This window comes from Drepanopeziza brunnea (assembly GCF_022702325.1).
Source record: "Drepanopeziza brunnea f. sp. 'multigermtubi' strain 214-2 chromosome Unknown ctg5, whole genome shotgun sequence".
NCBI lineage: Eukaryota > Fungi > Ascomycota > Leotiomycetes > Helotiales > Drepanopezizaceae > Drepanopeziza > Drepanopeziza brunnea.
Window position 1 is genome coordinate 2,682,301 of NW_027094068.1, and position 142,010 is coordinate 2,824,310.

The 142,010-nt window shown below is 42.8% G+C and overlaps 20 protein-coding genes across 20 annotated transcripts; 11 read left to right on the forward strand and 9 right to left on the reverse strand.

Annotated features, from left to right (window-relative positions):
* Nucleotides 1-1,256: 1,256 nt before the first annotated feature.
* L3040_004047 (uncharacterized protein) lies at nt 1,257-2,564 on the reverse strand (the record flags this gene model as incomplete). Its single annotated transcript, XM_007291652.1, has 1 exon — nt 1,257-2,564. The coding sequence occupies one exon, from the start codon at nt 2,562-2,564 to the stop codon at nt 1,257-1,259; it is 1,308 nt and encodes a 435-aa protein (XP_007291714.1).
* A 6,147-nt stretch (nt 2,565-8,711) lies between these two features.
* On the forward strand, nt 8,712-11,959 carry L3040_004048 (uncharacterized protein; the record flags this gene model as incomplete). Its single annotated transcript, XM_007291651.1, has 4 exons — nt 8,712-9,108; nt 9,158-9,304; nt 9,356-9,787; nt 9,834-11,959. The coding sequence occupies 4 exons, from the start codon at nt 8,712-8,714 to the stop codon at nt 11,957-11,959; spliced, it is 3,102 nt and encodes a 1,033-aa protein (XP_007291713.1).
* Nucleotides 11,960-17,550: 5,591 nt separating this feature from the next.
* On the reverse strand, nt 17,551-18,581 carry L3040_004049 (uncharacterized protein; the record flags this gene model as incomplete). Its single annotated transcript, XM_007291650.2, has 3 exons — nt 17,551-18,085; nt 18,184-18,286; nt 18,362-18,581. The coding sequence occupies 3 exons, from the start codon at nt 18,579-18,581 to the stop codon at nt 17,551-17,553; spliced, it is 858 nt and encodes a 285-aa protein (XP_007291712.2).
* Nucleotides 18,582-19,311: 730 nt separating this feature from the next.
* L3040_004050 (uncharacterized protein) lies at nt 19,312-19,999 on the forward strand (the record flags this gene model as incomplete). Its single annotated transcript, XM_007291649.2, has 2 exons — nt 19,312-19,642; nt 19,698-19,999. 2 exons carry the CDS (start codon nt 19,312-19,314, stop codon nt 19,997-19,999), a joined length of 633 nt encoding a protein of 210 aa, XP_007291711.2.
* A 722-nt stretch (nt 20,000-20,721) lies between these two features.
* Nucleotides 20,722-21,990, forward strand: L3040_004051 (uncharacterized protein; the record flags this gene model as incomplete). The annotated part of the gene is made up of 4 exons (XM_066156649.1): nt 20,722-20,921; nt 21,130-21,387; nt 21,440-21,666; nt 21,839-21,990. 4 exons carry the CDS (start codon nt 20,722-20,724, stop codon nt 21,988-21,990), a joined length of 837 nt encoding a protein of 278 aa, XP_066012221.1.
* A 555-nt stretch (nt 21,991-22,545) lies between these two features.
* Nucleotides 22,546-24,761, reverse strand: L3040_004052 (uncharacterized protein; the record flags this gene model as incomplete). The annotated part of the gene is made up of 6 exons (XM_007291648.2): nt 22,546-23,569; nt 23,621-23,762; nt 23,844-23,865; nt 23,930-24,103; nt 24,172-24,263; nt 24,470-24,761. The coding sequence occupies 6 exons, from the start codon at nt 24,759-24,761 to the stop codon at nt 22,546-22,548; spliced, it is 1,746 nt and encodes a 581-aa protein (XP_007291710.2).
* Nucleotides 24,762-28,580: 3,819 nt separating this feature from the next.
* On the reverse strand, nt 28,581-30,731 carry L3040_004053 (uncharacterized protein; the record flags this gene model as incomplete). The annotated part of the gene is made up of 2 exons (XM_007291647.2): nt 28,581-29,816; nt 29,892-30,731. The coding sequence occupies 2 exons, from the start codon at nt 30,729-30,731 to the stop codon at nt 28,581-28,583; spliced, it is 2,076 nt and encodes a 691-aa protein (XP_007291709.2).
* A 158-nt stretch (nt 30,732-30,889) lies between these two features.
* Nucleotides 30,890-31,944, reverse strand: L3040_004054 (uncharacterized protein; the record flags this gene model as incomplete). The annotated part of the gene is made up of 3 exons (XM_066156650.1): nt 30,890-31,001; nt 31,230-31,311; nt 31,809-31,944. 3 exons carry the CDS (start codon nt 31,942-31,944, stop codon nt 30,890-30,892), a joined length of 330 nt encoding a protein of 109 aa, XP_066012222.1.
* A 2,791-nt stretch (nt 31,945-34,735) lies between these two features.
* On the forward strand, nt 34,736-36,991 carry L3040_004055 (uncharacterized protein; the record flags this gene model as incomplete). Its single annotated transcript, XM_066156651.1, has 4 exons — nt 34,736-34,747; nt 34,926-35,981; nt 36,145-36,684; nt 36,734-36,991. The coding sequence occupies 4 exons, from the start codon at nt 34,736-34,738 to the stop codon at nt 36,989-36,991; spliced, it is 1,866 nt and encodes a 621-aa protein (XP_066012223.1).
* Nucleotides 36,992-38,197: 1,206 nt separating this feature from the next.
* L3040_004056 (uncharacterized protein) lies at nt 38,198-40,453 on the forward strand (the record flags this gene model as incomplete). Its single annotated transcript, XM_007291645.2, has 3 exons — nt 38,198-38,395; nt 38,489-39,670; nt 39,719-40,453. 3 exons carry the CDS (start codon nt 38,198-38,200, stop codon nt 40,451-40,453), a joined length of 2,115 nt encoding a protein of 704 aa, XP_007291707.2.
* Nucleotides 40,454-44,454: 4,001 nt separating this feature from the next.
* On the forward strand, nt 44,455-46,510 carry L3040_004057 (uncharacterized protein; the record flags this gene model as incomplete). The annotated part of the gene is made up of 2 exons (XM_007291644.2): nt 44,455-45,082; nt 45,132-46,510. The coding sequence occupies 2 exons, from the start codon at nt 44,455-44,457 to the stop codon at nt 46,508-46,510; spliced, it is 2,007 nt and encodes a 668-aa protein (XP_007291706.2).
* A 708-nt stretch (nt 46,511-47,218) lies between these two features.
* Nucleotides 47,219-48,582, forward strand: L3040_004058 (uncharacterized protein; the record flags this gene model as incomplete). The annotated part of the gene is made up of 2 exons (XM_007291643.2): nt 47,219-47,353; nt 47,413-48,582. 2 exons carry the CDS (start codon nt 47,219-47,221, stop codon nt 48,580-48,582), a joined length of 1,305 nt encoding a protein of 434 aa, XP_007291705.2.
* Nucleotides 48,583-50,652: 2,070 nt separating this feature from the next.
* Nucleotides 50,653-53,940, forward strand: L3040_004059 (uncharacterized protein; the record flags this gene model as incomplete). The annotated part of the gene is made up of 4 exons (XM_007291642.2): nt 50,653-50,816; nt 50,867-51,854; nt 51,906-52,596; nt 52,652-53,940. The coding sequence occupies 4 exons, from the start codon at nt 50,653-50,655 to the stop codon at nt 53,938-53,940; spliced, it is 3,132 nt and encodes a 1,043-aa protein (XP_007291704.2).
* A 355-nt stretch (nt 53,941-54,295) lies between these two features.
* On the reverse strand, nt 54,296-56,781 carry L3040_004060 (uncharacterized protein; the record flags this gene model as incomplete). The annotated part of the gene is made up of 5 exons (XM_007291641.1): nt 54,296-54,701; nt 54,766-55,257; nt 55,407-55,880; nt 55,941-56,335; nt 56,404-56,781. 5 exons carry the CDS (start codon nt 56,779-56,781, stop codon nt 54,296-54,298), a joined length of 2,145 nt encoding a protein of 714 aa, XP_007291703.1.
* A 1,851-nt stretch (nt 56,782-58,632) lies between these two features.
* L3040_004061 (uncharacterized protein) lies at nt 58,633-59,639 on the reverse strand (the record flags this gene model as incomplete). The annotated part of the gene is made up of 3 exons (XM_066156653.1): nt 58,633-58,774; nt 59,465-59,560; nt 59,620-59,639. 3 exons carry the CDS (start codon nt 59,637-59,639, stop codon nt 58,633-58,635), a joined length of 258 nt encoding a protein of 85 aa, XP_066012224.1.
* A 1,039-nt stretch (nt 59,640-60,678) lies between these two features.
* On the forward strand, nt 60,679-61,287 carry L3040_004062 (uncharacterized protein; the record flags this gene model as incomplete). Its single annotated transcript, XM_007291640.1, has 2 exons — nt 60,679-60,907; nt 60,998-61,287. 2 exons carry the CDS (start codon nt 60,679-60,681, stop codon nt 61,285-61,287), a joined length of 519 nt encoding a protein of 172 aa, XP_007291702.1.
* Nucleotides 61,288-61,790: 503 nt separating this feature from the next.
* On the reverse strand, nt 61,791-66,355 carry L3040_004063 (uncharacterized protein; the record flags this gene model as incomplete). Its single annotated transcript, XM_007291639.2, has 6 exons — nt 61,791-62,041; nt 62,129-62,571; nt 62,617-64,086; nt 64,136-65,808; nt 65,859-66,271; nt 66,343-66,355. The coding sequence occupies 6 exons, from the start codon at nt 66,353-66,355 to the stop codon at nt 61,791-61,793; spliced, it is 4,263 nt and encodes a 1,420-aa protein (XP_007291701.2).
* Nucleotides 66,356-67,020: 665 nt separating this feature from the next.
* Nucleotides 67,021-69,140, reverse strand: L3040_004064 (uncharacterized protein; the record flags this gene model as incomplete). Its single annotated transcript, XM_066156654.1, has 6 exons — nt 67,021-67,597; nt 67,665-67,965; nt 68,016-68,097; nt 68,185-68,242; nt 68,422-68,804; nt 68,901-69,140. The coding sequence occupies 6 exons, from the start codon at nt 69,138-69,140 to the stop codon at nt 67,021-67,023; spliced, it is 1,641 nt and encodes a 546-aa protein (XP_066012225.1).
* Nucleotides 69,141-72,562: 3,422 nt separating this feature from the next.
* On the forward strand, nt 72,563-74,596 carry L3040_004065 (uncharacterized protein; the record flags this gene model as incomplete). The annotated part of the gene is made up of 1 exon (XM_007291637.2): nt 72,563-74,596. One exon carries the CDS (start codon nt 72,563-72,565, stop codon nt 74,594-74,596), a length of 2,034 nt encoding a protein of 677 aa, XP_007291699.2.
* Nucleotides 74,597-80,145: 5,549 nt separating this feature from the next.
* On the forward strand, nt 80,146-80,762 carry L3040_004066 (uncharacterized protein; the record flags this gene model as incomplete). The annotated part of the gene is made up of 3 exons (XM_066156655.1): nt 80,146-80,314; nt 80,366-80,438; nt 80,633-80,762. 3 exons carry the CDS (start codon nt 80,146-80,148, stop codon nt 80,760-80,762), a joined length of 372 nt encoding a protein of 123 aa, XP_066012226.1.
* Between the last annotated feature and the right edge of the window lie 61,248 nt (nt 80,763-142,010).

The following is a 142,010-nucleotide window of genomic DNA, read 5'->3' on the forward strand; positions in this document are numbered from 1 at the left end:
TGCGGTAAACGCAAATCCTCTTTGCACTTAACCTTTTATCGATTTACGTAGCGACGCTTTTTCTTTTAGCTTTATAAAACTCGATCGCGGACTTTTTCGAACACGATCTCGAAAGCTTACGACTTTCTTAAAAGTCTTTTTAATAATCCGGCCGATTTTCAAGCTTTTTTAATTATTACGAAGTTTTATTTTAAGTATTGCACTTAACAAAAGTGCTATTTTAGCTAATTGATATTGCTTCGATAAAAAAAACGAAGTACGCTCCGCTTTACTTAAGCTATAAAGGCTCGTTAAATTAATTGCGTTACGAAATTAAGACTTTAAAATAGCGTAATGCGCTCTCGAAAGAATTCTATTTAATACTAGTATATTATATTAAGTTTTCTTTTAAAGTTTAAGCTTTTATATTCACCTTTTCCTTTTCCTTTTCTTTTGTACTCGGCTGACCCTAGTCCGGCCTTGATTCTTATCGCTACGCGACGTAAACAGCTCGCTTTTAATTAATTATAGCAGTTTATACTTGCTTGACTCTCTTTTTTATAGTTTTCCTTTAATAAAAGGTTTCCTTTCTATATAATCTATTTTATCTATAAAGAAAAGGCGCATGCGATAATAGCCTTCGCTATAGCACTTTAAATTGCTTTCTAAGGCTTTCTTATATATAACTCTTTAGCTTAGCACGTCGCCGTACCTTATAAGAAGTCTTAGGGCGGCAGGCTTCGCTTGCTACCCGCCCGACGTTAATAAATACAACAATAACAACAACAACAAAAAAGATCCTCGTCTTTTCGAAATACGGAGCGCTGCCCCTCGCTAAAGCGATGGAAATACGAAATAGGGTTGATTGGTTTGGAATAAAAAGAAGAGGAAAGATTCAAATATGGATAATCGTAATTCGTTCAATAAATTCATGCCTTGCCATAGATTGTACACACAAAGGTTCGTACATTCTCTGACTAATTCGATCCTACTCAGCCGCGAGAGCCTTGGGCCCGGGCCAGCAAACAGCTACACAACGAATGACTCACCCCCTAGTCTGTTGATCGAAAACACAAATGAACGCCTGAATCTATTCAAGCTGGTTGCTTCGACCAGCAGGCGGGCGCCGTGTGCACCCTGCTATGCTGCGATGTGCTGTGCTGTTCTTCCCGTCAACCATGTCCCTGTACCATCCAATCAGCAACATAGCGAGTCACTTCCAGCGAGCCTTAAAATCTATATGCTCCGAAAACGCACTTCATCGCAACTGTACACCATCACAGTCCGTAGACGTACGGCCCCTTATTCAAATAGTCCCTATCCTCCGCCCTCTCCCTTTCCTTTCCCTTTGCAACCCTCTTCCCCGCCTCGGCTTCCTCGTCCTCAAATCGCTCTACCATCTCCACCGTGTCCAGTTGCGTACGTTCCTCGATGCTGGCGCTGCCCCCAAATACCCTCCTCAGATGCGCACATGCTTCGTTATAACATTTGTCCGCCGCCTCGGGGAAATGGAGTGGGTTAGGCTTCTTGTCAAAGGCGTGCGGAACAGCTCGAATGAGACCCCCGTGAAGCGTTTTGTCTATGGGATAAGAGGAAAGGCGTTCGCCGAAGGCAATACCTTCGTGGTTCAGCATGTCATATTCGCAGGTGTAGAGAATAATGTCCTCGGGGTAGGCGTCGCGTAGGACGGCATCGGACGCCGTTATAGGGGACAGGTAAGGGTCTGAGAGGTCGATGTCACAGTCAGGCAAATAGGACTGGTCGAACAGGTTCGTGAGCATGGGCGGGAGATTCTTTTCCGGCGCGGGGTTCGTGATACGCTTCTCGGCTCTAGTGCGGCGGAAGTCGGTAGGTGGGTAGAAGGAGACGATTGCGCAGATCGTGAGGTCGGGGATCTGCTGGTCAATTTCTAGTGCCGTGGGCTCGAGATCGGAGAGCTTTAAGATGGAGTGCGAGGAGTTTGTGCGGACAATTGTTGTGCGGGAGAGACTGAGGGTGGATGTGGATTTGTATTTGTGCAGGGCATGCGTGTTGGTCTCGGCGTGTAAGCTGCGCCTGCCGGCGTCGTTCTGGAGGTCGTGGAGCATGAGGGGGACCGTGAAGGCGAAGTTCCCACCGGCGCTGAAGCCCGAGAGGGCCATGCGGTGGGGGTCGATTCGCAGCTCCTCGGCGTGAGAGGCGAGATAGATCATGGCGTCTGTGCCGTCTTCCACGCCGATGCTGAAGGGGTATTCGGGAGCCAACCTGTATTCAACCGAGACGAGAATGGCGTCGACATTCTTCAGGACTGCGTCTGCCCAGCGTGCGTCGTCAGTGCCCGTACCCAGCGTGAAGCCGCCGCCATGGAAGTTGACGACGACGGGGAAGCGGTACGCCTCATCGGTCTGGTAGTAGGAGGGCGGGACGTAGAAGACGAGCTTGAACTGGCCCCCGACTGCTGATAGTCGTGACGGGATCACTATCTTGAAGTTGGGAGAGGGGGGTTTTGGGTGGGCGGCGTGGTGGAATTTCATCCCGACGGCCATGAGGCCGCGCCATATCGCAGCCTTCATCCAGAGAAACCAGATACGAGAGAACCTTCTCATGAGGGCCAATAGGGATTGCGAATTGAGGAAGAGGGAGGAGTTGAGTACAGGGTACCAGGAGAATTATGTTTCATTCATCTACCCGCATCGGATATCCAGCAAGACAAAGAAATAACGAGAAACAAGTGAACTGGATGGATGGAGTTGAAGGAGTTGAAGGAGTTGGTGGAGTTGATGGAGTTGATGGCGTCACGGGCCACTGACCGACCGGATTAGGGGTCCAGGCGTGGGGCCAAGGACATGTAGTAGTTGTATTATGGTATTATGGTTCCTGGACACGTGGGGAGAGGAAGCTTGAATCGGTCTTCTCTGGGCGTTTCAATTGAAAGCCTGGCTGGGTTGGGTGGGGGTTCAGGGCATTGCGTGTGCATTGCGTGTGCATTGCGTGTGAGTCGGGAAAGGTCCAAGAGAAGATTACCAACATTGGAGAGATCACATGATACTGCGTTTTAAGACCACCTCGTGTGGCCTTGGACAGAGAAAGGTCGTGGAAGGAAGCATTTATATTAATTACGATACGACTTTTTAGTAATACTAAAAAGTATATAGACTCTCTTCCCTTGAAAAATCAATGCCTATCTTTTTCTCTTACTTTTATTTTTTGATAACCTTAGAAAAAGAAACGTCTTATTTTTAAAATCAATTTTGAATCTGTCGGTTCCTTACTTATTGAACTACTAGTCAGAAGATTGCGATGACGCTAGATATTTAAAATGGAGGTACCTTAAAGGCAGGTAAGGGGTCATTTGAGCGGTCCTCTGACCCTCTTTTATAAAAAACGGTTAGTAGATCGTCTAAAACTAGTTACAAATCAAGAATAGTTCACCTTTTTAATCGTCCCCGAGCTTAAGACCGTCTTATAGCCGTCTCATGGCCGTCCCCGTCCATATTTCTAAAATAAGCTTACTAGTAAGCTCGTTTTAAAAAATTGAAATAGTTCGATAACAATTTTTTTTAAAAAAAATTATAAATAAAAATCATCTCTCAAATAAAATCTATTTAAATTATAAAATAATTCGATCATAGTTTTTAATAAATTATGATCACGATATAGAAACACGTTAATTAATAATATTATTTTAAGTCACAAAACATTTGTCAGAAGGTAGCTTTGTAGACAGGCAAAGATAGAAGAATAGGAATGTAGAAGTATGTAATCGTCGGCTTAAAGGATGTAAGGAGGCCCACCTAAGCGAGCCGACGATTATTGGTAGTGAACTGATCTCTGGGGCTCTAAGGGGCACCCTCGGATCAGTATATATAATTATACGCTACTCTTAAATAGGACTCCTTAATATCCTGAATACGATGCGAGATTATGATACGCATTATCAGAATCTCTGACTTGTCGGATCCTCATCTTAACTATAAGTGTAGCGAGGGCTTCCCGATAGTTAAACGGATACTGAGTATCCGAGTAGAGTATTCCTGTCGGGCGTGACATGGTAATCCTGTTGTTACGGTATTCGCAAGACAGGTCACGTGACATCAGATGGACACGCGTACGGGTTACACGTTACCTCGTGACCTTAGGCTTCCGTCTTGGCAAGACAGCCTATAAGACCTTTTCTTTCGCACTTAGTCTCTTCTACTTCTTCTTCTCCTTTTCATCTTTCTTTCTTATTACAGAGCGTACTCTTAGGTAGCAACTCAATACAATACTGCCTTCGACAGCCGTAACACCTGTAAGGTATATTGTCACGCATAACACTTTTAAAGTAAATTATAAGCAGCTCTTAAACTCTAGCTATACTATCGCAATACTACTTAATATGCTTTCCATGTAAAAGTATCTTTCGAAAATACATGTATTAACGCTAAATAAATTATTGTTATTGTTGTTGTTATATTTATTAACGTCGGGCGGGTATCTAAAACGCAATGCTTGGACCTTAAGGACCTTTTATAAGGTACGGCGACGTGCTAAATAAAGGAATTATATATAAAGTATTATTTAATCGAGAGTAAAAACTACGTTAAAGAAAACCTTTCGTTAAATAGCTAAACACTTGTAAACCTTTTAAAAGCAATTCATAATGCTATGCGTCGAGTTTTCTTTCGACAATTATCGAATACGTATAGCCTTACGAGCGGCCTCGATCCGCATAATATAAATATCGTTTTCTTTCGTCGTAAAGCTAAAAAGGCTCGCGTTCGTAGCTCTTAGATAAAGCCGGTATGTTTGCAAAACGCTTTTTCGAAAGCGCAGTATCGTGTTTTCGATCAATCGAATTAAGCCCTTTTTATCTTATCTTTTATATACGTTCTTTTTCTATCGCAAATCCTTTTAGTCTTTTCAATCGGTATGCTCGTTAAGTATAAATCGTAATCGGCGTAGTATTCGAAAAAAAGAAAGAAGGAAGTTCGGAATCGCCGGTAAAAGAAAATCTTTTCGAAGAGACGTCGCATATCGATGATTTAATTTCGGCTCTTTAAACTTTTTATCTTTTTTTTTACCGCAAGAGAAAAAAAGAAAAAGAGCTGAAGGTTCGTAAGGGGCACCTCGTACAGGTAAAGAATCGTAGCCCTCCAAGCTAAATAAATTAAAGCGTACTAAAAACAGTTTATCAAATCAACTTTATATATATAACTTATTCGAACAAATTATAATAACACGCAAGGTCTCCTGGGCAATATTCTCACGTGCGCCAAGCTACTTCCTTCTTTACCTCCTTATATTCTCTCACTTCTCTCGTTCCCCTCTTTTCACCCGTGAACCATGGTTCACGCGTCCTTGGCGCTTCCTACCTTCGTGTATATAAACCTCAGCTTCCTTCAACTTCTACACTCGGTAGTTGTTGATTCTAGGTTATTACTTTAAGATCTTCCTGAGCTCCATGTGATCCCCCGCGCTTCCATGAGTTCCTCAGGTAGTCGCTTAAGGTCGTCTAATCGAAATATTTTATAAATTAAAACGATTTTATTTAAGAAATGAATTTTATTTATAATTATATTTCTTTCAAAATAATTATTGAATTACTTTAATTTTTTAAAACGAGCTTATTAAGCTTGTTTTAAAAATATAAACGAGGACGGCTGTCTATAAGACGGTTATAAGACGGTCTTAAGCTTCGGGACGACCAGAAAATTGAATTATTCTTGATTTGTATTTAGTATTGATTTCAAACGGTCCAATAGCCATCTTTTATTAAAGAGGGTCAGAGGACCGCTCAAATGAACCCCCTACCTGCCTTTAAGGTACTACTACTACTACTACTATCTACGCGGTAAGGGTGCTTGGTGATTGTATTAAATACATGGATAATACAAATATAGACCGCCAGCTCCATTATAATACTTTTCAAAGCTGGATTTTTCTAAGTCGAATGATTCAGGCCCTGATAAATTCCTTGCAAAATTATTTTTTCGGTATGTATTCATGGAAGGGGATAGTAAAAGGGAAAGGTACGTAGTACGTAGTAGTAGGTATTACGGTCCTGGCAAGCCTTAGCATACCGGTAGTTCTACCGGTACTGTAAGGGTTGGTTAAAGTTGGATTAGTTAGCCGAGGTCACATGACACCCCGCTCCAAAGGATGCATATGCTCTCGGCCTTGTATTATAGTTCTCTCTTCTTCTCCTCGTCTTTCTTTCATACTAGTAGTACTTGGTACAAGCCCGAAATAATGTACAAACGCTGTCTGAGCGCAATTCTAGAGGTTTCCGTTGACAGGGCTCCTGTGCAGGGATACCTCCAATGATATAACGATGATAATTCGCCTCTTTTTGCACTGAAAATCAGCACTTTCATCATGGAGCCTTCATTATCAAGCAGTGATTACAGCAAGAGAAGGCCATACAAAATATTAGGGAAAGTAATAAAAGCAGCATTGCCAAGTATCTAGTGTGCACAGACTAGAATTGTACATTATTTACCCATGATACGAAGTACGTAGCGTGCAAATTGATAGCTACTACAATACTACCTTTCCTTAGCCGTAATAAGCTTAAAAGCTACGGGCACTATCGAGGTCAAGCTCTAGCTAGTAACTCGGACAACCTTGACACTTCGGACGATGGCTTGTAACGGAGAAGAAGAAGAAATAAATACGGAGGCGGGAGATATTAGTACTTTACGACGGGAAAGAAACGAACGAGGTAGACCGCTAAAAAGATTCGGAAATAAGCTTCTTAAAGACCTTGGACGTGGTGGAAATTTAGACTTCCAAAAGACTTTGGACCAGGGCGACTCCTTTTCGGAACCTGTTTTTTTGTCCGACCTTTATTACTGTAAAGCGCACTGTAATACTACGTAGCTTATAGGATTCCTAGAATACTTAATAGCGATTATGATGACTTCCTAAACTTAAGAGCGTTAAGTCTATACCCACTCTCAACTTTTGAGCTCTAAGGAATTCTTGAAAAAGTGTGGCTTTGTAGGTATACGTAGGATACGTGGTGGAGCCGAGCCCGCAGAGCCTCCGATTACCCCCGAGTGGGTTCTGCTCCTGACATGGGTCCTACGTAGTATTTTCTGCCAACGGCACAAGGAAAGCCCAGCCGGACGAAACGGCCCGGGATTATCCGTCCGTTGCCAAGTACCTTAAAACCAGGTGGGGCCCGGGGGTCATTAAGTACAGTACTTAGGATAAGGAGACGGTCACGACGGAAACCGTTGAAAATAAGCGCTGGTTCGAAATCAAAGATAGTTTAGTTTTTTAGACGTCCGCGAGCTTTGGACCCGTCCTGCAGCCGTCCCCGTCTACTTACTACGTACGTAGGTAGTAAGTAGTATTTAGAACGGGCCTCTTCGTTTTTAAGATTGAAAAAAGATCTACTGGCCGTCTATATTTCTCGACTAATTCAACTACGAGTTCGTTTGAGAATATTCCTTATTCAGCCAAGACTTGTGTAAGATATTTCTTCAGTGCCGCGCTCACGGCTTATACATCAATGCGTGAATAATTTTGAACTTAGAATCGATTGATTCAGCAAAAGTTGACTTCTTGCCCATCTATATCAGCTCAGCTTTCGAACAGGGGCTTGAGACGGTCCCAGGACGGTCTTTTCAGGACAAGACGGACTCCAATACCTACCTAGGTAGACGATACCGGTAATTCGACCGATTAAATGGATTCCATTTTAGTCCCGCTTTATTTCATTTGACCCGTTATTTCTCCGACACAGTGCGATTTTATTGCAACTCTTAACGACGAGTGGTCCACTGACCGTCTCCCAAGTTCAAGACCATCCCATCCTCCAGAAAACGGTCCGAACACGGTCCACATGACCTGCCTTTACAGTCATAGTGAAGGCCTCGGAAGGCAGCCTTGCACTACTCCGGACGACCGTTGCGAAGCGAGGTCCTTTGGGCCCGGAGCGTGCGGGAGGGCCGTACTGGAAATAGTGACGTAGCCCTCTTAGTCAGAAGACCGATTCCACATCTAGGAGTGCGAGCGGTAGATGTGGAAGCGATACAGGGAGAAAGTTATTTGGCCGAAGAAATAGGCATCCATCCATCCATCCATTAAAGATCCCGAGTCTCAATACGGTACCGTAGACGAAGTCGAAGTCGGACGGAAAGACGGGAGCGGCAAAGACGACGCGTGTGATTGGCCAGGGAAAGGATGAGATCCACCTCCGTCAACACCCCCACCCCCTTTCCTTAACCTAATCTATCCCAGCTGCAAAGGGGGTGGGTCGCGTGACATCATAGCTCCCGCATTACCGATGTTGGAAATTCGGGGACTGCCAGGGCCAGGAAATCAAACGCAGGGCATCTTTGGCATCTCAACCGAAAGCCTTCTGGCATCGCACACTTCGCCTCTCTCTCTCTCTTTCTCCTTCACTTACACATAACAGAAATCCTATCATCACCCTCACGCTCCCTCCCTCTCCCATCCACAACTTCGACTCCGACTCCGACTCCGACTCCGACTCCAGCTTCCCCCGATATTCTGGTCTGCACAGTCAACCACCCACCTGGCTTCCGGCAGATCCGCCTCGGCCTGCACTTGTTGCTGCTCCGTACATTATTACCGTGCGGCCAGCCCGGCTTGCTCTTGAACCCGAGCCGACGACCAGAGCTTCACCATACAAAGTGATTAATAAGCCCCTCCCAGGCTCTTCTCCCTCCCTCCCTTCCCTCGTCCCTTCTCTGCGCCTCTCCCCCAAGATACCCAGATACCTCAGATACACGGTCGGGAAAATGTCTTTCCTTAAGAAGCCCTTTAAGAAGCTGCGCGATGTTAGCAGTCACATTTCCAGTGACTCCAAGGGGTCCAGTAGCCCGACTTCCAGCTCGTCAAATGGAGGTACTACACCGATAAAGGGCCACGCGAACGGGAATCCCGGTGCATCCGAAGTGGATTCCAGACGCCAGAGTCGCGAGGTCATCAATGCCAACAAGGAGCGCCGGAGTATGGACAAACAGCGGGCAAAGGCCGAGACGCGAAAGCGCGAGACCATGGCGAGGATAGAAGACGAGAAGTTCTTGCAGGAGGGACCTCCCGATATGACGAAACTGTACAGACCTTACAGCATGAACATGAGCAAGAGATGGAACCATGAGGACCGCCTGTTATTTAAGGATATGGACTGTGAGAGTACGTTTACACTTCTGGCTGATGTAAGGCGTAGCTAATAAGTCGGCAGAATTGGACGGCACCACCATTTCCTTCCGGGCCAGAATTCACACCTTGCGACGAATGAGTGCCAAACTGGTGTTTATTGTCTTCCGCCAGCAGACCATGACTATCCAAGGAATTTTGCAGAGCTTCAAGCCTATTCACGAATTGACCGGTATGAGCTCCTCCACATGTCTCGTTACTCCGCTAACAATCCTACCCGTAGAAGGCGAAGACAACACAGGTACCATCTCCGAGCACATGGTCCGTAGCATCGAGCACTATGTGAGCGAAACCATTGTGGTTGTACACGGCAAGTTGCGAAAATCTTTGCAGCGGGTCAAGAATGCCACGATTCACGATTATGAGATAGATGTCTACGAGGTGCACAAGGTAGGGGATCTGACAGAGAACGTTCCCTTTACTGTATACGATGCCGAGAACATCAATCGCGAGAAGGATGACAACGACGATGAGGACGACGACGATTCTCTGTACCCGTCTGGGTCATCTCTGGATACGCCCAAGGAATCAAAGTTTGGAACTCCGCGATCGTCTGTTGATATGTTCCGTGTTTCTTCGGACGCCATTCGAAAATCGGTAGGTGGAGCTACAGCTGGCTCTCCAGTACCAAAGGCCTCGGGAGAAAAGAGCCGAAGTATGTATCCTCAAGACCAATGAACATTCCCTTCTGACAGAAACAGCGAGTATGGATGTCTCGAGACCACGAAGATCTCTCCCCCAACGAGTTCGTCTCAACAGCCGTATCGTAGATCTCCGAACTGGCCCAGCACAGGCTATTTTCCGCATCCAGTCCGGAATCTGCAACCTCTTCCGCACATATCTGGATGACAGAGGGTTCATCGAGATCCACACCCCCAAGCTTCAAGGCGGTGCGACCGAGTCGGGGGCTTCCGTGTTCGAAGTGAACTACTTTGGTCGCCCAGGTTTTCTCGCCCAGTCTCCCCAACTCGCCAAACAAATGGCTATTGCAGCCGATTTTGAGCGAGTGTACGAGGTTGGACCGGTCTTCCGAGCCGAGGACAGCAACACGCCTAGGCATTTGACCGAGTACACAGGATTGGACCTGGAGATGGCTCTGGAAGAGCATTACCACGAGGCCCTGGACATCATCGATGGGATGTTCAAGAACCTGTGGAAGGGCATCTACGAGAGATACCAGAAAGAGATCGACCTGATCTCTGAATTCTATCCACAAGAGAGAGTCATGTGGCTGGAAGAGACACCACGGATCAAGTTCAAAGATGGCGTTCAACTTCTGATAGAAGACGGCTGGGTCGACGAGGATGGGAACCCCCCCAAGGAGACCGAAGATTTGGCCACCCGAGCTGAAATTCGATTGGGGGCCATTGTGCGGGAAAAGTACAAGACGGATTACTACATCTTGGACAAGTTCCCTGCCTCGGCCAGACCGTTCTACACGATGCCTGACCCAGATGATAACACGTACACGAATTCCTTCGATATTTTCATGAGAGGGCAGGAAATCCTCTCAGGAGGTCAACGCATCCACGATGCGAAGTTCCTCGAGAAGAACCTCAAGACGAAGGGCATCCACCCGGATACGATGATCGAGTACCTGGAAGGTTTTCGCTGGGGAGCCCCGCCTCACGCAGGATGCGGCATCGGTCTTGAGCGTCTCACCTACCTCTTCCTCAACCTTGGTAACATTCGCCTTGCCTCCCTCTTCCCGCGTGACCCCAAATCGCTCCCCGCCAAGCAGATCGCCCTGGCCCTCCGCCACGAAGACGCTAGTACTACCAACCCTCCTTGGGAGTCCAAGGATTACCAAGACGACGAGGAGGAAGACAGCATCGCCGGCAAGCACAAACTGCAGCCCCTTGAGAAGCTCATTGCCAATTACGGCGATGCAGCCAATACCTCCTGGCTCGATAAGCGCTACCAGCTCTGGCGCCACCCCTCTACCGGCGCAGCGCAAGGCTACATCGTGCACAATAACTACGCCATTGCCGTCGGAGAGCCCCTATGCGCCAAATCCCAGTACCCGCAAGTCATATCCGCCTACCTCAACTATCTCAAACAAGAGCGCAAGGAGCTCAAACCCCTCTGGATGATCGCCGGTCCTCAGGTTGAGGAATACCTCGGCGAGAAGTTCCTCTGGCGCACATTTGGCTGCATCGCAGAGGAGCGGACCGATCCCCGCAACAACCCCGCCGCGAAAGACAAGGACCTCGCGCGCAAGATCCGCCACGCGGCAAGCGAAGGCGTCAAGGAATTCGACCTCCCTTTCAACGAGCCCATTCCTGATGACCTGGTGCAGAAGATCGATGCTCGTATCGCCGACTGGAAGAAGGGCCGCAAGGGCACACAGGTTCATCTCACAGAAATCAGACCGTGGGTCGACCAGGTGCATCGGAGATACTTCTACTCTCAGAGCGGCGATGGCACCATCCAAGCCCTTGTCGTGCTGCATCAGCTGTCTCCGCAAAACGGATACCAAGTCAAGTTCTCCCTCGAGTTCCCCGGCGCCCCTTCAGGCACCATCGAATCCCTCATCCTGCACTCGCTGAAGGCAATTGCAGCAGCCGACCCTGGCTGCAAACAAGTCACATTCGGGACAGGCGCGATGCCGACGTTGGAGGGGGCTCGCAACCTGAGCAAGGCGAAGGTCAAGGCGCTGAAGAAGGCGTACGATACTATCAACAAGCAGTTTAAGTTGACGAACAAGAGCGAATTTCGCGAAAAAATGGGGGTGCGAAATGAACCTGTCTATGTTTGCTATCCTCGCGGAGGCTTAGGCGCGGGGGGTATCAGAGCGATTATGGGGTTCTTGGAGGAGGACGGTTAGATAGATGGACTATCTGCCTCTTCTGGGTTGAAGGGGAATGGGAGTGAAGGTCGCGATAGGGACGGGAGTGCAGTGGTGCGGAAACTTCGCGAGAATAGATGGATGGATATAAGACGTGTTGTATGATGAAAAGGGGATAGAAAGAGATAAGCACTTTCGGCATGGATTCTTTTCCTCTCATTATCTCGATGGACCGAGGGTTGAAGGACGATGCACTGGTTGGCGTTCAGCGAGCGGGATTACGTCTAATTGAGGAGCGTCTCTATGTATAATGCCGAGCCCTCCTTTCCCCCCCTCCTTCCCGCATTAGCAAGAGGTGCAAGAGATAGATGAGGGGAGAAGGATGGGAAAGGAGAGCGAAGTAGTAGATGAAGACTAGGTAGTGAAATAATACGTAGATGAATCTTTTGTATACTCTCCTTGGATGCTTTTCCTTTTGATTTTCTGTGCTGGCTTCTATTGGCTTGTATTCGGCAAGCATAGGAGATGGAGTGTTAGCGAATATGCTCGCTACGGGTGGATTCGATGCGATTGGGGATAAGGTGGTTGATTGATTGACTGACTGTTTGTAGCTGTTGATTGTGATTGTGAGTATGATTATACTAAGACAATCGACGTTGCCCTTGGTAATTAAGCTGCGAGAGGCCCGAAAGTAAATAGAAGGAAAGTTTAATTGGGATTAGGATTAGGATTAGGATCGGGAAGTTTATCAAAACGGGAACGGGAGATAATCATATACCTACTACGTACTTACTTACCTACCATGTACCGCATATTTCCCACCTTCAAGTTTTTGCAAGCCCTTCTTCGACCCGACCCGACCATTGGACACTGATTTAGATCGACTTGGGAATCGGTTTGCGGTTTGTTACCTCTTGTTGGCTGAGATGTTGGGATGCTTGGATTGGTTGATGGGTTGGTTGATGGGTTGGTTGGTGGGGTTTGTTGAGGGGAGGAAGAGGAGAGAGGGAGGGAGGAGGTGTTTTGAGGTGGGTGTACGTAGTTCGTTGTATGTTGCGAAGAGGTGGAGAGTTGGGGGTTCAAAGGGGAGGGGGCAGTTTGACTTTTGCAGTTTGACTTTTGAATTTTGACTTTTGAAATTTGACTTTCAAATTTTGACTTTTGAATTTGACTTTTGAATTTTGACTTTCGAATTTTCACTTTCGAATTTTCACTTTTCACTTTTCACTTTTGAATTTTGAATTTTGAATTTTGAATTTTGAATTTTGAATTTTGAATTTTGAATTTTGAATTTTGAATTTTGAATTTTGAATTTTGAATTTTGAATTTTGAATTTTGAATTTTGAATTTTGAATTTTGAATTTTGAAATGATATTGGAGGGCTGTGACAGCGAAAGGAAAGATGATAGTAACCTATTTAAATTCCAGGTTGTAGTTAACGGATTTTTTCGGGGGGGGGGGGGGGGGGGGGGGGGGGGGGGGGTTTCATACTAGCTTAAATTTTTGCTGATGGGAACATTATGCATCGGTACTGATAGAAGTTGCAAAACTACGATTAATCTACGTGACGCAGCAAGATGATACATGATGAATAGTTTTGCAGGGTAGATTGATTGTTGTTGTTTTTTTAGGAAGCTCAGTGCAACGTGAGGTTATATACCAGCCTCTCCACTGCACCTGCTGTATTAGGCAGGTACGAAGACGAAACTCGTTAGGAGTATCAGCATAGTGGCTGGTAGTAGAGATATCTTAGGATCTGGAATTATTTATGATTATTTTATTCTCTTGAGGGTTTTTTTGTTCTTTCTTCTTTTGTGATTTTTTAAGGGTGGATTAAAAAAAAAGGGGGGGGGGGGGGGGGGGGGGGGGGGGGGGGGGGGGTTGGAAAGGGATAGAGATTCGAATTCTTATTATTATAAGATGGGAAGATAGAGGAGGCATTACATCTCATTACATCTCATCCGTGGAGCGACAGACGACAACCTCAGATCCTTGGCACTCACAAAGAAGATTGACCGATGGATCCAGATAACTAAGTATACTACAACTGTGTTTGCATAGGGAAGATTTTTATCGGTCTATACCCTTAAGGTAGGACTTGGAATTGATGGTGAAAGGGCAAGGTTGGTAGCGAGTAGGCAATGACAGCAGGTATACAGAGGACAGATAAATAAGCTAGTAACAACCGTTGCACGGAGTCTGTCTCCGTTCAGCCAACCTATCTCTTCTTCGCCGAGGGGCGGCTTCGTCTCCAGTTAACGCTCGCAAGCCTCGACGAATCTGAAAAGTCCCGGGTAAATTCCGCGACGGTCAAGAGGCCGATCCAAGGGTTTGAGAGAAATCGAGATGTGAAAATTTATAGCCGAACTAGCTGCCAGAAAAAAAGGGAGTTCGTACAATTCAGATCTGGCATATCTACTTCCATTCAGAGAGTATGGTTAGGTGAATCATCCTGGCAAGTTTGCAGCCAGTGAAAGGTAATTATTGCGTCAGGACTAAGGAGGGCTGCTACAGACATGATCTCCAGGCTAGATTTTAGAATTTCTCCTAGTTATAAATCCATTCTGGAAATTTCCTTCAACGACTTGCACTAGCAAATAGATAACTGAGGAAAGGAGCCCAGACACACTCCTGTTTTCTTCTTACATCTTCCACTTCCCCGTTCCTCACGGAAATTCAGCTTTGACATCTAGCCCACCTTCAAGACTCACGAGGACCTCTTTCAACGCTTCAAGTAGAGCTTACACGAAACTCCTCACTTCATTTTCTGAGTTCTCCACAGCTGGGCATAGTATCTGATTCTTCACCTGCCTATGCATCAATCTTATTCCCCTCACATAAGTGGGCTTGACATGTATGTAGCATTTGGTAGCGCAACTTGTTGAAGAAGAACTGTACCTCGAATACGGCTTGCTCAGGCCGTTCCTTCTGTTTTGGGTATAGGCTGAAATATAATCGTTGATAGTGATTCTTGACCTGACAACATCATTCCGTTGATGAAAGGCCACCGTCACCAGTCCGCCCGACTTTCTGATTCCGTTATGGAAGTGGATAGGTTGCAAGCCTAGCCTAACCTAGTAGATACTTTCAACACGTGGGACAAACCGATACCGAACATCTGTTTGACCGTACGTATAGGGTTTTCAGGATCGAATTTGGTCTGCCTTTCCCAGGTAAAATATATAGCTTCTGAGTTAGCAGCAGCCTCAGTCTCGTGTTTCTCATGCCAATCGTGAATACCGTTCCTGGCAATAGTGAATAGTTCGCGATTCTGGGTGTCTTTAATACCTATATATAGGAATTGCGGAGCTGATGTTTTAAGGACAGAAATGGCGGTATATACCTACTGCTAACGAAGAAGACCCAAGCAATCAATTGAGCCGTCACGCCATCTCTTTAACACCTAGCAGCCCCAAGGTGTTTTGCAACTGCTCTGATGTAAGCACTGCTTAAATCGGATATAAATTCAAGCTATCGTCTAGGGTAGCTTTCAAGCTTTCGTTATGGAAAGAGAGATAGATGATAACAGTAAAGATCGTTAACAGTAGTAAGTATTCCGCGATTCTACGTATGTTTAATGCCCATGTATGGGCTTTGCGGAGCTGATGATCTTGAGGACAGGTAGGAGGTATATGCCGCTCGTAGCTAAGTCTTGGGAGTAGCCTGAGTGGCTTCGTGACATCCATCATAGGGAACCTAAGTGACTGAGTAGCGATACCTTCATCTTGACCTGATCGATGCCGTTCATTATATAGACTAGAGAGTCAGACAGAGTCTTCTAGCACCCTTACTGAAGACATCTATCCCTCTTGGCCACAGCGCCGAAGGTGAGACGATAACAAGCATGACACGTTCAAATTTAATTGGTTTTATGACTCGGGAATAGCATAAAAGGATGAGCATAACGCCTAGAGAAGAGCGTGTACAGAAGAAAAGCCCAGTTCATTCTGAATTCAGAAGAAAAAGCTGCAGTTAGCCAAATTTCAGAATGCAAACCTGTTTATCCCGTGTTGAAGGGGGTTTTTTTTTTTTTTTTTTTTTTTTTTTTTTTGCCGGTGGCTCTCATATCCTGGAAATTGAAAGTAGGAACGAACGGGAGGATGGGGCTCGATACTGGAGTATTGGCAGATACTGGAGTATTGACAGATACTGGAGTATTGACAGCAGGAAGACTTTATCACCTGCAGCATACTGACCAACACCCCTCGCAGTCAAGCGTCGTCATACAGAGGCAAATAGTATCACCGCTACGTACCCAACGGGCTGCGAACACTGCTGTAGTGTGGTTCAATTTAGTCATGAAAAGCTCCAAGTGCGAATCGAAGAAAGAAAACTATGCAGTCGGTCTCCCTAAATAGATAGGTCGCGACAGTATCATAACAGATCATCAACCCCCAACCCATTTTCTGTCCCCGAGAGCAATCTAAGAAGGCGCTGGGCAACAGAACTGAGAGTTCTGAACCGGCCAATCAAATGTATAGTGCATGAGGAACACAAGGTGGCGGACACGTTATCTAGGGCCAAGTTTCCCTGGGGACACATTGTCGCACCCAAGACTTCTCCAAGTACGGATGCATCAGCCAGAAGATCCAGCACAAAGTTTAGGTATAGAAGGATAGGAGAGAATTTTAAGCGAGACGTAAAGGTAGAGAATGCATCATAGCTAATGATAGTAGCGAAAGGTATGACAACAGCCACGGACTTTTCTATCCAGCGAGTAAGAAAAGAAGAGAAAAGGGCTCTTTAAACAGGTAACTGTGAATCGTTTCGTCAGTGAGCATTGAGGAAAGTTATCCTAGTTCCTGCTTCCTGAACTGCGAGTGAACCAGCCGCCCCGTGTCTTCCAGCCTTTCCCCGTCCCTCGACAGGGCGATCATGGGACGTCCGTAGAGAGTATAAATATCGCTCGCGACAAGCAGGCAGTCCTCTCACTTTTCAGGCCAGCAAACGTCCGGTGGGAGTTCCGCGTCCACCCCAAGCAGGCAACAAAACGCTTGAGCTTGAAGTCCCATCGATGGGAGAGAAGTCATCAGTCCCTGGCCCTGCAGGGCGACTCCCTTGGGCGATTTATCGGTGCCAAGCAACCAAGCAACCCGGGTTCGGGAATCCGATGACTTCTGCGAGCTTGGAGGAGGATGAGATGGAAACGTGGGTGGTGGGAGGATGTGTGAGCAAGCAGTGATGTTCAGAGAAAGTCCTGATGTAGAAATAGCTGGAGCCCGTGACTAGCTTTCGCGATACCCTTCACGACGCGGATGTCCTCCAACTTGGATTCAAAAATCGCGGGCACAGCTCGCTCTCAGTTTCGGACCTGAGAGATCTGAATGATTGCTCATGCTAACTTCCCCCGTTTGATATGGCACCAGTATTGGAGAGTTGGTTCGTACCCAGAGCCCCTCGCCAGTGAAGTAGACTTCTCTACTTGTCATGAATCCAATGACCCAGACGAATGGCAAGATGCGAAACGATATATCAAACTGTCTCAACCGCACCTGGTGCAGGAGATCAGGGATTAATGTACTATCATGTAGGGTATATACACACCATTTGATGCCACGCCACGCCACGCCAAGCAAGCAATTCATTCTCTCATCATGTCCCAATCCAACTCCGATAGATGCTTGCTTCCGTTACGCCGCAGTGACCTTCTCCAGCCACAGGTCATTGACCACCATATATCGACTGAGTCCAATCCAGCCCCAGCGAAACCACCTCATCTGGCTCTTGTGCGCAGTGGTCATGGCTCCCTGCGCCGTCCGGACTTCTGAGATTCCACTGAGGAAGAGCAGTGGGCTCGGGTGTTCCTTCATCTGCTTGTTGGATACTGCGATCAGGAGCATGCTTATGATCGAGTCAAAGAAACTGGTGTACTTCCGGGCCAGGCTGACAGAGGAGAGCGTGTACAAGTCGACCGGGCAGCCCCAGCCCGGGCGATTGTGAATGAGCGACGCAATGAAATGTCGCGCGCCGTGGAAAAGGGAGATGTGGTTGGGGTGAGAGGAAACGCCCGAGGCGTCGAAGGTAATCAGGACATCGATTGTCGCTGTCGGCGCATCCACCGATTTGTTCTTCATGGGATTCGAGAGGTTCGGCGCAAACGCCGAGGAGAGGAGGTTCGCGATTTTCTGTTTGTCCCAGGCCGTGGTAATGCTGTCGGGGAACTCTCTTCATTTTAATCATATTAGCCCTGGGCCAAGCGCTGGCAGGAGGTGAAGCTTGCAGCTTAGAGAGGGGGGGGAGGAGGATATTGCAATGGCACTTACGGGCTCTCGACCACAAACACATCGTCCTCCTTCCGCAGACCTAAGGACACGCCGCTCTTGACCAGTTCCTTCTTGCGCGTCTCGCCCAGGCCATCTGCGTCTCCTGCATGGGACGTCAGCGGCGAGTTCCTTCTCATCGCGCTTTAGCCTCCGCTCCACTCGCACCACCATCACGTACCGCTGCTCAGACACAGGATCTTGACATGATTCCCCAGCTCCGGATTCGTCAGCGCCAACAGCGTCGGCGCAAAGAACATGGCCTCATCATCAGGATGCGCGATCAACAGACAGATGCGCTTGTTGCGCAGCTTGGGAAATCGCGCGCGTGCTATACTGACGGTGTACAGCCAGGCCGAGATAAGCACGAGGGGAATGGCAAAGACGGTGAACCATTGCATAGCGACGGGTCGGGATCGAGCACGTCTACGAGGGATGTTGCCGGCGCGGTGAGCACTTGGGTGTCGATGGCTGAGGAGAGGAGCAGAGGATGAGAGGAGGAGGAGAGACGAAGAGTATCCAGAGAAGCACCAGGCGGCGAAGACACCTGTCGCTTTGGAGGGGTGGCCCGGCCGATGCTGGGATGCTACGTAGGGTGCTGGGGTGATAGCGGGCCGGGCGCGTCAAGTACTGTAGGGGTTTGGGTAAAGTAAATAATTTTAAGCTCGGATCGGATGATCCCCTTGTCAAACTCTCAAACTTCCCTTTCTCCCAGCAACCTTATTCTGTCATTGCTTCTGCACCTCGATCCCGCCGACGGCGATGTCTAACTGACCGATGCCGACCTGGGCTGAAGCATTGGAGTACCTGCGACTGGATTGAGCGGGATCTGCAGACTGGGCCAGCTCTGTTGAAGGCCGCCGCCGACGACAATAACAACAACTAGGAGAGCTGGGTTCTGGAAAGGACACATAGCCTGGCGAGGTACTACTCGCGGAGGAATGCTTGTGGAGATTGGCAGGAGGAGTGTTCAGGAACCCAGAAACAAGTGTGCGACATTGCAGCGACGAGTTGGAGATATCCCAAGATCCATAAGAATAAGGAGGAGAGATACCAATATTTCCAGGAAGAAGGATATCACTCACTACCGCTACCGCTACCACTACCACTACCCTTTCGACTCCCTCCACCATGGGCAAGAACCGCAAAGAAAAACTCCCTCAGATCCCCTTGGCCCAAGCCGATCGATCCGGTCCGAAAGCCCCAACTCTCCTCGACATCGCAGAGCAGCGAGGAATCCTAAGGGACTATGCTGGGAAGCCAGACACGGCTTCTCTCGAAGCCCGTGATAGAGGCAACGATGAGAAAGAAGCTCTGGTCGGCAGACTGGGCGACTCGATCTTATGGAGTATAAGCTTGACCATGCTGCATTTTACCCTCGATGTGCTGGTCACGCACCAATACAATATAGATGGTATCGTATGGCCCGGCATTATATGGCGGACTGTACAGGCTCTTCCAGGCAAGTCCTCCCCTTCCATCTCCTTAATCTTGGGGAAAATCTGACCCTGCGGCAGTCATCCTCCTCCTCATGTACTCTCTGCATCAGCATCCATCCCCTTCGCCTGTCTTCCCTCCTCTGTCGAAACGGGTGTCTTACATAACCCACCAATCTTTGTTCTTCGTCGCAGCCGTGAGTGCTGGGTGCTATCTTATCCATGTCACAAATGAAGATCCGTACTATGCTGTTATGAAGCAGGCTCCCGCTCTGGGGTGTCTGTGGATCTGGTCGGTGATCGAGCTCGATGTCCTTGCTGCTGGTGGGAGTTTGTGCTTGTGCATAGTGTTCCTCAAATACGGGGGATACACTTTTCTGTAATGAATTATCTGAGGGCGAGACAATATTTTTATATATATATATATATATATATATATATACACACATATGTGGGTCGCATATGGACGGCGAAGTATATCATTTCAGCGGAGCCATCTCGACTAGTATTGAGAAGCTCCAGTCCAACCCGAACTCTCGCCTTGTTGCTTGCTTTCGCGAATATGTAAGTCTGGAAAGTGATTCGTTCTGTGTTGACTGGCTCTAGGTTCGGCATGTGTTTGGTATTGACTCGAGAGGTGCGAGTCCTCTGCTCAAGCACTCGCCTCGCAGGATTCGTCTGCAAACATATACTAGAGGCTATTTGGACGTGTGAAGTTTACTTTCAAAGGACCGGGTGCTTTCCCCATGCCAGGTCATGATGCAAAGCAGGATCTACCTAGTACGACCCCGCTCGAGGCCATTTGCGCCCATTCACGGATGAGCTGTCGGTCAGAGTGCCTTGTCCAACAGAGGAACTGTATGGTCAAGGACCCAGGTCATTGGGAACGGCAGATTCGGAGTCCCGGTTCGCATTTCATGCGGTAGTTGCATGATGCATCTTGACAACACCTGATCGCTATATATCCACCCTCGGATCAAGTGGAAGTGCTATTCAATTTCTTCTATTTCCGTTCGCTTCAAGTCTAAAGTGGAGAGATATTCTTTGCTAGACATTCTCCTTTCGTCTTCGGTCCACTTTCGAGATGCGCTTACTATCATCAACAATGACGGCCCTGCTTCATTTCTACCATTCATCTCTAGCTCACCGTGACTGTGGCGGCTCCTTCAAGCTGGACGTCCATTCTCCCCTCGTTCCCGATATATACCGCGCGGCCCTGATCGACGCAGGATACCCCGTCAAGGATGGGGTCGTCTACACCGACGGGTTCCCAGTTTCCGCGAGGGATCTAGAAACCCACATCCGGTCCATGGATAGCCAAGGTCTCAATTAATCTACCCTGTCCTTCACCGCGCCTGGTATCGGTTTCCTCGCTCACGATCTTCTGAAGGCCGCGCGCTTCGCAAGAGACATCAACCTCGTCATGTTCAACTACACAAAAGCATACCCGAGGCGTCTGGGAGCCGTGTGCCTGTTACCTCTTCCCGACATCGATTCCTCACTGGGGAAATAGAGGTAACGAACCGCCACAGCCTGACATCCCCCGCGGCGGGGAGAGATTGATGCTCACGCCCGCCTCCCAGGACTGCCTAGACAGCCTGCACTTTGACGGCGTAGGCCTCTACACCAACTTCGCCGGCACCTACCTCGGCGACCCCGTCCTGAACTCCATCCTCCAAGCGCTCCACGATCGCCAAGCCACCGTCTTTGTCCATCCTTCCGAGCCCGGCTGCGCAACGGCCGACATGGCCTACCCCTCCCCCCTGACCGAGTACCCCTTCGACTCGATGCGCGCCATGGAGAAGATGCTCTTCAGGGACCAGCGCCAAAACTACTACGTACCCCGCTACCAACATCATGTTCCTCCACGGCGGCGGCGCCCTCCCCTACCGCCCAGCTGCCCTGCCCGTCAACGGCAACCTGGACCCCGAGACGAGCATGCGCCAGTTCCGCGGCTTCTACTTCCACCCCGCGGGCGCCTCCTTGGCTATCCAGCTCAGGTCCATGAACCAGCTCGGCGGAGTTGGCAAGATTGTCACGGGCACGGACTGTGAGATTCCCTCCTCTCCTCTCTCGCTCTTGATCTTTTTTTTTTCCGGGGGGGGCGTGGGGGGTCGGGGTGGGGGGGCTCAGGGTGGGAGGTGATGGAAAGGGGAGGGGGGTGTATTTGCCGTCTTTGCCGTTTTTGACGTCGTGCTCACGGGTCGGGACGGCACGCCCAGATCCTTACGTGCCCGTTGCGGCTGGCGCGGCAAGCCTGGCAGCCGTGCAGGCGAATGGGAATTACTCGATCGCGGAGAGGGCGCGGATCCACGGCCTGCACGCGCACGGCATCTCTTCCGCCGTGGCGCGGGAGCTGGGCTGGAGCCTATGAGATTAGATGGGAGGGGATGGGATGGGTTGGATTGGATCATCATCATATGGCCACGACTGACTAACTAAGCGAGCACGTGACTTGTTTCGCTTGCAAGAAGGAGAAGGAGGGAGAAGTGGATGGATGGATGGGTGGATAGATTTGGTAGGGATTCTTAATCTAGCGGTTTTGGATTGTTTTGGATTGTTTTGATTGATTGTTTTTCGTTGGGTCGTTAACTTCGTTACGTTAGGTGATGATATAACACTATTTATTATGATATAATGTGCAAGATAGAAAGGGGGAGAAGAAGAAGAAGCCGCGTGATCCAGCTCAGCCGGTCATGCAATCCAATGCAATCCAATCCTATCCCACCCCATCCCCATCTCATCCTACCCCACAGCGCCTCAACACTTCCTCCTCGGCCGGGGGAGAAGACACCCTCCCTTCACTCCAGACCCACATAACCCCCTGTCCTGACAAGCCCGCAGCGACGCAGCTACGCGGCGCGAATCTACCCCACCAATTAGCACTCTCTCTTCGTTCGTTCGTCCACCCGTCCGCCTATCCATCCATTCAGCGGCCCTTGTCATAAACCTCCTCCAGCTGGCTCACCTCCATCTTCTTCTCCTCGTACCCGCCCACGACGCCCTCAACAACGCCGACCTCCTCGCCAAAGACATCGACCTGCGCGCCTTTGAACTTGCGCGCGCTGACACCCTGCTCGAACAGCAGGTCCAGCTCGGCGAACGAGCGCCCCACCGGCTCCGGCAGTCGGAAGTACGTGTAGATGATGCACATGAAGCAGGATGCGCCCCAGAAGAAGCCGGCGTAGTTGCCCCAGTCCCAGGCGCTCGGGTTCAGCATGTACGGCGTCAGGACCGCGGCCACGATGCCGACGACGTTGTAGCAGTTGCGGCCCAGCACGACCGTCTTGATCGCTAGGCGACGCGTCGGCAGCTCCGCCACCAGCGAGTAGCATACCGTACCCACGGTCAGCTGGTACACCATGGCCCACACGAGCATCATGGCGCCGGTGGCGAGGGAGCCGGCTTTCCGGTCGGGGACGAGGCCCAGGAAGCCCATGGCGAAGAGCATGGTGCAGAGTCCACAGAGGCCGACGAGGTACAGCGTGCGCCGGCCGACGCCGCAGTGCATGAGGAACCAGGCGCCGAAGACGCCCGTCATGTTGATGCCGTACTGGCCGAGGGCGAAGTCGTACGAGGTGTTCGTCGCCAGGCCGGCTTGCTGCAGGAAGTAGGTCGAGTAGTTGGAGAAGGAGTTCCCTGCCAGATTCTGAATAGCCCAGACCATGCAGACAATCTCCGTACGGCGGAGGTCTGTGCCGCGGAAGCAGTCGAGGTAGGTCGCGCCCGAGGTGATCTTCTCCTCGAGAGCCGTGGTGTGTACCATCATGGAGATGGTCTCGTCGGCATCGAAGTGTGTTTCCTTGTCGAGGGATGTGAGGCGGAGGAGCGCTCGCTTGGCCTCCTCGACGCGGCCTTTGCGGACGAGCCACCAGGGAGATTCGGGCGCCAGGCATACCCCGACGAAGAGGGGGACGGGCCACATCCATTGGAGGCCGTAGGGGATGCGGTAGCTGTGGATGTCAGTCGGTCACGCGGATGGGTTGGAGAGTAAGTATACTCACGCCCACTCATCCTTTCGTCCCAACATGGATTTGATGACGCCGACACCGATCATCTGTCCCAGACCCCAGCAGAAATTGACATAAGTCGTGAGATAGCCTCGGAGAGCGACGGGGCAGACTTCCGATGCGTACGTGACGGTCACTGCAAGTGTGTGCTGTTAGTATGTTTGGTCCTCGGCGAGTCTGATCGAGAGAGAAGAGAAATGGGATCATGGACACTTACGGGTTTGGAAGACGCCCCATGGCTATTGCGAGGGCAGCCAGTCAGTACGACGAGGTGATTTGGGGGAAGTGCAGGGAGAAACTCACAATGCCAATCAGGATACTGGCAACCTGCAGATGGATGATACTCTGCGCCGTGAAGAAGATGGCCGTAAAGCCACAAATGAGGAGCAAGCACGCCATTATGGTATATCTGTATCCAAAGCGCTCCGAGACGAAGCCGTTGATGAAGAGACCGATGATTTCTCCAACGTGGGCACCCTTGGGGTTATTTGGTTAGGGAGAGGATTCGGTAGAGGAGGGGGAGGGGGGGTATAGTATATACGTACATTGCTGAGACCGGATTGCCATGGGGCCGAGATTTGATATGTGCCGTCGCTGGTGAGTTCTCCGTACTTTTCGTTGAATTGAGGAAAGGCGTCTGGGGGTGTTAGCATTCGTTCGTGGGGTTGGGCGAGGATGGATCTATCATTTTCCACTCCTCTCTCTGGTCGCAAAAGGCTCTTCTGTTCATCCTTCCACCACTCCTCTCTCTCCGGTCGCAAAAGGCTGTTTCTTCTCTTCACGCCCCCCCCCCCCCCCCCCCCCCCCCCCCCCCCCGACAACACGAGCGAGAGGTAAACTCACAAAAATTGGTCAACAGACTGATGTCGTAGCCCTCCATGACGATGCAGGTACTAATGACGATGCTCCATGCCACGGCCTTGGGATACAGCTTCAGGCCCTGCCACAGGCTCATGCTCTGCTCCTTGGCCGTGGCATTCTTTGCGTTGTGGATGATGTCGTTCATGGACTTGGTCAAGTCCACGTCGTCGGTGGGCGGGGTTGTGGGTATTGGTGCTGGTGTATGGGCGACATTGGGGCTGGTCGTCGGGGTGGTCGAGGTGACGGCGATGCTGGGGTCGGGTTTGATGTCCATGTTTGCGGCGGGTAATTGGGGAAGTATCCAGCCCCTGGTGATGTGGTGGTGGAGGATGGGGAGGAGGAGGAGGAGGAGGAGGAGAAGGTGAGGGGCATATATATATCTATGTTGATATATGCATATGCATCTGCATATGTGTAAGTGAATAGATGTGTATATTGTCGTCTATTATCCGATTGCGATATGGTATAAACTGCTATGGCGCAAGATCAACAGAGACATGGATACAAAGAAGAAGGAGAAGAAGAAGAAGAAAAGCACACGGCCCAGGCCATGCGGCAAAGATGAGGGGCACCAACCTTCTTCATCTTATACTCCCCACCCCACGTGCCCAGGTCAATCCTTCGATAAGGTAAGCGGTCCAGCACATCGGCCCGTTAACTGCCCTGCCAAGCGGGACGATGCCAAGTCCCATCCCAAGTTTCTGCGCCAAGTCGCCAAGTGTCGATGCCAATGGCGAATGCCAAGTGCCCCTCCCCGGACTTCCCCGCATCCCAATAAGGTTTGAGTTTCCCGTCCGTGAGCGCGATGCGATACTTTCGAATCAGATCGGATGAAGAAGATGGAGAAGATGAGAAGATGAAAAAGATGAGAACGACGCGGTCCAGACGTTCGCGACATCCGATCCGACGATGCGACAGGAGATAAACAGCGAGATGGACGAATCACGTGTATCATGTGCATGTGCATCCGTATCGACGAGACTCCGACTGATACTCAGCGGGCCCTTTCATCCCCCCTCCCCTCCCGACTACCCCCATCCCCCATCAGAGTCTGGGGACCCCGCAAACATGACTGTGCAGGCTAAGCACGTCGGTAAGACACATCGCTTGACATCTAATTGGGTTACCTCATTGCTTGCTCGCTTGCTCGCTCGCTCGCGTGGCAGGAACGTGTTACGTGCTACAGTACGTATTACGTGCTACGTGCTTCGTGCTACGACCGGCCGGGCCTAGCTAGGTGTGGGTGGTACCTGCTGTTACGGTACCGGTAGCGGACGACCCATGGATGGGGAACCATCTACCCGACCAGCACGAACCCCCTCACTACAGTACAGTAACAGTACGGTCAACGGACGGACGGACTACCGACCAGGCCATGTCCGGATTCCCCCTCGTGGCCTTCTCCTACGGTACCTCCCTCGTAGTATCCCACTCCCATTTCCCAGGTATCTGGCTAGGGAGGTCGTGAGTAGTAAGTAATCCATACGTAAACATAATCCACAACCCGCCGACACGTGCTGGAGCCAAAAGGCCCATCGGCAAACCATCTCTCCAGAACTATCGAATCAATCAATCAGCTGACGATCAGACCGCTCTCAGCTACCGGTACCCATACAGATCAACCATCCCAGAAAAACAGTACCCATGACCCACACACATCATTCTCTCCGTGCAGAGGTCACCGACCTTTGTCTTCCCTCTATCGAATCCATCCACCTACCCTTCCGTATCTGAAAAATACCATCTCATCCATCGCATCAGTCTACCGTATGTGTCGATTCATCTCTGTGTCTATCCGACTGCCAAGAAGCCCCCTCTTCTACAGAGTACCGGTACCGGTACCGGTAGTCTTAAGTCCCCGGGAGTCCGAAAGCTAAGTAAAGCTTATATCGTGAATGGGATCGCCGATTCACCTCGCTACTGGAGCACTTCTCCACCTTTATCTTCCCCCTTCCCGCCGTAGGATCTCATTTTCGTGCGGTAATTGCGCAGAATTTTCTTTTTCTTTTTCTTTTCTTTTTCTCTTTCTTTTGATTCGCTAAGCTAAGCTTAGCTAAGCTCAGCTAACGATAAGGATAACGATAACGATAATGATAAGTAATGAAATCGGAATCCAACCATCGTAGGGTTTCTAGGGAATGCAATCAGAATAATTCATTAATCCAATCGAGTCACCAGCTAACTAAGCTCACCCACCACTCTAGTCGACGTAACCCCCGCGGCGGCGACGGAGAAAACCAGCCAGCCGGCCAGCAACAGTCTCTATTTAACGCCGGATACCGGATCGATGATCAATCGATTTGATCGACAGCTGAACACTGGTACGTACCCAGGCACTGAACCTACCTACCCACCCAGCCTAGGTAGCCAAAGAACGCTGCTTGGTACCCGACCCAGCTCTACCAAGCCTTCGAGAAGTTCCCCTCCTTCCCTCCCTCCCTCCTTCCCACCCCTCCCCTCCCTCTCTAGTCCGAAACGAACGAACGAACGAACGAACGAACGAACGACCGGGACCGAAAAAGCGATGCCATAACCAAAGAAAAGAAACAAACGAATGGACGAATGGACGAAACAAGCGAGTAGGTAAACCACTCTCCTCCCCCCATCCCCCCTAGTACCCCCAGAGACGACCAACCACCGACCACCATCGACCAACAAGACGCTCAAGAGAGCAAACGAGAATGCGAACAGGAACAGGAAACAGGAAACAGAAAACAGAAAACAGCCAATATCGCTGCCTGTCTGCCTACCTACCTACCTGCACCGAGGCGAAGTATCCAAAAAGCTAGCTAACTAGGTAGGCAGGTAAAACCGTAAATAATACAAGCGATTCATTCCTTCATTCATTCAGTCTGATTTTGATAGTACGGCACACTGATAAGATATAAGATACAGCATAGACTCCATAGATAGATAGATGGACGGACAAACCCTCAAACCAAGTCAACCCATCCAAGTCAAGTCAATCCAAGTCGAGTCGAGAAAAGCAGTACGCCGATCAAACAACAGTTGAAAAGAAGACGAGAAGAAGAGGGGAAAAAAAAAAACTTTTTTCTTTCATTGAACTGACGAGGAGGATAAAAAAAGATAATAATAATAAAAAGAAAAGCCCGTCCGCCCACACATCCCGCTCGCCCGCCCGTCTGTCTGTCTGCCAATCTGCCAATCTAAGCGTGGCTGGCGACTTTTTTTCTGTATTCCCTAGAGCGCACCCAGACCCCATCCATGATGATCCCCTGCCAGATCCGCTTCGCTTCACTTCAGAGCAACGACTCGACATTTGGGTGAGTTCGGTTCCTGCTGTGAACCTGCCGTTGATATATCCACCACGGCCAAACCCATCTCCCAGACCCAACCGACCAACCAACCGACCAACCAACCAACCAGCCCGGCAAAACCATACACCTCCCCCCCCCCCCTTCTCCCCCACCGGTCCAACCAGACCAGCCAGCCCAAACCCGACAGAGTCAACCCGCACGCACTGCTGCTACGTAGACGGTAGATCCACCAACAGCGCAAGATGCACAACGCACTGACCGCCCCACATCCATCCACAGCGAGGCCGAAGAGAAATATGGATCGACTAGCTAGCAGCCCCCCAGAGAAGAGAGAAAAGGCGAGAATAGATAACAGAACAAGGGACCTTGCATACACAGAATGACAACCACACAAGGAAAATCGTAAAATATGTTCGTCCATCAATCGTAAAGGAGTGTAAGGTGACCGAGCCCTTGTCTATGGTTCCCAAAGTGGGCCCGAGTTTCCCGCCACCAAACCCCGTAGGCCAAGTTACAACGGAAAGGAGAAAGAGCGCAACGGAACGGAATGAAAACAGAAACAGAAGAAGAGCGCAGTGCTAGATGACCTGGCTCAATTAAAGAGGCCCGCGCCCTACCGATTCCACACGCGACGATCGATGCAGGAGCAAAAAAGAGCGGAGCAGACCCGTTCGTTCAACAAGCACTTGTGCGCGCCAGCCCAGCTCGCCGGGAGGCGCGAGATGGAAGGTGACGAGAGGGAGGCGCTGATACCCCATGGCAGAGCTGTCGGGTCGGAAAGCAGCGCTGAGCAATGGGACCGACCCTGCACACCACTACCGCTTTCTCTTCTTGCTCTTATCTGCGCTCACTTGACCACCCGCTGCCGCTGCCGCTGCCTGCGGGAGCGATGCTGCATCCACGGGCAGCTCCTCTTTCTTCACTGGTACGCCCATGTGTCGTCCGTAGCGGCCCTTGCGACCATTGCCCTCGTCCTCGCTGACGCATTGGTCCGCGCTGAGGCCGGCGTCTTTGCAGCGCTGGCAAGGGCGTTGACGGTCGCAGCCCTTCTTGCTCTTGCGACATCGCTGGCAACGAGGCTTGGACGAAAGGTCCTCTTCGTCCTCGCCGAGTTGGTGCTGAAAGTTCAGGGCGGAAGCGTTCGACGTCTTGCGAGACTGGGGTGGCAATGAGGTGGGAGAGATGGGTTTGACGCTGCTTGGAGCACTGGCCGGCTTCTTGGACTTGACCTGGACCGGGCGCGATGTCTTGGGCTTCGACTTGACCTTGGCTCCGGAGGCGCTGGTACGGGGCTTGCCCATGACAGCGACGCCCTTGGACTTGGAAAGCTTGAGCTTATCGTCCGTCTCCATAGGCTCACCCTTGATGACCGGTCGGAATGTCTCATCACGCCCATCTTCGTATTCTCCTTCGTCACCGCTGGGCTCAGTGCTGTCTTGACTCGGCAGGACATCATCCAGATGCTGGCGAAACCTCTTGACGTGACCAGGAGGAAGGATTGGGCTTGCCTCACGCTTCATTCGGCGAGGCGGAGGAAGCTCCGGCTCAGGCCCAGGCTCAGGCTCACTTTCACTCTCACTATCACTGGTGGCACCGGTAGAGGATGCGGCGTCCGCCTTCCCACTAAAGGTGTCGTCCAAGGTCGAAGCAGAAGTGCGACCATGAGAGATGTTTGACATCTCACCCAGCCTCATCAATTGAAGTGCTACATCCTTGTCCTCTTCCGAAACGCAACTTCCAACAGTTGGGTCTGGTGTTGGAAGGATGCCTGAGCTGTTGCCGCCAGGTGTACTGCCTAGAGATTGTCGGTTTGGCGGATATCCAGTCGCCCTAGTGCGGCGCCCAGGAGCCGGTGTAGTGTACATGCCTGGCTGCCCAAATCCACTGTTATAACTCTGAGGGGATTGTAGAGGCTGCGGGTTTCCAAATGGGTGTTGTGAAGGATGTGTGAAGGGAAATGCTGCTCGCTGATGTTCCATGCGACGAGCGGGTGAAACGGAGGAGTTCGAAGTCGCAGCCGGCATCTGCGGCGGAGCAAACAATGGCAACTCCTGAAAGAACAAGGACATTAATACGTCGTCTCAGAAGTGGTATCAACAAGGCCCGGACCGTGGGTTGCGACTTACTGAACTCTCAAACTTCGCTCTCTTGCGTCGCCCGCCCTCAACAATGTTGTCCAAACTAATTTCGGTATTTCCAAGGTGCTCGCTCCTGGTCTTGCTAGACACCGAGCCTGCCGCTCCGTCGCCGCTACTATATCCCGTCAAGCCATCACTGTGGTTGTCTGGGAAGCCGCCGTGTGCGCTCGATCCCCTGCTCTTAAAGCCCGATCGCGACCGGCTCTTCTTTGGGGGCAGCGGATTTGTGCTGACAGACGCACTGCGACGACCACGCGCATCGGGAGAGATGCTACGCTTGCGAGAAGTTCTCGACGTCGGTCTGGAAAGGGGCTGGCCGTAGCTGAGTGCCTGGGCTGGTTGCGGGGGAGGCATGTGGTGACCATCGCCAGGATAGTACGACTGCTGTAGAACGGGCGAGGCAGAATGGTATGGTGGCAGGCCGTATGCTCCCGCCGCTGGTGCAGGCTCCTCAATCACTCGCACGTAGACGACCATGTTGTTTCGAAGGTTCTCGTATCGGGCGATTAGGGTGTTTCCTTGCTCATCCTCGAAACTGACCCCTTTGGCCCCGCCAGGGCCAGCGTAGAGGCCGTAGAAGTTCTTGACGGTTGTCACGATGGAGTCGGTAGTATCGTGAGGGAATATCTGCACCCTCATGGGCAGTCGCGCACGGTACTGGGGTGATTCGGGAAATAGGAGTTCGAATGCGACACTCTTGGGTGTCGGGCTTCCAAAAGGCGACATTCCGTTGTTGTGGGGAGTGGCAGAGTTGGATTTAGAAGGCCCGTAAACAGCGGGTGGTGTCACCATTCTCTGCTCCCCATTGCGACTGTCCATGCCTGCCATTGTGTTCCGGGTGGGAGAGGAGCGGTTGGAAGGGGGGGAGGGGGGAGGAGGGGAGGAACAGTGGCGCTGTGAAGATGAATTTGTGCGTTTGAGGAATCTGGGCCAGACAGGAGATTGCACAGGTAGTATCTTTCCGGGACGAGCGAGGAGAGCGGGTATCAAACAATGGTTATGGACTGCAGATGGAAGTTTTTGGGGTGACCGATGAAGCCGGTTGTCGCAAAAGCAGGCGGCCGAGTTGGCAGAACGAATGTAGATGGGATTCTCGAACTGGGTACGAATCAATGTCAGTATGACTGATTCGATGCTCGAGGATGTGAGTAGAGAGTGATTTGATGGAAGGACGTGAGAGTGAAGGTCGACTGGGTCTGCGTCCGCTGGCGGTTCGGGCTGACCAGGAGCAGAGGAACAGAGGACCCGCAGACCAGTGGGGGTAGATGGGATTTGAGATGGAGTGTTTACTTGATCGCATAGAACTGAAGACTGAGGGCCACTTACAGCTGGTCGGAACAGATGGCGTTGGGCGACCTATCTAGGCATTTGAAGTTGGGAGTTCGTTCCAATTGACGTCTCGGAAGACCTGCGACAGCGATGCGATGTTAGCAGATGGATTTGGGGGGGGGAAATCGGATTCCTAGCTGCGGTGGAGCGATGGCAAAAGAGAGCGCAGATGATTAGCAAGCATACCTGTTGTTGTGTTAGTGCAGCGTTCCTCCTCTCGGTGCTGTGGTTGTGATGAGGAGAGGAGAAGCGGAGGAGGAGAGGGAGATGTAGGACATGGAGGTGTCGGCCAGGCGGTGGCTTTTAATGCACACACGCATTTGGGAGCATAAGTACTTGCTTAACATCCCCTACACTTCACTACGCCCTTTTCCCCACGAATGTGATGATAATTATTTTGTTTTATTGGATCAGATCCAAACAGAAAAGCGATCGATCTCCAGATGGGCAAGTCTGCTATTCACGTCTTTTCATGTCTGAAGTGCAGTCCATGAAACTGCAAAGGGCAAGTCCCCGAGGTCCATGTACATCGATATATATAGATATAAATATCCGGATGAGCGGTTTACGATTTACTTGGACTCCAACAGTTTGCGATGTGGTCAATCTTCCTCTGAACCTGTGGAGGCACGTTTTCTCGGCTGATAATGGCCGTCAAATGTATTGAGACAATTCGCACGAAAAAGCCTCGCTGATCGAGTCTGCCGTGCATGCCGTCTTCGGAAGCGTCCCGTCGGCGCCGTCAGGCCGTCAGGCCGTTCTTTAGGCAAGGACGGAAGCACAGCCAGCGTCTCGAGGTGCAGGTACCGAGTCTGGTGCAAGAGGCGACGGCACTTGCCATCGACGGTCGACAACTGTCGCGACACGACCGGCTCCTACAACGACAACTGGAGATGCAGTGCAGTGTTGTGTTGTGTTGTGCAGTGCAGAGGCCCAGGGCTCGATGGAAAGACGGTCTTGTCCAATGGTGTTGGCCGATGACATATGCCAACATCTTGCAGGGATCTACTGGAGGGACGAGGATGAGGGCGGCCCACCGGTGTAAGTTGTAACGAGGGCAGGAACGAGGGCAGGAACGAGGGCAGGAACGAGGTCAGTAGCAAGGTCAGTCAGTACAGTAAGTAGCAAGGTCAGTACCGAGGTCAGTAATGAAGAAACCCTCGATTTCAGTGCTGGCTGGGAACCGTGGACGTCTGGGTCTGGGAAGGGGGAGGGAACAAGTGCATCGATCTAGATCAGTGAGTGCGGCGCTGTACAGTACAGTACAGTACAGTACAGTGCAGGGCAGTGCACCCTGTGAGCTTATCCGTCTCGAATGCCTGCGATCCGCCCGCGCCCAGGAGGGGAGAGGTGGGAAGGGTGGTGGTGTGTGGTGTGTGGTGTGTGCTGTGTGGTCCTATCAGGCGCCGGCGTGGATCTACCGGCACTCCAGTATCCAGTATCCAGCATCCAGCATCCAGCATCCAGTATCCAGCATCCAGCACCTAGTATCCAGTTTCCAGTATCCAGTATCGGTGAGTTGCTGCTCGAGATCAGGAGCTACCAGTATCAGGTGCGCCCAAGCATTCTGGTGACGCTGTGCTGGCTCACCCGACCGGAGGTTTCAGGTGATATGTGCCTACGGATGTGTGGGAAAGGGCAGAAGGGCAGCAGGCAATTCATTCAGCTGCGGCCTGCGTATCTGTATCATCGTGTTGGCTTCATTCGTGCGCTCATGAGTGGATAGATGGGTAGGTAGATGGGTAGATCGGCCTGCAGTAGTGCTGGTGCTGGCGCTGGTGCTGGTGCTGGCGCTGGCGCGGGCGCGGGCGCGGGCGCTGGTGTGGTCGACAACGGCAGAAACCGCTGCGGAGGAGGCCTCTGAACGTGCTAGGAAGGAGATAGGGTTTGGGGGGACGGAGTACGGGGGAGAGAGGATTGCGATCGCAGGATGGAGTCCGAAGTGGCGACATCCTGAAGGCTCGAATTGCTGCTTTGGCACATTCCGACAGGCCCAGGCCACGGGCCGCGACCCTTATCTGAGCCGATAGGACCTCGACCACCAACGATGGGCAGGCCATCAGCAAAGATATTCCAAACTTGCGGAGAAGTAGGATGATAGGTACGGAGAAGATGTACCTATAGTCTCTGGGTCGGCGCAGAGGGCCCGGTCGGTCGGTCAGTCGGTCAGTCGGTCGGTCGGTCGGTCGGTTAGAAGATCGCACTAATACAAACTGTAAACAGGAACAGCCGTGAATCGCGAGGGCCAATCAATCACTCCCTCCCTCGCTCACGGGAAAGATGGATGGGTATTTGTATCTTGGTAGCATACCGGTAGAGAGAGGGATAGGGGTCGAAGGAGAGGGAAACCCCTTTGTTTGGAAATGGAGGTGGCCATTGGTAAAGATAAATGGAAAGGGATATATGTGTATATTCATAGGTACCTAGATACTGAGGTATCCTGACCAGGCATAACTAGATCCTCAAGCCTCCCTATAGCGACCGATGCTGTCCCCTCCCGCATACCAGCGCATAGCGGCCCGGCGCAGTCAAGTAAAAGGAACAAAGCGAACAGAAAGCTCGGAAAAGTCTCAGCAATGAATGCAGAGGTCACGTCGGAATGTAGCTAAGAAGATCGAAAGGAAGAAGGAAGATGGGGGGAAAAGTCTCACGTGATCTGGCGATGGAAAGCGACGCGAAATCTTGTTTCGGCTACCAAAGGGCAACATTCAGGATTATAGCTCCCAAAGTGATCGCAAAGCATATTCAGCGGGATAGAACTGTTCGCATACCTTCTCAGAGTGTATGATCATCAATTTACGTGATCTAATAGGCATTTAAAGCTCTTAAGGCGAGATATCTAAAATGTCAAGTTGTTGCAGCGTGTTGTAGAAGACGCGCAGAGATGCTTGGCGTCCCGCACGGATGTTTACCCTAGGCCCAACTAAGCTCGACCTGGGACTAGCTCGACCCACCCAGGTTCCGCCGTTCCTCTGGTTACGGTGGGTGATGCCGATTTTAGAGTTTTTCCGCTCCGGTCTGTTATGGTTTTATGGTTGCTCGGCGGTCGCGATGAGATTCACCTTCACTTTCACCTCCAACCTCTACCTTCGACTTCACCTTCACCGTCGCCGACACGTTCGAGCTACTTAAAGCTGACGTCGACTTCCTCCCCCCCCATCCTTCCTTCTTCCACACAACCTCTCGACCTCAACCTCCTACCACCACCTCGATAACAACAACAACCGGAACGCACGACAACTCCATCTCATCTCATCTCAGCTCTTGAGATTGAGGTGACCTTGGTGCCCTTCCGCAGCCTAATCTTTGATATCTTCTCTTCACTCTTCTTCCCTCTTCTTCACCCTCTCTTCATCCTCTCCCTCCGATACCTGACCCTTTTATGGTTTTTGGGGACGCGCCGACACGATTCTTGCATTAAGCATCTTTGCATCGTCGTCGCCCTATACCCAGATCGCCATAGCTACCCAGCATTGGCTATTGTAATCCTAGCATAGCTCATCATGGAGCAGCACGTACGTATCTTCTTGCGTTTCCTGCATTGTTCTTGTTTTCTCACCCCGGCACCACCGCCGATCGCCCTTTTGCGCCATCCATTTCCTTTCTATTCTTTCACCTCAATCTCGTCCTGAATCACCCTCTCCCCCTTCCACCCCTCCACAATCACATAACTAATGTATATCCTTTTCACAGCCAACCCTTCGTGGCCCACAAATCGTCGGTCCCGAAAACGAGACTAATACCCTGGCTCCCGTGCGAAAGACCACCCATAACAAGACTAAATCGCTCAAAATCATGCAGCCTGCAGCTCCCGCCGGTATCAAGGCCCCAGCCAAGAGAGCTTTCGGAGGCGATATCAGCAATACTAACAAGGCTAAATCTGGATTCCCGGATGTTGGCGCTGCGCAGAAGCAGAATGTCGAGATCGTTAAGCCAGCTCTGCAACAAGACAAGACCTCAGCCATCCTCCATGCAGTCCAACTTCCTGCGACCAATGCTGCCTGCAGTGTCCCACTCGACCTTACCTCTGAGCCTCCTACGATCCCCCTTGCGACCAAGCCCGTCCTCCCATTGAAGCTTGTCCCCTCGAAGAAGCTCACAGCTATCTACAAGGACCCGGATGTCGAGGGCGCTTCAGTCACCGATACCCTTCCCGCACCCGTTGCCGAGCACTCAGGCCTGGCTCCCCAAGTCCAAGGTCCTTTGTCGCAAACTCACCCTGGTCTCGGCCATGACGAGAGCAAGTACGTGAATGCCCACCACGATCCATCCGAGGATACGCTTGGAGGTGGCCCTGCCTACGAGGATGCTGCAGAGCAACAAGCTGGTGAGCTGGCCGAGATGTGTCAATCTTACACCGAGGCACAAGAGTTGGGACATGCTGTTGATGTCGATCAAAACCGTGGTGACTACCAAGACCAGACAACCCTCCCCGAGGCTACTCAACTCTCTTCCCCCGATCTCTCTCAATACGGTGATGACGCTATCAACGAGGAGGAATATGCTATCATTGAGGAGGAGTATGATGGTTACACTACTGCTTACTCCTACGTCTCCCGAGGCGAGACCACTGGTGTCACCACTCTCTTTGCGCCCACGATTACCGCCGCCGTCAAGAAGGAGTTGGCTGCTGCGAAGCTGGTTGTTGAGAGTGCCCGAACCATCGAAGAGGTGGAGGATGAGGCCTGGGATACCAGCATGGTGGCTGAGTACGGCGAGGAGATCTTTGGTTACATGCGTGATCTTGAGGTAAGCGTTCTCTCCCCACACATCCCTTGTTTTCCAATCAACAACGCGCTTTCTGGCCGATCACGCAGCCCATGTCCGGCCGCTGATACGGTCCATGTCTACATGCTGGCTCAGCCATGTTTTCCCTTTGCCCAACATAGGCTGACCCATCATGTTCTTCTAGTCCAAGATGTTGCCCGATGCCAACTACATGGACAACCAAACCGAGATTCAATGGTCTATGCGCTCGGTCCTCATGGACTGGCTGATTCAGGTGCACCACCGCTTCTCCCTGCTTCCTGAGACTCTCTTCCTCTGTGTCAACTACATCGATCGCTTCCTCTCCTGCAAGATCGTCTCCTTGGGTAAGCTGCAGTTGGTCGGTGCTACTGCTATCTTCGTTGCTGCCAAGTACGAGGAGATCAACTGCCCATCCATCAATGAGATCGTCTACATGGTCGACGGAGGATACAGCGTTGATGAGATTCTCAAGGCCGAGCGATTCATGCTCAGCATGCTTCAGTTCGAGCTGGGATGGCCTGGACCCATGAGCTTCCTCCGCCGAATCAGCAAGGCTGATGACTACGACTTGGAGACCCGCACCCTGGCCAAGTACTTCCTCGAGATCACCATCATGGACGAGCGATTCGTGAGCTCCCCACCCAGCTATGTCGCTGCCGGTGCCCACTCCCTTGCCCGCTTCATGCTCAAGAAGGGTGACTGGGTAAGTGACCTCCCCCTTGATCTACCCAGCAGCTACTAACTGAATCTAGTCCCCAGCTCATGTCTACTACGCTGGCTACACCTGGTCTCAACTTCGCCCTCTCGTTGTGCTCATCGTCGAGTGCTGTGAGTCCCCATTGAAGCATCACGCTGCCGTTTTCGAGAAGTACTCGGATCGTCGATACAAGCGTGCTTCTCACTTCGTCCAGTCCGAGCTGATCCGAGGCTTCCGTGTCCCTGCGGTTGCTGTGCGTCAATCCATCCTCCCATCGGACGGAAAAACCACGTTCCACGGCTCCAAGAACTGATGTCTGCGTTCCCTGGACGACAAAATATTTCTTTCCTGTATTTTATTGGGATCAATATGGACCACGTCGTTGATCATCGGCATATGCTTTCTAACGGGCATATTTTGACTTCAAGACATAGCGTCGCGTTTCCGTTTCGGAGAAGCACGCGGGCCATAATTGATTCCTCTTCTTACACACTTTCGATTTTCGCATGGCGCCCTCCCCGGATTTCAACTTCGAGACCGGACCGGACCGACGGCCACCGACATCATCTTGCTTTGCGCGCGTAACGATGCCTCACGATAAGACGATCCCCATGAATTTCTTCGGCTTTCTTGCTATTGTGCAGGTTTGGGAGGCAAGGCGTTGGAGGAGGATAGGCATGTACTTGCATCTCTGTGAACTTCCTGGAAGATCGGCCGGTGTTCCGTGGCGTTTCCAAGACCGGGTGGCATCCCGGGTAATAGACTAGAGGCTAATGGTACTTCTCTCAAAACTTGGTGGTGATGCATGTGATGAATGTGATATGTGTGACCTCGGCCCTAGTCGCAATCCTGCAATTGATCATCCATGAGCGAACTGGGCAGCAAGCCTTCGCTCTCTTCCCACAGTGGAAGATGATACTTGGTAGCTACGGAAAAGGCTTCGCAACTGGTATGCACCCAGCCCACCATTCGAATTTTATTTTTTTTCTTTCCCCCGGCCCCTCGATCTTCCCAGCCCATAGCCCAGCCCTCAGTGCTTGAGAACTTCGGAGCGGTCTATCATTAATCCAGCATGCCCTTTACAGGCTAAATCCTGCCCGAGCTACGGTAAGTCCGAATCTGTATCTACCTCATCCCGAGGCCAGCAGAGCTCAGGAGACGCCAACTCGCCAGAAGCTACAGCTACCCAAGCCAAGCCAAACGGTCTTTTGAGATTCTCCAGCAGATCTTCTTTCTTTCCATCCCCGTCTCGAGCGTGCAACTCTTTCAGCAGCTCACTGCGTCGACGATCAATTGGCGCATCCCGCAAAGCTCCGCCCGCGAAGCTCCACCCCTGCTTTTCCACCTCTCCCCCCCCCGTACCCCCATTACGAGAACCCCATTTTTCCCGACGAGGCCTCATAAACACCCAACTACACCAGATCGACCGCCGACAACCACACGTTTGGTTACTTCCGGCTACTCCCGGCCAGCAATTGATCAGGATTGACGTGCTAGGGCTCTGGGGATCACGGACAGGATGGCGGACCTCACAAAGGCGAAGGAGGTAGTGAAGGAGGCTCTTGTTGGCACCGAGGTGGTGGAAGAAGACGTGCAGCTATCCGCCCTGTCCAAGGCGACCTTTGACAAGAACGCGCGGAAGGATGAGGAGAGTGGGGAGCTCTTTATGGGCGAGGAAGAGTTCATCAATGCCGTTGCGCCCGACACGGAGGACTACGTGAGTTACCGAATCTCGGGCCCTGTCCTATCCCGTGCCCTGTTAGATCCAGGTTAAAGAAGCAATTGACTGACGAGACGCGGGTGGATTTAGCACAAGATCAAACGTGAACAATATGCGATTCTCTTCAAGGTTGCAGATCGGAGAAACACGGGCAAGGTCAACCTCTTCGACTGGGGCACGTTCGAGAACCTCCTCGCGAAACCAGACGCCGAGTACGAGATTGCCTTCCGCTTGTTCGATGTCGAGCAGACTGGTACCGTCAAATACGATGACCTGAAGAAGCTGTACGAGATGAACAAGGGCCCGGAGAGTATACCATTCGATTGGAACTGTGAGTGGGCGAATCTGTACAGCGGGGGGAAGAAGCGCCGACACGACCTGACCTATCCCCAGTTCTCGCAGATGCTGAGAGGGCTGCAGGGAGAGCGGATACGACAGGCCTTCCACTATTTTGACAAGGATGGAGATGGATATATCGAGCCAGAGGAGTTCCAGCGCATCATCTTGCAGACGGCGAGACACAAGCTCTCGGATCATCTTCTGGAGAACTTACATACGCTGTGTAATATCTCTACTGGCAGCAAGATCTCATACGCCAACGTTCGTGCGTTCCAGAATATGATTCGCGAGATGGATCTGGTGGAGATGATTATCAGACAGGCCACGGCGCAAAGTGCTGATGGGAAGATTACTCGCACTGAGTTCCTCAACGAAGCTGCGCGCGTCACTCGATTCTCTCTCTTTACGCCCATGGAAGCTGATATTCTGTTCCACTTTGCCAGTCTCGACGAGCCATCCGGACGACTCGGCCTCTCGGATTTCGCAAAGGTGCTTGATGCTTCGTGGCGCAATGCATTCTCCGAAGCTGGAAGAGCTGGTGCTGCGAAAGCCAAAACCTCAAGTGAGACCTTCTTCCGCCGCGTCTTGGAATCCGTGCATCACTTTGCGCTGGGTTCTCTGGCGGGTGCGTTTGGCGCATTCATGGTCTACCCCATCGATTTGGTCAAGACGAGAATGCAGAACCAGCGATCGTCGCGTGTGGGTGCGATGCTGTACAAGAACTCTCTGGACTGCGCGAGGAAAGTTATCCAGAACGAGGGGTTCAAGGGCCTGTATTCAGGTGTCTTGCCCCAACTTGTAGGTGTCGCCCCCGAAAAGGCCATCAAATTGACCGTCAACGATCTCGTCCGAGCACAACTCTCCGGCCAAGATGGATCCATTCGCCTTCCTCACGAAATCCTGGCCGGAGGAACCGCAGGAGCCTGCCAAGTCGTACGTTTTGCCCTCCTCTTACCCCCCATTCTCACTAACACTCCTCAGATCTTCACCAACCCCCTTGAAATTGTCAAAATCCGCCTGCAGGTGCAAGGAGAAGTAGCCAAGAATGTCGACGGCGCCCCTCGCCGCTCCGCTATGTGGATCGTCCGTAACCTGGGTCTGGTCGGCCTCTACAAAGGCGCCTCGGCCTGTCTCCTCCGCGACGTCCCCTTCTCCGCCATCTACTTCCCCACCTACAACCATCTGAAGCGCGACTACTTCGGAGAATCACAAACCAAGTCGCTGGGGATCCTGCAGCTGCTCACTGCAGGCGCTATTGCAGGTATGCCGGCTGCGTACCTGACCACGCCCTGCGACGTGATCAAAACCCGTCTGCAGGTCGAGGCTCGCAAGGGCGAGAGCTCCTACACCTCCCTCCGCCAGTGCGCCACCACGATCTTCAAAGAGGAGGGCTTCAAAGCCTTCTTCAAGGGCGGCCCGGCGCGCATCCTGCGTTCGAGTCCACAATTCGCATTCACGCTCGCGGGCTACGAGGTCCTGCAGGGCCTGCTCCCCTTGCCGGGTGAGGAGAAGGACGCGCCGCACATGGGCGTCGGCGCTTCTTCGCACGGTCTGCCTGGGCAAGACGGCCCGCTGAGTTATCTGCGGAGCAGGAACGCGCTGAAGATCATCCTTGACCTGGACGGGGAGTTTGGGAAGAGGAGGGTCCCGGGGAAGGAGGCGTGGCAGAGCTTACCGAAGATTGTTGGAGGCGGTGGTGGAGGGGCACGCGCGTGAAGAGGTTGCGGCGAGGCGAGTTGATGAATGGTTGGGGGGGGGGGAGGGGGCAAAGGGCAGGTGATGAACAACAGATGAAGATGAATGGGCGTTTGCGTAAAGAAACAAAGATATTATGTTGCGGGTAATAGAAAAGAGACACCATAGAAGAATCACACACTCCAGGACAGCAGGTTTATAATAGTCTCCAATACAGATGGCGGGTCACGGGTGATGGATAAGTAGGTAGGTAGGTAGGTAGGTAGGTAGGTAAGTAGGTAGCCTTTGCTTTCGACTCTACCCTAGTATTGCACGCCAGTAAATTCGAGAGGACCAATTTCGATCAATCTGGCCCTTTTTTTTTTTTTTTTTTTTTTTTTTTTTTTAGTATGTTTCTTTCTTTCTTTCTTTCTTTCTTTGTGTGACTCTCTCTCTCTCTCTCTCTCTCTCTCTCTCTCTCTCTCTCTCTCCTCTCTCTCTCTCTCCTCCTCCCTCCCTGCTGTCTCGCTCCCAATCTCTCTAGGTTATCGGTTGGGTGAGTGGGTAGGTAGGTTGGTAGGTAGGTACAGTAGGTAGGTAGGTAGGTAGATAGGTAGGTTGGGCTAGCTAGTGAAAGAGGTGGCGGGATTGGATAGATTTGGATGGATAGGGAGATGGGATGGAGTGGATTGGATTGGATTGGATTGGATTGGATTGGGAGATGGTTGGTTGGTTGGTTGGTTGGTTGGTTGTGTTTTTTTTTTTTTTTTTCTTTCGAGAATGGGTCTTTGCGTCGTGGTGGGTGTGTCTGGGTCTTGGTGTGGGGTTGGGGGTGGGTAGGTGTTGGGTGATGGGTATGGGTATGGGTGATGGGTAATAGCTGACTTGACTGGGTTATGGGGGGTTTGGATATTGGTATGTATGTATAATGCATGTATGTATGTATGCATGTATGTATGTATGTATGTATGTATGTATGTATGTATGTATGTATGTAGGTGAGATGTTTTTACCTTTCTTTTACTTTGAGGGTGGGTGATGGGTGGATGGATGGATGGATGGATGGATCCATGGCTGGATGAGACGAGGTGAGGTGAGGTGAGCTATTCCGTTTCATATAAAAAGTGCGGAAGGGCCTGTTTTGTGTTCTTTCACTTCCTCCTTTCTTGCGTGGGTCGGTACGGGATATTCATGGCCTTGGAGATCTTCTTATCTGTTGGGTAGCTATGGCGCTTCGAAGCCTGCCGCTGAGAGGGCGGGCCGTCCGAAAGGGTCCGTCTACTTATTTTAGCACTACCGCTTGAATTATGCATACGAGCCATAGTCAGCTTTTCACACAGGTTCCAGAGTAGCGTATCTTTGCCTAGGGACGGTCTAATGGAGAGGACTGATTGTGCTGATTGCTTGTGTAGCGTCGTTGCCTTTTGCAACTTACGTGCGCGGAGATTTCATCTGCTCTCTTGGAGCTGGTATTGGGATGGCTTTCAGCATGAGTAGGTATATCGATCTCTATCTCTGGATCAGTTCGCAGATCTGCCATGCTTTCTTTCCGTGCCGTGTAAGAGTCCTACACACTCTCTTGTACAAAGTCTCTGCGGGGATTATACGCAATGCTGGCCGTCTCTAGAGTTCAAATCTAGCTTGCTCAGTTGGGCCACTTGATCCCCACTTCGATAAATTTCTGATCACCTCTACCAAGAGAACGTCGGAACCGAACGGCGGCCCCCACCAGAGCTTCTCAATGACCTCTGCTAAAGTATCATGACTTGTTCGACTTCTTTTTGAATACCTCAGTTCATGGCATGTTCGATCCAGACCTGGATCGTAGCGGAGGTACGCCTAGCCGACACCATCACTAGCCTTGTAGAGAGACTTCCGCGAAAGGGCCTATACTCGTCCAGGACTAAATCCGTGCTTTTGAAAACCAGCCCGAGATTCTTCACAATGTTCATCCATACTGATGATAGGTTGTCGGACCGTGGCAAGGCCCGTACTCACCATCGTGACAAGAGCGACTTGCCTCGAATCTCGATATCTGCTCTCGTGATGGCTCAGCCGGAAGTCCTCTTACAAGACAAGTCGTAGCGTCGTAGGCCATGTTTCCTACTTCACGTCTGGTTATCTGATTGAGGTTTCCGGACGAAAGCTTCTCGTAGTGACACTTGATTGACAGGCGTTGTTCGCAACGCAAGAACCTGATCGGCTTTATCACAATGTTTAATCCAGGAAGCCGTGGATGGATTCGGCGAGCAATACATCACTATCGGGAAATCCCATCTTGCAAGAGTATTTGGTTTGGGATTATAGGATCCGGGACTGGCGATGATCACTGATGATGGGTCGACTGGGCGGTTCTGGAGCCCAAACCGACGCCAGCTGCTCGTTGGTATGCGAAACAACAACTAACTCCCTGCAGTCTTAAACTGGGGCTTGTTTCTGAAATTATACTGCTTGAAAAGAGATCAATCTTATTTTCGCAGATGGCCGATCTCTTTTCCAGTAGCGGACAACGATGTAGAGCGACTGTGGGCTATCGAGAAATGGGAAACTTGCTGGATCCTGGCATTCACTTGTTAGGATAGGTGATTGACCGGATGATTTTGGGGTAAGCAAAGAGGAGATGATTAAATCATCCCAGATATCGCATCCAGGTGCGTTCGTATATGAAGCAGACACGACTCACTCCTGCCAGACCACAACCAGCAGCTACTCATAGACTTGCTTTCCTCTGAAAATATCTCCATATCCGACAAATAGTCCAATGCTCTGTCCGAGACCCGATGGCCACCAAGAAAAAAAAAAATTGGGGGTATATAAATTCAACGGACATCGTTCCTGGACATATTCAGAATCTCCGTCTAGCTGGTCTAGTGGTTCATCGTCTGCCTGCTCCGATCTCGAATATCTGGGTTTTCGCTTTCGTGCGACCAAGGGGATTCTGAATATTCGGAAAACGGGTTCAATCACGTTTGTATTCCAGAACCTCTCAAGTGCGAGCTTCTGGAAGATTTTTGCTACTTTTTTGTTTTTTTCGTACTTTGGTTGTTTTGGTTTAAGCGAGGACACTCAAGCGAGGAATGTAAACAAGAAGACGAAACGTGACCTTTTCAAACTAATCAAGAGCGCGCCCCCCACACCATACTACTACTACCTGCGCATTGAACCAATCATTTCACGGTGTACTGATGTCTCTAACATCCTAGGCGAATGAGTGAAGAGTCAGAGTGATGCGTGGTTGTCTCTAGCGTGGCCCTTTACGGCTAATGGTTTACAAGTCGACGGCTGAGAATGTCCGGTACGTAAACGGCAGGCCCTAATAATAAACCTAGCAGGCTCTGAAAACTGACTAGAAATGTCAAGTGTAGGTAGATATAGACCTGATCCGGTCCTGGCTTGTGGCCTGTGGCCTATGTAGCTAGGTAAGTGTTCAGCGTTTACGTTTTACGTATGAGCCAACCGGGGAAAGGTTAACCACTCCGTTTCTCTCTACTCACGATGCTCAAATTTGCGACCGCCATCTTACTACTACCGCTTCCAATTAATTCAGGATGGTAGTGTTGTTGTTCTGGGAGGAAGAGTCGTGGGATTGAGACAAAAGGCAGCTAGCTAATTAGGTATACCTAACTTCAAGCTCGTTTTGGGATTACGTAAGCTGCTTGCCATTTACGTCAACTTACTTAAATAGTCTACGACTAGCCTGGATTGGGCGTAAGTAAAAGCGACATCCGACCTCACAGTGCAGCGTTAACTTCACCCAGGCAGTCGAAAGGACGGAAACCAAATTTTAAGCATCGTATTTTATTGATTGCAAGGCTTCTAATTCGCATCGCCAAGAAATACTCGAAGTTGACCGGAATAACTGTTTTGCCGATTTCCCGGCGGGAGAAGGCTGAGATCAAAAAAAGTTGTCCCCCACCAGCGAAAGAGTCAACCCAAATTTTACATTTCATCTCGCCTCTTGCCAAATACCTTTAAATAGGGAACACTTTCGATATCTTAATGCGGTAATATTACAACTTCTCGGACTCCATCGAAGCACCAAAATGCCTCCAAAAGCTGTGCGCGGCGGTGCTGGACGAGGCAGAGGCCGAGGGAGAGGAAAAGCTACAGCTTCAGATCCAGCAGCAGCAGACTCCCCGGCACCAGATGTCCAGATGGCAGATGCCCCAGCAAGCCAATCTGAAACAGCCCCGGCCTCAGAAGCTCCAGCGCCAGCGGTCTCGACTCCCCAGCTCAGCGAAGCCGGCGATAACTCATTTTCCCCCAACTCCTCACCAGCGACCATTCCTACGGAAACTCCAGCTCCGACACCCGCGCACTCAGGTCCTGGGGCTTCTTCAGGAGCTGCGACCTCACAACCTGCGTCCGATGCTTCTTCTGCCAGTAAGGCGGGTCCGTCGACCAGAGGTGGTAGAGGAGGCGCAAGAGGTGGCGCAAAGGCCCCGAGCAAGTTCAAGCCGAAAGCTAACAGAGCCGATGCGACGAAGCTGGCAGAGCTTGCGAGGAAAGAAGAGGCAAGATTGGCTGGAATTGCGGCTACGAAGGCGAGAGAGGAAGCTAGGGCTCTGAGGGGCAGGGGGAGACCGGCGCGCGGACGAGGAGATGCTATGGGGAGATCTAGTCGGGGAGGCGGGGGCTCGGGGCTGTTTGGAGCTCTCCCAGAGTCTATAAGTGCGTATATGTGGTCAGGTGTGGAAGTGAAGAGCTGACATTTCTTTAGAGAATTCTTCTACCGGATTCACGAGACTTGGAGGGGGTGGAGGGGGAGGTGGAAGTGGTGTGTCCGGTATCAAGACGGAATCGGGACCTTCACGATCAGGTGGATATACAGGTGGCGGAGGAGGTGGAGGTGGAGGAGGAGGGAGAATGGGCGGATTCAACAAAGACTATGTCCCTGAACCTCACTACCCGGGCGAGGACGGAGACGCCCCCCGAGTTGATATTGCGATGATAAATCTCGTTCCCGAAGACGAAGACGACGAAATCCAGTACATTGGTACGAAGTCAATCAGAAAGACCGGTCTGAGGCCTATCCGTCTGGATCGTCATGAGCACAAGGCACGAGTAACAATTGTCAATACGGGACCGGTTATCAAGATAGAGGATGACGAAGACGGCGTCGAGGTCGACGAGACACGATCCTCCTCCAGGCCAGGACCCGCGGACACTAGGATGGGTGACCCTAGAGACGAGATTAGCATCAAGACAGAACCTGGCTTGGCTCCGACTTTCCGTCACATCTCCCCTGATTCAACCAGCACCGTCGAGCCCCTGTCCCCAGAATCAAAACGCAAGGTCAAGCCGGAGTTAAAAATGGACGACGATGCTGCTATGACTGGAGTATTAGGAGAAAAGAAGGCACAACCCAAGAAGAAGCGGGCTCACAAGCAAGTCATCCAGACCGAAGAAGACAAAGCGGAGTATGAGCGTCATCTCGAGGATGTTGCCATTCTCGCCAGTGAGCTTGGCGGCCTGCAAGGGAATCTTACAGACAAGAGCAAGGGGACCGATGGTCAGGAGGATGTCCTGATGGAGGAAGCCGCCCCGAAGCCAGAAGACAAGCGATCCGGCAGACTATACCTTTTCCAATTCCCACCCATCTTGCCGGAGCTGTACGATCCTGTCAAAGGCAAACCGATTGACCCAAAGAAGATGCACGACTTGAGCGCGGATGGAAATGGTGACGTCGAGGTTTCAGGCACCGGAACATCTGCAAAGAGTAAAGCCAAAGCCAGGGACCGCGCCGATCTCACCGGAGAGTCTGTTGCTATTAAGATGGAGGAAGAAACCATTTCAATCGACAAAGCCAAGATGGAAGAGGAAAAAAGGAGCAAGGGGAAGCGTACACCATACGTCCACGAGGAAGGCTGGATCGGCAAGCTAGTTGTACGCCAGAGCGGTAAAGTCGAACTGTCTTGGGGAGGTGTCAACTTGCTTGTCGGACGTGGAGTCGACGCTGGGTTTTTGACGACCGGCATTGTTGTCGATGGCCTTGAGAAAGGACCAGTAGGCGGTGGAGCACCTGAAGGTCGGGCAATGAGCATGGGACAAATTATGGGCAAATTTGTGGTCACCCCGGACATGGAGAACCTGGTTTGATGCGAATATGTGGATCCGGTGGGAATGGACATGTTATGCATTTGAAGGGCGTCAAAAAAAAGAGTTTTATAGCTTGGCTGGCGTTCGTGGAGCGCCTGCGTGCATACGGGGTAAAAATACGGGGTAAATTGGACTCGATATTGGCCTGATCCGCACGATAAATTCAATGAACGAATTTGAAAATGGGTATGAAGAAAGTTTCGTTGCAAGCGCGATGGACCATTTGTCAAGTCTACTTTATTCTCTTGCTCTTAGCCGATTGTTCACGAGCTACCAGGTTGATAATCTGCACTCTCATGTACGATGCAGTTACCCGTGTCCACCTGCTTATACGTATCCCACTTCTTGTGGATGAGAGCCCCGCTATGCCCATCCCCGCTGAATCGGACGTTTTGCGTTATATGATATAATATATATACGAACTGGAAACAACACTGATATACCGATATTCATATGATATTTATATTCTTCTTTCTCGCTTAGCCTAACGTCTGTCTCCAACCTTCTACTTATGTCCAAGTCGACTAGGTACTGAAGTGTGCCTGAGACTCCTTACGACTATCCCCCTCCTAAGAACTGTGCGAGAACATACAGAGCAAAGAGCGCTCACAACACTTGAAAGGAACCACTCGGGGCATCGAGTCGAAATCAAGTCTATCAAAACAAGGATTTGGAGCTGGGTAGCCGACTCCTTGAAGCCAGGGAATAATGTCAGGCTCCATCCACCTCATCGTGATAGGCGCTGGTCTGGCTGGCCTCTCGGCTGCCATTTCAACCAAGCTTGCCAACCCGAACCACACAGTCACAATCCTCGAGTCTGTGAAAGAGCTGGCCGAAGTTGGCGTAAGTATGCCTCCTGATTTTCCATTCCTGGTCCCCCTTTTGAAATGACAAACTCTCAGGCCGGCCTGCAACTCACACCCAACGGAACCCGCAATTTCAAACGCTGGGGGATATACGAGACTCTCGTGCCGAAGGCCACGTTCCCAAACACGCTCTCAGTCCACCGCTACGACGGTACCAGACTGCTTGCCCGGGAACAAGACTTTCAGCAATCCATCAGCCGCAAATACGGCGCTCCGTTCTGGGGCCTGCACCGTGTTGACCTCCAGCGGGCTATGGCCCACCGCTGCAACGAACTCGGCATCGAGATCCGTCTCAACGCCCGAGTCACATCCGTCGACTTCGACATGGTGGAAGTCAAGCTCCACGACGGCGAGATCGTCGACGGCCACGTCATCCTCTGCGCCGAAGGCCTGTGGTCCGCCACTCGCTCGCAGTTCCTGGGCCGGCCCAGCCCGCCCATCCTGACAGGTGATCTCGCCTACAGGATTTTAATCCACGCCAACGACCTCACTGGCCCGGACGCGCCCGAGCTCCGGAACTTCATCCGGGCCGCCACCGTCAATTTCTGGGTCGGTCCCAACACGCACGTCGTCGCCTACACGGTGCGCGGCGGGGACCTGTACAACCTCGTTCTCCTGTGCCCGGATACCCTCCCGGCCGGAGTCAGCAAAGCCGAGGGCGAAATCACCGAGATGAAGAGGCTGTTCGAGGGCTGGGACCCCATCCTGACGAAGTTCCTGGATCAGGTGCCGGCCGTGGCGAAGTGGAAGTTGCTGTGGCTCGACACGCTCCCGGAGTGGGCTAACGAACAGGGCACGTTCCTGATGATGGGCGACTGCTGCCATCCCATGCTGCCGTACCTGGCCCAAGGCGCGAACTCGTCGTTGGAGGATGGCGCGGTGGTGGGCTATTTGCTAGGGCAGGTCAATGCTGACGATGGAGAGGGAAGGGCAGAGCAATTGGTGCGGGCCGCCAAGATGTATCAGGATTTGCGGAAGGAGAGGGGGGAGGGCATTAGGAGCGAGACGTTCAAGCAGAGACACGATTTCCACCTGGCGGACGGGAAGGAGCAGGAAGAGAGGGATGCGTTGATGCTGGGGATGCTTGGTGGAGAGGTGAAGGCGGATTTCCCGAGCAGGTGGACGTGTCCCCGGGTGCAGTCGTGGCTGTACGGATATGATGCTTACAAAGAGGCCGAGGAAGCTTTCAAGAAGGATCCATTCTAGATGAGGGTAATCCAAATTTCTGTCCTTGAACTCTGTTGTATAGACAGAGATATCTGCGAGCTGCAGCCCGCCAGGTGATGGATGTTATGGAGTTGGCTTATGTCAAGCAGGTGAATATGTTTTCAGGCCTTAAATCTAGCGATCAAATCTTCAATCTAGTAATCATTCATTGTATGCTTTACTCAAGTCCAAGAACAGGCTCTATTGTATCAGTCTAATAAATATCACGCCTATCCAATCATTAGTCACCTCTGCCAACACCCGCGACTCAACAGTATGCAAATTGACTTACCACTTGAGAAATGCATTTGTAAGCAGCCATAGCTTTTTTCCCCCTTTACCGCCGGCCTGGTTGATCTCCATAAGTCCATCGGATTGCTTTATCTTCTTCTCGCTGCCGGAATACGCGTCGAGAAAAAGATATACCGAGGCGGAAGGGCGCACAGAGTAGCTCAATATCCCGAAAATCAATTTAAGTGACCCTGAAATCCAGATTGGCTAGTCGCTTCAGAAATGCAGATCGAATCTTTATGTGTATATCCGCGCCAAGGTGGGCGACGACGAGCAACGTTATCGATGTTCAGTTCGCTCGGACCAAGCCGTGGTTGTCATTATACCATCAAGATATAATATCTACAGGCTTCTCGAAAATCTTAATACTACCTGTTCTTGTATTTAGGTGCTGTGCTTCGGCGGTATACGTAGAGATAGGCTGCTTGAACAAGAGCCCGATTAAAAATAGCCGCCTCGCTTAGCTTAGGGCACCCTATTTCTCAACCTCAATCCATCTTGCTCGATTGTAACCTGGCCTTTGATCTGCACTCCCAAAAATGACAAATTATTCCGAAGCATCAAAGGCATCAATGCGTCTTCGAATCAGCGAAGCTTAAAGTTCACACCTTGGGGATACGGACTCCATCATAAATACATATACGGAGGAGCGTAACGGCCCCCATGATCGCTGCCTCTACGTTTTCACTCATGGCCCGGAACTTCTATGCGCCTCCACTCTCACTCCGTATATCGCCAGTCTCGTTTTAACCAGCTATCGGCTTTCAACTGCCTCTCTGCTGCTTCAGCTCACAAGGTTCATAGAGCCAAAAATCTGGGCAGAAATGTAAGGCATTTTCCTGACTTGGACGACGCCGCTAAGGACAATTATATCCTGCTAGTACAAAGTCGTGGGGCTCCTCTGTAATTTCAGAGCACGTTTCAGAATGGGAATCTCCCTCCAGCTGGTTTGGTTGGCTTGGAAGGTATTTATGATTTGCGACGGTTGAGGGATGCCCATAAACAGGTCCCGATATACTAATATTTCACCGAGAGGACCTTTGGAAAAAAAGAAGTTACATGTGAGCTTGCTAGTACTACGACGCAGGAGATTGAAGATGGATGGGAGAAGGCGAGACCTGTGGCATTGGCTCATAGTGAGGAGTGAGCTTGTCGATGTCATAAGAGGGATCTGGTATAGGAGAAAGTCCACAGGCCTTTGAAGGAAGGTAGGAAACTTGCTACGATTCATTTAACGGGCAATCTTGACGAGAATTGAAAAGGATTTGAGAGTAATACCCAACTGAGAGTACCCATTGAGCAAAATCTGGAAATGGTGACAGCGGGGTAATAGTGGATGGGCTATGGTCCAAAAATGTGAGATTCCTTCAGGTCAGAAAATGATTTTCTCATTAATGAACGACTAGGAATGGTAAAACAATGGCAAAATCTTCGGAGAGGCCATCGTGCGAGAAGTTTAGCACGAAGCTCACCTTCATGGCCTGACCTGATTGCTGTGTCACTGTCAGGCAATCACTGGCGAGGCTAGTCCGCGTCTCGTCTATAAACCTCTTTCTTTTCCTCTTTCATACAACTCCTATAACATACCAATCATCACCCCAATGCCAACCACGGCGACTCAATCTCTCGCTGCTCTTTCTTCCTTTTAATTGATAGTTCAGCCATCTCTCGATCTCTGCTTCCTTCAGAAGTACTAGGCTGATCAAAACACCTATTCGGTAGACCATACCATCACCTTCTGCATCGATATCAGTAACCAGTACCGTCACTCACCTCAAGATGGATTACGATGACTCAGAAGCCGAGCCTGAGTTCGATACCCGGAACGAGGCCTATGAGGATCGAGACACTATCAAAAAGAGTAGACAGGCTCTCGGCCTCACACGAAACTATGTGCCAACTTGGACTGGACGAGATGCCTTCCGAGAATTGTTCCAAAACTGGTGAGCATTCTCGAAGTTCGGCTTGGGAGCTTCCTTATTGACGCATCCAGGATGGACGGAATGATCGAAGCTCAAGGACTGGATCAAGGCTCAATAAAAATTGTCTTTAAAAAAGGGGATGATGAGTGGGTCGCAACTGCTCATCCGCCAGGATCTGAGAAAATGATAGGATTCATTCGTTTCCTGGAAAAGAAGGGCACCCTAGAGCTTTCAAACTTCGGAGCAAGACTACAACGGAAAGCACTTGACCTCGGTGTGAGTTCCAAACGAACCAAAAATAACCTCGCTGGCACTCACGGCGAAGGATTCAAAGTTGCTTCATTAGTGCTAGTTCGGAAAGGCTACCAGGTCCGTTATGAATCTTCTAAAGCCTATTGGAACTTTGGACTTGGCGGCAAAGATAAAAGTCACTTGTATTGTCATATCTCACCTATGAAAGACTCCCAACTCACCAAACGCATGCTCGCAAATACCAAGCAATTTTACGAAAAGAAGCCACGAGGTCTCATTTCAAACATCTGGGAGGACGTTTGCGTCAAGATCGGCAAAGTCTATAGTAAGAAGGGGCTCGCCATAGATAATGCGACATTTATGGAGTGGATCAAAGTCTCTTTCGTACTTTGCCCTCCGACAAGACAGTTCAAGACTCCTGATGGAGACCTCGTCCTAGACAAGCCATTTGGTGGCCGCCTTTACCTGAAAGGACTTTACATCGGAGGATCGGCAAGCTCGAAGGTACTCAAGTTTGGTTACAATTTGTCTTCTGGACAGATCAATCGGGATAGGCAGATACTCACAAACAGCTCGGAAGAAGCAACTTCTTTTGCAAGAATGTGGGGCCATGTAATTCGGGAAGGAAATCAAGAAGCGCTCAAGGAATACACCAAAATGCTTCTTGAAGACGATGAGAAGCATTGGGCCGATGTTAACTTCGCCAAAGACTTCATCACCAAACCTGTTGCAGCCCAAATATGGACACACCTCCTCACATTATATCCCCAACGGGATATTTTCTTTTACCGAAAGCAGGATAACAAGGTATGGGATGCCTGATATACTGTCCGTAATGTGCTTATGAGACATCTGCAGGATTTTCATGCGATCAAGAAGCATTTGCCAAAGGAGCCGATTTCACTTCCTACCTGTGTCTGGGATACTTTACGGAAATATCACATTGTTCGGACCCCGGAAGAATATCGCCATGATTTATTGCATAATGCCCCCGGCTCCAGTGTAGAAGAGACCCCATATTCCGCCGGTGTCAAGAGAGCTTTGAGCGCGGCATTGGCATTGGACGAGAGAACCAAGGATCTGAAGGTGATCTTCAAGCAAGCTTCCAAGTCTGGTCTTGAACTACTTCTCGATGAGAATGATCTTCTTATTTCCGACACCTACTTGGACTTCGCTGCTAGTCATCGGACGATATCTTGTTATCTGTGGGAATGTGCTATCAACCCTCCAGATTTTCCCTGCGATCACATTATCGTTGGTTTGTATGAAACGATTCTTCATGATCTAAAGAAAGGTGGCCAGCCGCTGCTGCAGAAGTCGTTCGAATCTAATATCTCGCTGCGACAGAAGCTTGATGTAAACCTCCGACAGATGCCGCGCATCGTGGAACTTATTCCTGGCAAGTCCACCGAAGAGCTGATGGTCTCTTGGACTGATCTTGAAAGCAACATGATTTCGAGACTTCATGGTCTGGATATGATGTACAAGGCAACCCTGCATAAAAGAAGCATTTGCTCGGATAAACAATTTGATCTAATTTTTCAAACTGGTAAGCAAGATCTGGAAAAAAATTCTGCTTTTGATTTACTAAAGCGGGAGAATAGAGGGTGCTACGATTGACAATATGGACTTCCGCGACCGCCGAGGAGTTGCATTATGTGGGTGCCCTTTTGCAATCGTCTCGCAGAAAGGAAATGGTGTCGTATTTCCAGGACTCGACAGCAACGAAGAATACTTTCCTATGGTTTCCCGGTACATCGACCAGGCCTTTTATGGCGTGCCACCCGTAGCAATTCTCCCCACCGCGAAAGACGTTGCGGATCTCAAGAGTGAAGTGAATCCTGCTCATATCCCAATAAAGGCTCCTGCAGACGGACACATCAATCTTTCAGGAATCAATGCAGTAGAGTTTGCCCACCGCTATTTTGATGAAGGAATTGGTTTTGATATTACCTCGAACCACACCGGAGATGCTCAGACAGGTCAAGTTGAAACCAAGATCATACCTGAGGCAGGGGTTCAAGATATCATCAAGCCGCTCGATCTGGAGGTTGAGAAGCTGAAGACTCATGTGAAGGAGCTGAGCACTACTCTACAGACCCAGAAGCGAGAGTTAAATTCCACAAGCCAACACCTCCAATCGAAGGAACAAGAGCTTGTATTGGCCTTAGAGACTCTTGAAAATAAAGAGATGGAGCTTCGTCAAGCCAAAGCAGAGAGTGAGGCTGAGGTTCAGCGTCTTTTGAGCCTTGTTGAAGACTTGAGGGGCGAGAACCAGCAGCTCTACGAAAACGAAGCAGATAGCAAGACGGAAACTGCAGAACTCACGACCAAGATTCAGAATCTCCACGCGGAGATTGAGCTACTCCGGGGAGATAAGCTACCCACTGAGGTCCAGAATAGTGAGCCTGAAAGTCAACAATCCCGGGCACAGCCAGAGGCCCACCCAGTCGATGGAAATCCTACCGATCTTCAAAACCAGGCCCAGAAAGTGAAGCAAGACACCGAGACCACCCCTGCACTGCACACCGAGATTCAAGGACTGAAGACATCCCACAATTCTCTTCAGGCTGAACTCGCGCAAATCCGAAATGATCGCAACCTCATGATTGGCACCCTCGAAACACTTTCCAACATCATGCAAGGTGCACTTCGCTTGCCCACCCGAGAGAATATGGTTCCTCTGCTTCAAAACGTCTTGGATATCATGCAAACGATGATCAACTCTGGCTCTCGGATGGCTCCAGCAAGTCAGCAGGTTGTTGCTGCAATCAAGCGTGAGCGGCAGAGCGACGAAGGTCACCCCTCCAGGTCTAACCGGCTACCAAAGAGACAGAGAACTAGAACTCCCATCAAAAATGAGGCTTCTATCGATCTGACCGACTCTTCATGAAGAGGCCCGGCATTTTCGCGTTCCCCAGGCTACATGACGCCTTTTGAGTTTACCTGATATGTTTTGGCCGACTTCAGAAGTCTGCATCCTCGCCGGCATTCATATTTCAATAATGCGGGAGCGGAATCCTTCACTTGAAATTTTTCCCTTACGTTGCTTAGGTAGTATTGCAGAAAAATATAATCGGTTGACTTTTATTGCATCCCATGCTCTCTCTTTTTGACTTCAAAAACATGTGCTCGTCCTTGCCTTTTAAAACCATTATCACTGCTTTCGATTTTTCAAGAATCTCACAATCATAGAATCATGGACTGATTTCCGAACAGCTAGCTATTCATACCCTTCCTTCTTCTATCTAGCCCAAGGTAGGGATACATCCACAAGCCGAGCTGACTCTGGCCACAGCGCTGCCATGGCAAGGACTCGCCAAATACGGCTTCAGAGCACTGATATCCGTCACAACCGTCTTGGTAAAATTACCACAGAACTCCTGAGACTCCCGTAGCCGTCCGTCCGGCGTGGTGGAGCGAAGCGCGCGGAGGCAGTTGTCAGCGCTGCACCCACAGACACCATCCGGCAGATTGTAGCTGTCGACTCGGGACAGGTGATCGAAGGGGTTGGCAGACCGTCTGGCATCGGCACCCAGCCCGCGCTTCGCGAACGCTCTCCAGATGCTGCATTGGTTCTTGCCACCGGTGCGGGCCTTGTCGGCGTCGAGAATCGCGTCGCGAGCCTGGATGAAGTTCGGTCTGCAGGGTTGTCTGTGGACTCGGTCAGTGTTGTGCGAGGAGATTGAATGAAAGGCACGAGGGAGGGGGTCCTCACAGCTTCATGCCGTCGACCACCAGCTGCATTGCCAAGAACCGCCCGTCGGTAGGCACGCCATCGACAACAGTCGGCTGTCTCGCATCCGTGATACCGTACTCATCGATGAGGTTCCACGTCACCTCGTAGAGCATATTGGCCCAGATGGTTCCGATGAAGTGCACGAGCGTGGAGTTGTTGGCAGTCGAGTAGACCATGGGATTGGTGGTCAGGCTCGTCGAGTAGAGATAGGTCCGAATGCCTGAGGGCCTTGCTCGTACCCAGTCTCCCATCGGGTAGCTGGTAGCTCTCGTGTCCGAGGTCTTGAGGTTGATGGCGATCGCCATGAAATCACCCCATCCTTCTCCCATGCCGCCCGCTTCGGTGGTGGACAAGCAGCCCGAGTTCAAAGGGCCTCCCGTCAGTCGGTTGGAGAGACCGTGGGTGTACTCGTGGATCACCACACTTGCGTCGAAGCTGCAGTCGCGGAGGGGCAGGGTGTAGTTCCAGATGCTTGAGAACGATAGAAGTCAGTAATGCACGGGAAGAACATCGCAGCATATCTCGGCCCTTTCTCGCGGTAGCGACGGATTGGCGAGAAGGCCTGAAGCTCCCGTAACAAACTGCCAGGAGGAGGGAGTGGGCGCTCGGAGACTACTTACTACATCCTCATTCTGGGGACGAGCCCATCAATGGGAGTCGCGAAGTTTGCATTGTTCATGCCGCTCCCGTCTTGAGCATTCAGGGTGACTGCATCTCCACCACGACCTCCCTGGCTATCAACATTCATCTCGAAATTGCCGGCTACCTCATTGAAACCTAGCACGTACAACAGGTCATGGTACATGTTCGCGGTGTAGAAGAGTTGCGCAACTGATGCATTGGCATAGGTCTTGGGATCCGTGGCATTGAGATCCAGCTCGTAGTTGAAGTTCAAGTCGTCCTCGTACGGGCGAAAATCATTCACGAACGCATCGTCGCCTTCAAAGTTCGCTTGCGCGTTGCCATTGTTGCCGCGGGTCGTCTTGAAGATCTTCTCGCCGTTCCCATGCCACGTGAATTCGGAAGCCTTGAGATCCCAAGGATCGGTCTCGACCACTCGGCCACCACGACTCGGGTCGTTGGTCTTCCATGGGCTTTTACATCGTCAGCTGTGGGTGCATTGGTGGGCTTTAGAGGTGGGAGGAGAGATGTACTAGACGGTATACGAGGCTTCGGCCACGTAGTCCACGACGGCGATCACGTTCTCCGGCGTGACCGCATCGACATAGGACAACAACCAGTTGTCGCCAATATCCGTCTCTACGCTCCACGAGAGCGTCAGAGAGTCGCCCGTGTGGACGTAGACGAGCTTCGCTCTCGGGTCGGACAGCGCACCCGCAGACCCCGTAATGGTGTACTGTTCCACTTCTGCTGGTTCCGCTTCTGCTACTGCCCCCTCTGAGGAGACCGACAGTCGCAGCGTCTCGGAGGCGCCTCGCAGCGCCGCGACGGGGTCAACCTGATCTCGTCTGACCAGCGGGCTTTCCGGAGGCGTTGGTCCGGTGTAGAAGGAGCTGCCGTAAGACAAGACCGAGCCGTCTGTGCCAGTCTGATGATAACTCGGTCAGTGTTTTCTAACTTTACCACGCAATCGTATTCTGAATTCCCGCCACTCACGTTGACATTGAGATCAGCAGTGTCGATGTCGATACCGTGTATCATCTGCTTGAACACCACGTGCCCGACCCCATTGCCGGATTGATAGCTTGATAGTTGGCGAAACTCGGCGAGCGGAAACACAGACTTGACGAGGGCGGTGGCCGTCTCGACATAGCCTGGCTCTGTGAACGCTTGGAAATCAGTATCTTGCTCCCCGTCCGTGATCACAGAATTGCTGGTGTAGCTTGCTCCTACTCCCAATCTATAGGCAGAAAGATCAACGGTCCTTTTCTGGATCTTTCGAGCCTGAGGGGAAGATGAAGATGCGTGGGGATGACCGAGGACGTGGTTTGCGAGCAGAGCCGTCACCGCAGTTTGAAGAAGAACGAAACGCATTCTGAGCTACCGAATCGATGCTTGATGGTCAAATTAACGAGGGGTCCGAGGGTGGTGGGATGGGTTCATTTCTTCTTCTTCTTCTTCTTCTTCTTCTTTTTCTTCTGGAACCCATGCTCCATTTATACATCCAGAATGAACAGATACAGCTCTCACACGCTCGCACTCACCCGATCTTGATATCAGTACTGCAGGTCCCAAGTGGCCGCCTGCACCAAGTCATCAACATCGTTTCTCCCGAGACAGACACCTCTCCTGCGAACTTCCTCTTGGAGGCTGGTGTTGAAAGCTGACAAGATGTGCGCAGATCCATCATGATGATAGGAAATCAGTTGACTGGCTCGACAGGGACAATCTATGGACCTGGCACCTAGGACGAACTATCCATCTGCCAAGGGTGGGAGAGTAGTATTCGCTATCTACCTTAGAATTACTGGATACAAACATACCTGCTCCATTGATCCTAATCACAATCACCTGCACGGAATAAGTGCCCGAGGCTCTATCGCTCAACAAACAAACTTGCGTTTTCAGGTTCGATAGTTGGCCCCCGTCGGTGCATCGGTGGTGGTTGTTGGGACAAGCCTGCTGCCAAGATCGCGAGTTCTCCCGGCTCCTTCTTTTTAGGCAGGTGGCGAGTTATTCGCGAGCTGCTGCGTGCGTCGCTGTGATCTGACGACGCTATCGCCACGGGATTCTGTGTCCATTCCGTCCATATGTGAGAATCTGATATCAGAAGTTTTTCCGAGAGTTTGTTCCGGCTTGATGGATGCTTGCACATTGCATGCTTCGTGAAGAAGAAAAGCTTAGCCGCTCACAAAAGTCTTGATAGAATCAAAATCAGTGAATCCCAAACGTTGGAAGTATCCAGTAAAGAAGTAACATGTTTCCTGGGCGATGTTGGGTGACTATGAATATCCTCTAGTCGCAATGTTTTGTTTCGCTTCGCGGACGTGGGCGAATAAGCGAAACTATTATCACGTATTATCAAGGGGGTGATTACCAAGACCTGCCAACGATTTGTATCTCTCCCATTCGAGTGCAAAGCCGTGGCAGCTCGACCTCGTATTCCGCCATCTCTCCGCGCTTAGGAAGTAATCAATCTAAGGGAATCGAAAGGAGAAGGGGGTTTGAACTATCACTTCTCCACCAGTCTATTCATGATTCTTTCAATGTCCAAGCCCCTAGCTGGCACTGGGAGATCGCTGGCAACTAAAAGAAAACAGCACTGAAAACGGTCAGAGACTACTCGCTGTTTGTGTATGACTACGCTGTCTTAACGCTTTCAAATTTATTGACTTCATCCGCTCAGCTTAGTGGCAGCTTCTTGAGCTAGCTAGCTAGCTAGCTGTTCACCTATCCATCCCATGGGTCTATCGCCCGCTCCCGACAGCTGACAATGGCGGGCTGGCACCGGGTTGTTTCTCGGTCTAGAAAACATTGAACTGCATTCACAAGACATTGCTCAATTGACAGCCAGCGTTCAACCAACTGGGCTATTGGAGCAAATGTGGCTCTTAACTGCTCCTTGATTTCGTTAAAGGTGGGCTGGAGTTGGAGATAGTGGCTTGGAAGGGTCGTTCTAAATGGCTGGATGTTGTGGGTTCCACAAGAGGTTATTCTGTATATACTGCTGGAGGCGCTCCTCATTCAAGGCCATGCAATGAGCATCTCATCGGCTGTCTTGAGATTGGGCTGGAGGGATTCAAGGGTTGGAGCTGGGTCCTCGATGTGGGATGTTCGTGGGAGAGCGTACCTCTCCATATTCAGGGACACGACCAGGCAAGTGGGTGTAATCGGTCATCCATTCTCTGGGAATTGCTCTCTTCCTCGAAGGACCACCTGTTCTACCTAAAGGATCTCCTGAGTGACTTCGGCCATGGTCGCCTGGATTTTTGGTGTTGCTCCGAGGCTTCCGGACGGCGGATCGGGGAGAGCGGTGGGCAAGTGAGCTGCGACGATGGTATCGAGAACCTCTTGCTTTGAACTCGTGCTGCATTCCTGAAGATCCAAGCTGACCTTTTCGTTGAGCAGGAATCGACGTATCGCTATCGCTATCGATGTCGCTGTCGTTGTCGCGGTCGGCCAGGCTCCAAACCTTCGCACAGCTTCGTAAAGAAGCTGAAGGAAATCCCTCGCAGTTGCATTGATTTTGGTACACCGAGGAAATCCTATCTGGTCGGGACGGGTGGCTTTCGCGAGCCGAGGCCTCTTCAAGGTTCTTGGCCAAAGCTACTCAACTATCTATAGTATTTACTTTGGCCTGGCGGGTTACAAGAGATATCGCCGTACCATGTAAGAGAAGAGTATCAACAGGCGTGGTTTCATCGTTTTCGGGTATTTTTTAATAGATCTGTTCCAATAGGCCTTCTTTCTTTCAAGAAAAGACATAACATTTAACCTTCATCCGCAGACCGAAGCTCTCCCCCCACACAGTCCTTATATCAAAGCTCCTTCATTACAGAGCCGCCACCTCGGGCAGCCCAAGAAGGAGCTTTTCGTCCTCCTCCCCCCGTAACCCGGGCACGTCCTCAAAGACCGGGACAATAATATGCGTATCATCTGATAACTTCGTTCTCTTTTTTTCTTTCTTGGTTCCGTAGGGGAGGGATGGTAGGTGGGTATTCGTTGTGTTCTTGTGGAGTGGGTGAGTAGGTGGCCTGTCCTCACGGCATGTACATACAGCGGATGATAGCCGATGTTTGCGGGTAAGGATTCGGTGCGGACCATGGCCGGACAGGACAGGACAGGCACTAGAGGGAGAAATCCAAAGGGAATCCTTCTCTCTTCAGTCAGCTATCGTTCATTCAGATCAGATCAACCGGAGGAACAGCATACCTTTGTAAACAACGATCCATGACTCCCAACAGCTTCAAATCACCGCCACCACTCCACCACTCCATCACGACCATCCCCACCCATCACCCTCCCATCATCGTCGTCCCCCTTTGAGATCTTCCCGTGTCTCACTCAGCCACGGAACGTTGCAGAGTTGGTGCGTGTTGGAGAACACAAAGTGGTAACGACTCGACTTAGAGTCCTTGCACGGAAGAAAGTGCCCCAAAGTTCTTCACAGGCGTGCTATAATCAGCACCGTGCTGAAATATACGCGCGGTGCTGTGGCCCTGCCTTGCTTGTGTACCCACAACAGCCGTTAAACGTTGCTCATGAAAACACCGTTCCTTGTGCACCATCAATACCGGAGATGACATCCTCTGAAACCAGGATGACTCGATGAAGGAGAGGAGCGTTACCCGGGATGGGGAATAGAAAGAATCGAGTTCTGAAGTCAATACAACAAATACAACACTGCCCCGACTGGTACAGGAAGAAATCAGCTCGCTTAGCTGATTCGATAGCCTCTGTAAACAAACATATTCGCGACGCATGACCTCTGGAACCCCTCCTATCCATATCATCCCATTCCGTCCCCCTTCGAATCCTGTCACCCTCTTCTCTCATCTAGCGGAAACACGCGGGTAGATCTGACGATCGCTCCCGATCCGAGCTCATTCAGAACGGCTGGGGGAGGACGAGAGATCTTGTGCCCTTAGCACGAGATGACGGGAGCAGTATATCCTCGCCTCGCACCACCGGCGTAAACAATGTAGGTAGGTACCCACCCGTCTCCCCAATGTATGTCAAGCTTGCATACTGTCAATCAGTAAGTAAGTACCTGGGAGAGCATGTTGGAAATCGAGCCAAGTGTAACGACGTCGATGAGGACAACCATTCTATCCGTATATATACATATGATGCATACATATCTGTTTTCCAGATAAAAGGACTCTTCTTAATTGACCAACCGGCGATATCAAACCACTTCACTCTCAAGACCCCAGGCCAGCGAGAAAAGAAATTCCAAGCGTGAACCAGGCTCAGCTTGCTTCACCAACCATGCATCTCCTCATGCTCTGCATCCGCCTCGGCGCAGCCGCTGCTCTGTCATCCCAAGTCCTAGCCATACGCACCACCAAACCGCACACCACGAAATCGCACACCACGAAATCCCACTCGGCGAAAAACCCCTATACAGAACCCATCCGCGTCTTGACAATCACCTCCGACCCGAAATCCCCGACAGGCACAAGCTCGGCATCAGCCAGCTTCCCTACCACAACTAACAGTAAGGCCTTCCTTCTTACTCTCCCCCTCTCTCCCCCATCTCATCTCATACTCATATAAACTAACCCTCCACCCCCCTCCTACCCCCCAGCCTACGCCCACGGCAACCCCCTCTGCGCCATCCCGGGCTTCACCCTCGTGCCCGGCTCCTACAACGAGACGATCCAGCAGGCCTCGGGCTCCACCCTCAAGTGCTGCCTCGCCGCGTGCGTGGCCGACGACGGCGACTTCGCCACCGGCAGGTACAAGTGCATGAGCATCGCCTTCAACGCCCGCTACGGCGAGTGTCTGTTCTTTGACGCCTTCGTCGAGGATACCCAGCTGGAGATCGATGCCAGTAGCGAGTTTGTGCATTATGATTTGCCGTGTGAGGTTGAGTGATGGAGGGTTGGATGGGAAGTGGAAGAATTGGTGCTGGGTAGGGTGTGTTATGTTGTATTGTATCATATTGTGTCGTGGTTGGAAAAGAAGGGAAGGAAAGGAAGCAGGCCTCTCCCGCTTGACGAGAACCTGCCGATTTGTAGCCAACAGCATGAAAATATCCGTATGCAATTTTGACCTAATTCTGCGCGTGAAAATATCATGCAACCTCATTAGCAAAATTAAGGCCAACAGCGAGTGCCGACTTGCACAATAAACGCGACCAACAGCGCTGCAAAGAATGCCCTTAATTGTGGAGATAAAGACTTGCCCAACTTATGCAACGAAAAGATTGGTTGGCAGAAATGTGCGATTTCTGATGCAGGAGCAAGAGATAAACCCAGCGCCATGTATATGCTCGCTCTCCAAAGACCTGACCAATGCGCCCTACCAGTGTATCCGACGAGGACAAACACCATGATAACTCACATAGCTAATCCAAATTTCCAGCCAGCCATGTAAAGCTATTGATCCAACCCATCCAGCTCCACTAGATGCATTACCGCCTCCACGACTTCATTCCCCGCCAGATCCAATTCCGGCTCGTCAATCTTACGTGCGAGTACATCGTCGAGCATACCTCTCAGTCTGCTGACCAAGACCCCGATTCGAGCCCAGCCTCGCAGTCGCAACCAGCCGTCGACGATGAGACCACGGCCAAGGGTATCGAGATTGATGGGGCCGGAGAAGAGCAGGGCCGTGTAAGCGTTGAATGCTGTTACTGAAGTCAGTCTGGAACCCCCTTTGAAATTCGAGGAACGAAAGCAGGGGTAGGTGACAAGAAGAGAGGAGGGGAACACACGGGTCAAGTCCCGAATAAAAACCTTGCTCGTGGCCATCTTGTTGAAATAACTCATATAGACACTGTTTCCGGGAAATCCCTGTGCATCGAAAATTGTCGAGCTGGGATGCACGAACACCCGTCCATTTTCTTGATTAAAGTACTTTATCGTCTTCGCTTCGGGGTCGAGCTCTACTGCCCCCGAAACGGAAGCCGCAAATTTCTTGTCTGGGAAATCGATTCGAGCTATTTGGGGGTTGAAAGCGCCGGCGCAGAGTGAGCGCAGGAGAGAGGTGTTGGAGGAGTACTTGTTGAGCGACGCAAGAGCGGCGGGAGAGTTGGGAATAAATGAGAGCTCGCGAAGCGAGCTCAGGTATTGACTCCGGTTGGAAGAGATGTCGTTGAGTGTTTGGTAGGAGAGGTAGTTGTCAGAGCACCAGCCACGGATTTCTCCTTGCCGTATGCTGGAGGTGTCAACAAAAGCTGTTGATTAGGAAGGGGGTGCATACCTTCTGTTGCTAACCATCTCATCCCATTGCTCAAATGCTTTGAGATCTCCGATCAAGTCGCCTTGATTTCTCGCAAACTTGGCTCTCGCGGCCTTGGCTTCCTCTCGCTTATCTTGGGGGGATACGAAAGGAGACTTGACCGTGAGAATGGCAGCAATAGTGACACAGGCGTCTAGACAGCCGAACATGGCCCCATATACCATGAGCTTTCCGCATCGAAGATCCGCTGGAATCATCGACAGATGTCGACCAAGCGCCGTCAAGTCTTCGCCATCCAGAGCCCCCATTCTGCCCAACAGGTCCATCGCACCATCAACAGCCATGCTTTCAGGTGGTGTCAACGCACTCGCCAGGAATGCGCCAACCTCCTTGATCCCCATGGCACGAACAGAGAGACAGAGTTGTTCCAACGGTACTCGGCGGATCTCGGGCTCAGGCCGCTCCATCATCTTGGTCATCTCTGCGTTACGAGTGTACAGCTTGTAGCACTTGCCGGCTTGGACACGACCAGCTCGACCGCGACGTTGCTTGCATGCCGCACGCGAGGCCCAGACTTCCTCGAGCTTTCGCATGTTGTTCTGCGGGTCGTAGCTTGTCTCTTTCACCCTGCCAGAATCAATCACTGCAACGATATCGTCGATAGTGATTGAAGTTTCTGCAACGTTGGTTGCAACCACGACCTTCCTCTTCCCAAATGGGGCGTGAGGAAATACGCGACGTTGATCGGCAGACTGTAGAGAAGCATGCAGAGGCAGCACATGCAGATTCGGTATGGAGCGCAAAGCATCAATACTCCTGCTGATCTCAACAACACCGGGCATGAAGATGAGAATACCACCGTCTTGTTTCAGATGTGAAAGCTCCGCGTCAATCTCCCTGACTGTCTGTGTGATTAGATCGTAGTTGATCCTCATGCCGATGCTTTGGATAGCAGCTGCTACATCTGAGTCCATCCCGGCAGTCTCGGCATCCTCATCATCTCTCCTGCCTCCACGGCCTGCATTGAAGCCAGTCATTTGAATCACATCATCGAGGTAGTAGTCTTCAACGGGATAGGTTCGTCCACTGATCTCGACTCGGCCAACCTTGCCATTCGCTTTGAAGTAGTCTTCAAATACGCCAGCATCCAAGGTTGCGCTCATCAAAATCAGCTTCAAATCTTTCCGCTTTTTCAAGACGTCTCTCAAGAGGACTAGCAAGAAGTCTGTATCCAGACTTCGCTCGTGGACCTCATCGATGATGACATGGCTAACGTCTGCCAGACTGGCCACTACATCCTCGCTACTGCCTCCCGATGTCTGCAATCTTCTAAGCAATACACCTGTGGTGACAAAAGTGATTTTGGTATTCGGGGTTGTCTTGGACTCGCCTCGGATGATGTAACCAACCTCTTGACCGACTGGAGAATTTCGCTCCTCGCTGACACGATCGGCGAGACCGAGCGCAGAGATTCGACGTGGCTGTGTACAACTGAAGGAGGTTAATTGAGTCTGTATCCGGAACAAAAGACCTGGCTTACATAATCTTCGCAGAGTCTCCCAAACAGTTCTGATATAGATCGTCCAAAACGAACTGCGCCGACTGTGTGGACTTTCCGGAACCAGTCTCCCCAGATATGATTGTGACTTGGTGAGAGTTAACTGTGTCAATAATGACTTCTCGCATCTCCCAAGCGGGCAAAGTCTTCCTCTGCTGTATCCTGGACTGTAGCTTCGGATCGGTTTGCCGCTTGTCCCAATCCTCTTTACTTCTCGGGTTGGCAGTCCAGTTGATAGCTCTCGGGTGTCTTGTAATCCTCTGCCGTTTGCGATGGATAGGACGGACTTCACTTACGGTAGAAGCAGCTGCAGAAATCTCTCGAAGTCTGCCTGGTCTTTCGACGATGCTATACAGATGCTGTTCCAGCCAATCCAGGAGAAAGAAACACATTTGTTCTCCTATAAAGTTATCCACAGCATTGTTTAAGGCTTGCTTCATGATGCTCAAGCGGATGTATGCTGGAAGCGCGGCGTGTACTGAAATGACAGGAACTTTCTGGGGATACTCTGGGGTTCGTCTGATCTGGACCATAGGCTCCACCATGGGATTGCGACCCCTATTGGAAGGCCTGATACTAACCTGACAAACGTCTTTCGACGGGCGAGAGAACCTGTCGCCAAACACCGACTGAAGACTGACCAGCTCCTCCTCCCAAATGGCTTCAGAAGATTCTTTGGACTCTTCCGAATCCCAGGACTCCTCATCTCGAGGAGCTTCAGTGTCCTGGCCACTGGAAATGAGGATGTTTTGCAGAGCTTCTGCAGCCATACCTTCATCCCCCTTTGCGTCGTACATCTGCTTGCAGAGATCAAATGCGTACCCAGATTCGGCTAATCGCTTGATGGCACCCTCTCTCTTTAAATCACTACTACCCATGCTAATTCCAGCCACGTATCCTTCGGGCAGAGCCCATCTGGGCAAGTCGTCTTCCGGGACATGGATGAGAAGCCACTCGAGAGTCTCTTCTCGGTCTTTACACTCCTCCACCGCCTCCTCAACGTGACTCTGCCGGAAATCAAGCGCCTTGAACTCATTGACGATGGAATGTTTCTGGAATTGGGACATCTTGACATCGTTCGGATTCCATATTGCGTATCTTCGAATCAGATTCTCCACATTCGTTCGTGTCCGCTTTCCCATTTCGATTTTGGGGACCCGTACCCAACCTCTATGGATATTGTGCGCTCCTGCGGCGGATCCACCGCTCCCACCACCGGAGTTTCGCAGAGTCAGATTTGAGCCTCCTGGACCTCCTGGGGTGTTGGCGATCTTCTCCCTGGCCTTTTCTCGTTCGGCACGCTTCTTCTCGTTCAAAATCTTTGCATCTTCCCGCTCTCGCAAGGCTGCAAATGGATCTGCCTCGTACATCCATCCACGCCCTTCTTTCACATCCTCTTTCTTTAGCGCCTCGAATTCCCCTTTCCAGAGATCTCGGTAGTCGGGGGGCAACATCATGTGTATATTTCGCATACTGCAAACTCGGAAGAGACCATATGTTGCAGCGAAATGTCGGGCTTCGAGTGCGGTGGGCTTCGCAGCGATGTGTTTGTGGGTCGGCGGAAGTCTGAAAGGCTGAAGCTGTACAAGCTCATGGGTTTTGGTATTCTTCCACTTCAAGATGACCATAGAGGAATAGCCCTCCGGTGTCTTGGACTGTGTCTCGAATCAGCACTGATCCATCGTAGACCTCCTGGACTGCCAACCATTGTGTATTCGGGCTTCTCCCACTTTTGTTTTTGGCAATGCTCTGAGAGCATATTGACCGGTAGTTTGCCAGTCCATGATGCCCCTCCGATAATTTTCTTGACGTCTGGCCGTTGGGGCGCCTCTCCTGCCAATGCAGGTCCATTCTGGCCCGCGATGGCAGTCGTAGACGCTCCAGCAGTCCCAGGAGGAGGTTTCCGTGGTTTGGGCTCCTTGTCGGAGTTGGAGAAGACGATGAAGCTATCGTCGCCGGTTATTGTGGCCGGCGAGGGTTTTTTGCCTGAGCCACCGCCGCTGCCGCCGCCGCCTGGTTTCGAGCCTTTAGGTTGACCCTTCCTCGCCATAGTAAGCCGCAGAATGGTAAAGCGGTCGAGGATGCAAACGCCGTCGAGGGGTGTCGAATCAGCACTGACTAATACAGTAGAGAGAAGATAGCGGGGAGATCCTAAGCTTAGGTAAATACCGGCACTTGAGTGTACTTACAGAATTCACTCATAGCGGGCACGAAAATTTATCCACACGACATATCTCATTCATATTCATATTCATATTCATATTCATATTCATATTCATATTCATATTCATATTCATATTGATCTATTTAGAGGAGCATCATCTTGATTGCAGCGACATATCGCAGACTGGACCCGAGCGCACGAACGTCAGGGCGTGCAGATTGCGCCAGACCCTTATCTATTGCAACTCCTAGCTGAAATGGTCGCAGAAGGACGAGGAAAAGGAAATACACAGAGCATAGAAAGATTCAAGATAATCCTCACAAGCAAAGCGAGGTAATAAAGGAGCCCAAGAGGACCTTGAAGATAAAAGGGAAGAAGAAATGCGCGACGGTATACGGAGGGAGAGGTCGAGAAATACTCTCCACCTCTTCCCCCTTCGGCGTGGTTGAAACCTGGGCCTCAAGGCCTATTCTACTAATATTCAATGTCTACGGTTTCAATCGTACAAATACTAACCCGCAAGTACTACAAAAAGAAGAAAAAGAAAAAAAAAGAAGAAGAAGAAGAAAAAGAAGAAGAAGAAAAAAAAGAAGAAGATGAAGAAGAAAAAGAAAAAGAAAAAGAAAAAGAAAAAGAAAAAGAAAAAGAAAAAGAAAAAGAAAAAGAAAAAGAAAAAGAAAAGAACAGAAGAAAAGCATCGTCTTCAATCTTTCTTCTTCCAGATCATACAACACTTCTTGCACGGCGGCACTCTATTAGGAAGCTCAGCATGGCTCACTACCCTCGAAATCCTCGTTGCCAAAGACACCTTCTCCACCGGCTTTGCCATCTCGTGCGCCCGTCCCATCAACGGCGGGTACGTCCTGGTAAACACCAAAACCGGCTTCCGGTTCCTGATGCGCTCCGTCGTGAGCTCGAGCTCCACCTTGCTCGCCTTCGCCTTCGTCCTCGCCGCGCTGGCTTCGTCTTCATCGAGAATCTTAAACCTGAACATAGCGGCCGGCGTTGCAGGCTGGCTGAATGGCTTCTTCTCCTTCCATATCTCAGCCCAGGACTCGGGCTCTTGGCCCTGCGTATCGTCTGCATAGATGTTGTCGATGGAGCCTCCTCTATCTTCGTCGTCCTCGGCGTCTCGCTCGGCGAGTTTGTAGAAGGCTGAAAGGATGGCGCAGATGGGAATTCCCGCTTCGTACGATGCCTCTTCAAGCAAGTCTCCCGTGACTCGTTCTTTGTACCGTTTATCGTCCGTGATAATGGTTTCCTCCCAATCTTTGGCTTGCCTGAGATTGACATGGGCCATAAAATGTGGTTGGCCCACCGTTTCAGCAGCTCAGCCCTGAACATGACCTTTCCGAAGCGAGTGGATCGTATTTCTTCGGCGATGCGGAGGACGTCGTTCTTAGACTTCTCGGCTTCCTGGTCGATTGCAGGCGCAAGCTGGGCGTTATTGGCAATGCCCAGTGGCGCAGAATGTATACGCTGTGATGGTATTCGACGACGTGGTTCGCATCACTCGGACGCTGGTTTTCGTTTCCAAAGATACGGCGGCATTCGGCTTCGAGCCATGAAGGTTGCTCCGGTACCGGGATTCGGGGTTCATGGTAGAACAAGGCCATCATCCATGACATCCACGATGTGTCCGATTTCACTGTGACTTGTTAGCGGTGGCCTGTAATAGAAGGAATGCGCTATACATACACAATCCTGAAGAGATTCGCGACGTAGCAATAACTTTGCACAATCTTGCTTCGCTATCCGACTCTGCTATTGGATCATCGTTCTAAGACGGCTTGGCCCAAGGCCGAGGAGTCGTGATTGCCCACAGATTTCCCTTGTTGAACTGTATAGTGTCCATAAGCTGGGTTACCATCCAGGCCAGGGTAATGTTTGCAACCGTCATATCGTCGTTGCCGCTCCTAACACCACTGTGGTTTCCAGCGAACTATTTCTAGATCAAGACTTGTCCAGTAGACTCTGCGGGAGGGTTCGATTGAAGGAAACGAACAGCTTTCGCTGCTACCCAAGAGCAAGGGCCTGAACTGCAAGCTTGACATTCGCCGGTGTCGTCCTATTATTCATACGGTATCGTTGAGCAGGGGCTCACCCCTTTGGGAAATGCTTTGGGAGATGCTTTAGCACGGGAATCTCTGCGGCTCCAATTGCAGAGACAGTATCCCACATGGCACAGGCCCGGATCTTGACGTCTGGGACTAGCTCCTCGTAATTCTGGAGCTTCTCGCGCATCTTTTCCAATACCGACCTGTCATCCGCAGGTCCGAGATGTTTCCAGATCTTGAAGAGTTCGCGGAGATGCCGCAGACCGCTTTTGGTCAGGAGGCCGACGTCTTGGACGAATTGGGCGACGCATCTCGCGGCGAAGGCACCTTGTGAGAATCCGATGAGCACAATCTCGTCGTGCTGGTTGGACCTGTTCGTGCAGATGAAGGTGTAAGCTGCTCGGATGGACTTTCCGATTCCTGTGCCGCTCTCGCTATAAGTCAGTCGCGAGGTCGAACCTGTGGTACAAATACATATCGCGAGCGAGGGAGGCTTATTACCTTTCCCAAACATCCCACCCTATACGTTGGCGTTCTTCCACGTTCCGGTTCCCACGCCGCGCACGTAGTATACGATCTGTACCACGTCCTTCATCCCATTCCAGTCGTCGACATCCGCAATGCAACGTGAGATTTTAGCAACGTTGGTAAGCGACTGTCCGTCATCCCCGGCATTCCACGTCCCATCGCAGCACACGATGAGCCTCTTGCTCGGGGTGCTCGAGCGTGCGGTCTCCCATCTTGGCTTCGGCTCTATGTCAATCATGCGGCTCGCCTAGTATCAAACGATCGATCGTGGTACAGATGAGCGTGAAGAGCGGGACTGTGGGAAGTAGTTTTCTGTAATATCTATACACTAGAGTTCTCGGTAAACTCAAAGCTCAAAGATGAATCAATCTTGGAATGCTCAAGAAAGTAGAACAGGGAGAAGCCTGATTGATATATAGTAAGCTAAATCTATGACCCGAACGAACCTGTACACTGTAGAAGCCGCAAAATCATATTCAATGGCTGCGTCCAAACTACGTTGAATGGCTGCATCAGAAATAACATTGAATAGCTGCATATCTGGGTTTTGGGGAGGGTGATACTACCTCCCCCCCAATGAATAAATGTCGGACCCAGTTTAGCTCTAAAAATCGTAGAGCGGTGATTTCTGAATGGCTTAAAGCCCTGCCAACTCCATTGCATAGATAAAGTACTGGCTCAAAGATACTTTTCAAGGCTGAATAAATCCTTATACTGCGTAAGTTGATCGGTTCAAGACCTGGTAAGATCCCTTGCAAAATTATACGTAGTACTTTCGACATGTATTCATACTTAGGGAGAGTACAGAAACCAGCCAACCCAATCAGGATAGTGAAAACTTAACGCAGCACCCACGAACCCTTTCTTTAGTTTTATGCTTACTACTGTACTGGTCCCCTTCCCTGCGGCCTGCGGCTGGTGTGGTGCTGGTGTCGTGCAGATGCAGATGCGGACTGCTGCGCCGTAGGTGAGTGATCTAGTAATACCGAAACGGTTTTAAAACAGATATTAACATTCGATGGATGATGGGGTGTAGAGTGTAAAGAAATCGGATTGCAGTGCTACCACCATTGCGGAGCGAACAGTGGTAGATTTCGATGTTTTATGTGGTACATGGTATAGGGTTGGGTGTGGCATTGGGCATTGGGCATTGGCAAGCCCATTTACTGTACCTAGTGCCGGCACGTCGAAATACTCTTAAGTCGGATTCTTAGGACCCGCAATTGACGTTGAAATAATAAATACTACCGAAGTACCACTACCGGTACTACTACTACCGGTACTACTACTACCGGTACTGTATTACTACGATGGACCCACCTGGTGTAAGCATATTTTGATCGTAAAGCTGACCGCTTATTACTACGTAGATGTGGCAAATTAACGCATATATTGATTTTTGAGTATTTTCTAAGTGCTTTTTATGCATGAATCATTGCTTGATATCGACTTTACTACGAACTATAGTACAAAGAAATAATGAATTCTAAAGGAACTACTTCCCAAGCGTTAGGGTTACAACCCCCTAGTCAAGCCCTAGTAAAAACATACTTCTCGTCTCTTATTCAAGTGAGGGGGATGGAGGGGAGAGGGGATAGTATTACGTAGACCCAGTCGTGACACCCAAAGCCTTAGCTCTAACTCGCTACTTAAAGTATCATCCCAAATATAGAGTCAAATTTACTAAATTTAGGCGTGGCCAGCTATACTCCGTACAGGGCGTTGCGACTCCTTTCCCCAGTTCAAAAAGATCAACGCATGGAAGCATACTACGTACTTACTGCCAGCACGAGTACCTACTCTCTCCAAGTTACAGTCCCCCTTAAGTTTAAATAATTCTAATTCTAATTCTAATTCTAATTCTAATTCTAATTCTAACCGGCATGTTTCGCTTCGGCTTCGCCTCCACTTGCTAATACATACCAGCGCACATACTATGTACTACTGAATTCGTACGTTCCGGGTCACAATTCCGCGTTGCAACCTTACTATTAATCGCGTTAATTATTATACCTCGAATATCAATTGATGAATTGAATATAGATATATTATGAACGGCCTTTGGAGTACTTTCCCTTTTGCTAGGTACTTCTTGCGACTTTCAAGTGGTAGAAGCCATGCTTTCGAAAACCGCCCGCATCACTCGAATTGCTTTGGACGGTACGGTTGAGCAAGAATGCAACAAATGCCACATCTGCAAAGACTAGGGCGTGCACTTCAAATTCAAGACTAGGAATAGAATCGAGAGGATAGGAGAGAGAGAAGAGGGAGGAGGAGAAGAAAGGAGCAAAGATTTGCATTATACGTACGCAAGTCAAAGCATTTCCAAGCTCGCTTTGCGATTACGTAAGCTGCCTGCCATTTACGTCAACGTACTTATTTAGTTCAAGACCTCTCTTGAATATCTGACTAGTAATCGATGTTGCTTTCATGCATACTTTACTATGAACTAATACCGAACTTAGAGTGCATCTGAAAGTTCTACACCGTAGATCCATAAAAGCTTAATAGGATAGAAAATACGGACAAGAGACGAAAAACGCATCTCGTAAAGACGCTGATTGGCATCGGCTCGGCAACCGCAACAGCCGAAAATGTAAGAAAATACTATTATACCTCGTATCCTAAAATACATTCAAAACAAATCCTTCCCGCCGGAGATCGTATCCCAAACGCATTTCCGTATTCTCTATTGGAGCGGTTACCCGTTTCTCTTGGGTAGGGAAACGGGATGTTTTGATTGGTGCGCGAATGTTTTGATTGGTGCGCGTATAATTTACTGCCAACAATGCAGTATTCATAACTGGCGGGGTAGCGGGATAGCTCTAAGAATTCAATCGATCTAAAAGTGCTATTCTACTTGACTGAAACGGGTTATAAACTGATTGCGGTAATTCATCGATGTTGGATTGTAACATCTAGGTCTCTATTACCTACATCAGCGCAGCGTTAGGACGGCTCTTGGGACGGGTTTCTTTCAACGGAACGGACCGAAACGGATTACTCGGTAAACTATTCCTAGTGTTGGAGGCTATGGTGTAATGATCGTCTCTTTCGGAAAAAAAAAAAAGGAAAAAAAAAGGTCAGAGCACTGTTGAAAATGCCTAAACACCTACGTACCTAAATAGTACCTGCCTTTAAGCTCAGTGATCATCGACTCTTGAAACCCGTCCACCTTGCGGTATTAGACTCTTAGCTGTGGCACTGAGTTCCAAAGTAGGACTCTTACGGTTGATATCACATCCCTAGGTGATGTGTGTTCGTAAGACCGAAGAGGGATGCTATTTTAAGTATGTGGAGTGTGGTAGGTGTAGTTGTAGGTAGTAGTAGGTACCGGTAGTAGTGCTAACGTCTAAGCCGGGCTAGTGCGCGGGCCATCCTGCGGTCTATCTTTAGTCTTCAAGTCCTCCATGTGCCTACTCCGGGCGCAGTCCATACCTATTCCCACACTAACTCCATATAATAACTCGGCGCCGAAATCCATCTAATAATATAATGTAATACATGATGATACAGGGCATTGGCGTCATAGAAATTTGGAATACTATGGGGGCATATGAAGTGATCAATGTCCCGGGCTCTGACATGCCAGTCAAAAAGCATCCCTCTACCGGTACCTCAACTAGGTAACTCCTTTCGTTTACTATCTCGCCAAAGACCATGAGGTCCCTATTTCTCTTCCACATCAGTTATGTTAGTCTCGCCCTGGGATCCCTCGACGCAGATGTTTTGATCAAGAAGCACTTTGGCAACGATTTCGCCTGGTTCCAAGATCGCATCCCGCTGTTCGAGTCCAGCTCTTCCATCATCGACGACGTCTACTATTACCGATGGAACCTCTTCCGCGCGCATCAGCGTGATCTCGGCCCAAAGGGTTTCATCTCGACCGAGTTCCTCGACAACGTCGGCTGGCAGACCAACCCATGGGCTTCCCTGAACGATGCGACGGGATTTCACCTGAGAGAGGGCCGCTGGTGTCGGGATCTCCGCTTCAAGCGCGAATATGCCAACTTCATCCTCAGCTCGGACAGCAACAAACATCAGTTCTCCGAGGTCATGGCCGACTCGGTCTGGCAGTCATACCTCGTGGATGGTATTGCGGACGATGCCACTCCCCTCTTGGACGAGATGCAAGCCGTTTACGCTGCGTGGAATGGGAGTTTCACCTTTGGAAGGTTTGACACCGCGAAGGGTCTCTACTGGATCCAGCCCCTGACCGACGCCACGGAGTATACCATCGCGAGCATTGACGCGTCCGGGGGCAAGGACGGCTTCCGCGGCGGCGAGGCATTCCGTCCCACGATCAACTCATACCAGTACGCGAACGCCCTGGCGATCGCCAACATTGCAGAACTGCAAGGCGACGCAGCCCTCGCCAGCGCGTTCCGTTCCCGGGCTACGGCTCTCAAGGCAGGCGTCCAGGAATCTCTGTGGAGCTCGACCCTGGAGCACTTCATCGACCGCTACCATGTCAGCAACGACCATGTCAAGTACTGGGACCCGATCCGTGGCCGTGAGCTCGCGGGATATGTTCCCTGGCTCCACAACCTCCCGGATGACGAGGCACAGTACGGCAAGAGCTGGAGCCATCTCACGAACACCTCGGGCTTCCAAGGCGAGAAGGGACTCCGCACCAACGAGCCCAGCTACGAATTCTACATGCGACAGTATCGCTACGAAGGCACGCACCCCGAGTGTCAATGGAACGGCCCGGCCTGGCCCTACCAGACCGCACAGGTGCTTGGTGCGCTCAGCAACCTCCTGGATCACTACCCATCTTCCAGCGGCGCCGTCTCGAGGGCCGACTACGTCCGGATCCTGACACAGTATGCCCAGCTGCACTACAACCCGAACCGTGACAACATTCTCGACATCGAAGAGGACTACTACCCCGACACGGGCTCTCCGATCGTGGGCCTCGCTCGCTCGCCGCACTACTTCCACTCCAGCTTTGTCGACCTGATCCTCTCCGGCCTGGTAGGCATCCGTCCCCGCGCCGACGACACGCTCGAAGTCCACCCCACCATCGACGACACCATCAAGTACTTCCGGGCCGAGCGCATCCTGTACCACGGACACGACGTCGCCGTCCAGTGGGATGCCGACGGGAGCCAGTACGGACGCCAGGGCCTGATCGTCGAAGTCGACGGACAGGTGCGCGCCTCTTCCGCAAAAGCAGACCGCCTCATCGTCAAAGACGTCGCCCGCCAAGCCCCTCCCCCCGAGTTCAAAAGCCCGATCCCCGTCTCGGTCCAGCTGCAAGCCTCCACGCCGTGGCCCCGCGTCAACGTGTCAGAGGCCGAACAAGACGCTGCGAAGGTACACTCCGCCATCGACGGTCGCGTCTGGTTCTTCCCGGAGAAGCCTCACGGCTGGGACACCCCCGCGGGCGCGGGTGAGGAGATGTGGCTCCAGATCGAGTTCGAGGCCGCCACCCGCACGTCGCGGGCCGAAATTGCATTCTATCAGGATTCCGCTGCGGCAGCGGGCTTCGGCGTGCCGGAAAGCTACCGGGTACAGGCTCATTCCGGTGAGAAATGGGTGGACGTGAGCGGTGCGAAGTACAGCGATGCTGTTGCGAATGGAATCACAGATGCCCTGTGGACGGAGGCGGAGACGAAGATGATCAGGTTGGTATTCACGCCCAAGCCGGGACAGAAAGTCAGGTTGGTTGAGTTCAAGGTCTTTTCGTAGATAGAGACTGGTGTATGCCGCAGAAGTCCTGTATTTAGGCGAAGTTGGAGCTGGACCTAATAGTAGCAAAATGCGTTGAACTAATAATCAATCTTGAAAAAATTCAAGAATATGAACGTCTCTCGGAGTACCTGGTTTTCTTTCATGCTACGCTGTGAATAACTAGTATAGCCATTCATTTATCTGGCTCCAAGTCGTCTGCATGATAAATAAATGATATGCGCGCTCAGCAGCCGGTCTTCGTTCGCCTAGAAGGAAAGGAGAAGGGTAGCCAGAAAGGAAGATAAATAGACCACAGGTAAGAAATATGCAAAAGAAAAGGGAGGAAAAGCAAAGAAGATCGAGAAAATCCAGCTCGTTTTTAATCGACACGCATAGAACAACCTTCCACAGGATATGTATAATTAGCATAACTACATTTCACATATATCGAACTTTAAAGAGAATTACTTATGATATGAAATTGTAACTAGATTTCCGTTCTCTCCCGCTTCACTAGTTCATGTTTCATCGTGGATGCATTTTGTTTTTGTTTCTTCTTGCAGGGATAAAAGCGAGGCCTGCATGAAAGCTGATAACACTAATCCTTCAACCAGTATCAACCAGTATTGCATCACCCTCTTTCTACTTGAATTCTTTGCATGAATAATCTTTTTCTATCGTATAGGAAGCATTCTTTATATAGCCGGACGGGATCGATCGTTCGCTATAGTGCATTCAAATGCGAGATCTTGCTTCGCTGATAATGTCTTGCGGCTGGCTTTCTTACAGAATTTTTCGAAATATAGAATGGCCATTTTCGAGGATATTTTTGACGAGAGGTATAGCCTTCTCAGAGGATGTCCTGGCAGTTCTGAGTACAGAGACGAGCTGGCTTTGGAGGTCGGTAGAGAGAGCATAGTCCAGAGGGTCATTTGTCTTGGAAGTGGAAGGACTGTAGACCGGCCGATCTGCGCTCGCAACGGAGGTTGCATTTAAACACCCGGGATTATCTGCACTGGCCTTTATTTCGGATGCCGACTTCGCCTCTACACAGGACTCGAGTATACGAAGTCCGGCCTCGATTGCCGACTAATCAGCAGAGAATTTCCGTGGTAACAATGAGTTCTGATTTTACTTGACAGAAACCACCCTCCGCGCTCTTATCCCAGAGAAATGCCAGGTCGCCTGCAAGACTGGCCATAAGAATGGGCATCAGAAACATCTCTTGACAATTACCAAGAAGTAATGGTCGCAAAGGAGGCTGCAACCATAGATTTCGAGACCCTATTGTATTGCGAGGTCAACTCCTACTAATACAACCAAATCTCATAAAGCAAGAAGCTCGCGCAGGCCAGATTCGCGAGTAGGTACTCAAACTCGCTGCTCACCGAGCTCGTTCTTCTTCTCTATGTGATCAGCAAGACTGCCGCTGGGGAGGAATGGATAGAGAATGCCACACACAGATGGCCTGTCATCGCCAAGCTTGCAGAACGTGACTCGAATCGGTGCCGGGGCCATCATATAATCGGTTGTCCGTACCCTACAGAGTCGATAGTCGGCGATTCAACGACGACGAAGTTACTGCCGAGAAAGCTGTTTCTCTCCTGCTTTACAGTACGAATGGAACAGTACTATATTTAGTCTGAGCAATAGAATCGACAGGGCTCTGAGCCATTCAGAAACCACCGCTTTAAGTACGATTTGTAAAGCTAAACTGGGTCCGACAACCTAGTTGTACGGTACGGAGGATCATCGTATACCGGTACTTCGTATTTTTTAACCGTTGTTTTTGCTTTCGGTGAGGGGATGGAGAGAACCTTCGTACAACGTACTACCACGTAGTACCACGGTACAGGCGTAACTGTTACACCCTTGAGGATAGGGTAACCAGGGGCTTTCAGGTGGAAACTAATCTTTTGAAGCACCCTCAAGAGTGTAACAATTGCGCCTATACCGTGGTATGTGCGTTCACGTCTTCCGCTCTGTTAAACCCTACCTAATAGCAATCCGGAACGGAAGTTCCTGTAACGATGTATTGCCGACGTGCATAGATATGAATGGATGTTAAGAGATTAGCCAGGCCAGCCTTACGAAGAGCAATTATTTTTTCCTTACTGCATGTACCAGTGATTCTAGGATATACTAGCTATGGTTAGCTGAGCGTAAATGGCAAAATTTTACTATAGATATATTTAGAATGACTTTCGATTCAGGGAGGGCCAAGTGAAACAAAAACTACATACTACGTACTACGTATATTACGTACACCGGCCCCTTATAAGAGTCTAAAAGTCTATTTACTATACTACGTACCGTATATCCTTCACTCTCCTCCCCATGGATACTACGTAGTACTACGATACATGTCGGACCCAGTTTAGGCCCATAAATCATGGAGCGGTGGTTTCTTAATGGCCCAAAGCCCTGTCAACTCCATTGTATAGACTAAATACTGGCTCAAAAATGCTTTTCAAAGCTGAACCCTAATAAATTGATTGGTTTAAGCCCTGGTAAGATCTCTTGCGAAATTATACTTCCGATACGAAAGGATATACACCAGGAGGCCGACTTAAGCGAGCCGACAATTACGTACTGCTCGTATTTTTCATATTACGTAGCGATCAAAAGAATATATGCGATATTGCCGAGCCATCTCGCAGTCACTACTATATAATATGAGCAATTCCTCCATCACTGTACTACTTCATTGTACTACTCAACCATCTTCTTATAAGCTCAACTCGTTCAAACGATTACTTTTATCTACCAACTCTACCATGCGTTTCAATAACAGCCTCTTCTTGCTCGCCTCTTTCCTCGGCGTCGCAACCGCTTTCCGTCGAAGCTGCAGGCCCAATGCTAGTGGCAAACCCGCAGGCACCGGCTTTTATACAATTACAACATCCGACACTTGGGAAAATATCGCGGCTGACTTTTGCAGCTCTGCAGGAGAGTTGAAAGTTATGAACCATGCCACTTCTTTTGAAACAGGAGCCTTTCTCTCAGTTCCTTGCAAAACTCGAAAGCGCGATTGCTCTAGGATCCAGGGCGATAGCGAGGGAAATGGCTACTATACGGTCGTCGCAGGCGACGATTTGGCAAATATTGCGGGAGATTTCTGCACAGATGCCAATACTTTGCAGCAAAAAAACCCTACTACGAGCTCCAATCCCCAAGCTGGCGCGATCCTCGTAGTTCCTTGCGGCTGGAACTAGCTACAATAAAAGCCTCGCTCGCTCGCTCGCTTTGCCCATTGCGGGGCTATGATGCCGGTAGGCATGGGATTGGCGACGGAACGGGTTGTGGGTTGGACTCTACTCTAGAGCTGAGATCTACCGGTATTGGGCAGTTGGACTGCTCTTTTTATTTTCTTTGACAACAGAGTTGAACTCAATGCTTTTCGGAAGGAGGGAAAGAGGTTAGGGGATGGAAACTAGGTCTCTCATTGATAAATGAAAACATGATATCGACAAATCGATTCTCCAAGTGACGTACGTGTTTGTAGATATACTGGGTAATAACACTAGGTCATAGGAGGAAGAAAGTTCTAGAAGTTTCTAGAACTTGTAGTTTCTAGAACTTGTAGTACCGGCATAGGTACCGGTACCAGTGACAAGCCCCCAGGTCCATGCACTGCCTTGGTGACACGTGCACCCTTGAATCGCGGGGGACAGCTTGTGTGTGTCGTGGGGCCAGGACACGTGACAGTATACATCGATCGACCTTCTCACCTTTGATACGAGTCGTTCAGCTGTATGTGGAAAGGATGATATTTCTACTTGTAAGTTCTCCTTGGTGGGAGAAGTCCATGTACTCCCCTAGCGCGCACGTGGGCTTAAGAGGCCTGGTAGCCTCAGGCCACCACAACACCGCTCGGTCGAGGCCTCAAAAAGCTCTGGGCGGCACCCAATTACCCACGGTACAGGCCTAAACAGTACGAAGTACTACGTACGTAGTATTACCGGTAGTACGTAGTATTACCCCTCGAGGGTGCCTCAAAATTCTACTTTCCACTTTAAACCCCATTGGTTACCCGACCCTCGAGGGGTAAGGAATACTACTAGTACGTATTGCGTACTTACGCCTGGGACGTACGTAGTACTACGTCGCAGGCGTAAGTATTACCCCTCGAGGGTAGGCTAACCAGGGGTTTTAAAGTGGAAACTAGACTTTTGAGGCACCCTCGAGGGGTAATACTTAGGCCTGTACCGTGGTAATAGTACCTTCGTCTTCACTGAAACAAATATACTTTTAAAAAGTATTTATAGAACATGCCTATTTTTAGACCCCTTTGCAGTACCGGTAAATGCAGATTTGTTTCGTCTGCGACGAAGTAAGAAGTTTGCTTTAAACGAGTCCATGGCAAGCCGTGCGCGGTGGGCCCAGCAAGATACTGCTTCGCAAATCGAGAAACAGGATGACTCGGCGAGCAGAATCCAGCGTTGTAATACGGAAGCGAGCAATTTGGCTGCTCGAAACTGAAGATTCTGATACTTATATGTAATAATCATTTCTTGCCAATCGGCCACTTTCCGCCGTTGTCCGTTTCTACCGCGCACGGCGTGCCACTTGCCTGGATTCATTTAAATCAGTTTATACCTCGCACGGTATTTGCCTTCAGATTCAATTAGGCATTCTTTCGATACTCTGATCTGCTCCAAAACCCGTTTGATTAATACGAAGAAGATTAATCTATCCAGAGTTCGAGTATAACGGGGACAGGGCGGAGAAACAGCTCAGACGAAATGTACCGGTACTCTCCCCCCCCATGAATAAATGTCGAAAGTATAATTTCGCAAGGGGATCTTACCAAGGCTTAAACCAATCAACTTATAAGGATTCAGCTTTGGAAAGTATCTTTGAGCCAGTATTTAGTCTATACAGTGGAATTGACAGGGCTTTGAGCCATTAAGAAACCACCGCTCTATGATTTATGGGCCTAAACTGGGTCCGACATTTATTCATGGGGGGGGGAGAGTAGTAGTACTACGTAGTAGTAGTAGTACTACGTCGCAGGCGTAAGTATTACCCCTCGAGAGTAGGGAAAACAGGGGGTTTAAAGTGGAAACTAAACTTTTGAGGCACCCTCGAGGGGTAATACTTAGGCCTGTACCGTGGGTAGATTGTACTACGTCGCAGGCGTAAGTATTACCCCTCGAGGGTACGGAAAACAGGGGTTTTAAAGTGGAAACTAAACTTTTAAGGCACCCTCGAGGGGTAATACTTAGGCCTGTACCGTGGTATATCGTTACTCTCCCCTTGAATAAATGTCGAAAGTATAATTTCGCAAGGGATCCTACCAGGGCTTAAACCAATCAACTTATAAGGATTCAGCTTTGAAAAGTATCTTTGAGCCAGTATTTAGTCTATACAGTGGAGTTGACAAGGCTTTGAGCCATTAAGAAACCACCGCTCTATGATTTATGGGCCTAAACTGGGCCCGAAATTTATTCATGGGGAGAGTATAAAGCCCGCGCGAGCAACCAGAATCATAATAATCCATCCATTCCTCGCCTCTTGGAAGACCATACCACACCATACCATACCATTTTACAACATCTCTCAATATGATTTTTACCAACAGTATCTACGCAGCTCTGCTCGCCGCCTCTGCCGTGACAGCAGCACCTTCCCCTGGCCCTCCAAGGAACCCTGAGGACCCGATGGACGTCCTGCTTTGCGAGGATCCCGCTTACCACAAATGCCAGTATGTCCCTATAGTTTTTCACCAGTGCAGTAAGATTTCCCTTCCCAACCTCTTTGAAATCGTCGCTCACGAATCTCAAGTCAATGTTCCGGCTGAACTCCAGGATAAAATTTCCTCTCTCGATACCTGGGGCTACAGTTGCACCTTCTATGAGTAAGTCATGGTTTTGTTTTCTACTTATTACCCTACCACACCTCCTTCCAACACCCCAGATCTACCGCATATCAGCTTCCACTGGCACGGCGATACGAGCCAACGCCGCCAATTGCTTCTGCGCTGCCCTTAAGGTCAAGCACTCATATATAAGGGGGGACGGTGATTCAAGTATACACAGCTGACCAAAACAGTGATGGCAATTGCTCTGCCATTAAGGGATTGAGCAGATCCGCTGATTATAGAGGCTCTTGTGGAGAATTGTCGCTCCGCCCCTCCATATACTTCCTCAACGATGCCATCTCCTCTTTCAAATGCGTCTAAGCCGCTTTTAGCTCATGCTCGAGCTCCGCCGCATGGTTTCTTAAAGAACAGAAGATCCTCTGACCAATCTGGATTGGGTCAGCTAGCGGCCAGACCTTGATGGTGCTGGTTTCGTCAAAAGAATCATCTCTATGTACTTCGTATACCTAAACAGCAGCGTTAGCCATATACATTTATTAACGGTGTTCCAAGTATAATTTCCACTTCTCGTGCTGCGGTTATAGAAAGTATAGCCACGTAAGAGTAGGAGAAGAGGATGATGATTGATTTATTAAAAGTATCGGTACATCAATACCTATCGACCTTTATAATTGCACCTGTTACAACGCTTAGAATTAGTTTTGCTAAAAAGTTTATGCATCCCGTCTTATTTTGCTGCATAGGTTTTGCGTTTCAAGTGCGATAATTTAATAACCTTGCACATGACGAACTGATGAATTCCGACCTTGGAATACACAGTGAGGAAGAGGAAACAGGAAGCTCGAAGGAGCTCAGGAGATCTATATATATGGCCACAGGCGCTAGGCCTGAATAGGTGATCAGTTGACTGCAGGTAACAAGGCAGGCTGTCATACTACGCCTTTAAAGAGCTCTCCAGGCTCTCTCAAAAGTACCTGACAGAGGGAAAAAAAAATTAAAATTCAAGCGTGAGCCATAGTTCACGGACAGAATAATCGTCGGTTTCCTTAAATTTTAATTCGAAAGAATTGACCGACTTGCTGTAGCAAGTCGGCACTGCCAAGGCGGGACACCCAGCAAGGCGGGACAGTAAAATTTGCTCCTTTTTAATAAATAAACAATCAAGCAACTATTATATAATAATTATCTTTGTATAAAAAGATGCGCCGTATTGAGTTTAATATTAATTAATTAAGTGAATTTTAATTACAAGTTTTTATTCTTTTATTGTGTTGAGTTAAAGTAATAAAAATAGTACTTTTGGTGTATGCTTTTCGATTTTGGTATTGCGTATATATCAGAATTGCCGCGTATATATTAGAATAAGCGAGGAACACGAAAATTGGACTTTCATTTAAATCTATCAAAAAAATACGTGCATCATTACCAAATTTGATTTAATAATTAATACATTTAGTGATATAATATATCAAATCATTTGTTTTCGATTTATATAACGTTTTTTTAAATTAAGGTTATAGTTATTAAGATATTTGCGTTAAACAAGTAAATTTGAATTATTTAAGACAGTTTTTAACCATTTTTTCATTACATTTTAATTTATTAGATTACTACAAATGAATAGATTTCTATAATTCTAGTTCACATTTGTAAAGCATAATTTTTTAAGCATATAAAGATTTTTTTAAATTTTTTATAATAATAGTTATTGTTTAATAAGTGGTATACTGTTACTGTCCCGCTTTGCTGGGTGTCCCGCCTTGGTGGTGCCGACCTGGCTGCGCTGTTACGGCTGTCGAAGGCAGTATGATTGTATTGCTACTTAAAAGTACGCTTTGTAATAAGAAAGACAGATGAAAAAGAAAGAAAAAGAGAGAGTGTTTATTGGTACACAGGTGTTTAATAGTACTATCAGTTTAAGTATTAGTTGTGTTGTAGATGTCTGGTATTATTATACTAGTAGTGGCGGTCCCACTTCAGTGGTGGGAGGGGGACCGTTGTTGTTGTTGTTGTTGTATTTATTTACGTCGGGCGGGTAGCAGGCGAAGCCTGCCGCCCTAGGACCTCTTATAAGGTACGGCGACGTATTAAGCTAAAGAGTTACATACAAAAAGGCCTTAGAAAGCAATTCAAAGTGTTATAGCGAAAGCTACTATCGTATGCGCTTTTCTTTTACAAATAAGATAGATTATATAGAAAAAAACTTTTTATTAAAAGAAAACTATAAAAAAGAAAGTCAAGCATATACAAACTATTATAGCTAGCTAAAAGCGAGCTGTTCACGTCGCGTAACGACAAGAATCAAGGCCGGACCGAAGTCAGCCGAATATAAAAGAAAAAGTGAATACGAAAGCTTAAACTTTAAAAGAAAACTTAATATAATACACCGGTGCTAAAAAGAATTCTTTTAAAAGCGTATTACGCTATCTTAAAGTCTTAGTCCCGTGACGCGGTTAATCTAACGAGCTTTTATAGCTTAAGTAAAGCGGAACGTACTTCGTTCTTTTTATCGAAGCAGTATTAGTTAGCTAAAGTAGCACTTTTATTAAGTGCAATGCTTAAAATAAAACTCCGTAATAATTAAGAAGGCTTGAAAATCGATCGGATTGTTAAAGAGACTTTTAAAGAAGTCGTAAGTTTTCGAGATCGTGCTCGAAAAGGTCCGCGATCGAGTCTTATAAAGCTAAAAGAAGAAGCGTCGTTGCGTAAATCGGCAAAAAGCTATATACAAAAAAGACTTGCGTTTGCCGTAAGCATACTTTAAGTTAGCGTCGTAATATTAGAACTTAGTATAATACTAAGTAAAGTCTCCGTGCGTAATTCGGATCGCAAGTAGTTTATATAAAACATATCGTAAGAGTTCTAGTTCCGAAAGAAGCTTAATTAAATATAAAAAGCTTTATTTTTGATACAAGCGTAAGAGCTTAAAAGAGCTTGCGCTTTATTAAGCTTTTCGTGCTCTATCTCGTATATCGCGAAAAAGTATACGGATGCCGTTAATCGTAAGTTGCGATGCTAAATTAATATCTTAATCCGGTTTCTTTACTTTTAAGTTTATAAGCTTATCCGCTCGTTCGTTTTTTTTAATGCTTATATGCTTTAAAAACTATCGTATTCGTACGTCTCGAATCTTTATTACTTTTTAAACGTTTAAAAACGCTTATTACGATAATAAAAAAGCATTTTCGCGAAGACATTAAATAATTGATATGCTATCGATGCAAAGCTAGATCCGTCTCGCTGTCGAATAAGCGTGCACTATTCGTTCGAAGCTTTTTTATGCTTTTATCGCTTTCGCGTTAAAGACGTAAGAGCAATCGTTAATAAAGTCGTACTCGTAGCTTATCTTTTATCGTTTTCGATAAATTATATACTCGTAGCTTATTAATCGGTTGCTTTAATCGTATTGTTTTGACTTGTTTAAAAAGATCGTAATATCTTTTAGCGAGAGCTATTGCTATTATACTTTAAATGCAGCAGCAGCTTCTTTCTTCGTTTTGCCGTCCGCCGAGTCTCGTTTGCTTTTCGATATAAAATGCGAAAAGACGAAGCGAAAGCGAAAAACGTTTAAGAAAAGAGTTCTTAATCTTTAAATCTTAATCTCGAAGATCTTAATAGTCTTCGCGCCGCGACCGCGTTATTAGATCCGTAAAAGTATCCGGCTGATTAATAAATGCTTATCGTTTATTGTCTTTAATCTTATTATAAACTTAGCTTTAATTTCTTTTAAAGCCGTAGCGCCGAAAAGAAGCTCGGCATTTCGAAAGAGCGTTGCTATTAATATCGTTCTTTAAACCGAAAGTACTTCGCGCGCCGCGAAAATTATCGTTTTATTAATAAAGTCAATTATCTTTCCGACTCGAGCGCTAACAACTTCTAGTCTTTCGGACTTGCAGATTAAGCGATAGCGCTTTACGTATTACGCTTCCGTGTTGTAAAGCACCGAAAGTAGCACGTAAGTAATAATTGCTTTGCGCAATAAAGCCGTAAAAAAATCGTAAATTATCTTAGCGAGATTGCGGATATATTAAGCGATTTTTTTAGCTTTAGCCGCTCGTTTTCGAACGTATTAGCGGAACTTTAGCTTGCGGTCAAACTAAACTTTAAGCTATCGTATCGCAAGTATATCTTCGTTTTTCGGACTCGTAATAATATACGAAATAATCATAGTATCGATTACGAAAGAAAAAGCATACGTACTTTTTTTACGAGAAAAGTGCATCATCTCGATCTTTTTTAAAGCGAAAGCGATCTTATAAGTATTATTTTATTTAATAATAGAATTAATATCGTTTCGAAGCATAACGATGTTCCGATCGAAAGTGCGATTAACGCAATACAAGCAAATATCGTTAGCGTACTCGAAGCGCAATATCCGGTCTTAATTAAGTAGCTTAGCTAAATAAAACATATAAAGCACTAGTAATAGCGGAGATCTTTATAAAGTACCGCATTTTACGTCGTAAGTATTTGTAATTTCTTTTTTTAATCGGACTTTGACTTTGCGATTTAAAAGAAAAGATTTTATTAGCTTAAGCAACGAATACGGCTAGCTTTACTCCGTTATACGTTTAAAAAAGCGACGGGTCAAGACCGCATCGAAAGCTCTTTAAACGTTTATAATAACTATAATAACTTAGTATTTAACTGCAAGTGCGGACTCGATATCGTATATTAAGCACGAAGCGAAGTCTAATGCAAAGCGCTATAAAAGAGCTTTTACGTGCTATAAGCTAAAGACGTCGTTAATAAAGGCAGTCTACGCAATTCTCTTCGTAACGATGCGCTTTAGTCTTTTAAAGATGCACGAGAGCAAAGCAATCGGTCGTTAAAAGCGGATAAAGGTCTTGTCTTTTTTCTTTATTTTAAGGATCATCGAGACCTCGGCGAGCTTCTACGCATCCGGGAAATAATAAAGAGCCAAGCACCTGTTAAAGAAGCTATAGAAGAAGTGATGGACGTGTTGCCAGCATACGGGGGGGAGACCGTGTTATATAGAAAGGATAATATTTCTAAGTTCTCTTTGGTGAAAGAAGTCTATGTACTTCTCTTAGCGTGCACGTGCTTTTAACAGGCTTGACAGCCTCAAGCTATCACATGACCTTATTTTACGAGGTTCTCGACCCGAGGACCTTCTTTTTTAATTAAGTGCTTAATGCTTATTACTCCTTTCAAAGGAATTCTAAACTCTATTAAAGTATCGTTGCTTAACTCTTATAGTTCTTTTCTTTATTCGCTTTTTGGTTTCTTTTGCGCTAATATTAATATTTCTTAATAACTCTTATTAAAATCTTTAAACTTTATTTTCCCTTCATCTTTTTACTTTTCTTAATATCTTGCGATCGTCTTAATTAACTTTTCTTTTTCCTTTTTCTTCCTCTTAAGCTCCGATAGTAGCGAGTGTTTCGAAGTGCTAGCTTTTAGATTCTAGTACGTTAACAGTCTCTTTTCTTCTTTTGTTATTAAATAAGAAGTCCGCAAATAAAATAGCTTTAGTTAATTTATATAAAAGTGTCGTAGTATCGCTTTCTTGTTAATCTGTTTTAAAGTATATAATCTTTTATGCTCACTTTTTAAGCTTAATACTTTGTGTTGTGCGGAACAGGCATGGTTCCACCCAAGCTACATGTGACATGTCATGTGACCTCGCCTAGTAGCGCCCTTGGCACACTGGAGCTCCCAGGTACATGTACATAGATCCTGACGAGCTTCCTAGATAGAATATACCAAGCTTCATTCAATCCACAGAATCTCCTCCTGATCTTAGTGCTGGTAAGCACTACACTTTGAATAAGCTTCTTTAAAATGATTTAAGTTTTTGTTCAGCTGCTTTTTAATCGTATAGCATTATAAGAGATCTTGGTAGCAGACTCTTGACTTTTTAAGAAAATAGTTCTTTCTTTTTAAAGCTCTTTCGAACGTTCTGCTTAATGACTTCGTGATCTGCGATGTGTTTTAAGACAGCGTTCCTTTAATCTTTTGTTTCTATAAAATCTGCTTTTTATAATTCGTTTAAAAACTTTTTGTTTAAAAGTATCTCGTAGATAATCTTCGTATAATACGCTAGAAAGGCTAAGTCTATTGCTGCTTTAAAAGTGTGTCTTCGATAGATCTTAAATAATAAGTATTTTAAGTAAAAGATCTCTTTCGCGTTCGTCTCGAATATTACTTTTTTAAACTTGTCTTCGAATGCTCTTTGAGTCTTCGTTATCGCTCTTTGCATTATGTCGACCGCCTTTTCCGCTATGCTTATTGATTTCTTCGATGCTAATAAAGAATTAGTCTATAAGACTCTTTTCTTGCTTATAAAATTCCGAACTATATCGTTAAAATAGCTATCGAAGTCGATATAAAATCTGATTAGCGTTTTATCTTAATCGAACAGCTTTATAAGATAACGTATAACGTTTTCTAAATCGAGTGCGATATAAAAGAACGCTTAAATGAATTTCGAAAAGTAGTTTATAATGATTAAAAAGAATCGAAATGTTTTTAATACTCTTAAGAAAGGTCCGTAAAAGTCTGCTTTAAAAAGTTTTATCGGTCTCGAAACTATTACGCTAAATAATAATTGAGATCTTATAGCGGTGCCGTGCTTCGCGCAGTTTAAGCATCTTAAGATATACAAGTATACGTCCTTAGTCATAATAAGCTACTATACGTTTCTTAACTTTTTTATAATGATAATAATAGCGAAGTGACCTCTTTAATTATAAGCCGTTCGAAGCGCTTTCTTAATATCTCCGAGCGTTAAACATATTCTTTACACTTCTTTTTAATAGTATTACAATGTTTCTTTTTCTTACTTATAAGAGCTCGCTTTCGTTTGCAATCTTCTTTGCTTGACTTTGTCCGAGTCTATAAAAAAGATGCTGTAAGCAATCAAGTTAAAGATATTTATATATTATAAGCATTATTAATAAGCTTTTTTTCGAGCAAGAATTATATTTAATATTTTTAAAAGATGGTCGAGCATCGTATTAATCTAAGTAAGCATCGATTACAAGTGGTTTAACATCGGGATTCCTTTTCTTAACATCGGTTTTAACTTAGCAACGTATCTCGGTCTTCTTGCTCGATATAAAACTAATACGAACTTAACGTTTCTTTAAGCTCTTCCGGATAGTTGTAAAGTAAACTTAAGTTTTAGCATATATCTTATTACGTTAACTTTCTTTAATTTTAAGTTTTTTAATAAGTTCTTTACTTCTTTTAACAGCTATTTATACTTCTTTTTCTCGTTTTTTTAAATTTAAACTTTGTTTTTATTTATCTCCGAGATCGTCTCGAACCTTCCGAATTTTAAACCTCGATAATCATCTCTTAAAAAGATCGTTTTAAATAAAGCGTCGGCAATTTGGTTTTTATAGCCTTCGATATATTATATCGTTATATTAAAGTTTTTTAGCTCGCAAGCTTATCTTACGTAAATCTTTTTTTATATTAACTTAAAGTTTAAAAAGTGTATTAATAGTTTGTAATCAATAAATACTATGCTTGCTTTATCGCATTTTAATATATAGCTATATTTGCGGCAAAATTCGACTATCACTAGCAGCTCTCTTTTATATGTTTTATATTAGCGTTGTATTTTCGTTAAAGTAAAGCTATTAAAAAGCAAAAATGCTTCGTCTCCGCTATTTTATATTTAAATAATATAGCATCTTTTAATATAAGCACTCGCATCTATATATACTAGCATCGGTTTATTAAGTACATAGCCGAATCGTTTTAAAGCTTTATTGCAAAAGTCTTTTAAGATATTAAAGAATATGCATTCTGCTTTTTCTTACGTCTAGTCTACTCCGCTTATAAGCCGATTAAAAAGGCGGGTAATCTTTACGAAGTTTTTAATTTAATTTCTAATAATTTAAATCGATCTTAAAAAGCGTTTTATCTTTTAAGCATTACAAAGAGTAAGCTAATCTTTAATGCTTTATGCTCTCTCTTTCTTTATTATTGCTTTCTCACTTGATTTGTATATTACTTTTAATATTATAACCTTAGTTATAAACAAAAAACATTTCTTAAAAGTGAGCTTTAATTGCGATTACAATAAGCGTAATAACTAGTATTGTTTTAAAAAGGTAAACGCTTTCTTAAAGTTCTTTGCTCTCAAGAAAACGTCGTTTATATAATATTTCAGCTTTAATAAGAATGCTTCGTTCTCGTCGAGTATAAAAAAGAAAAGTAAAAGTTTTAAGTTATTAAATCCTTCGTCTATTGCTCTTTAAGACTTTAATATTTCTTCGAATACAGTTTTTATTAATTTATTAAATATAAAAGCCGAGCTTCTTTTTTTTTAAGTTATCCGAGTTGGTTACAATTAAAAGTGACTTAATATAGAAAAAGCGTAGACATAACGGTCGTCGAAGTAGATAAACACCGACTAGTACTCGTGTTTAAGATTTATTTAAGAAAACACTTTATATTAAAGATAGTTTAAGTATTCGTAGCATTCTCTTAGCTTAATTAATATGCATTTTAAGATCTTTTCTTTCACTTTTAAGTAATCGAACGTAACTCGGAATTCATTTTTCTTAAGTTTTAATTCTTCCGACTTCTAGATCAAGTTCGAATAGCTGTTTTAATCACTTAGCCTTTTATTTGCAAGCATTATGCTCTCAAATATACTATTCCTTACTCTTTTTTTAATCGTCTTATATAGCTATACTAGTTTTGTAAATAAGTATCGTTTCGGAACGTTGTTTACTATTAAAATAACTCTTTTAAAAACTTTATATCGGTAGATAATAAAATTTGTGTAAAAGAAATTATCGAGTCTTGCGCTATTCACTTTTCGGTATATATATATCAAAACTTAAACATCTTTCAACCTATTTAATAAGATTTTATTTTTAAAAGTAAGTCCGCATTTTGTTGCTTATTCTTTTAATACAAAAGATCTTAAGTCTTTACGTAATAGTCTAATAACTCTTCTCTTTATCGAAAAGCTTTTTGTTAATAAATAGACTTTATATAATCTCGATTAGATCTTTAATGTATTCTTCTTCGTAATCTTAGTAAGTCTTAAAGCTTTGGTTTCTAAGAGTAGTGTTTATAAATCTCTTTTATCGATCTATATAAAAGTGAATTCTTTAAATAATATTTAATAGCATTGTGTTAAGACTAAAGTTAAAGTTCTTTATATTATAAGACTATCGTTGCATTATTCAAGCTAAAAAGGTTGCTTAATAAAGGTTCTCTTAATTCGAAAGTAAACTCTTTTTCGTTAGATAAGTTTTACGCTATCGCTAAAGCAGCTTAAGTAACTTAGTTTTCCGAGTCTTCCGAGTCGTTTAAGTTATTTAAGTTTAACTTATATTTCGTATCTATCGTAGAAAGATCTGACTTTAATAATTCGAACTTTATTATCAAGTTGTCGAAAGACTTTTTAAATTCTTTTTTAAGCTATAAGATTAAGTTGATTTTTTTTAATAATCCGAAAAAAAAGCATTAAATCATTATTTGCTTTTTTTTTAGCACGTTGCTATCGATTATAAGCTTTTTAGCTTGAATCTTTAACTTAGCGTCTATTATATATATTTACGTCAAACCTAATAGCAAGCTTAATTCTGTATCTTTTACTTTTGCGTCCTTTTTAACGAAGACATCGACTTATTTTTATATTCTTTTTATTTTTATTTCGATTATAACGAATTTTATTAAATCGTAAACCTTTCCGTCTATTATACTAAAGCTAACTCTTTCGTAGTTTGCTAATGCTAATAATTTAAATTTTAAATTCAATTTTTTCGTAAAGCTAAAAGATATTAATACGATATCAAAACCTTAATCTACCGTAATTATCTTTACAAGCAACTTTATCTTAACTATCTTCTTCTTTATCTTTATGCGTATGCATAATACTACTCTTTAAGCCTTTTCGTCGAAGTATATATACGAGCAGATTTAAGATAATATCGATTTAAAGTTTGCTTAGCTTTCGGCCGTTAATATCGTTTGCGATTTCTTTTTCTTTACATTTTTTTTTATAAATAACTTTCGAAACTATTTAAATACTTTTAATAATAACTAAAAGAGCTTTAAAAAGTTGATAATCATCTCGAATTTCGCCGCTAGATCGCCGTAATCTATCGGTCCTTTCTTTTCGCAGCTTACGATCTTTTTTAATTATTTTAATTTCTTGCTTTTTATTTTTACTTTGTCTTTCGTAAAAGCTTTCTTCGGTGCTAGCTTCTTAACGTTCTGCTTAACGACTTCGACCGTATCTATGTTATTTAATGCTCTTATTACTTTTTATCTCTTCTTCGATCTATTATCTGCTATCTTTATATTAATATTCGTAGCGTCTTTTTCATTTGAAATAGCTACTTTATATTTAAGATCTTCGACGCTTTTTATCTTGCACTCGATATTAATCTTAATAGTCTCGTCGAGTATCTCTTTTATTAAAGTTGTTTTATAGCTGTTCGTATACTATTAAAAGGATATGCTTATAATGCTTATTAGTATGTTTATCTTTAAAGTAAAAGCATTAAAGCTTAAGCTAAACAAAGATAGCCTTTTGCTAATAATCTTAAAATAATATGCTATAACCGTTTTTTTTAAATAACAGATTCTTTTAAGATAAGCCTTTTCTTAATCTTAAAGTTAAGTATTAAAGTAAGCTGTTTTTAAGTAGCCGGTTTGTTCACAGCTTATATATAAAGGTCTATCTTTCGATTTATTATAGATCTTCGACTTATTAATAAACTAGTTTTTAGATTTAAATGCTAATTAAAGTAGTACAGAAAGCAAGTCGTTTAAAAGTAATAAGCGTAAAAGCAGTTGCTATTTAATTTATCTATTAATAGTTAAGTTGCTTTAAGTCTAAGAATTTGTATATCCGTTTTAATAGTTCGGTCTTTAATTGTTTTTTTAATATTTACTTTGTTTTTATGCTTAAAGAAAAGAAAGATTTTGTTATAAAGTTATTAAGTTCTTATCTTATTTTAGTTTTAAGATGCGTTAAGTTAGCTTCACAAGTTAAGCGGGCAATCTTAAGTTAAAGCTTAATAAAGCGGCGACGTATAAAGTGTCTTAAAAAAATGCTAAAGCTACTTGTACTAAGACTTTAGCATAATGCTCGATATACTTTTGCATTCTCTCGTACATCTTAATCTTTTTTATATCCGATTCAATCTTCTTTTATACTTTAAATGCATTTTAAAAAAAAACGAAAGTTTCGTATGCTTTTTACAAGCAAAGTAAAAGCAAAGCATTATTAATCAAGGCTAATGTCCGAAGCTTATCGTTTGTAACTCTTTTAATAAAAGCCGACGTAATAAACTTAAGTATATACTTGTTCGAATCAAACTAATTCGTTATTGTTAATAATGCTTCGTTCTTCTTTAAATCTTTTCTTTTAATCTTCTTTAATAGCGCGACCGTTCGTAAATAATAAGATGCGAGACTTTCTTATAGTTTTTATTATAAGTTAAAGACTTCGGCGATCACGTCTTACTTTTCTATTAGTTTTTTATTATTAAAAAATTGCGTCTTTAGCTATTTTATTACTTCGGCTTTCTCTTTCTTTATTGCTATAGTACGGTTAGTTATAATGTATCTTATTTTTATATTAGATCTGAACTTCTTGCTAGCTTCTTTTATTAGCAAGATTAAGATTGCTTTAAAGTACGTTAAAAAAGAAAAGTTATCGAAGCTATTGACTTCGAAATCGTAATCTAGCCGGTTTAGCTATAGCTTAGCCGGCATCTCTTTATCGTAGTCTTTATAACGGTCGAACCTCGGCATCTTTAAGTTCGACATCTTGTTCGGTGCTTTAAGTCGTAGTATAATAATAATAAAAAAGGAAGTGAGATAATAGTTCTGCAATTAATTAATTGCTTAAGTATCTTGTTATTGCTCGGTCTTTATAAAAGCATTTGTGTTATAAATTTTTATGTCGATCTTAAGCACGAACTTAATACTTAATCGATCTTAAAAGTTAAAAAATAATAATTAAGTCTTAATATTTAATAATTGCGATAATAAAGTTATTAATCTTATTAACTATAAATATATTCGTAAAAGAAAGTCAGTGATCAGCTTATGCTATACTTATTGTTTTAAAGTAAAAAGTATCGAGGCTATTGAAAGTGAGCTCGCTTGTCTTTCGTTCGATAATAAAGTTGATAATAAAGGTTGAAAGTGATAGATTTTCTTTTCGTATTTCTTTTCCGAGTTTATTAAAAAAAGTAAGCCGAGGCGGAGTTCTTTTATTCCTTCTTTATGCATTTATCTAGCTTGTAAATCGTTATTGCTTTCGTTAGTCCGTGATTTCTTTTTATAAGTCCGTAAGTTTTAATTAAAGTGGTTTTGATTAAAGTGCTAATAAAGCGGTGATTTATCGATGAACTCTTCGAAAGAAAAAGGTAAAGCTGAAGTTATTTCTTTAATAGTTATATTCTTAGTGTATTATTTTAAGCTCTTTGTCTACGAATCAAAAGATTGTTAAGTCGGTCGCTGCGTAGGTCACCACTTCAATAGTAAAGGAAAGACCGTGTTGTATAAAGAGGATGATATTTCTAAGTTCTCTTTGATAAGAGAAGTCTATGTACCTCCCTTAGCGTGTACGTGCTCCTAACAGGCCTGACAGCCTCAGGCCATCACAGTCCCTTAAAAGGACCGCGGGTACACGTGCCACCCTTACGTGCCAAGTCCACTATTACCTTCATCGTTCCTTTTATTCTTATCCGCTGCATGCTCGTAAAGGCCGTTGTATTTCGATACTAGCAGTTCTTTACTTGTTGTAAAGAACGCTCTAATTATACTTATACAAATTCTTGCGTCTCGAAGTTCTATCGAACTTCTTTGTTTTAACTCCTTTTGCTACTCTCGATCTACTTATCTTTTAATACGTACTTTTAACGTATTGCAATCGATAAAGCTTTTTAAAGCTTTGTTTGGATTTGCTTTAGTCATATAATCAGCTAAATTGCTTTTCTTATCGATTTAACGAATCTCGGCGATCTCTTTACGCTCGTAAGATTGTCGTAAAGCTATTACATCGATCATAAGCCTCTTTTCTTTAGTTGTGCCGAGCTTTACTAAACACTCGTAAAGTAAGTAAGAGTCGATAGCTATTACTATTAGTATCTTTAATAACGAAAGCTGTTTAGTGATCTAGTTTAAAGTAGTGTTTAAAGCAATTGCAATGTTTATTCTAGCTATTATTCCGAGGATTTCTAAAGCTAAAACACTTTTAATAACTTTCTTACTTTTCGTAAAGCTGTAATGTACTACGTTGCTTATAACCTTAAAGGTCTCTTCGGTCGTACGTGTTTCGTTTCTCAAGATAATTACGTACTTAAGTTAACTAGATAAATCTTTGTTGTTTGCAAAAGAGCTATTTATGAATACAAAAAGCTTAGCTAAACGAAAGTCGATAAAAACGTATTTTAGCCTTTTGCTTTAGTTGCTAATTATCTATTAAAAGCACTTATTAAAAGCTGCTACCTCGTCTTTGCTAAGGTTTTTATGTTAAGCTGCTATTAAAAGAGCAAATAAAGCTTTAAGTTAGCAAGTAAAAGCAATATATGCTCCGCGTGCGCGCTGCTCGAAGTACTCTTGCTTATAATTCAGTTTATCGGAGACGAAAGCGAGCTTCTAGCCTTGCTATTTTTATATAAAAAGCATAGTATCGTCTTTTTGTAGCTTTAAAATACAACTATTGAACTTAATATCGTTAGTATAAGTCAGCTTGATCTCATCTTTAGCTTTTAAGCCGGCCTTCTTAAGTTTTAACTTCTTTTTAATTGCAAATCGATCGTCGGCGAAGTAATAAGTGTCGTCCACTTGCATCTTTACGAGCTTAAACATGCTTTTCTTAATACAAATCAAAAAGCAAAGGTCGTAAGTCGAAGTGACTATAAACAGCTTCTTTTTGTAATAAGTATAGTATATTAACTATTAAAAGGTACTTGCTTTAAAAATTTTATATAATGCTCTTCGGATCTTTATAATTATTCTTTCGAAGTAAAACTTTATTATTTCTTTCGATAAGCGTGCTAAGATAAGCTTATTTAATAAGTAGTCGCTTTAAGTATAAGCTTGCGTAATATTACGAAAGTAAAAGGAAATTCTTAATAATAAAAGTGCCGGCGCGAGTATAGTGATAAAGCGTTAGCTCGAGCGTTGTATAGCAAAGGATTGAGTAAGAATCACTCTTTTCTTTTCGTCGGCGAAAGCTTGTATAACGAGCTGTAACTTTTCGAATAAGGTCGTTGTTTCTTTGCTTTTAAGCTCGTTGACAAGACGAGAGCTAAAAATACGCTCTCTTGCGTGTTCTATAAGGTCGTATAAAATGAATTTAAATACGCTTTGTGCAATTAAACCTTCGATCTCTCGTTGCTATAAGTCTTCGAAAATCTCGTTAAAAGTAGTAATTACATTTTCAGCTCGTAGCTTCGTAGCTAGCTTACGGTCTGTTTGCTTTTTCCGAGTTAAGAAGGTGTTAATATCACTTAATATAATAAAGAATTGCGCTAGCTCTTTAGCTTCCGTGCAATAACGCTTTAAAGGTCGTTTGTTTCTGCTACTTCGACGTAGCGCCTCTTTTATTAGTGGTCTTTCTTCTTCGAGACGTTCTTCGTCTTTTTAAGCAGTATTTTTTTGATAATATAGCTTGACTACCGTAGCTTTAAATTGGATTGCTTTGTTATTAACTTAAACCGTGCACGTGTAGCCTTCTATCGCAATAAAAGTATAAAGATTAGTCTATTGCGCGCGCTAGTCCTTTTTCTTTTCTCTTTATACTTTTACTTAGCTTTGCAAAAGAAGAGCTAGCGTCTCAATCGTAAAAGGTCCGTTGCGCTGCTGCGCATATTCAAGGCGTCTACCATTTGTCTTACAGCTTGTAATCTTCTCACTTCCGACATAGCTTTTTTAATAGCTTTTGCTTTAGTAATAGTAGAAAAGGCTGGTAGATCTAAGTGAGTTATGCGAAAGTAAACTTTAAATACGAAAAGAATAAGTACTAAGCTTGCTAGCTCGGCGGTATCGTTAACGGCTTTGATTGCTATTTGCAAGATCTATTCTTTAATTACTTTTAAGTCTTGCATTTCTTCCGAGATGATCTCGTAAGCTCGTCGTAAAAGTTAATAGTATCTTTCTACTTTTCTTACGCTATTATAAGCCTTCGTAAGCATCTCGCTAATATCGATAGATATTATCTTAGCTAGACTGCGGAACTTAGCTATTATAAAGTTCGTTTTTAAATCGTAGATAATCAAGTCGAAAAAGCTGAGATAGCTGTTAATCTAGCATTCTTTAAGCGCGTTTTAAATAGTGATAGCCGATATGTCTTTTAAGAAGCGCTTAGCTTAAAAAGTAATAGCTAAGTCGACGACGTGTAATACTAGTTTGCCGTTTAAGTGTATTACGTTTATAATAATAAAGTAATTAAACTTTAAGTTATCTTTTAAAGTGAACTTGTATCGGCTCGAAGCTGCATTATGCATTTAACATTAATAGTAAAACCTTTCGATCTTTTTTAAAGTATTAAAATCGATATTATCGTAACCGCTAAAGTCAAGAACCTTTTGCAAGCGTAAAATAGATGAGTGGCCGAATCTACGGTGTAATTAGCGTAGTTTTTGTTCTGTAAAATGCGCGTTCGCAAAAGCGTCTTTAAGTTGTAGCATAAAGAATAAGTGGCTTTATTTACGAATTATTAAAATACGCTTGTTACTTTAAACGAGCATATTATTAAGATTATTATACTAAACTTAAAGTCGGTTTATATCTTCGAGTGAGATAAAGAAAAAGGTCTTTACATTAATAATATAGAATTCGATTTGTTTAAAGAAGGTATTTATTATCACAAAGCTTATAACACGTATAGTATTGCTTCCGAACTTAATAGTATTTTTGTCGGCCGTTCTTCGATTGATTCGGAGAAAGAAGAGCTTGCTTAAAGCCTCAACTTATTGCTCTCTTATAATAAAGAGGTTAGCTGCTTTAAAATCGAAGATAAATCTTTAGAATTTACAAGCCGAGTATCGGTCGAGTAAAAAGTGTTTTAAAAAAACGATATTCGAAAGTAGCTTAAATAAGTCGATAAAAGTAAAAGTGTGATAAGTTGCATTCTCGAGCAACGCTACTATTAAGTGTTAACCGTTAATAGTTTTTAATTCAATAGAGAATTAAGTTGCGGTCGCTGATTATTAATCAAAAGTGATTTAGAATTGCTAATCGAAGCTTTATACTTTTTCAACTTATACAAAGTAATAAGTATACTCTTTAAGTTTTACGTCTTTCGTATAGTATTAAGCTTAGCGTCTTTAATTATCGTAAGATTTCTTACGCTTTTCGCTATTATACTAAATAAAGAAGTGACTTAACTCGCCGCAAACAAAACAGCGTTTGTTAGCGCGATCAACACGAGTTGTTGCGCTTTCTCTTCTTTTGCTATTACTTCCGTAATTGCTTCGATTACTTTAGCTTCGACTGCTGATTCTGTTATATCCTCTTTTAATATAGCTTTTAAAGCCTCTACTGCTATTACCGTTGTAGCCACGGCTTCTATTGCTTCCGCTTCCTTTATACTAGCGATTTACGTAATAGACTTCGTCTTCGTATTAGTTTCTTAACTCGATAGCATCGATAAAGTAAGCGGTAGAAAGTCTAGCCGTCGTAATAATAATAATCGATGATCGTAGCTAAGAAATAAAAGCGGTAGTCGTAAGTGCGAGATTATATTAAGCAAACGCATATTCAAAGACGCTTTGTACCGCGCTTAAAATCACGTCTTTTAAAGCTTTATCGGAGTAATATTCGAAAGTTAAATTGCGCTAAATAAAAAAGAGTTTCTTAACTATTAGCGTAAAGCATTTCGACTTATCTTTATCAGCGTTCTTTTTAAGACTCATCACTAATTAAAGTGTAAGTGATCTTTATTCCGATAAGTACTTTTAAGTAAACTCCGGAACTTCGAACTTAAACTTTATAAATACAATTATTATTTAAAACTCTATATCTTTGCCGTAAATATCAATTATATAATATTAGTATGCTTCGTCCTTAAGTATTAAAGAGAAAGCTATTGCGTAGCTTACTTCATCGCTTTGAAGAATACTTAAGCGTATGCAATTTTCATAAAAAATCTTAAGCTTATTAATAAAAACTTTATATTTAGCGTTTTTATATTTCTTCTTTGTGTTTTAATATACTTTCGAAAAGTCATTAATTTATTTAACGTAATCGTTAGTTTCTGCTCGAAATGGTTTAAGTAATCTGACGTAAAAGAGGACGGTTGTGTCAAGTAGTAAAAAGATTTAATATTCAGCATTGATCTTTTTACTAAAGGTTAGTATCGAATTCGAGAAAAAGGGTGCGGTTAGCAAAGCAGCGAGGATTCGAGTATTAAAAGGCTCACTTAATAGTATACGGTTAGTACTTATAGCTAGTCTTTTTTGCTCGATTGTAAATTCGATTACAAGTTTAATTATCAGCTCGATTACAAGTGTAAGCGTAATCGCAAGTACCGCCGGTGTAATAATAAGTGCCGTTATAGCTTTAGCTTGCTGCTTTTGCTTAAGTGCTATTTTCTTAGCCTCTTTAACCTCTTGTTCCGCGATAATCTTGTTCTTCGCATCTTCGTAAACAAAAGTCTATAGCTTTAGCTCGTCTTTTTAATATAAAGCGTAAAAGATTAATGCTTAAGAGATACTTTTAGTTGGTCTAACTTACATTCTACTCATCACGAAGTGTTCTCGGAGCTAGCAGTAGATCGATCGGTAAGCGTATCTTTATATCTTAGTCGTCTATTTATCAAAATCTTATAAAAAGATCTCGAAAAAGGACTCTCTTTGCTTGTTATTATACGTGTCTCTATAGCTTTCTAAACACATAGCGATATAGCTATTGATTATAAAAAAGTCTATAACTTAAGCGAGGTTAATAAAGTTAAAGTCATATCCCTAAGTAAGAAGGTTGATCTAGCACTCTAGTCTTAGTAGTACAAGTCTAGCTGATACGTTCGGTGTAGCCGAATAGACCGATATATTAGCAGCGAATTCGTATATAAAAGAAAGAATTCGTAATAGTTAAAAGTGAGCGAGTATAATAATAGATCTGCTAGCTTATCAGCTAAAGAAACAGTTCTTTGAAAAAGGTAAGAATCGTGCTCGCAAAGAGTTGTTTGCTTTTTAAATCTTTCGCGCGTAATAGACGCAATCGATTCTCGTAAAAGTTGTTCGATTCTCGATTCTTAGCCGAAAACCGGTAATAAGTATCGTTAGCACAAGATAAAAAGCGAAGTTAATAAAAACTCTTTAAACTTAATCTTATCTTTTCTAGACCTTGCGAATCTATAGTTTATTTAACTACTAATCAGTATTAGTACACAAGTGTTTAATAATACTATCAGTTTAAGTATTAGTTGTGTTGTAGATGTCTAGTATTGCTATACTAGTAGTGGCGGTCCTTTAAGGAGACCGCGGGTGCACGTGCCACCCTCACGTGCCAAGTCCACTATTACCCTTATCGTTCCTTCTATTCTTATCCGCTGCATGCCCGTAAAGGCCGTTGTATTCCGACAATGTTAAAGAAAAGGTCTTATAAGAAGTCTTGTTAAAACGAGAGCTTAAAGTCACGAAATAACGTGCAATTTATACGCGTATCGTTTTATACTCTTCCGCGTGACTTAGAACGTGACCCGGCGCTTTCTTAATACCGTAACATCACTTTTTCCTTTTGAAAAACTGCGCTTTCGCAATTTGTATTATTAGTTTATTGTCTTCGAAGTTATTATAGTCGTCCTTCCTTTCGTTATAAGCTTGCAATTAAAGTAGAAGCGCCTTTGGCGGTCTTTTTGCTTTAAGGTGTGCTAAGTAGAATTCTTTAAGTAAGTGAGGTGCTATTATAATATTTAAATAAAAGTGTTGGATTGCTTCCAAGCGATTGGGAATATATTCGTAAGGTCGTAACGGTCGTCAAAGTACTTGCAATTGCAAAACACTCGGTTGATAAAGTATCTGAATTCTGTCTGCTCCTTAAGGCTCAAGGGAGCTGATTCCTTTTATACGATTAGAAGGAATCACGTGCATTAGCTAGCTAATAGGTTTACTTATCAAGTTGAGGGTCCCTTGACTGCTGACATGCTAAGCGAAGCATGCCAAGTGGCCCGTGAACTATAGTTCACGGGTGAGCTTCCTTAACTACTATTACTACTACTATTAGCTAGCTAAAGTCGATATAAATATACCGACACCGGCAACTCTCTTTTTAGCAAGCAGTGCTTTATTAACTATTATATCGACCGAAAAAGAAAGAAGGTAATCAAACAAAAGAAAATCAATCTCACTCTACTAAACTTTACTCTCCTTTCTTTTATAGCGGCTTTTCTACTCATCCGTCTACTTGCACCTTTAAAGTATTAATTAAAATTTACTCTTGCAAAAAAGTATTAGCCCCGACTTTAGTTATAGCGTCAGCAAGGTTAGATTTTCCTTCGATTTAGCGTACCTTAAAGAGCTTTCGCTTTTCGTATGACTCTCGAATAGCTATAATATCGATCATAAAGCGTTTCTTTTTAATAGTTCCTAGCTTTATTATATACTCGTAAAGCGAATAAGAGTTAGTGCACACAATTACGAAGAAATTAAAGATCTTTAGCTAAGCTGTGATTTGAATAAAAGTAATCGATATAGCAATAGTTATATCGATACTTAAAGATATAGCGTATAGCTTAAAAGCTAGTATTGCTTTTATCACCTTCTTGCACTTTTGTAACACTTAATAAAAGATATTACTCGTCAAAATAAACTCGTTCTTACTTACGTGAGCTTTATTGCTAAAGATAGCTACGAAACCAATCTAAGAGCTAAGGTTAGCGTTGTTAACAAACGCTTTATCTACGAACACAAAGAGCTTCGCCGTTCTTAAGTTTAAAAGCACGTAATAGATCTTTCGAGTTAAGTGATCGATCATCTATTAAATCACTTTATTAAAAGCCTTATAGTCCTCGTCCTTCGGTTCTTAATGTTAAGCAGCTATCGATAAAGCATAAGATGCTTTTAAGTAGCAAATAATAGCTAAATACGCTCTTCGAGCACGTTGCTTTAAGTACTTTTTAGCCCGTGTAATTGAATCGAGCTTGATTATTACAAGCTTCTCACTTTGTCTTTTTTGACCAACTAACACTTCGAATCCGTCTTTATCTAAAGATAACTTGCATCTATTGAAAATCATCGGTTCGGCTTATATAAAGATCTTTATTTCTTTGCTTTTTAGCTTAAATTTGACTAGCTCTTTTTTTTCTTTTGCTTTTATAGCTCGATTAATAACTATAAGAACATCGTTCGTTTATAAAGCAGCTATTTTTAGTTGATCTTTATTAATTAATATAAAAAAGCAAGAATTAAAACTCGATTGCTTTATGCCGAGGTTGTTAATAAAATGCTCGGAAAAACGCTTATACTAATGCGTCTTTGCTTCGAAGATGCCGTATAAAAAGCTAGTCATAAAGAACAAAGTGCCGAAAGAGAATCGATAAATGATCTTTTTAAATGATCGTACGACGATTATCCGTATAAGCTTCGTGCTTGATTAAGTATAAGCTTACGTAATATCTTTATTATAAACTTAATACTCGTAATCTTTTATTAGCGAAAGAGCTAAAGCATAATAAAGTCTTTAACTCGCTCGCTGCACCGTAAGTGACTCGATAAATACTTTCGTTTTGCTTTTGTCTTAAAAGGTTTAAACTATTATACGAGATTTTTCGTATAGCGTAAGTATTCCTTTGCTTTTGATCTTATTAATAAACTTAGATCCGAAGATCTTAGCACTTTTAGCACGTAAGTCAATGCTCGAAATCACTTAAAGAATGCTTTAAGCTATTAATCTTACTAATTTCTTTGCTTTAGATTCTTAGAACGGTGCTTTAAAGCTCTTGATGATTCCTTCGGCTCGTAGCTTAATTAAAAGCTCATGATCTCGGCGTTCTTTATCGGTAACACACACTTCGGAGTCTTTAATAAATAAAACGTAAGAATCGCTTTCTTTTTCGTCGAGCACGGTCGAGATATTAAGATCGTACTTCTAATAAAGTATTTAAACTATTAGTATTGTTGATCTTTAAGAATTGATAAGTTAAGAGTTAAGAAAAGTGTTTGCTAATCTTGGCGAGCTTCTTAGATTAAGCGACCTCGGTAGATTAAGCGAATATTAAAGTTTAAGCGAATTTCGTAGTTCTAGCTCTTTTTCGCTTTCGCTTTGATCTTCTTTTACTTTTATCTTAAGTACTTGCAATTCTTTTAACAGCTTTTTGACTTTAAAATAGTAAGGTTTTACTAAAGTTGACTTGAATTCCGTAAGCTTCGAGCATGCTATTATGCACGTGTGCCTTTGCTTGCTAAGCAGCTGAAAGAGGCCTTTTTACCTTTGATTTTTCCGCTATACGAGTACTCGTGAACTAATAAAAAGGTCTAGAGTATGCTTCGTAATTAGTCTATTCCTTTTTTTAAGCGCGTCCTTAACTTGCTTCGTAGCGTAGCATTTTCGTACTTCTTTCATAGCCTTGTTAATAGCAGTAGCACGCTTTTGAATAAACGCGGCAAGTCGATCTTGTTCCGTTAACCTTAATAAGGTCTTAAAAACGAAGAGTATAAGAACCAAGCTATTAGGTCTAGCTATATCGTTGATAGCTTTAATAGTTATTTAAAGCCGGTCTTCTTTTAAAGCTTTTAAAAGCTCTTTTGTGACGATCTTAAAAGCGCGTCGCACAAGAACGTAGTAGCGTTCTATTAGCCCGACGCTATAATAAGCTTTTATAAGCATTTGCTTTAAGGTGCTGCTAATACTTTTAAAATAGCTTCGGAACGTTGCCGAATTAAAGTTAATTCCGGGATCGTGTACGACGTTTGTAAAAGGTCCGACGTAAGTATTAACTTAATATCGATTAAATCTTTTAAATAAGTGCTATGCGGATATGCTTTTAAAGAAAGTAGCGGCTTGAAAGTTAGTAAAATCGCAAACGACGTGCAATACGTTCTTGCTATTAAAGTGCATTATATCGACGTATATTATGTTATTAAAGTCAGTATCGTTTTTAAGTTTAATACTAAACTTCTTCGAAGAGCGTTTAAATACTTAGCAGTAATAGCAAAACTTTTAGATGTTGTAAAGCAAGTTTCGTTTGAATTCGTGCTCGGCCCTTTTAAGAATAGTAATAAATCGACTTGTTAAAAAGTGGTTAAAACGCTTATAAATAGTCCTTAATTGCTTTTCCGTAAAGTGGCAGTAGACGGTCTCGCTTTCGCCTTCGGTACTATAATAAGTAGCAGCGCGCTTTTTACTTAATAGCATCTATACGTATCTAAACATCTTTATTATTAGTATTTCTTTCTTTTTTTAGACTAGCACGTTTCGCAAGTTATTTAAGATCACTTTGTGTTTGTTTATATTAGCTAATAAGAATAAGAAAAGTACGTCGCTTTTTATAACGTAGAACTCTACTTGACTTAAAAGAGTATTTAAGGTAATTGCTTTAATAAAGGTAGCGAAGCTGATGCTGTATTTGACGGAATTCTTTTCTTCTCGAGATGTATTTAATTAGACTTCGGAGTACTTCTTTTAAAGTGCTCGTAATTAAAGCAAGCTAGCGGTAAAGAAATTAGCTGCTCCGCTATTAATTATAAAGCTTATAAACACGTTTTCAAAGTATTTAAAAGCTATATAAGTCTTTGCTTTGCTCGCGGGCACGTTTTAAGTCTCGATTTAGCTAGTAAAAGCGTAGAATGCCGTCTGAATCTTTAGCTGTTTGTATACTTCGTTAGCGTTAAAAGTGCTATAGATAATCATAAAACTTTCCGATATATTAGCGTAGCTGCTCGATTCGAGCGGCTCGTTTAATAAGCTTGCGATAAACTAATTAAATTCTTCCGTAGATATAAGTAGCAAACTTTCGATCGATGTTACTTATTAAAAGAATTTGCTTTTCGTTACTCTTTTTGCGTCTTTAAAGCTTTAGAACTTAGCTACGGAAGCTTTGCGCTCGTCGAAGGTGTAGTTAGTGCTTTAGCAACTTGGCTTCTTGCAAACAAAACACTTTTTCTCACCTTTAGTAGTCTTAGCAGCTTTCTTACTTCCGAAGTATTAGCGGTCTTGAATAAAGCATTCGTATTCTTCGTCTAAATCGGAATCAGCTTTTAAGGTGTTGTAAGAGCAGGTATAATCGTGTGGCTCGCTAGAGCTCGCGTAAGCTCTAGCCTTAATAGGTCGAAAAGTCTCAGTTGCAAACGTAATAGCTTTGCGAATGTCGGCAATTACAGCGGTAAAAGTAAACGCAAAGTTCATTCGTGCAATCGTAGTTTTTAATACGTTTTTACAAGCTGAATACAGCTTGTTAGCAAGACTTCGATCATCTTTTAAGCTTAGTCGTAAAGAGCTTTGAATGCTTTTGAGCTCTTTAGCGAGCTTCTTAAAGCACTCGCTAAGCGAGGTCCTTGGATTTTCTTTCTTAATTAAATTTAACGAAATTTCTTCTTAACGGTCGTATTTTGCTTGCCGTCGGTAATCAGTCTCGAAGTAGTCCTTTATTGCAATAGCGTTTGCTTTAAACGTAAGAAGCCAAGCCTTGATTACGTGATTATAATAAAAGGTAATAGCTTCTTTCGTAAGCATAATAAAGAACGCCGTTAAGTAGTCGTCTAAAGTTAAACTGTATCGACTTGCTTAATTAGCAAAAATCTTTAATTAAGTCTTAAAGTTATCGTCGAGTCTCGAATACTTTAGCTCTTTAAGAAAGCTTTTTATAAACAAAGCTAACTTTTTTGCTTTCAGGTAAAGGTCTATCGCTTTTAGTTTAAGGAAATCGTTTTTATTATCGTCAAGAGCGCTTAGAGTGCCGTACGCAAGCGTGCTTTGCTTAGCTAATAGTCTGATCGGTAAAAGGTTATCGATATTGTCGGTATATCCATATCGACCTTAGCTAGCTAGTAGTAGTAGTAGTAGTAGTTGGGGAACTCACCCGTGAACCATGGTTCACGGGCCACTTGGCATGCCTCGCTTAGCATGTCAAGCAGTCAAGGGACCTCTAACTTGACAAGTAGGCTTATTAGTTAGCTAGTGCACGTGATTCCTTTTAATCTTATAAAAGGAATCAGCTCCTTTGAATCTTAAGGAGCAAACAGAATTCAAATACTTTATCAACCGAGTGTTTTGCAATTGTAAGTACTTTAACGACCTTACGAAGTTACGAATATATTCTTAATCGCTTAGAAGCAATCTAACACTGATCAGTAGTTGATTTACTATTAAGTGATCAATCACAAAGAAGCTAGGACTCTATAGCGAGGATACCTTTTTATTACGATACTTCCTTCTTTTTACAACGGAAGAGCGATTTCGTACTAAGTCGCTTTTTATATTACCGATTTTCTTTATTCTTACGGAAAAGTGATTCCGAACCAAGTCACTTTTAAACAATTTCAACGCTATAAGAGCCGCGCTTGCTATATATAGCAATACAACTAAAAATTAGATCGACTTATACACAAACAAATAACAACTATAGCCGATCGAGCAATTAGACTTCTAAGTAAAGAGTCTAGCCGACAAAGAGCAAGGTATTATACCCTTCGAGTCTTATCATTACTTACGGAACCCTTAGTTATTTAGTTAAAAGAAACATTATACTTAAGACTCTTAAGCCTTTCGGAAAGACTAGACGACGAGATGTCGAGCATCTTATTTGACTTAAACGAACTATTATACGCTAAGCCCGATAATAAGATTACGGCCTGAGCAATAATAAAAGATTTCTTAGATGCAAAGTATAAAGGGCTAAAGGATTACGACTTATAGAGCTTATTTCGGCACGCTTTCTTACGCTAAGATTAAACGAGCTTTACGATAACGAAGGATAATACGGGACGAAGCCTTAAGTTTGCTACTTTTATTAGCTTTAAAGAACACTTGCTGTCTAAAGGCGTGTGGTGCTTCTTAAAGCAAAAGGGCTACGCTAATAAGATAGTCAAGCTTTTAAACGACGAGCAGCAGTATTAATAGACTTACAAAGAAATAAAAGAACAATAAGCAATACCTTTAGGCTTCGATTCAAAGTGGACCGTCGAAAACCTTACGAAGAACGACGACGATATTACACTTTAATTACTTTTACTTTTACTTTTACGAAGTTTAAAAAAGAAAAAGAAAGAAAAGAAAGAGGAGATTCGGAGGTTACGCGAAGAATTTGCGAAAGAAAAGAAGGATATAAAGTAAAATATAAAAGTGATAGCAAAGCAAATAGCGGAATTACGGACTTACGTTATACAATCTAACGAAAGGTTACGACGAAGCGCTTTAGCGTACTCGACGCTTTCAATTTATCAATCGCTACGCAATACGCTAATCATACAAGAAGAGCTAAAATCACTTTAACGGCTTTTAAACCTTTTTCTTAAGAGCTATACTTAGTTTTCTGAAAAACTTAAGCTTAATAACAATAATAATAAAAGTCTTAAGATTATTATCGGACTAGATAATAATCGAAGCTACGAGAGCTATACGTTAAAAGAGGACTTATTAAAACTTAAGAGCATTCCGGGCAAAACTAGCTTTTATTAAAGACAGCGTATAGATTTCCGTGCTTAACTTTAGCAACTCGAAAAAAGGATCTAACACTTTCGGACGTATCGACAAGCTCTTTAGATTTCTTAATAAGCTACGTATCGATAAGAAGGATATTAAAAGTATAAGAATCGTTAAAAGCGTGCTTAAAAGTACAGATATTATTAAATTAAAGCTTCGGCCGATAACTCGAATAGCTTTAGCGATCTTGACGATAACTAACGAAGAAGAAACGAAAAGGATTAGCAAAGAGATCGAAGCTACGGATACGGAAAAGATAAGAACGGGCTTTTTAAATTATTAAAAAGATTCGAAAACGGATCTTTAAAAGACTCCGGATTCGGAAATGAGCTTCTTAAAGACTTTAAAAGAAGACGGACTACCGGCAATTATATCGGTAACCTTTTACCGATCAAACTATTAGCTAAGCAAAGCACGCTTGCGTACGGCACTTTAAGCGCTTTTAACGATAATAGAAACGATTTTTTTAAGTTAAAAGTAACAGACTTTTACTTAAGAGCGAAGGAATTAGCTTTATTTGCGCGAAGCTTTTTTAAAGAGCTAAAGTATTCAAGACTCGACGATAACTTTAAGATTCAATTAAAGATTTTTGCTAATTAAGCAAGTCGATACGGTTTGACTTCCGACGATTACTTAACGGCGTTTTCGATTATGCTTATAAAAGAAGCTATAACCTTTTATTATAATCACGTTATTAAAGCTAAGCTTCCGACTTTTAAAGCAAACGCTATTATAATAAAAGACTATTTCGAAACTGACTATCGGCGGTAAGTAAAATACGACCGTTAAAAAGAAATTTCGCTAGATTTAATTAAGAAAGAGAATCTAAAGACCTCGCTTAACGAGTGCTTTAAGAAGCTCGCTAAAGAGCTTAAAAGCATTTAAAGCTCTTTACGATTAAGTTTAAAAGATAATCGAAGTTTTGCTAATAAGTTGTATTCAGCTTGTAAAAACGTGCTAAAGATTACGATTATACGAATGAACCTTGCTTTTACTTTTACCGCCGCAGTTGCTAATATTCGTCGAGCAATTGCGTTTGTAACTAAGACCTCTCGACTTACTTCTCGACCTTCCGTTAAAGCTAAAGCTTACGCGAGCTCTAGCGAGCTACACGATCATACTTGCTTTTAACACGCCTTAAAAGCTAACTCCGATTTAGATAAAGAATACGAATGCTTTATTTAAGACCGCTAATACTTCGAAAGTAAGAAAGCTGCCAAGGCTATTAAGAGTGAAAAAAAGTGTTTTGTTTGCAAAAAGCTAAGTTGCTAAAGCACTAACTATACTTTCGACGAAAAGAAGGCATCCGTCGCTAAGTTTTAAAGCTTTTAAAACGCAAAAAGAGTAACGAAAAGCAAATTCTTTTAATACGTAGCGTCGATCGAAGGCTTGCTACTTATATTTATAAAAGAATTCGATCAGTTTATCGCAAGCTTATTAAACGAGCCGCTCGAATCGAGCAGCTACGTTAATATATTAGAAAGTTTTGTGATTACTTACGGTACTTTCGACGCCGACGAAGTATATAAACAGCTAAAGATTCAAACGGTATTCTACGCTCTTACTAGTTAAGTAAAGACTTAAAAGATACTCGAGCAAGATCCGCGTGTGCTCGCAAGTAAAGCAAAGACTTATATAGCTTTTAAGTACTTTGAAAACGTGTTTATAAGCTTTATGATTAACAGCGGAGCAGCTAATTTCTTTACCGTTAGCTTGCTTTAGCTAAAAGCACTTTAAAAAAAGTACTTCGAGGTTTAATTAAATACATTCCGAGCAAAAGAGAAGTCCGTTAAGTACAAGATCGGCTCTGCTACTTTTATTAAAGCAGTTACTTTAAATACCTTTTTAAGTCAAGTGAAGTTTTACGTTATAAAGAGCGACGTACTTTTCTTATTCTCGTTAGCTAATATAAACAAGCATAAAGTGATCTTAAATAACTTGCGGAACGTATTAGCTTAAAAGAAAAAGGAAATACTAATAGTAAGGATGTTTAAGCACGTATAAATGCTATTAAGTAAAGAGCACGCTGCTACTTATTATAGCACCGAAAGCGAGACCGTTTACTGCTACTTTATAAAAAAGCAATTGAAGATTATCTATAAGCGTTTTGGCCACTTTTTAACAAGTCGATTTGCCGCTGTTCTTAAAAAGGCCGAGCACGAATTCAGACGGGATTTGCTTTATAATATTCAAAAGTTTTACTATTACTATTAAGTATTCGGACGCTCTTTAAAGAGGTTTAGTATTAAGCTTAAGGATGATATTAACTTTAATAATACGGTATACGTAGACGTAATGCACTTTGACGGCAAGAACGTATTGCACGTCGTTTGCGATTTTATTAATTTTCAAGCCGTTACTTTTTTTAAAAGCATATCCGTATAGCACTTACTTAAGAGATTTAATCGATATTAAATCAATACTTACGTCGGACCTTTTTTAAACGTCGTGCACGATCTTAAAACTAACTTCAATTCGGCGACGTTCCGAAAATACTTTAAAAATATTAGCAGCATTTTAAAGCAGATACTTATAAAAGCTTATCATAGCGTCGAGCTAATAGAACGCTATTACGTCTTTGTACGACGCGCTTTTAAGATCGTTATAAAAGAGCTACTAAAGGCTTTAAAAGAGGATCGGCTTCAAATGGCTATCAAAGCTATTAACGACATAGCGAGACTTAATAGCTTAGTTCTTATACTCTTCGTTTTTAAGACTTTATTAAAGCTAACGGAATAAGATCGACTTGCCGCGTTTACTTAAGAACGTGCTGCTATTATTAATAAGGTTATAAAAGAAGTACGAAAATGCTACGCCGCGAAGCAAGTTAAGGACGCGCTTAAAAAAAGGAATAAACTAATTACGAAGCATACTTTAAACCTTTTTATTAATTTACGAATACTCGTATAGCAAGAAAATCAAAGGTAGAAAGGCCTTTTTCAGCTGCTTGGCAAGCAAAGGCACACGTGTATAATAGCATGTCCGAAGCTTACGGAATTCAAGTTAACCTTAATAAAACCTTATTACTTTAAAGTTGAAAAGCTGCTAAAGGAGTTGCAAGTACTTAAGGTAAAGGTAAAAGAAAAAGTAAAAGAAGATCAAAGCGAAAGCGAAAAAGAGCTAGAACTACGAAATTCGCTTAAATTTTAATATTCGCTTAATTTAAAAAGCTCGCTAAGATCAGCAAACAGCTTTTTTAACCTTTAACTTGCTAATCTTTAAAGGTCAATAATACTAATAGTTTAAATACTTTATTAAAAGTACGATTTTAGTATCTCGACCGTGCTCGACGAAGAAGAAAGCGATTCTTACGTTCTATTTATTAAAGACTCCGAAGTGTTTATTATTGATAAAGAACGCCGAGACTATAAGCTTTTAGCTAAGCTACGAGCCGAAGGAATTATTAAAAGCTTCGGGGCACCGTTTTAAAAGTCTAAAGCAAAGGAATTGACAAGATTAATAGCTTAAGGCATTCTTTAAGTGATCTCGAGCACCGACTTACGTGCTAAAAGCGTGAAGATCTTCGGATCTAAGTTTGTTGATAAGATTAAAGGCAAAGGAACACTTACGTTATACGAAAAGTTTCGTATAGTAGTTTAAGCTTTTTAAGACAAAAGCAAGACGAAAGTACTTATCGAGTCACTTACGGTGTAGCGAGCGGGCTAAAGACTTTGTTATGCTTTAGCTCTTTCTTTAATAAAAGACTACGGGTGTTAAGTTTATAGCAAAGATATTATTTAAGCTTACACTTAGTTAAGCACGAAGCTTATTCGAATAATCGTCGTGCGATTACTTAAAAAGATTACTTATCGATTCTTTTTCGGCACTTTGTTTTTTATAATTAGCCTTTTGTATAAGATCTTCGAAGCAAGAACGCATTAGTATAAGCGTTTTTTAAAGCATTTCACGGATAACTTCGAGATAAAGCAATCGAGCTTTGATTTTTGCTTCTTTATATCAACTAATAAGGATCAACTAAGAATAGCTGCTTTACAAACGGATAATATTCTTATAGTTGTTAATCTAGCTATAAGAGCAAAAGAGGAAAAAGAGCTAGTCAAATTTAAGCTGAAGAGCAAAGAAATAAAGATCTTTATATACGCCGAGCTAATGATTTTTAATAGATATAAGCTATCTTTAGATAAAAACGGGTTCGGACTGTTAATTAAGCAAAAAAGGCAAGGTGATAGGCTTGCAGTAATCAAGCTCGATTTAGCCACACGGACTAAAGAGTACTTAAAGCAACGTGCTCGAAGAGCGTATTTAGCTACTATTTATTATTTAAAAGCATCTTATGCTTTATCGATAGCTGCTTAGCATTAAGAACCGAAAGACGAGGATTATAAAGCTTTTAATAAAGTGATCTAATAGTTAATCGATCACTTAATACGAAGGATCTATTACGTGCTTTTAGACTTAAAGACTGCGAAGCTCTTTATGTTCGTAAATAGAGCGTTTGTTAATAACGCTGACTTTAGCTTTTAAATCGGTTTCGTAGCTATCTTTGGCAATAAAGCTTACGTAAGTAAGAACGAGTTTACTTTAACGGGTAATATCTTTTATTAAGTATTATAAAAGTGCAAAAAAGTGATAAAGGTAGTATTAGCTTTTGAGCTATACGTTATGTCTTTAAGTATCGATATAGCTATTGCTATATCGACTACTTTTGCTTAAATCATAGCTCAACTAAAGATCTTTAATTTCTTCGTAGTTATATGCATTAATTCTTATTCGCTTTACGAGTGTATAGTAAAACTAGGAACTATTAAAGAGAAACGCTTTATGATCGATATTATAGCTATTCGAGAGTTATACGAAAAGCGAGAGCTCTTTAAAGTACGCTAGATCGGAGGAAAATCTAACCTTGTTAACGCTATAATTAAAGTCGGGGCTAATACTTCTTTGCAAGAGCTAGTTTTGACCAATACTTTAAAGGTATAAGTAGACGGATAAGTGGAAAGGCCGCTGTAAGAGAAGAAAGAGTGAGGTTTAAAGGAGTAAGATTGATTTTCCTTTGTTTGATTACCTTTTTTCTTTTTCGGTCGATATAATAGTTAGCAAGGTACTGCTTGCTAAAAAGAGAGTTGCCGGTGTCGGTATATCTATATCGACTTTAGCTAACTAATAGTAGTAGTAGTAGTAGTTAAGGAACTCACCCGTGAATTATGGTTCACGGGCCACTTGGCATGCCTCGCTTAGCATGTCAAGCAGTCAAAGGACCTTCAACTTGACAAGTAGGCTTATTAGTTAGCTAATGCACGTGATTCCTTTTAATCTTATAAAAGGAATCAGCTCCTTTGAATCTTGAGGAGCAGACAGAATTCAGATACCTTATCAACCGAGTGTTTTGCAATTGCAAGTACTTTGACGACCTTACGAAGTTACGAATATATTCCCAATCGCTTAGAAGCAATCCAACAGATATAGTTGCCGGTAGTCCGTCCTTTTTTAAGGTCTTTAAGAAGCTCATTTCCGAATCCGAGGTCTTTTAAAGGCCCGTTTCCGAATCTTTTTAATAGTTTAAGAAAGCCGTTCTTACTTCTTCCGTACCTGTAGCTTCGATCTTTTTATTAATCTCTTCCGTTTCCTTTTCGTCGATCATCGTTAAGATCGTTAAAGCTATTCGAATCATCGGTCAAAGCTTTAGCTTAATGATATCCGTATTTTTAAGCGCGCTTTTAGCGATTCTCATACTCTTAGTTTCTTTCTTGCTAATACGTAGCCTTTTGAAAGATATAAGTAGCTTGTCGGTACGTCCGAAAGTGCTAGATCTTTTCTTCGAGTTGTTAAGGTTAAGCACGGAAATCTGTACGCTGTCTTTAATAAGAGCTGATTTTGTCCGGAATGCTTTTAAGTTTTAGCGGGTCCTTTTTTAGCGTGTAGCTCTTATAACCTCGATTGTTGTTTAGTTCGATAATGATCTCAAGACTTTTGTTGTTATTGCTATTAATGTAAACACCCTGCCTGATGGGGTACCTGCCATGGCCACTAGGGCCACACTAAACGGACCCATCTTCTATAAGAGGGCACACATCTTTTAGCTAAAACAATCAACGAGCTTTCCACCTACCTTTTTTAACACTTCTTTTTGTAAGACTATAAGGTCTAGCCTTAAAGCTAAGCGTTTATTTAGCACATCTTTTTAAGTGCTTTTACATTAGTGACTTACGTAAAGATTCAAATCTTTAGTCTTTGTCTTTATACAGCTCATTACAATCGCTTGATTCGCAATCAAATTGATCTTCGTTTATTCAGCACTTTACTTTACAATTATAACTTTAAAACAATCAAAACTTTATTCTCGATAAGTTCGGACACCGAAACGCCGAAATAGCCGAAGTGTAATATTTCGGCTTTTTAGCAAAAACTCTTTTTTATTATCAATAAGAAAGAATTTTCACTTATTAATGAAAATATCTTTTTATACTTTAGCTCTTATCTTAAATTAAAGCAATTAACATAGTCCGGAGTTGTTAACGAAGCTAATCAATTGATTCTTAAGTTTTTTATAATTCTGATCTTATCTATTAGTTTACTTTTGCAAAAGGTCTATTCTTTTTAATTTCGGATCGAGAATACTTTACGAAAATCGCTTATTTTACTCGTGAACTCGGTTCACGAGTTAAAATCAAACAATTTAAAAACCTTTTATCAACCCGATCATTCTTAACATATACATATGTCTAATCTTTAGAATACCGAAAACTTTCTTAAGATTTTTAATATCGAAGTCGGCGCAAAATCACTTTTCTTTTCGTTAGAATCTTTTAAATTTATTAAATCCTTTAATCGTATTCTTATAAGCTTCGGATTATCTTTATTTTATTTCGACTTTTAACTTAAACTTTTACCGCTACTTTTATCGGAAACACTTGCTTCGGAAATGCTTTTTAAAATGAACATCGGTTTTAAGATCTATACTATTCTTCTTTTTCTTGCTCTTCTTGCTTTTTTATTAAGCTTTTCGCTAGTTATAATCGACCTTGCTATCTTTTACGCCTTCATGACTACTCGCATGCTATTGCTAAGCGCTTTAAGAGCTTTTTGCTTTAATAGTGTTAATATTACCGACTTTATCGAGAAGTACGAAGAAACTTATAATAACTTTAGTATTTTTAAAAACAATCGGTTTGTTAAGCTTTTTTGTTATTGCAATAACCTTCGCAAAGAAGTTATTAAAAGCTTGCTCGAATAAAAAGCTAAGAAAGATTAAGCTGCTTTCGTTAAAGCTTTAAAAGCCGAGTTTCGTAAAAACGATACTTAATAGATTAAAGACTCGGTCGCTTTCTTGCGAAAATTTGCTATGCAAAAACGAGATGTTAATAACTTTAAAAATTATTATCGCACCTTTTCTCGAGTCTTCGAAAGGTTTACTTTAATACATTTTTTAAGCAAGACCGAATAAAGCCGCTTGTTTTTCTTCGGATTGCTCGTCGAAATCCGAAACAAAACGATTAAGCATTATAAAGTCGACGAATTCGACTCGGACTCTTATGCCGCTTTCGATAACTTCGCTATATTCGCTTTTAAAACCGATTAAAGTGCTAAGATTATCGAAGCTATGAATCGAGAAAAGTCTTTTTTAGTTAACTTTATTAAAGATATTCGGACCTTAGTTAAAGAACACACCGAGCTAGCTAGCGTTCTTAAGTCTATTAAGAAAGCTTTAATAGTAGTGCTGTTTACTCGTGAACTACGGTTCACGAGTGAAAAAAAAGAAATTGATAAAGTAAGTTTTATGATTAAGAAGTTTTTTAACTTGCAAATTAATGCGATTTATAATCGAATTGATTACTTCGAAGATCAAGTCGCTAACTTAACTTCTCGACGCTTTATTTAATTTTAATTTCAAGTTCGATTCGAAAACCGCGACGAAGCTTTTACTAAGTATATCGCTTAAGATGCTCGAAGTAAAGTTAGCTTTAAAAGTAAAGTTCAAATTGCTGTTATCAGCTACGGACTATAAAGACGAAGAAAAAGAAAAAGTAAAAGATACGAAAGCTAAATGCAAGATTATAGCTTTTACGAGAACTCCGAAGATACAACTCAAGCTCTTTATTAATACCGAAATGAATGCGAAGCTTTTAAAGATATAATCAATAAAAGATGTATTTATATTAATAATTACGAACGCTTTTACTTAAGACTTAAAAGGATCGGTGTTTTTATCATTTAAAAAAAGCAAAAAAAGACTTAATTCAAATCTATCGTGCTAGACGTTCGTAAGACGGAATACGATAATATTTTAAAAAATCGACTTACTAGCGGACTTAAGACTTATAAACACTTACTCTTTTATCAACAACTAATTTAATAGCCGGCTTAATATTAGCCCGATCAAAATGCTTAGCAATTAACTAACTAGCTACGAGAGCTTACTATTATTTTTAAAAGACTAATCGATATTAAAAATATTAATGCTATAAAATAGATCAATACGCTTAGCTACTTATCTAGCATAGAAGTTGCTTCGGTCGAGATTAACGCCGCCGCAAAAGATAAAGCTAAAAAGCTTTTTTAGCTTTCGAAAAGATCTAAGCTTATTAAGATCAAAAAGAATATCCGACAACAAAAAGAGAAGAACTACGGTATCTTTAAAGCCCGTGCCTTTTAAAAATCGAGTACTGCTATAAAAATAGACTCGGAGGATAAGCTGTTCGATAGTTTAATTAAAAAAAAGTCTTTTAAACCTTTTAGACCAACTAAAGCCGACGAAGCTATAAAAGATGTAGAAAGAGAAGTTAAGATTACTTAGCGAATACTAAAAGGAAAGAAGAAAAGGACTTATAGACGAGAGAAGTTCATTGACCTTTACGTTATTATTAAAGCTTAAGAAAAAGCAATAGCGGCGATTATAAAATCGAGAATCGAAGTTTAGATTAAAGACTTGTTCGGTCTCAGCTCTCGCTTCGACAGGTTATTAAGCCATTATATTCTAATGGTTCCCGATACTAAAAAAAACGTAAAAGTCTTTTAAAGTAAGCTTATTCTTATAAACGCTTTAATTGTTAAACGTTTAGATCGGAATAAAGAAAGCAAGCTAGACTTTTTAGCGACGCAAATTCACAAATAACTTATCGCTCGCAATTGCTTCGAAGTAATAATAAAGACCTTAAAGGTTTTTATTAATATCGACGGTATAATTAAGAGCAGATCTTTTTTCGATAATAGATCTAAAGTTAACGTAATAAACAAAGAAGTGGTTAAGATAGCTAAACTATTTATCATAATAGATCGAGCTTTAATTTATACTACCGTATCCGAAGATCTTTACAACTTCGATAAGTAGATAAACGACGTCGAAGTCACTATTAGCGGAATTATTAATTACGCCGATTTTTTTATTATTAATAATAGCAATTACGAAGTCATCTTAAGCATGCTTTTCTTTTTAGAATTCTAACTCTTTTTTTTTTACTTCGATAATAATACGATAAAGGCTTCTTTTTAAAACTACGATCGATCTACTTAAAAATAGATTACTATTGCAAAAGACAAGTCGGATTTGATCGAAGACTTAAAAAACTAATCGTTAACATATAAGTTAAGATAGATGTTAAGTTAAAAAAAAGCTTAAAAAGAAATTCCGCCCGTGAATTATAATTCACGAGTAGATCGGCATAAAAACAACAAAATCATAAAAAAACAATTCAACTTAATATTAAGCAAAGCTTATTAAAATTAAAAACACTAAAAATATTTGCAATTAAACTCGACAAATCGGAAAATTTTATGTTTATTATCGACAACGATAAAGACTTTTTAAAAAAGAATATAATAAAATTTAATACGATATACAAAAAGAAAGCGGAGAAGGTTAAACCGATAGATTTAAAAGTATCGGATAGAAAGATACTTAAAAGGATCGACGATTAGTTCGAGCAAGATAAGAAAGCGAAACCTTTTAAGCTTAAAAGATCTTTTTCAAAATACTTTATTAACAGGTTTTTAAACTTAAAAGTTAGATCAAGATTAACGAAAGAACGATTCGAAGCACTTACGATTAGCTTTTAAGTTATTTTAAAAGAGAAAAAGCTGCTTTACTAATGCTTTTTAAATCGAAAAGAAGCGATAGCTTAAGATTTTACTTATCTTAGCTAAGTCCGGAAAAAAGTTATACCGCTTTAAAAGATCAAGACGGTGCTTTACGAAGCTTAGCAAGAGAAGACGTTTACGGTACCGAAAGCTTTGCAAAAGATAATTATCTTTATGTTAAAAGAACGATTAAAGCAAAAAGTCTTTAAACTATGTTAAAGCCTTTACCGGAACAAATAGTTTATTATAGCGAAGAAAAAAAAAGGAAAATACAAGCTGATTATTGCTGTAATTAAGATGAACCGTATAACGGTTAAAGACGCTAATATTGCTTCGAACGTAGACTAGTTTTCGAACGAATTTGCCGGTCTTACGATAGCTATACTCTTGGATTTCTTTTTTAAATACGATCAATTCTTTTTCGACGTTAAGTTTAAAAACATAATAACTATTTAAACGCTTATCGGACTGCTTCGAATGACTCGGATACTTATAAGAGCTATTAATTCGATCGCTTAATTCGTCAAAGTTATTTATAAGATCTTTATAAATTGCATTCTTAACGTTTGCTTGCTTTATATAAATAACGTAAAAGTTAAAAGATCGCGATCTTTTTACAATTATAAAGAAGTTTTGCTCGGAATTCGACGATTCGTTTTAAAGCATATTTAAAATATCGATAAAGTGCTCGTAAAGTTTAAAAGAGCTAAGACGACCGTCGGAACGAAATCTTAATATTATATGCTTAGCTTTAACATCGTTAGATTCGTTACGGATAACGAAAGACGCTACTTTTAGACCGTTAAAATTAAGAAGATATTAAAATAGATTAAGTGCGAAGACGTATCGAAAGCCCGAGCTTTTATTAGCATCGTAGTTTATTATAAAATCTAGATCAAAAACTTCTTTACGATTGTTGCTTTAATTTACGCGACGATAAGAAAAAAAGTCGAATTCAAGTAGTTAAAGCTTTAGCAAAAAGCGATAAAGCTGCTTAAAGAAGCCTTGCTTTTTGCTTCCGTTCTTATTAAGATCGATTATAGCAAGGACGGAAAGAAAATTTACTTAATAATAAACGCTAGTCTTAAAAGATAAAGAGCAGTATTATAATAAAAAGATTCCGATAAAAAGCGATATTTTATTAAGTTCGAAAGTGGTTTTTAAAACTTTGCGAAAAGCAAGTACGACGCGATTAAGCGAGAATGCCGCGATGCTTTAAAAGCTATAAAAAAGATAAAAAACGAATTATACGAAGTTTACTTTATCTTAAAAACCGACGCTAAAGTATTAGTTGATCAATTCAACGGATTAGCAAACGATTTGCTTAAAGCTTTCGTTACGAATTAAATTGCGTAAATAAGATTAATAGACTTTAAAGTCAAGCATATCTTTAAGATTAAAAACACAGCGGCGGACGGTCTTTTTAAAAAAAGAAAAGAGCATCTTTTAAATATTAAAAAAAGAGAAGAAAAAGATATTAACGATTAAGTCATTAACGAGCTAAGCATTGTTTCAGTATTCTCGATTAAACGACTCGTGAACTATAGTTTACGAGTTAAAAAAAGAGTTTTAAAGCACGATTACTCGCTCGACTCCGAGCTTATTGCTTAATTCTTTATTACTTTTAAACGCTTTCTTTCGATTAAGACTTACAACTTTCAAAAATTTAAAAATAAAGCACTTAACTACTTGATTAAAGATAGTTACCTTTATAAGCGAGTAAACAATTCTTACTCGATCAAGCTAGTTGTCGACGGAATTTAAAAACGTTATATTATTATTTCCGACGCTTATCGAGAATCCGAATATAAAAGAGCTGAGTCAACTTACTACCGCACGTCAAAACTCTTCTTTTAAAATAGATGCTACGAAGACTGCAAAGCCTTCGTTTAAAGCTGTAAGCTTTATTAAAAGCGTAAAGCCGGACGAATAGAAAACCTTTTGTACTTGACTTAGCTTACTTAAATATAGTCAAAAGTCAGCTTGGACGTGTTACAAGTTCTTACTACCGATAAAAGAATGACTTGCTTCGTACTAGCTAAAAAAGATCTATTTAAATAGCTAAAAAAGCGATTACTTCGATCGGCTAACGCCGAATCTATTGCTAAGTTCTTTTAAAAAGATATCGTTTGCCGCTATAGACTATTCGAAAGACTGACTATCGATAAAGGACTTAAGAACAAAGCAGTTGCTAAAGCCTTCGCTATTAAGTACGAGATCAAAAAGGTTTAAATCTTAAATTACAATTCAAAAGCTAATAGAATAATCGAAAAAGAATATAAAGACATCTTGGATAGCTTATCGAAAGTTATAAACGAAGGATTTAAAGATTAAGTTCGCAAATTCAATAAGATGCTCTTTACAATTCGGACTTCGATACACGCACTTATTAAAGTTACCTTTTTTTTTTAAAACTACGGACGAGAAGCTGAGCTACTTTTAGAGTCACGATAGCTAGTTTAAAGATTACTACTTTAGCAAAAGGTTCGATCTCGCGCTAACTTGCTTGCTATAAAGTTTAAACAATTAGAACTTCGGGATAAAGATATCGACGAGATTATTTTAAAGAAGAAACGCTATCGACTTGCCGCTATAGCTACTTAAGAACGAGTCAAGGTCTTAAAGTCGGAACTTATTAAAAAAAAAGACTTAATATTGCTTTACGATATCAAACGCAACATCGATATATTCGCGGATACTAAACTAGACTACAAGTAGCTAAGACTTTATATCGTTTTTAAAGCTTACGATAAAAGATATTATAAACTTTAAGAAACCGATAAGATTAAGCTTAAAAGCACTTTTGCGGCCAACCGTTTTAAACGATTCTACCGCCGCGATTAAACCTTTTTTCTTTTTAATAAAAACGACGAAGAAAAAGAAAAAAAGGATTCGGATTCTTCGGATAACTTAGACTTTAGCGAATACGAGCCTTCCGACGACGGCAAAAGTGAACTACTTAACTTAAGGGTGACCTTTAAACTTAAGTTTATCAACTTCTAAATCATTCTTTTAACACTTTCGAAAAAACAAAAGTTAGCTTACAAAACTGTTTCTTAATCTGTTCTTTTACTTTGTTTTTCTTACTTTCTTATCTTCTTTTTGTTTTACACTTATTCTATAAAAGGACGTGCTTTTAATGATCACTTTTTTTGTTTAGTAAAAAAAAGTATTTCTTACGTTTGTTCTTTTACTTTTAGACTTGCTTTTTATTGTATTCTTTATTCTTTCCTTGTTCCTTTCACTTTACTAGCTATTCATTTGTCTTACACAGATTGTTCTTATTATTTGATTGTTTTTTTTTCATTTGTTTAAGCTTACACGGCTATTTTTTATTTCCTATTTAAAACTGTCCCTTTGTTTTAAGCGTGCTTAACCACGTGTATTCGAAAGTAAACTGCTGTTAGAAAGAATAAGTCTTTCTTATAAATATACTTATATAAGAAAGCTCTTTTTTCTTTCTTCTTAATATTTTCTTTCTTTATATAATAATAATTATAACAATACTACCACCACCTTTTTTTTACAACTATATAATATTATACTAATACTAACGACTTTAATCATTACTTAATCGCTCACCACTATTATTAACTTTATTCCGCTATCTTATATTTAGCTTGTAAATCGTAATTCACGAGTTAAATATGCTTCTTAAGTTAGCCGCCGCTAAAAAAAAGGCTTTTATCCGAGATGCACCTTTTAGCTTATTAATGAGCGAAGAGCAAGCTGCTTTAGCTCGATAATCGAGTTTCGAATTAAAGTTCGAAAGACGAGTCATTAAGACTTTCGATAAGTTCTTTTAAACTTACCGCTAAATAAGCAACTCTAGTCAACTAGCTATGCTTAAAGTAGCAACCTCCGACCTTAATAATAAATTAAATAAAAAAGACGACTTAATCTTATAATACAATTAGTTTTTGCGAGCTAAATACGTAAGAAAAAACATAAACGCCGAAGACCTCTTTTCGGCTTACGACCAGTTTATTATTAAAATCACCGCTATCTACTCTTTACGTAATAAGAACGCCGAAGAACACAAACGAATCAAGAGAGCTTTCGACGGCGCTCGAGGCTAATTGTTATATAACGATTACTTTAAAGCTATATGCACTTTAATCCGCAGCGCTCGCTAACTAAACGTCATTCTAAAGAATTGCATTTTTAACGCTTACGCTATTTAAGTTATTAATTATTATATTATTGCTTACGTCGCTTTTTAAAAGACTATAGCTAATATAGCTTGAAGACGCAAGTTCATTAAGCTTAATGCTACGGTAATCAACTTTACTTGCTAAAGCGTAGAAAACAAAAATAATATTAAGTGAAAAGATAAGATCGCTATTTTTAACGAAAGACTTTTAAAGAAGCTAAGATTAAAAGTCTTATCGTATAGCTTATTGATTTTAGCTCTCGATAATATTAAAAGCGAATACGACGAGCTTAAAGAACGTATAGAGTTTGCCGACGAAAATCAAACTTAAAGTTTCGTTTTATAAAAAGAACCCGAATTCGGAACTCTACTCGTGAACTATAATTCACGAGTAAAAGATGACTTAGCAATCGAAGCAAGACTAAGTCAACTTTTTGCTCTTAAGACCTTTTTGCTTAAATTACTTATTGCGCGCTTTTCGCTATTACTAGCTTTATCTTAAGGATCGACGTCATCTTTTATTAATAAAGCCTCGAACGCTAAACTAGTTGCTTCGATTATGTTTACTTTACGCAAGTCTATCGACGCGAGCTTTTTTATAGCTCTTAGATTTAAAGTGCAACGCGACTTTTTCGAGAATCAATTGCTACTAGCATTACCCGTTAAAGAAAGAGACAGCTTCGAGTACGAACTAGCTAAAGCTATGTCGAACCGCTGCTTAAAACTTATCGAGATTGAAAACTTTATAAATATAAACGTAGCTTTTATCAACTTTTGCTAAGACTTTTATTAATCAGCTTTCGATCGCTTGAACTTGGACGAGAACATCGATAATGCTTTTTAAGTTACCGCGGAATCAATTAAGAAAGCTATTAGCTAGATCCGCAAGCTTTTAAAAAACGAATTTTCTAATAACGCGATCTTACGACTCTTCGACCGTCGTAGCTAAGTAAAAGTAAATAAAGAAAGAAGCAAGATAATAAACTACTTTTTACTATTCGAGATTTTTAATTTAAGCTTTAATAACGACGATTGCGATTGTATAAAAGTTTTTTAAAAGGTAAAGAACGTATTAAAATTTAAAAATAGATTTAAAGAACTTTTTGATTTAAACGTTTAAACGAAGCTTCGCTTTAACCGCAAAATCTTATCGTCCGCTACCGACTTGTTAAAAAAAGTCTTTTACGAAGTTTATACTTTCGAATACGCTAAATACTTTAAGTTAATTACGAAAAACCTTATAACAACGGTGATCCGTTCTAATTTGTGTCGATTTATCGAAGCTTTCTAAACTAACGCTTTTAATAACTTTATGCTTTACTCGAGCAACTAATCGATATTCGCTATTAAGACTAAAAGCAGTACTCTAGTTAAAAGAATGTCTAGCTTAAGCTTTTTTAAGTTTAAAGCTAAGCCGATGTCTTTTAATAAGCTAAACTAAAGCACTAGCTTAATAAGCACCGCTTAAAAGAACAGCCCTTTTAATACTTTAAATGCGAGTAGCTATACGAAAGTTTAACTTATATTAAAAGCTTTTTTCTTAAATAATAAGTACGGCAACTAAACTTTTTTTATTATTATAAATAAAGAGATCCAAATGTACTTTTACTACTTTCGGACTAATGACTTAAAAAGAGCCTCGATTAATGCACTTTTTAATATAATGCACTCTTTGACTTAGCAAGTCCTTCGAAGCTATTATAAGCTGTACTTTGCCGCTTTACTTAATCGTTAAGACGGAAACTATAAGCTTATTGCTTACTTTAAACTCTTTTAGCTTTTTAGATGCAACAATAATGCTCGAGTGATTGCGATTAAATACGACGCTAATATTAAACGACTCGTGAACCGTGGTTTACGAGTAAAAGACAAAGTTTTAAATTACTACTTAATGCTTTATAGCGTAAAGAATTAGATCGGAAGCTTAAGTATTTAGCTTAAGAGCTATACTTACGACACTACCCTTAAAAAAACCGCTAAATAAAAAGCTTTTAAACTTAAGTCGAAGACTTTAAATGCTTTTAAAAACATTGCGCTACGCTAACTTTTTATTATAATTATAGATCTCGCTACTCTTATATCTATCATTACGAAACAAAGTATTTTCTTAAATATAAACGCTTTCTAAAATTCTTTTTGCAAATAAGCTATCTTTTTTAACAATTATACCGCTTTGCTAAACGATAGCACTTTAAAGAATAAAATCAGCTTTGCAAAGCACGCTTGCATTATCGTCTTAAGACGTATGCCGCTAACCTTTCGGTAAAGAATCATTAATAAATTAAGCTAGCTCTTCGCTACTATAATTTAGCTAGACTACGTTAGTTTTGTATTAAAAGCTTTAATCGAAAGAATAGATTAGAACGAGCTTCGAGTAATAAAAAAATTGACCGTTATCTTTGCTATATCTCGGACTTAGTTTTAAAAACACTTTATCAAGCATAAGAAAAAGTTGTTTTTAGCATTTAAAAAAAGATTTGCTATTATTTTAAACGCTAAAGCTAAGACTTACGGAGCCAAGTCTTTTTTTAAAAGCAAGAGCCGCTAAGCTAACGACCTTGTAGACGCTGATAAGTTAAAAGATTTTAAAAAGAGCTTGCGACCGATTAAGTTGTCTTTTAACGACTTTGATTCAAGTGTAAAAATCACTTTAGAAAATGCGAATTCTACTCGTGAACTATAGTTTACGAGTTAAATCGACGAATCTAAAGCATTATCTTTTCAACCGGAATCCTTAAACCGCGCTTTCGATAAAGCTATAAAAGCTTTAAGTGACTTGCTCGAAGACGAAGACGATTTAACTAATAGCTCCGGACTTTATTCTAGCTTCGCTAACCTTCCGTCGGCTAAGTTCACACTTATTAACGATGCGACTAACAAGCGCAAGAACGATACGCGCTCTTTCACTTTTAAAGATGCTATTGCTAGCACGTCATCGTTTAATACTAGCCTTGCTAAAAGAAGAAGACCTTCTTAGCTTAAAAAGAACGAAAGAGTTGAAGACGTAAGCACGGAAAAAGATTATAAAGAAGCTGCCGAAGCGTAGTTTAATAGTTTGAATGTTTAAAGTTTAAAGACAAGATACCTTCCTTTCTTTTTTATATACTAGATTTTTTCTTTCTTTTATACCCTCTTTTTTTCTTTTTTGCTTGATAATAAGCGGGGGCGCTTACTTATTCTATAAAAAGACGGATGTAAACACCTTGCTTGATAAGGTACTTGCTATGGCTATTAAGGCCATACTAGACGGACCCATTTTCTATAAGAGGGCACACATCTCTTAACTAGAACAATCAACGAGCTTTCTACCCACCTTTTCTGACACTTCTTTTTGTAAGACCATAAGGTCTAGCCTCAGAGCCAGGCGTTTACTCAGCACATCTTTTTGGGTGCTTCTACATTAAGCTTAGGCTTTTTAGAAAATTAAGTGTAGCCTTTGAGAAAAGGGTTTAAAAGCCGCTAAAGCGATTTTGGCTTTTGTTGTATAATTAGCGTATTGCGTAGTGACTGTTAAATTAAAGATAAGTACGCTAAAGTGCTTCGTCGTAGCCTTTCGTTAGATTGTATAACGTAGGTCCGTAATTCCGCTATTTGCTTTGCTATAGCTTTTATATTTCGTTTTATATCTTTCTTTTCTTTTAAAAACTCTTCTCGTAACCTTCGAATCTCTTCTCCTTCTTTCCTCTTGCTTAAGGTCTCTTTTTCCTTCCTTTTTAAGCTTCTCGAGAGTAGTAAAGGTAGTTAAGGCGTATTATCTTCGTTATCCGTAAAGTTTTCGGCGATCTACTTTAAATCGAGGCTTAGAAGTGTTGCTTATTGCTCTTTTATTTCCTCGAAGGTCTATTAGTACTGCTGCTCGTCGTTCAAGAGCTTGACCATCTTATTAACGTAACCCTTTTGCTTTAAAGAGCATTACACGCTTTTAGATAGCAAATGTTCTTTGAAGCTAATAAAAGTAGTATACTTAAAGCTTCGTCTTGTATTGTCTTTCGTCATCGTAAAACTCGTTTAATCTTAGCGTGAGAAAGCGTGCCGGAATAAGCTTTACAAGTCGTAATCCTTTAGCCTTTTATACTTCGCATTTAAGAAGTCTTTTATTATTGCTTAAGCCGTAATCTTATTATCGAGCTTTACGTATAAGAGCTCGTTTAAGTTAAATAAGATACTCGACATCTTATCGTCTGGTTCTTTTAAAAGGCTTAAGAGCCTTAAGTATAGTGTTTCTTTTGACTGAATAGCTAGAGGTTCCGTGGGTGGTGATAAGACTCGAGAGGTATAATACTTTACTGCTCTTTGTCGGCTAGACTCTTTACTTAAAAGTTCAGTTGCTCGATCGGCTATAGTTGTTGTCTGTTTGTGTATAAGTCGATCTAAATTTAATTAAGTTGCTATATATAGCAAGCGCGGCTCTTATAGCGTTGAAAGTTATATAAAAGTGACTTGGTTCGGAATCATTCTTCCGTAAGAATAAAGAACTCGATAGTATAAGCAAGCGACTTAGTACGGAATCGCTCTTCCGTTATAAAAGGAAAGAAGTATCGTAATAAAAGGTATCTTCGCTATAGAGTATTCTTAGCTTCTTTGTGATTGATCACTTAATAGTAAATCAACTATTGATCAGTGTTAGATTGCTTTTAAGCGATTAAGAATATATTCGTAAGTGTGACGAACTGATGAATTCTGACCTTAGAATACAAAGTGAAGAGAAGAAATAAGAAGCTCGGGGAGCTTAAGAAGGTCTATATACATGGCTACAAGCGCTAGGCTTAGATGAGTGATCAGCTGACTGCAAGTAACAAAGCAGGCTGTCATACTATCCTTTTAAAGAGCTGTCTTAGCTCTCTTAAAAGTACTTGATAAAAGAAAGAAAAAAATTCAATCGTAAACTATAGTTTACGAGTAGAATTGCTGAAAAAAAACCAAAAAAATACGCCGAAGCTACAAATCGCGATAATCGTTAAAGTTAGCGTCGTAGCTTTTAAAAGCGTTTTATTCCGCTAAAATTTCCTTTTTTTCGTTCGAATCAAACTCGCTTAAACCTTTATTTTCTTTGACGGGTCGGTCCGAAAAAAGGTCTTAAAAAACTCGCTTTTTTATCAAAGGCTTAGCTAGAAAAAAAGTACAGCTAGCTATTTAATAGTCGATTGCACCGCAACGAGTGTAAACACCCTGCCTGATAGGGTACCTGCTATGGCCACTAGGGCCACACTAGACGGACCTATCTTCTATAAAAGGGCACATATCTCTTAGCTAAAACAATTAACGAGCTTTCTACCCACCTTTTCTGACACTTCTTTTATAAGACTATAAGGTCTAGCTTTAAAGCTAGGCTTCTACTTAGCACATCTTTTTAAGTGCTTTTACATTAGTAACCTACGCAAAGATTTAAACTTTTAGTCTTTGTCTTTATACAGCTTATTACAATCGCTTGATTCGTAGTCAAGTTGACTTTCGTTTATTATTCAGCCCTTTTTACACTCTTTACAACTACAACTTTAAAACAATCAAAACCTTATTCTCGATAAGTTCGGATATTAAAACGCCGAAATAGCTAAAGTGCAATATTTCGGCTCTTCGGCAAAAACTCTCTTTTATTGTTAATAAAAAAGAATTTTCACTTATTAATAAAAATATCTTTTTATACTTTAGCTTTTATCTTAAATTAAAGCAATTAATATAATCCGGAGTTGTTAGCGAAGCTAATCAATTGATTCTTAAGTTTTTTATAGTTTTAATCTTATTTATTAGTTTACTTTTGCAAAAGGTCTATTCTTTTTAATTTCGGATCGAAAATACTTTACGAAAATCGCTTATTTTATTCGTAAACCCGATTCACGAGTCAAAATCAAATAATTCAAAAACCTTTTATTAACTCGATTATTTTTAATATACATATATATCTGATCTTTAAAATACCGAAAACTTTCTTAAGATTTTTAATATCGAAATCAGCGCAAAATCACTTTTTTTTTCGTTAGAATCTTTTGAATTTATTAAATCCTTTAATCGTATTCTTATAAGCTTCGGACTATTCTTATCTTACTTCGACTTTTAACTTAAACCTTTACCGCTACTTCTATCGGAAACATTTGCTTCGAAAATGCTTTTTAAAATAAACACCGGTCTTAAGATTTATATCACTCTTTTTCTTTTTGCTTTTCTTGCTCTTTTACTAAGCTTTACGCTAGTTATAATCGACCTTGTTATCTTTCACGCTTTTATAACTATTCGCATGCTATTGCTAAGCGCTTTAAAAGCTCTTTACTTTAATAGTGCTAATATCATCGACTTTATCGAAAAGTACGAAGAAACTTATAATAACTTTAATATTTTTAAAGATGATCGGTTTATTAAATTCTTTCGTTATTACGATAACTTTCGTAAAAAAGTTATCAAAAGCTTGCTCGAATAAAAAGTCAAGAAAGATTAAATTGCTTTCGTTAAAGCTTTAAAAGCCGAGTTTCGTAAAAATAATACTTAGCAGATCAAAGACTTAATCGCTTTTTTACGAGAATTTGCTATGCAAAAACGAGATATTAATAATTTAAAAAACTACTATTACACTTTCTTTCGAGTCTCCGAAAAGCTTATTTTAATACACTTTTTAAGCAAGACCGAATAAAGCCGCTTATTCTTTTTCGGATTGCTCGTAAGAATCCGAAACAAAACGATTAAGCATTATAAAGTCGACGAACTCGACTCGGACTCTTATACCGCTTTCGATAACTTCGCTGCATTCGCTTTTAAGACCGACTAAAGTGCTAAGATTATCGAAGCTATAAATCGAAAAAAGTCTTTTTTAGCTAATTTTATTAAAGATATTCGAACTTTAATTAAAAAACACATCGAGCTAGCTAGCGTTCTTGAGTCTATTAAAAAAGCTTTAATAGTAATGCCGTTCACTCGTGAACTACGGTTTACGAATGAAAAAAAAGAAATTAATAAAGTAAGTTTTATAATTAAAAAGTTTTCTAACTTATAGATTGATGCGATCTATAATCGAATTGATTACTTCGAAGATTAAGTCGCTAACTCAACTTTCCGACGCTTTATTCAATCTTAACTTTAAGTTCGATTCGAAAACCGCGACAAAGCTTTTATTAAGTATACTACTTAAAATGCTCGAAGTAAAGTCAGCTTTGAAGATAAAGTTTAGATTGCTGCTATCGGCTACGGACTATAAGAACGAAGAAGAAAAAGAAGTAAAAGATACGAGAACTAAATGCAAGACTATAGCTTTTACGAGAACTCTAAAGACACAACTCAAGCTTTTTATTAATACCGAGATAAATACGAAGCTTTTAAAAATATAATTAATAAAAGATGTATTTATATCAATAATTACAGACGCTTTTGCTTAAGACTTAAAAAGATCGGTGCTTTTATTATTTAAAAAAAGCAAAGAAAGACTTGGTTTAAATCTATAATTTAAACGTTCGTAAAACGGAATACAACAACATCTTAAAAAATCGATTTACTAGCGGACTTAAGACTTATAAACACTTACTTTCTTATTAACAACTAATCTAATAGCCGGCTTAATATTAACTCGATCAAAATGCTTAACAATCAACTAACTAGCTACGAAAGCTTATTATTATCTTTAAAAGACTAGTCGATATTAAGAATATTAATATTATAAAGTAGATCAATACGCTTAACTACTTATCTAATATAAAAGTTGTTTCGGTCGAGATCAACGCCGCCGCGAAAGACAAAGCTAAAAAGCCTTTTCCGCTTTTAAAAAGATCTAAGCTTACCGAAATCAAGAAGAATGTCCGGTAATAAAAAGAAAAGAACTACGGCATTCTTAAGGCTCGTGCTTCTTAAGAATCGGGTATTATTGTAAAAATAAACTTAAAAGATAAGTTGTTCGATAGTATAATTAAAAAAGAGTTTTTTAGACTAGCTAGAGCCGACGAATTTATAAAAGATATAGAAAAAGAGGTTGAGATCACTTAGCGAGTGCTAAAAAGAAAGAAGAAGAAGACTTATAAACGAAAAAAGTTCATTAACTTTTACGTTACTATTAAAGCTTAAGAAAAAGCAGTAGCGGCGATTATAAAATCGAGAATCGAAGTTTAAATTAAAGACTTGTTCGGTTTTAACTTTCGCTTCGACAAGCTATTAAACTATTATATTTTAATAGTTCTCGATGCTAAAGAAAACGTAAAGGTTTTTTAAAGTAAGCTTATTCTTATAAACGCTTTAACTATTAGACGTTTAAGTCGGAATAAAAAAAGCAAGCTAGACTTTTTAGCGACGCAAATTCGCAAATAACTTATCGCTCGCAATTGCTTCGAAGTAGCAATAAAAACCTTAAAGGTTTTTATTAATATCGATAGTATAATTAAGAGCAGATCTTTTCTCGATAATAGATTTAAAGTTAATATTATAAACAAAGAAGTGGCTAAGATAATTAAACTACTTATTATAACGGATCGAGCTTTAATTTATATTATCGTGTCCGAAGATCTTTACAACTTCGATAAGTAGATAAACGACGTCGAAGTTATTATTAACGGAATCACTAATTACGCCGACTTCTTTATTATTAATAATAACAATTACGAAGTCATCTTAAGCATGCTTTTCTTCTTAAAATCTTAACTCTTTTTTTTTTACTCCGATAATAGCACGATGAAAGCTTCTTTTTAAAACTACGATCGATTTACTTAAAGCTAGATTACTATTGCAAAAGACAAATCGGATTTAATCGAAAACCCGGAAAACTAATAGCTAGCATGCAAGCTAAAATAAATGCTAAGTTAAAAAGAAGTTTAAAAAGAAATTCCGCTTGTAAATTATAGTTTACGAATAAATCGATATAAAAACAATAAAATCATAAAAAAACAATTCAACTTAATATTAAGTAAAGCTTATTAAAATTAAAAACATTAAAAATATTTATAATTAAACTCGATAAATCGGAAAATTTCATGTTTATTATCGATAACGATAAAGACCTTTTAAAAAAGAGTATAGTAAAAGTTAATACGATGTATAAAAAGAAAGCGGAGAAGGTTAGACTTATGGATTTAAGAGTGTCGGATAAAAAAATACTTAAAAAGATCGACGATTAGTTTAAGTAAGATAAAAAAGCGAAACTTTTTAAGTTTAAAAGACTTTTTTCGGAATACTTTATTAGCAAGTTTTTAAATTTAGAAGTTAAATTAAAGTTAACAAAAAAACGATTCGAAGCACTTACGATTAGCTCTTAAGTTACTTTAGAAAAGAAAGAGCTGCTTTATTAATGCTTTTTAAATCGAAAAGAAGCGATAGCTTAAGATTTTACTTATTTTAGTTAAGTCCGAAAGGAAGTCATGCTACTTTAAAAGATCAAGACGGTACTTTACGAAGCTTAATAAAAGAAAACGTTTACGATACCGAAAGCTTTGCAAAAAATAATTATTTTTATATTAAAAGAACGATTAAAGCAAAAAGTCTTCGAATTATATTAAAGCTTTTACCGGAACAAGTGATTTATTATAACAAAAAAAGAAAAAAGAAAATATAAGTTGATCACTGCCGTAATTAAGATGAACCGTATGACGATTAAAAACGCTAATATTGCTTCGAACGTAGATTAGTTCTCGAACGAATTTATTGATTTTACGATAGCTATACTTTTAGACTTTTTCTTTAAATATAATCAATTCTTTTTCGACGTTAAGTTTAAAGATATGATAGCTATTTAAACGCTTATCAAATTGCTTCGAATGACTCGGATACTTATAAAAGCTATTAATTCGATCGCTTAATTCGTTAAGGTCATTTATAAGATCTTTATAAATTGCATTCTTAACGTTTGTCTGCTTTATATAAATAACGTAAAAGTTAAAGGATCGCGATCTTTTTATAATTACGAAAAAGTTTTACTCGGAATTCGACGATTCGTTTTAAAACATATATAAAACATCGATAAAGTGCTTGTAAGGTTTAAAAAAGCTAAAACGACCGTTAGAACTAAGTTTTAATATTATATATTCGACTTTAATATCGTTAGATTCGTTACGGATAGCGAAAGACGCTACTTTTAGACCGTTAAAATTAAGAAGATATTAAAATAGATCAAGTGCGAAGATGTATTAAAAGCTCGAGCTTTTATTAAGATCGTAATATATTATAAAATCTAAATCAAAAACTTCTTTACGATTGCTGCTTTAATTTACGCGATTATAAGAAAAAAAGTCGAATTCGAATAGTTAAAACTTTAGCAAAAAGCGATAAAGCTACTTAAAAAAGCTTTGCTCTTTGCTTTCGCTTTTATTAAGATCGATTATAATAAAGACGAAAAGAAAATTTACTTAACGGTAAACGCTAGTCTTAAAAGATAAAAAGCAGTATTGCAATAAGAAAACGCTGATAAAAAGCGATATCTTGTTAAGTTCGAAAGTGGTTTTTAAAACTTTACGAAAAGCAAGTACGACGCGATTAAGCGAGAATGCCGCAGTGCTTTAAAAGCTATGAAAAAGATAAAAAGCGAATTATACAAAGTTCACTTTATCTTAGAAACCGACGCTAAAGTATTAATTAATTAACTTAATAGATTAACGAGCGATTTGCTTAAAGCTTTCGTTACGAATTAAATTGCGTAAATAAGATTGATAAACTTTAAAGTCAAGCATATCTTTAAGATTAAAAATACAATAGCGGACGGTCTTTTTAAAAAAAGAAAAAAGCATCTTTTAAATATTAAAGAAAAAAAAGAAAAAGATATTAACGATTAAGTCATTAACGAGCTAAGTATTGTTTTAATATTCTCGGTTAAACGACTCGTGAACTATAGTTTACGAGCTAAAAAGAGAGTTTTAAAGCACAATTATTCGCTCGACTTCGAGCTTATCGTTCAATTCTTTACTACTTTTAAATACTTTTTTTCGATCAAGACTTACGACTTTTAAAAGTTTAAGAATAAAGCATTCAACTACTTGGTCAAAGATAATTACTTTTACAAGCGAGCAGACAATTCTTACTCGATCAAGCTAGTTATCGACGGAACTTAAAGACGCTATATTGCTATTTCCGACGCTTATCGAGAATCTAAATATAAAAGAGCCGAGTCAACTTACTACCGCACGTTAAAACTCTTCTTTTAGAATAGATGCTACGAAGACTATAAAGCTTTCGTTTAAAGCTGTGAGCCTTATTAAAAACGCAAAGCTAAACGAATAAAAAACCTTTTATACTCGACCTAGCTTACTTAAATATGGTCAAAAGTTAGCTTAAACGTATTACGAGTATTTACTACCGACAAAAAGATGACTTGCTTTATACTAGTTAAAGAAGATCTATTTAGATAGCTAAAAAAGCGATTACTTCGATCAGCTAACGCCGAATCTATTATTAAGTTCTTTTAAAAAGATATCGTTTGCCGTTACGGATTATTTAAAAGATTGACTATCGATAAAAGACTCGAAAACAAAGCAATTGCTAAAGCTTTCGCTATTAAGTACGAGATCAAAAAGGTTTAGATCTCGAGCTACAATTTAAAAGCAAATGGAATGATCGAAAAAAGATATAAAAACATCTTAAATAGCTTATCGAAAGTTACAAACGAAAGATTCAAAGATTAAGTTCGTAAATTCAATAAGATGCTCTTTACAATTCGGACTTCGATATACGCACTTACTAGAGTTACCTTTTTTTTTTTGAATTACGGACGAAAAGCTAAGCTACTTTTAAAATCACGATAATTAATTTAAAAGTTATTGCTATAATAAGAAGTTCGATCTCGCGCTAACTTGCTTGCTATAAAGTTTAAATAATTAAAACTCCGGGACGAAGATATCGACGAGATTATTTTAAAAAAGAAGCGCTATCGACTTGCCGTTAAAGCCACTTAAGAACGAGTTAAAATCTTAAAGTCGGAACTTATTAAAGAAAAAGACTTAGTACTGGTTTACGACGTTAAACGCAGTATCGATATGTCCGCGAATATTAAGCTAGACTATAAATAGCTAAGACCTTATATCGTTTTTAAAGCTTACGATAAAAGATATTATAAGCTTTAAGAAACCGACGGAACTAAGCTTAAAAGCACTTTTGCAGCTAACCGTTTTAAGCGATTCTACCGCCGCGATCAAACTTTCTTTCTTTTTAATAAAGACGACGAAAAAGAAAAAAAAGAAGATTCGAGCTTTTTAAACGATTCGAACTTTAGCGAATACGAGCTTTCCGACGACGGCAAAAGTGAACTACTTAACTTAAAAGTGATTCTTAAACTTAAGTCTATTAACTTTTAAATCATTCTTTTAATACTTTTAAAAAAATAAAAGTTAGCTTATAAAACTGTTTTTTAATTTGTTCTTTTACTTTGTTTTTCTTACTTTTTTATCTTCTTTTTATTTTACACTTATTTTATAAAAAAACGTGCTTTTAATAATCATTCTTTTTGTTTTGATAAAGAAGAATATTTCTTATATTTGTTCTTTTACTTTTAGACTTGCTTTTTATTATATTTTTTATTCTTTCTTTGTTCTTCTTACTTTACTAGCTATTCACTTGTCTTATATAGATTATTCTTATTGTTTGATTGTTTTTTACTTATTTAAACTTACACGGCTATTTCTTATTTCTTATTTAAAACTGTTTTTTTGTTTTAAGCGTATTTAACTACGTATATTCGAAGGTGAACTGCTATTAAAAAGAGTAAGTCCTTTTTATAAATGTACTTATATAAGAAAGCTCTTTCTTTTTTCTTTTTAACATTTTCTTTTTTTATATAACAATAACTATAATAATACTACCATTACCTTTTCTTCACAACTATATAATATTATATTAATACTAACGACTTTAATTATCACTTAATCAATTATTATTATTATCAGCTTTATTCCGCTATTTTATATTTAGCTCGTAAACCGTAGTTTACAAGTCAAACATGCTTTTTAAGTCAGCCGCCGCTAAAAGAAAAGCCTTTATCCGTAATGTACTTTTTAGCTTATTAATAAGCGAAGAGTAAGCCGCTTTAGCTCGATAATCGAGTTTCGAATTAAAGTTCGAAAAACGAGTCATTAAGACTTTCGATAAGTTCTTTTAGACTTACCGTTAAATAAGCAATTTTAATCAATTAGCTATGCTTAAAGTAGCAACCTTCGATTTTAATAACAGATTAAGTAAAAAAGATGACTTGATCTTGCAATACGATTAGTTTTTACGAGCCGAATGCGTAAGAAAGAATATAAACGCCGAAGACCTTTTTTCGGCTTACGACTAGTTTATTATTAAAGTCACCGCTATCTATTCTTTACGCAATAAAAACGCCGAAAGATATAAACGAATTAAAAGAGCTTTCGACGGCGCTCGAAGCTAATTGCTATATAACGATTACTTTAAAGCTATATATACTTTAGTCCGTAGCGCTCGTTAATTAAGCGTCATTTTAAAGAATTGCACTTTTAACGCTTACGCTATCTAAGTTATTAATTATTATATTATTGCTTACGTCGCTTTTTAAAAGACTATAGCTAATATAGCTCGAAGACGCAAGTTCATTAAGCTTAATGCTACGGTAATCAACCTTACTTGCTAAACCGTAAAAAACAAGAACAATATTAAGTAAAAGGATAAGATCGCTATTTTTAACGAAAGACTCTTAAAAAAGCTAAGATTAGAAGTCTTATTATATAGCTTATTAATTTTAGCTTTCGATAATATTAAAAGCGAATACGACGAGCTTAAAGAACGTATAAAATTTACCGACAAGAATCAGACTTAAAATTTCGTCTTGTAAAAAGAACTCGAATCCGGAACTTTACTTATAAACTATAGTTTACGAGTAAAAAATGACTTAGCAATTGAAGCAAAACTAAGTCAACTTTTTGCTTTTAAGACCTTTTTGCTTAAATCATTTATTACGCGCCTTTCGTTATTATTAACTTTGTCTTAAAAATCGACGTTATCTTTTGCTAATAAGCTTTCGAACGCTAAACTAATTGCTTCGATCATATCTACTTTACGTAAGTCTATCGACGCAAGCTTCTTTTTAGCTTTTAGACTTAAAGTACAACGCGACCCTTTCGAGAATCAGCGGCTATTAGCATTACTCGTTAAAGAAAGAAATAGCTTCGAATACGAACTAGCTAAAGCTATGTCGAACCGCTGCTTAAAACTCGTCGAAATTAAAAACCTTATAAATATAAACGTAGCTTTTATCAACTTTTATTAAGACTTTTATTAATCAGCTTTCGACCGCTTAAACTTAAACGAAAACATCGATAATACTTTTCAAGTTGCCGCGGAATCAATTAAGAAAGCTATTAGCTAAATCCGCAAGCTTTTAAAAGACGAATTTTCTAACAACGCGATTTTACGACTCTTCGACCGTCGTAATTAAGTAAAAATAAGTAAAAAAAAAAGCAAAATAATAAACTATTTTTTGCTGTCCGAGATCTTTAATTTAAGCTTTAATAACGACGATTACGATTATATAAAAGTCTTTTAAAAGGTGAAAAACGTATTAAAATTTAAAGATAAATTTAAAGAACTCTTTGATTTAAACGTTTAAACGAAGCTTCGCTTTAACCGCAAAGTCTTATCGTCCGTCACCGACTTATTAAAAAGAGTCTTTTACGAAGTCTATACTTTCGAATACGTTAAATACTTTAAGCTAGCTACGAAAAGCTTTATAATAATAATGATCCGTTCTAACTTGTGTCGATTTATCGAAGCTTTTTAAACTAACGCTTTTAATAACTTTATGCTTTACTCGAGCAATTAATCGATGTTCGCTATTAAGATTAAAAGTAGTACTTTAGCTAAGAAAATATTTAGCTTAAGCTCTTTTAAGTTTAAAGCTAAGCCGATGTCTTTTAATAAGCTGAACTAAAGCATTAGCTTAATAAGCACCGCTTAAAAGAACAGCCCTTTTAATACTATAGATGCAAATAGCTATACGAAAGTTTAGCTTATGTTAAGAGCTTTTTTTTTAAACGATAAGCACGGCAACTAAACCTTCTTTACTATTATAAACAAAAAGATCTAGATGTACTTTTATTACTTTCGGATTAATAACTTAAAAAGAGCTCCGACTAGTACACTTTTCAACATGATGCACTCTTTGACTTAATAAGTCCTTTAAAGCTATTATAAGCTGTACTTTGCCGCTTTGCTTAATCGCTGAAACGGAAACTATAAGCTTATCGCTTATCCGGAACTCTTTTAGCTTTTTAAATGCAATAATAATGCTCGAGTAATTGCGATTAAATACGACGCTAATACTAAACGACCCGTAAACCGTAGTTTACGAATAAAAAACAAAGTTTTAAACTACTACTTAATGCTTTACGGCGTAAAGAATCAAATCGAAAGCTTAGCTATTTAGCTTAAGAGCTATACTTACGATACTACTTTTAAAAAGACCGCTAGATAAAAAGCTTTTAAACTTAAGTCGAAGACTTTAAATGCTTTTAAAAACATTACGCTACGTTAACCTTTCGCTATAATTAATAATTTCGCTACTTTTATGTTTGTTATTACGAAACAAAGTGTTTTCTTAAACATAAACGCTTTTTAAAATTCTTTTTACGAATAAGCTATCTTTTTTAATAATTACACCGCTTTATTAAACGATAATACTTTAGAAAATAAAGTCAGCTTTATAAAGCACGCTTGCACGATCGTTTTAAGACGCATACCGTTAACCTTTCGATAAAAAATTATTAATAAATTAAGCTAGCTTTTCGCCGCTACAATTCAACTAGATTACGTTAGTTTCGTATCGAAAGCTTTAATCGAAAGAATAAATTAAAACGAACTTTAAGTAGTAAAAGAATTGACCGCTATCTTTATTATGTCTCGGACTTAGTTTTAAGAACACTTTATTAAGCATAAAAAGAAATTGTTTTCGGTATTTAAAAAAAGATTTGCTATTATTTTAAATGCTAAAGTTAAGACTTACGAAGCTAAGTCCTTTTTTAAAAGCAAGAGCCGCCGTGTTAACGACCTTATAAACGCTGATAAGTTAAAAGATTTTAAAAAAAGCTTGCGATCGATTAAGTTGTCTTTTAACGATTCCGATTTAAGTATAAAGATCAATTTAAAAAGTGCGAAATCTACTCGTAAATTACGGTTCACAAGCTAAATCGACGATCTTAAAGCATCATCTTCTTAACTAGAATCTTTAGACCGCGCATTCGATAAAGCTATAAAAGCTTTAACTAACTTGCTTAAAGACGAAGACGATTTAACTAATAGCTTTAAACTTTATTTTAGCTTCGCTAACTTTCCGTCGGCCAAGTTCATACTTATCAACGACGCTATTAATAAGCGCAAGAACGACACTCGCTCCTTTACTTTTAAAGATGTTGCTATTAGCACGTCATCGTCTAATACTAGCTTTACTAAAAGAAGAAGACCTTCCTAGCTTAAAAAGAACGAAAAAGTTAAAGACGTAAGCACGGAAAGAAACTATAAAAAAGCTGCCGAAGCGTAGTTTAAATGTTTAGAGTTTAAAGACAAAATACTTCTCTTCTTTTTATATATTAGATTTTTTCTTTCTTTTACACTTCCTTTTTTTCTTCTTGCTTAATAGTAAGCGAAAGCGCTTACTTATTTTATAAGAAGACGGATATAAACACTTTGCTTGATAAAGTACTTGCTATGGCTACTAAAGCTATACTAAACGGACCTATCTTTTATAAGAAGGCACACATCTCTTAGCTAGAACAATCAACGAGCTTTCTACTTACCTTTTCTAATACTTCTTTTATAAGATTATGAGGTCTAGCCTCAAAGCCAAGCTTTTACTCAGCACATCTTTTTGGGTGCTTCTACACGAGTATAGCGATTTGATTTACGCTAAGCTTCGCGCTAATCAAAAGTGCTATAAAAAGCATGTTAAAAAGTAGAGTATCGGTCTTTTAACAATTGAGTTTGATCAGCCTCGTAAGCGTCGATAAGCTTTATAACGCCGAGCTCGTTAGCGTGCTGCAATTGCTTAAGTTGTTAAGCGCAGTCGACTGCCGAAAAGTCTATTAAATCGCCGGGAAGAAGGCCCGTGTCGGTATATCCATATCGACCTTAGCTAGTAATAGTAGTAGTAGTAGTAGTTGGGGAAGCTCATCCGTGAACCATGGTTCACGGGCCACTTGGCATGCCTCGCTTAGCATGTTAAGCAGTTAAAGGACCCCCAACTTGACAAGTAAACCTATTAGCTAGCTAGTGCACGTGATTCCTTCTAATCGTATAGAAGGAATCAGCTCCTTTGAGCTTTAAAGAGCAGACAGAATTCAAATACTTTATTAACCGAGTGTTTTGCAATTGCAAGTACTTTGACGACCGTTACGACTTTACGAATATATATTCTTAATCGCTTAGAAGCAATCCAACACTGATCAGTGATTAAATTACTACTAAGTGATCAATCATAGAGAAGCTAAGACTTTATAGCGAGGATACTTTTTATTACGATACCTCTTTCTTTTTACAACGGAAGAGCGATTCCGTACTAAGTCGCTTTCTTATAACTCGATACTTTTCTTTTATAACGGAAAAGCGATTCCGTACTAAGTCGCTTATTATACTACTGATTTTCCTTTATTCTTACGGAAGAGTGATTCCGAACCAAGTCATTTGTATACAACTTTTAAAGCTATAAAGCCGTGCTTGCTACATATAATAAACTTAACTAACACGATCGATCTACGTACGAGCAGATAACAACTATAGCCGATCGAGCAACTAGACCTTTAAGTAGAGAGTCTAGCCGATAAAGAGCAGTAGAGTATTATACTTTTCGAGTCTTATCATTACCTACGGAACCCTTAGCTATTTAGTTAAAAGAAACATTATACTTAAGACTTTTAAGCTTTTCGGAAAGACTAGACGACGAGATATCGAGCATTTTATTTGATTTAAACGAGCTATTATACGTAAGGCTCGATAATGAGATTACGGCTCGAGCAATAATGAAAGACTTCTTAGATGTAAAGTATAAAAGGCTAAAGGATTACGATTTATAAAGCTTATTCCGGCACGCTTTCTTACGCTAAGATTAAACGAGTTTTACGATGACGAAGGACAATACGGGACAAAGCTTTAAGTTTGCTACTTTTATTAGCTTTAAAGAACACTTGCTGTCTAAAAGCGTGTAGTGCTTTTTAAAGCAAAAAGGCTACGCTAATAAAATAATCAAGCTCTTAAACGACGAGCAGCAACACTAATAGACCTTTTAAGAAATAAAAGAGCAACAAGCAATACTTTTAAGCTTCGATTCAAAGTGGACCGCCGAAAACCTCACGGACGACGAAGATAATACGCTTCAATCACTTCTACTACTTTCGAGAAGCTTAAAAAAGAAGGAAAAAGAGACTTTAAGCAAGAAAGAAGAAAGAAAAGAAATCTAAAAGTTACGAAAAGAGTTTTTAAAAGAGAGGAGAGATATAAAACGAAATATAAAGGCTATAACAAAAGAAATAGCGGAATTACGGACTTACGCTATACAATCAAACGAAAAGCTACGACGAAGCACTTTAGCGTACTCGACGTCTTCGATTTATCAATCTTATTAATCGCTACGCAATACGCTAATTATACAAGAAAAGTCAAAATCACTTTAGCGGCTTTTAAACCCTTTTCTTAAGAGCTACACTTAGTTTTCTGAAAAGCCTAGGCTTAATAGCAATAATAATAAGGGCTTTAAGATTATCATCGGACTAGACAACACTCGAAGCCACGGGAGCTATACGCTAAAAAAAGACCCGCTAAAACTTAAGAGCATTCTGGACAAAATCAACTCTTATTAAGGATAGCGTGCAGATTTCCGTGCTTAACCTTAGCAACTCGAAGAGAAGATCTAGCACTTTCGGACGTACCGGCAAGCTACTCATATCTTTTAAGAGGCTACGTATTAATAAGAAAGAGATTAAAGGTATAAGAATCGTTAAAAGCAAGCTTAAAGATACGGATATTATTAAGCTAGAACTTTAACCGGTGACTCGAATAGCCTTAAAGATCTTAACGATAGCCGACGAAGAAAGAACGGAAGAGATTAGCAAAGAGATCGAGGCTACGGGTACGGAAAAAGTAAGAACGGCCTTTTTAAGCTATTAAAAGGATTCGGCAACGGACCTTTAAAGGACCTCGGATCCGGAAATGAGCTTCTTAAAGACTTTAGAAAAGTAAGACTTATAACCGGCAACTATATCGGTAACTTCTTACCGATCCGACTATTAATTAAGCACGGTACGCTTGCGTACGGCACTCTAAGCGCTCTTGACGATGATAAAGACGATTTCCTTAAGCTAAGAGTAGCAGACCTTTATTTAAAAGCGAAGGAATTGGTTTTATTCGCGCGAAGCTTTCTTAAAGAGCTGAAGTATTCAAGACCCGACGATGACTTTAAGACTCAATTAAAGATTTTTGCTGATTAAGTAAGTCGATACGGTTTAACCTCCGACGATTATTTAGCGGCGTTTTTAATTATGCTTACGAGAGAGGCTATCACTTTCTATTATAATCATATAATCAAGGCTAAGCTTCTTACGTTTAAAGCGAACGTTATTATAGTAAAAGACCACTTCGAGACTGACTACCGGCGGCAAGCAAAATACGACCGCTAAAAAGAAATTTCGCTAGATTTGGTTAAGAAAGAGAATCTAAAGACCTCGCTTAGCGAGTGCTTTAAGAAGCTCGTTAAAAAGCTTAAGAGCATTTAAAGCTCTTTACGACCAAGTTTAAAAGATGATCGAAGTCTTGCTAACAAGCTGTATTTAGCTTGTAAAAACGTGCTAAAGACTACGATTGCACGAATGAACTTTGCTTTTACTTTTACCGCCGCAGTTGCCGATATCCGACGAGCAATTGCGTTTGCAATTAAGACCTCTCGACCCGCTAAAGCTAGAGCTTACGCGAGCTTTAGCGAGCTATACGATTACACTTGCTCTTAGCACGCTTTAAAAGCTGACTCCGATTTAAATGAAAAATACGAATGCTTTATTTAAGATCGTTAATACTTCGGAGGTAAGAAAGCTGCCAAAGCTATTAAGAGTGAGAAAAGGTGTTTTGTTTGCAAAAAGCTAAGCTGCTAGAGCACTAACCATACCCTCGACGAAAGAAAAGCATCCGTCGCTAAGTTCCAAGCTTTTAAAGACGCAAAAAGAGTGACGAAAAGCAAATTCTTTTAATACGTAGCATCGATCGAAAGCTTGCTATTTGTATTTATAAAAGAATTCGATCAGTTTATCGCAAGCTTACTAGACGAGCCGCTCGAATCGAGCAGCTACGCTAATATATCGAAAGGTTTTGTGATTACTTACGGCACTTTTAACGCTAACGAAGTATACAAACAGCTAGAAATTCAAACGGCATTCTACGCTTTTACTAGCTAAATCAAAACTTAAAACGTGCCCGCAAGCAAAGCAAAGACTTATATAGCTTTTAAGTACTTTGAAAACGTGTTTATAAGCCTTATGATTAACAGCGGAGCAGCTAATTTCTTTACCGCGGTCCGCTAGCTTGCCTTAGCTAAAAGCACTTTAAAAGAAGTACTTCGAAGTCTAATTAAATATATCTCGAGCAAGAGAGAAGTCCGTTAAGTACGGGATCGGCTTTACTACTTCTATTAGAACAGTTACTTTAGATACCTTTTTGGGTCATATGGAGTTCTACGTTATAAAGAGCGACGTACCTTTCTTATTCTCGTTAGCTGATATAGATAAGCATAAAGTGATCTTAGATAACTTGCGGAACGTACTAATCTAAAAGAAGAAGGAAATACTAGTAGTAAAGATATTTAAGCACGTATAAATGCTATTAAGTAAAGAGCACGCTGCTACTTATTATAGCACCGAAAGCGAGACCGTCTACTGCCACTTTACGGAAAAGCAATTAAAGACCATTTACAAGCGTTTTAGCCACCTTTTAGCAAGTCGATTTGCTGCTGTTCTTAAAAGGGCCGGGCACGAATTTAAACGAGATTTGCTTTATAATATTCAAAAGTTTTGCTACTATTGCTAAGTATTCGAACGATCCTCGAAGAAGTTTAGTATTAAGCTTAAAGATGATATTGACTTTAATAACACGATATACGTAAACGTAATGCACTTTAATAGCAAGAACGTATTGCACGTCGTCTGCGATTCTATTAATTTTCAAGCCGCTACTTTCTTTAAAAGCATGTCCGCACAACATTTACTTAAAAGATTCAATCGCTATTAAGTCAACACTTATATCAGACTTCTTACAAACGTCGTGTACGATCTCGGAACTAACTTTAATTCGGCAACGTTCCGGAGTTACTTTAAAGGTATTAGCAGCACTTTAAAGCAGATGCTTATAAAAGCTTATTACAGCGTCAAGCTAGTAAAACGCTACTACGTCTTTGTGCGACGCGCTTTTGAGATCGTCACAAAAAAGCTTTTAAAGGCCTTAAAAGAAGACCGGCTTCAAATAGCTATTAAAACCATCAACGACACAGCTAGACTTAATAGCCTGGTTCTTATACTCTTCGTTTTTAAGACTTTATTAAAGCTGACGGAACAAGATCGACTTGCCGCGTCTACTTAAGAGCGTGCTGCTGCTATTAGCAAAGCTATAAAAGAAGTACGAAAATGCTACGCAACGAAGCAAGTTAAAAACGCGCTTAAAAGAAAGAATAGGCCAATTACGGAGCATACCTTAAACTTCTTTATTAGCTCATAAGTACTCGTATAACGAGAAAATCAAAGGTAAAAAGGCTTTTTTCAGCTGCTTAATAAGCAAAAGCATACGTGCACAATAGCATGTCCGAGGCTTACGGAATTCAAATCAACTTTAATAAAACCTTACTACTCTAAAGTTGAAAAGCTGCCAAAAGAGTTGCAAGTACTTAAAGTAAA